At 46.5% G+C, this 111,686-nt stretch overlaps 2 protein-coding genes and 1 long non-coding RNA gene across 10 annotated transcripts; 2 read left to right on the top strand and 1 right to left on the bottom strand.

Moving 5' to 3' along the window:
- The first annotated feature begins 4,133 nt into the window (after positions 1-4,133).
- MORF4L1 (mortality factor 4 like 1) lies at positions 4,134-21,545 on the top strand. Of its 4 annotated transcripts, XM_081171274.1 has the most exons (14): positions 4,134-4,289; positions 5,718-5,764; positions 6,345-6,412; positions 8,734-8,820; positions 9,619-9,699; positions 10,398-10,460; positions 12,079-12,104; positions 13,048-13,136; positions 14,326-14,427; positions 15,087-15,175; positions 16,893-17,065; positions 18,402-18,486; positions 20,705-20,785; positions 20,927-21,545. In XM_081171274.1, exons 1-14 carry the CDS (start codon positions 4,250-4,252, stop codon positions 20,928-20,930), a joined length of 1,035 nt encoding a protein of 344 aa, XP_081027400.1. In that variant the 5' UTR covers positions 4,134-4,249; the 3' UTR covers positions 20,931-21,545. The 4 variants fall into 4 exon arrangements, with proteins under 4 accessions (XP_081027400.1, XP_081027399.1, XP_081027402.1 ...); XM_081171273.1 differs by having other exon boundaries at positions 20,705-21,545; XM_081171276.1 differs by lacking the exon at positions 5,718-5,764 and having other exon boundaries at positions 4,140-4,289; positions 20,705-21,545.
- A 2,840-nt stretch (positions 21,546-24,385) lies between these two features.
- UACA (uveal autoantigen with coiled-coil domains and ankyrin repeats) lies at positions 24,386-79,024 on the top strand. 5 transcript variants are annotated; one of them, XM_081171020.1, is made up of 19 exons: positions 24,386-24,552; positions 51,553-51,686; positions 59,081-59,169; positions 60,037-60,101; positions 61,299-61,356; positions 62,076-62,146; positions 62,244-62,350; positions 63,390-63,571; positions 64,066-64,106; positions 64,819-64,908; positions 66,637-66,744; positions 66,970-67,002; positions 67,571-67,669; positions 68,602-68,638; positions 69,599-69,651; positions 70,538-73,264; positions 74,500-74,652; positions 75,612-75,677; positions 76,351-79,024. In XM_081171020.1, exons 1-19 carry the CDS (start codon positions 24,430-24,432, stop codon positions 76,420-76,422), a joined length of 4,308 nt encoding a protein of 1,435 aa, XP_081027146.1. In that variant the 5' UTR covers positions 24,386-24,429; the 3' UTR covers positions 76,423-79,024. The 5 variants fall into 5 exon arrangements, with proteins under 5 accessions (XP_081027146.1, XP_081027144.1, XP_081027145.1 ...); XM_081171018.1 differs by lacking the exon at positions 24,386-24,552 and adding an exon at positions 30,926-31,144 and having other exon boundaries at positions 70,541-73,264; XM_081171019.1 differs by lacking the exon at positions 24,386-24,552 and adding an exon at positions 30,926-31,144 and having other exon boundaries at positions 74,560-74,652.
- On the bottom strand, positions 74,835-75,678 carry LOC308573940. The gene is made up of 2 exons (XR_014002262.1): positions 75,577-75,678; positions 74,835-75,529 (listed from the first exon to the last, which is right to left on the bottom strand). It is a non-coding gene; the product is annotated as an uncharacterized lncRNA (long non-coding RNA).
- Positions 79,025-111,686: the final 32,662 nt, after the last annotated feature.

Raw genomic sequence — 111,686 nt, 5'->3', positions numbered from 1 at the left:
CAGGTCTTGCCTTTCTGACTGTGGAGATCCCTTGAGCTTTGCTCACAGGTAAAGCACAATTCCTGTCCCCCTCTCCAGGCAGAGGTGACCCAACAGGCCAACCAAGGCCAGTGCCAGAAAAGGGCCTGAAGCCAGACTGAAATGGATCTGGTTAATCTGCCTCGTACATCCTATCCTGGAGTGCCTGGAGGCGGTTGGAGGATGGATGGCGGCTAATGGATTGAAGTTGAATCCTGACAAGACAGAAGTACTGTTTTTGGGGGACAGGGGGCGGGCTGGTGTGGAGGACTCCCTGGTCCTGAATAGGGTAACTGTGCCCCTGAAGGACCAGGTGCGTAGCCTGGGAGTCATTTTGGACTCACAGCTGTCCATGGAGGCGCAGGTCAATTCTGTATCCAGGGCAGCTGTCTACCAACTCCACCTGGTACGCAGGCTGAGACCCTACCTGCCCGCTGACTGTCTGGCCAGAGTGGTGCATGCTCTAGTTATCTCCCGCTTGGACTACTGCAATGCGCTCTACGTGGGGCTACCTTTGAAGGTGACTCGGAAACTACAGCTAATCCAGAATGCGGCAGCTAGACTGCTGACTGGGGGCGGCCGCCGAGACCACATAACACCGGTCTTGAAAGACCTACATTGGTTCCCAGTACGTTTCCGAGCACAATTCAAAGTGCTGGTGTTGACCTTTAAAGCCCTAAACGGCTTCGGCCCAGTATACCTGAAGGAGCGTCTCCACCCCCGTCGTTCTGCCCGGACACTGAGGTCCAGCGCTGAGGGCCTTCTGGCGGTTCCCTCATTGCGAGAAGCGAAGCTACAGGGAACCAGGCAGAGGGCCTTTTCGGTGGTGGCGCCCGCCCTGTGGAATGCCCTCCCATCGGATGTCAAGGTGATGGACAACTACCTGACATTCAGAAGACATCTTCCCCTATTCAGGGAAGCTTTTAATGTATGATATTTTAGTGTTTTTTGGTTTCTGTGGAAGCCGCCCAGAGTGGCTGGGGAAACCCAGCCAGATGGGCGGGGTACAAATAATAAATTATTATTATTATTATTATTATTATTATTATTATTATTATTATTATTATTACTATCGTTTTGTTTTTCAGTAATCTGTTTAATCTGAATGCATCTTGCCTTTCAGTCCTCCAAGATAGCTGATGTAAGATAATGCACAATTTGAATATCCCATAGAAATAACTAACATTAGATTGGAACCTGATAGAAATCAGCCTTCAATAAACTGCTGCTCTCCAGATGTTTTGGACTACAACTCCCACCGTCCAGCTGTGCTAAAAGGGCTGTTGGGCGTTGCAGGCCGACACACCTGGAGAGTCTCAGATTGGGGAAGACTGCCTGACATGCCAAACTATAGCTGGGGAAGCTTACCTATGGTTTGGCCCGATGTCTGAACTGATCAAGCATGCTTTGCAGCAACAATCAGATACAGACGCCATGGCTTGCACTAAATAGGATACGGCACAATGCCTGGCTTGACAAACAGGTATCTGTGGCTCAGTGGGTCAGTATGTCTGACTGTTAACCAGAAGGTTGGTGGTTCGAGCCCACCCAGGGACGGCTGTGGGTGGGATTCCTACATTGCAGGGGTTGGACTAGATGGCCCTTGGGGTACATTTCAACTCTACAATTCTACGAAACCATAACTATGGCTGCAGCTTTGCCTCCAGAGACGGAGGTGCAATGGAAACAGGGAGTGCTGAGCATGTGGAACACCAACGCAGTCAGTAGTGATAAAATGTGGTTTGCCTGTCCATTTGGAAGCTGGAAACACTTGGGTATTGTGTCCATTTATTTAAATCAGTCTCACACACTGCTTTGGGTTCCCAAAGGCACCTGGATTACTTTATTCTATTGGAAATAGAACTCCTGGCCTGATCTGGGAAGGCAGTTTCAATGTTCTCACAGGCTATCCTTCCCTGCTCATTGAGCCCATTATATATTATTTCCTGCTTACAGAGTCCATCATTGAGCCCTGTCTTGGAACAAGGGTGCCATCTGGTGGGAAAAGGGAGAGGCTACCCTTTGTAGTCAGTGTCACAATGGAAATGTGAAAGCCAGCTGCTCTGTTCAAGGTTGCATCACAACACCCTACCTTTTCCCCAGTTGCCATACTGAGAAGGAAGCAGGCAGATTGCATGCCTCTCTGTGTGCAAGGGCTCCTCACAGACTTGGTGCCTGGAATGGGAAGGGAATCCTATAGTCCTGACAAGAAATACTCAGCATGGGACATTTATCTCCACTGCCTCAGCACCCCTGGGGCAGAATGTGATCCCTGCCCCTTTGCCTTTTTCCCTCTAGGTGGCAGCATCAGAAACAGCACTATGGACAGCTCCATGCCTCCAAGTGGGGTGGGGGAGTGGGAGTTCTGAAGTCCCATTCTGCCTAGTTTGTTTTTTTTACTTATTTTTTACTTGCTTTTCAGCTGAAAAAAACTCTCAGAGCAATGTACAAGACTGCTTGCTGGCTTGAAGCCTAAAAGTCATGACACGAAAGGGAAAGGGGTTGGGAGGGAGGAGGAAAAAAGCAAGCTCAGGAACGTGTTTTTTTAGTTGCAGAGTTATTGCAACCACAAGACTTGGAATGATAAAATTTGGAGAGGAAGATGATAGTGGTGTTTCTGCTGCACTGGTGGGGTGGTCCCACCTCCTTCTCTCTGCTAAAGCATGATTGAAAGGTTGCAGCTGTGGGTAGGGCTTTCTGAGGCTTGTCTTTCAGCCCAGTCCCAACAAAATCCCTCTCCTGACTGGCAGATCCAATGATGGAGGAAAAGGGCTTTTGATGTACCTGCTCCTGAATCCGTGGTGTGGGAAGGTGGGGCAGATGAGTGGGCAGCTCCAATTGTGTGTGGAAAGGAAATTATGGGTTGTGGCCAGCACTAGCCCAGAGTAGACCCAGTAAATTAATGAACCTAAGAGAGTCAGGTTCACTAACGACAATGAGGTCTATCCTAGGTGGAACTAGCATAGGATACAACCCTTAATAAATGAATAAAATACATGTTGTGTTTAACCCTGTTGTCAAATATAGGCATATTTATATAAACTCTGACCCTACTCCCCCCCCCCAAGATTATGTGGGGTACCTGGCTGGCCAGTTGGGAAACCTCTGCCATTATCCCAGATCCAGAGCTTCCAGTGATTTTATTTATTTCATAAAACTTATACACTGCTTCACTGTAAAAAAATAATAAATAAATTCAAAATCCGCAGTGGGGGTAAAAAAAAGACAATTCAAGTATCACTAAGACAAAATAACAACAACAATTTAAAACTTTCTAAAAGGGTGACTGACAATAGACTATAGACTAAGTAAAGGTAAAAGTAAAGGTACCCCTGCGCATACGGGCCAATCGTGTCCGACTCTAGGGTTGCGTGCTCATCTCGCTCTAGAGGCCGTGAGCCAGCGCCGTCCGGAGACACTTCCGGGTCACGTGGCCAGCATGACGAAGCTGCAGCTGGCAAGCCAGCACCAGCGCAGCACACGGAAACACCGTTTACCTTCCCGCTATAAAGCGGTCCCTATTTATCTACTTGCTCTTAAGAGTGCTTTCGAACTGCTAGGTGGGCAGGAGCTGGGACCGAACGACGGGAGCTCACCCCGCCGCGGGGATTCGAACCGCCGACCATACAATCGGCAAGTCCTAGGCACTGAGGTTTTACCCACAGCGCCATCCGCGTCCCCAAGACTATAGACTAAGAGTAGATTAAAACTTGAATCAACTTTCTGATCATCTGGCATGTCTAAGGAAAAATGTTTAAGCTGAAAAGAAAACAGTGACAGCATCACCTGCCTGATGACCAACATTGCCGCATGCTTGAAGCCAGACAGCAGCATCAGGGGTTGCAGGCAGGAGTATTCCAGGCTGAAGAACTTGTGCTAATGCCCGGCTAGCTCAGTCGGTAGAGCATGGGGCTCTTAATATCAAGGTTGTGGGTTCGAGCCCCAAGTTGAGCGCGCTCTTTTGCCCATTGGTTAATTAAAAAGAAGGAGGTTTGTTTTGGCAGCTCATGTGACAGGCAGGCAGGCCCAGCGGCGACGAGACGGGAAGCAGGAGGAGCCACCGCCGAAGACTACAAAACCCAGCATGCCCGGGGAGAGGAGGAAGAGCCGGGTGTGGAAAGATCCGTGCGCGCGCATGCGCCGTAGCGGAGGCTCCCCTCCTCTTGCCATAATGCGGCGACGCAGCTGAGGAGCCCCCGCGGGGAGGGGGAGGCGGAGGAGTCGCTTATAAATGGCGCCCAAGCAGGACCCCAAACCCAAATTCCAAGAGGGTGAGCAGCGGCAGGAGGGAGGGTCGAGCCGGGGACGGAGGGGGCGCCCTGCCGGAGACCCCCAACCACGGACCTCCAACCGCGAAGGGCGGGGGAGAGGGAGAGGAGGGGGCGCCCAGAGCCGGGCGGGGGGCGGCGGCGGCAGCCGCTCTGCCTCCCCCTCCCCACCCCAGGCAGGCAGGCAGTGCATGCACAGGAGCCCGTTTTCCCCGCAGCAAAACGGCCCCTCGGGTTCTTCTCTTTGTCTCCCCCTCCCCACTCCTCAGGAGGGGGGAGAGGGAGCCTGTAGGGGGTGTTTCCCCCCTCCCCTGTCTGCGTCTTGCGGCTCAGTTCCTCTGAGGAAGACCCTGTTTGCTGGGTCAGGCCGAGGAGAATGAGCCAAACACACACACCTGAATTTGTCTTTCATTGCGTACTAGTCATAATGGCTACTAGCCACGACGGCTATATCCCCCCCCCCCCAGGAGGCAGTGATGCTCCTGGATCCCTGGGGCAGGGAGAGCTGCTTCTGGCCTGTTGGGGGTCCTGCTGCCTTCAAGGCTTCCTACTAGGGGCACCTGGTTGGCCGCTGTGAGAGGAGGGTGGTGGGCTAGGTGGTGGACCCCCTTTGGGCAGTTGGCCCAGCTGCAGCAGCCAGACTCTCCTCTTTCTGCCTGCAAATGCCCTCATCCTGCTCAGAGGCTTTCAGCCTCTCCTGTGGGCACCAGAGCTCCGTTGCGTGGCCTGGCACAATAGTTGCTAGCCCAGGCTTTGTGCATGTGGGTTGAGCACAGGTGGGCATATGACGCTTTGTCTCCTGTGCCATCTCTTGGTGTGGGACAGGATCAGTTCCTCTGGCATTCTCTGTGGTAGGCCCTGGAGTCTTAATTAGCCTTATGCTCTTAATTAGCAAAAACCCTTAATTAGCAATGCTCAAATAAGTCTTCCTCTTAGCTTATAGGGAGGCAGATTGCTACTTGACGGTTTGGTACTGTGCATTTCAACATGAAAATGAGGACATCCATGTGTGCGCGCACACACACACACACAGAGGGCGGCGTTGGCGTCCTGTGCAATCCAAATCTCTGATGAGGAAGTTGCATTGCTTCAACGGCACAGATGAAAAATCCTCTGATTTTTCTGTGTGTCTTATCGTTCAACTTTGAAAGCAAAAATATGTTGCCTTGGAAGCCCTTTTTGCACTCGTCAACAGAAACACCAGCTTTTGAACATGTGTGTTTACTTGGGTTGGTGGATGGGAAGTCCAGTTTGAGCAAAATGGCGGTTCAGCTCTGCGTACCTTGGCCAAAGGTCTTACGAGGAGCTGAAATATGAACATTAATGGATCCTTGCATCTTCATTTCAGTGCGATGATGATATTATTCAGTGTTTGTGTGGTGCGTGTGCGTCTAGGCCTGCTTTTCCTACTAAATGGAAATTTTCTCACAGGTGAACGGGTGCTGTGTTTCCATGGACCTCTTCTTTACGAAGCAAAGGTATGTTGGCTGTAGTTTGCTGTGGCAGACGACGTTAACCCACCCACGGCAGTGCTGGATTTAAGGGGTGGTGGTGGGGGACGCGTGCGCTGTGCAAAACAAAACAAAAAAACCTGCTCTGGGGCTCCAGAGCCAAAGGGCCTGATTCACATACCGTGCTTTCCTCTGCCAGCATTCTCGCACAGAAGCAAGCCTGTGCAAACACAGCAGCCACAAGCAGCCCGGCTCCCTTTCTCTGGTCCGCTCCATCCTGCCTTCCTTTTGAAGTCCTTCTGCAGTACTGATGGTATCGTATTCCTCATGCTAAGAGAGGCAGCCTGTGTGGCGAGTGACTGGGGACATTGTGCCCTCTGGGCAGCCACCGTGTCCCCAGCTGCAAGGAGCAGGATGGGCTCGCACTTTGCATGCTGGGAAACTCCCAGAACATCTTGCCACAGCAAGGGACCCGATTTGGCTGGGGCAATTAAATACCCTGTAGGCTGCCTAAGAACTGTTAATCTGGCCCAAAGTGGCATAAATGTCTCTGAATTGCATGTGGACTTGCTAAGTTGTTGACAGACTTTCTTCTTCCTCCTTCTAGTGTGTAAAGGTTGCTATAAAGGACAAACAGGTGAAATACTTCATACATTACAGTGGTTGGAATAAGAAGTGAGTATTTATTTTTAAGTAACGATAACAAAAAAACACTATTTGATAGGAGGTATATATCCTACTTTTTCTCCAAAATGGAGCACAGGATGACTTGTGACAATGGCAATCAAATAGCCACATCATAACAAAACCATTATTAAAACCAAAAAAATCAATCTACAATGAACAGCAATGCTTAAAGTTCTTTCATTTCTCTGGCAAACTAATGTTTAAGGTCAGAAAGTTGGGGCAGCACAAAATATGTGCAGCATCTTTGCAGGATTTCACCCCTGGCATTTCCAGCCAAAGCAGATGGCAGCCTGTCCTCAGTCATCCTTCGGGCTAGGCCGCCGAAACACACTATGTGTGTAGCTGCTCCTGAGGGTGTTTTGATAACTACAGTTAGTTCAGGGATATGGCTTCTAGATGAGCAACTGAGGTCAGCTGTTGTGATGCCAGCGTTTCACCAACACGACCAGCTCCCTGTCAATTATTTCTGGGCCCAGCTCAAAGTGCTGGTTTTGATTTTTAAGACCCATTATGGCTTAGGGCCAGGATACCTGGAAAATTGTATGGGTTCACATATACTTGCCAATACATTGAGATCTGCAGAAGAGGCTCTTCTCTAGGTTTTTCTGACATATTGTGGTTTCAGGGGAAAGGGCTTCTCTGTGGTGGTGACTTTAGAATGCTTTTCCCAGAGAGGAATATCTGGCACCTGCTTTGGTATCTTTTTGGTGCCATTCAGATACCGATTTTATTTTCCTAAGCTTTTTTAATTCAGTTGATCTGTTTTATTCACACACACATTTTGTTTAGCTTTCTTATGTGTTTATATTTTTGTGTATTGATTATTTTATTGCAACAATCTCAGATGTGCTTGAAGTTTCAAGATTAATGAAATAATAGTGTTGAACCCATAAGTCAACCTTGTCCACTCACTGCCACAATCGTGAGGCTTTTGAGCAAAAAAACCCAGGCAGCACAGCTTTGTGAATTATTGAAGGCTCTTTGCTCTTCACCTCTTGTTGGAGAAACAGTTACAGGTGGTGTGAGTCAGAATGTGAAATGGGGATTTCTCCTAAGTCTCTAATTGCATTCATTCATATCCGCTTTCCCCATTCTGGCATCCTCCAGATGTTTCAGACTACAACTCCCCATCAGCCCAGGCAGCATGACTGTATGACGCTAGGGCTGGCTGGCCCTGACGGGAGCTAAAGTTCTAAACATTTGGGTGGCACCAGGACAGGGAAAAGATGAATTACATGCTAAGTAGCGATTATGGTTCCTGCTGCAGACATTGATAATTTACCAGAAAGGAGAAAAGGGAATAAAAAGAAACCACTGTCTAAATTCAAGCAGTGTCCCAAGTTTAACTAGTTATTCTATGGAAATATTAACTGAAATTTCCTAAGTTAAAGGCTACTCCCCTCTCTGCCAGGTTTAAGCTGATACAAAAAAGGAGTCTTCATCTGCCCACAGATTACAGGGCACCCTCCTGCTTTCCTCCCATGTGGTGCTCTCCCAGCAGTGTGGGCCACAATCAAGGCATCCGAATACACCCTCTCTTTTTACTCTAATCTAACAGTCCTTCCTGAAGGCTGCTATCTGCTATCTATTCTCAGCCACTCCACACACTCCCAAGGTGGTTGTGGGGAAAGGGAGTAACTTACGTGTCCTCCCTCTCTAAGCTCCCACTAGAATAAAGCCTGTGCCTGCCTCAAAAGGCCTGCTGTACCATAGCAAGGTTTTTGTGGCCTGCAAGAAGTGACAGCGGATTAGGCAGGAAAGGCACAGTGGAAGTCCTGGCAGGTTTCAGTGTCCTGATCGGTGGCAACAGAGTGATTGAAAAGGTGTGTGTGTGTGTGTGTGTGTGTGTGTGTGAGAGAGAGAGAGAGAGAGAGAGAGAGAGAAAACCCCACAGAATAAGCTGCAAATTGATCAGTAGTAATAGGTGGGGATGGTAAACCATGAGGTTATAATCCTGTCGCCTAATCAGAAAGCGTCCCCAAACTTTCTCCAGGAATGTAGTTTTCAGCTAACTTTAAAGTGCTTCTTAACGAAAACAACAACAGCTAGAACAATGATTCTTTTTTCTACAGGAATTGATTAAATACCTGGATTCCGAAACTTAGGAGAAATCTACCCACTTGTGCCTGTAACCCTGTGTTAGGCAGGGCTGCAAGTCGGAAAAGCAAAGTTTTTATAAATATCTGTCTATAAATATTTTTTAAATAAATGGATAAAGTTCATTGGTTTTCTGTGAAGCCACTGAATTAACAGCTAGGTGGTGGGCTTCTTGTTATGTAGCCCCTGAAAACTCTTCCCTTCCCTTGCAGCTGGGATGAATGGGTTCCAGAAAGCAGAGTGCTCAAATACGTGGACACCAATCTGCAAAAGCAGAAAGAACTTCAAAAGGCCAATCAGTGAGTATTACCTAGTAATGGAGGAACTAAGCCAGGCCAGTGTATAATAAGTGGTTGGGGTTTTTTTACAGGGGTGTCTGTATTCTTGTGTAAGAAAGGTGTGGGGAACCTTTGGCCTTTGCAATATAACACAAACTTAAAACGGCAAACCTTTTTACAAGATGAATACATTATTGCCTCTGCCAAAAGGGAAAGGGGTGTGCCCCCAGAGAGAGCAGAGAAAGCAGCAGTAAATTCTTGGGGAGCTGCTTCTCCTTGCAGGCTGGGATGCGAAGGGCAGGACAAATGGGAAAAACAGCCCCTTGAGGGTTCAGCAAAGTTCTCTCCTGCAGCCTGAATATGTATTATATGAATTTTATGTGTGTGTGAATTTTGTAGAACTCACTTCACCTAGTATGGGAGAAGGTGCCCTTCTCTCTCATTGCTCAAGCAGGAGAGCTCTTTGCAGCTATAATCTACTTACCCCCAAATTGCTTTAGACATACACTATGAAATGCCTTCTGTGTTGTCCTGAACTACGTACTGCATGGAGCTCACATTCTGTGCAGGTATATATAAACATATAACACTGTTGGAAAAAATTGCAGCATGGGCACTGTCAGGGCAAGAGGAATAGACCAGGATGCCACAGTTTCAGTGCAATACTTAGGGACATCCCAATGTTAAATTTTAACTGGTTGCACTGGCAGTTAAGAATAGCAAGATAGGTAGGGCTTCTGTTGCAGAGATACTTCTGTGCTATGGAGGCATAGAGATGCCTCTAATTAAGTCCTGTTTTGATGACTCTTTTTTTCAAAGGGAACAGTATGCAGAAGGAAAGATGAGAGGGGCCGCACCAGGGAAAAAAACGTCCGGACTCCAGCAGAAAAATGTTGAAGTGTAAGAAACTATTTTGTCTGCTTTATTCTTTTTTAATTTAAAGGCTTTCCCTCACAATCTTTTGGCCTTGAAGATCTTAGCAAGCATATTTCCAAAGCTTAAAACTGTACTGTTGGTACATGTGGAATGTTGCTTTGGAAAATGTAACCTTAGTGCTGAGGAAGCTGCTTTCCAATGAAGAACCGTGATGGGAAATGAGCTTGCCACCATTTCCAAGAGGCTGGGCTTTGAATGGTCCAATAGGCGTTCTTTAGGCAGTCATGGCTTCTACAGTATTGTAGGGGTTTTTGAGCCCAGCTCTTTCCCTTACTGTTGAGCAGTCTTAAGTGAGCAGGTGGCGAGATTTCGAAGGAAACTAGCCTTGTCCTTCTCAGGAGGGGGGCCTGCTGACTTCTCTGAGTGTCCTCTGAGAAAATAACGCCAATGATCTGCGTAAGCCTGGGCTCAACCTTGTGTTGCTTCCATGGATGGATGAATAGTGTACATAACAGAGCCCAGATATGACAAAATAGCATTCAAGGTAGGAGGAAGATGTCAGCCCCGGTTGGCTTCCCACCCTCCAGACACTTGTTGAATGGGGCTGTAACTTCCTCTAAAAGCTGTCTTGCCTTTTCCAGCTGAACTGAAGTGCATTCTCTTAAAGGTTCCATGTGTCGGGTCTGACACTCTCTCCTTAACTCAACCCCCATTGTGCCTAGATTTTTCAGACGAGATGGAGCGCATACAGTTTGCGGTTTGGAGACCCCTGCAATATCGACGCGGTGAGTTAAGGATGGATTGTCACGCCAGGATCTTCATCCTGAAATCCAGATTTCCTTGCTTTGTGTAGATTTATAAGTTTCTCTCTCTCTGAAAAATGATGTATAGGCATATTATGTAAGTACAGTGGTACCTCGGTCTACAAACTTAATTTGGTACGGAAGTCCATTCTTAAACCAAAGCGTTCCCCACTGGGGCCTCCTGCTGCTGGTGCCCTTCCACTGTTCGTCTTCCGAGGTAAAATTTGCTAGCCGGAACACCTACTTCCAGTTTTGCGGAGTTCGTTGCCCGAATAGTTTGTTAACAGGACTGTTTGTAGACTGAGGTACCACTGTAATGGAATATCCTCCCTTGAGATAGCTGGTAGAATAACAATTTATGCAGTTCTTAATGCATCAGACTTTCTTGAAGGTGTTCTTCATGATAAAAAACCCACCACCATCTCGGTTGATTGCTCCTTTTTGTACTTCCTCTGGTCACTCGTGATGTGTGGATTGGATTTTCAGATGCTGCATACGGATATTCCACTTAATAATAAATTTATATACCGCCCTTCATCCAAGGATCATAGGATTTATAGTATAAAAATATGAAAATACATAACATAGTATTGTTATTATAAGAAACAAAAGAATGACTCCCCGCCCCCATTTAAAAGGCCATAGATTGTTTAATTAGCGAAAGGCCTGGGAGAAGAGGAATGTTCTTGCCTGGTGCCTAAACATATGTATTGAAGGTGCCAGGCGAGCCTCCCTGGGGAGAGCATTTCACAAACAGGCAGACACAGCAGAAAAGGCCTGTTTTCCTGTTGCCACCCTCCAGACCTCTTGTGGTGGAGGCACCCAAAGAGGAGCCTCAGATGATGATCACAAGATCTGGGTCGGTGCTTATGGGTGGAGGTGGTCCTTGAGATATTGTGTTCCTGAGCTGTTTAAGGCTTCATAGACCAAGCTAGCACTTTGAATTGGGCCCAGAAACTAATTGGCAGGCAATGCAGTTGGGCCAGGGTTGTAGTTATATGCTCAGTCTGTCTTGCCCCAGTGAGCTACCTAGCTGCTGAATTCTGCACTATCTAAGGTCTCTGAACTGTCTTCAGAGGAAGCCCCATGTGTAACAGACTGCAGTGATCTAACCTTTTCAGATGTTGATGAGAATTGTAGCTGTGCTCTTTTATAAATCATGAAGGCAGGTGGTTGGCTGGTCTGCCATGCTTCCAGCTATTAGGGTGGGGCGAAAGAGGCTGCTTCTACACCTTATTTTTTTTAAAGGCAGTGTACATTTCTGGTGTGCCTTTGCAGCTGCAGGTATGGCTGGTCATGGGGGAAGCATACTAGCTTTGCGGAAAATGTAAAGCACGTAGCTCTTCCTTTATTTTATCAAATGCTGGGAAAGCAGCTTCTACATATGCCAGATCCTGTCTTTTCCGTATTAGGCCTAAGCACCTTGAATTATCCTGCGTGGATGACGTTCCTTTCAACACTGGGCCTTGCGCTTTGTGGCTTGATCAGTCCCTTACAGATCAAGTGATTGGGCTTAGAAGAAGGAACTTTTTTGAAAAAAAGTGCTGGTGTTATACTTGCTTTGCATGTGGAATAACAGTGTCTCTTTTCCCTTTGGCAGGAAGACCAAAAAGAACAAACAGAAAAGTAAGAGCATCTCTTTTGAGTTGCCCACTCTTATCTAGCATGACGTTCTTCTAGATTTTCAGTGTTTTGACAACATTTCTGCCCAGGCCCCACCTTACTTTTGTAAGAGCAAAAAGGGTTAAGGAAAAGATGGCCCTCCCAGTGTGTTGGCTCCAAAATTGAAGCTCCTAGAATCTGGCAGCAGCAGCAGTACTTCCAATTAGTTACTGTTGTTATTTTGATGCAGTAATTTATTCAAAGCTGTCCACTCTACGAACAAGCATTAAAAGGCAGCCCTACTATAATGCACATCTTGCTAGAACTTGAAAAATTGTTATATTGGTATCTTGAAAAAAATAAAAGGGGAAGGGGAAAAAAGCAGTTAATTGCATTGGGTGATAAAAACTACTTTAATCAGGTGGCAGCCCTATAAGTCTTAGTTTGAGTTTTGATCAGCTACCAGATTAGATCTGCATGTCTAGACTATTGAATATGGCCTGCCCTGAATGAAACAAGTTACTTTTTTATTTTTAATTTTTAAAAAGGTTTTGCTTGAAGCAGGGGTTTTCCCTCATACATAAGAGAGGGAAAGTCTTTTTTATTGCCTGCTAGTATTAAAAGTTTTAATGTAACACTTCTTAAAAAGCATTGCCCAATCAATTGGATGCATCTTTAAGTCAATCAAAAAGTTTGTAATCAGTTCAATTAACTCAAGACATTGGAGCTACCCCCGAAGCAGTTCTTAGCAATGCTGAGCAACTTAAAAAAAGGGGTTTGCATCCGGGATCCCAGTGACTATTTTAAAGGGGCTGCCACAACATTGGGGTGCAGTGTGTGTGTGTCTGTCTGATTTCTGGTTCTGTCCAGTAGACCCCTTCCGCGAGTGTGTGTTGTGTGTGAACTGCCACCTGTGTAAAACGTTTAGCTAAAACCACAACAGTGATTCCCTTGCCTGTTTGTGTAGCTCCTGGAATCGGTGAAGGCAGCAGCACTAATGAAAACCCTCAGCCTCCCAGGAAGAAAAGGGCTCGTGTAGATCCCACTGTTGAAAGTGTAAGTATTTTGGACTGTCCGGGACTCTAGGTAGAGTTCCCCTTGTTGGGTTGCAGTCATTACACAGTTTGCAAGTCTTTAAAAAGAAAGAATATCCAAGATGTTTTGGATCCATCTCAGCCTTTGGGCAACTTCACAAGGAAGGGGGATAGATGGCAATAATATATTTATCCCCCCAAATCCCTTACTTCAGCCACGCAAGTCGCTCTGCGTGGGATTTCTTTTGCCCTTGATCTGAAAGCTGCAGTTAGTGCAGAATGCTGCAGCACGATTGCTGACATGAGTGAGGCCTTGTCTGCATATAACACTTGTGCTCAGAGACCTGCACTGGTTGCCAATTTACTACGAGGCCAAGTTCAAGGTGTTACTATTAGTGTACAGAGCCCTTAACAACTTGGGACCAATTTATCAGCAATATCTCCGTACAGCATATACGCCCAATTTACTGCTTCGATCAGTGGAACTGCTGTTGTTACAGGTGCCACATAATACATGTTCCACATTTGTAAAAACTCTTTTAGTGCGGCAGGACTTACACTTTGGAACTCCCTGCCAATTGACACTAGGCTGGTGCCTTCACTGGACTGTTTCAACGCATGTTAAAAACATTTTTGCTTAGACAACCCTACACAGATAAGCTGAATGCTTGTGTGAATTTTAGTCTGCTTTTCGTCAATTGTTATTTTAACTTTGCAAAAGCCTTAAATTATTGCTGCTAATTCTTCTTGATTGTTTTATATTTTTGTAAACTGCTTTGATACGTGGTTTATTTTCTTTTTTACAATCAAGAAATGTATAAATGTTATGAAACAAATAAGAAACGCAGCTTGTGGGAATACGTGAATGCTTATATCGAGTGGCAATGAACATATTTTGCGGCTCCTTGAAACTTTGTAAGTGTCTTCATGGAACCACAAGAAACACTTGGCAGCCCTCCATATAGGGCTGGCAATAGACAACTGAGGTTTTTTTCCTTGCGCAGGCTTCTGAATGGTTGTCTCCTGCCGTCACAGTGCCAAGGTCTGTTCTCAGTTCCTTGGATCTTGCTAGTGAGGACATCTCTGAATACAGAGGTGCAATATTGTTAAATTCACTGATACACTGTACATTTTCTGAGCCCCAATACACAACAATGTGCTTTGCTTGGTGCCAGTATCCGAATGCAGGTCTTGTGTCTTTTATTCTTCAGGAGGAGACTTTTATGAACAGGGTTGAAGTCAAGGTAAAAATACCCGAGGAGCTGAAACCGTGGCTTGTGGACGACTGGGATTTGATCACCCGGCAAAAGCAGGTAACTCTGAAATTGTGTTACTAAATGGACTGCTTATTTTTAAGCACCTGCAGTAACCTGAGTTGGTTGTTACGTAATGTGATATTACTGTTTGTTTGCAAGCTGCCTTTCAGCCAAAAAGACTCCCAAGACTAAATCAACACATAAAAATACAATAATGCAAGTACAATTGATAGACTTTCAAAACGTTTCAGCAGTATTACAAACTAAATACATCCATGCACCTTCCAAAAAGGCAAAGAACATTCCCTACAAAAATGTTAAGAGAAGGCAAGAATACTTAAGAAGCATAGCTGTCAACTTTTCCCTTTTCTTGCAAGGAATCCTATTCGGAATAAGGAAATTTCCCTTAAAAAAAGGGAAACGTTGACAGCTATGTAAGAAGCAACTTTGCTTTACAAGGTCCCAGGCAGCGGGTTGGGGGAAGGCAGGTGGAAAACCTGGTGGCCCTTGATGGCTCCCGCAGATTATACTTCTAAAAACCATAGTGGGGTTTTCCCTTGTAGGCTAGTTAGCTACTTTCAGCCTTGCCGTCTTGTGGTTGCAAAGGAGGTGCAAGTTTCTTCCAATTTGAAAGAAGAGGTTCCATGGAGTTACACCTCTCTCCTGGCTCCAGTCTTTTTTGTTCTGGCTTAGGTGCCTCTCACTTTCTTCCGTAGCTCTTCTACCTTCCTGCCAAGAAGAACGTTGACTCCATTTTGGAGGACTACGCAAACTACAAGAAGTCGCGAGGGAACACCGATAACAAGTGAGGAGGGGGTGGTTGTGGGGGCGCATCAGAAGGGCCCATTGTGGAGTATCTCTAACCAAAAGTATTGGTCCTTTGATATGAGGAGGCTGACCTCAAACTCTTTGTTTGTTTATTTATTACATTTTTATACCCTCTTTTCTTCCAAGGAGCCCAAGGTGGTATGTATGGTTCTACTTGCTGCTCCCCCTCCATTTAATTCCCACAACAATCATGTGGCTGGCTCAAAGGCACCCAGTGAGCTTCATGTCTGAGTGGGGGATTCGAACCCTGCTCTTACAGGTCCTAGTTTGATACCCAACCATTTTGCCACACTGGCTCTATTTGAATGAGACATGTATGTGCTGCACAGCTGTTCAAAGCAGCTTAGTGTGTTTATATTTCTTTTCCTTGTTCTATCTTGAATACCCCCTTCCAGTCCTGCAGGAAGGTTGGCTCAAATTCAGCAGGAGGGTTTGGGGGGTTTTTTTGCAGTCATGCCTCAAGTAATCTTACAACCCAATTCAGTAGTTCTCTTCTCCTCCAGCCCTGTTTGAGGTAAAGTATTTGGGGGCTTGCTTTGTGTGAACTTGGAGGAAGAGGGTGCCAGGAAGCGACTCTGGTCAATTGACCCATTGAACACCTGACTCCATTTATCCACAAAGGGATTTTATAGAGTTTACCCTACTGTAATATCCTGAAACATTTCCTGGAGCATTCCGGGACACAACTGAATTTGTAACACTCTGAGGCCATCCGAACAAGCTTTCTCTGCCGTGCTGAAGAGGCCGACTGGATCCAACCCAGCCTTGATCTGGCAATAGCCCAATCATGGCAAAAGCTTGGTAATACACCATTCTCAGTGTCACCAGAATCCTGCTTTGAGCAAAAAAGTTAGTCCAGAATGTGACTGCCCAGTTTCAAGGTTGCCGTGAAGGCCGGGAGGCTGTGACAGTCAAGGCAGCTTCCTTAGGGGTATTGAAGCCCCCTACCGTAAGAAAATATAATTTGCGCAGTGTTGAAAAAAATTCTAGGCGCTCTTTAATTTTTTAAAAAGCAATAGCCCTGCCTGCATGCTCATTCTTTTATGCATACACTTACAGATGTCCCCCACAAACAGCTTAATGCCAAGACAGGCTTCTGATACACAAAAGGGGATGGGATGATGTCCATTCCTGAAGGTCTGTAGCTTGGTTCCCACAGGCATCTGGTTGGCCACTGTGAGAACAGGATGCTGGGGAACAGCAAGCTTTCCTTAAGTTCTTATGCAAAGGCCAGCCTGGGAGCAGAGCAGATAACACCAGGGGGTGGAGAATATCTGTGGCCCTCCAGATGTTGTTAGGCTTCAGCTGCCAGCACAGCCAGGGATGGTGGGAATTGGAGGTTCCCAGCTGCTGAGAACACACTGCAGATGTGCACAGATGGAGGTCAGCAGGAAATGAGGTGACAGCTAGAATTCCCAGAGCAGGAGGGTTTGTTGGCCTTGTCCATTTCCACCCCCCACCCCCTTTGGAACGCCCTCCCTTCAGATGTCAATGAGATAAAGAACTACACAACTTTTAGAAGACATCTGCAGGCAGCCCTGTATTGGGAAGTTTTTAATGTTTGATGTTTTATTGTGTTTTTATATATGCCGCCCGGAGAGATGGGTGGGGTATAAATGAAATAGCAATAATAATTAATAATGAATTATTGTTCTGGCTGTTGCTGACCCTGCATTTTTCTTGCTGTGCACCAGAGAATATGCTGTTAATGAAGTCGTGGCAGGCATCAAAGAGTACTTCAACGTCATGCTGGGCACTCAGCTGCTCTATAAATTTGAGAGGCCGCAGTACGCAGAAATCTTAGCGGATCACCCTGATGCACCAATGTCACAGGTGTACGGAGCTCCCCACCTCCTGCGGCTGTTTGGTATGTACATTGTTTGTGGGACACAAAAGGCTTTGCACAACCTGATAACCGTTGCTTTGGACTACGACTCCCACCAGTCCTGGCCAGCATGCTGAGACCTGATGGGAGCACAGTCATGCTGCCTGAGGTTTCTGGGAGCTGTAGTTCAAAACGTTTGGAGCGCACCAGGTTGCAAAGTCTGGCATGAAAGATACATTTTACAAATGTGGCTGCAGCACTTTTATGAGGAGGCTGTTCTTTTAAATGCCGGTGGAAGCCGCTTCTTAGCTGACAAACGAGGCCAGTATGCATGTCCTGTTCCTTCACAGGTGCAGCATTCATGTTGTTTTTGAAACCATCATAAAGTTGCACAAAGCAATTTATTGAATCGGGGAAAATTATAACAGACATAAGAATTATGTTGGGGGAAATTGAGAGTTGAACACAAAGAGCTATTGGAGGCCCAGGGTGTAGGGTGGCCTCACTGCAGAAGTTCATGTGAGTGAGCATGTGGTGTGATTTCCTCATAAATGAGGCCTTGGGAGCTGCATTGCTCTCCTTTGGGTGGAAGCCTCCAGCCCCAAGATACGAAATACCTTTGCTGCCTGTAATCATTTCTAGTACTGTGGGCAGTGTAGGATGAGTTGCAGAAGATTCAGTGAGGTCCCCATCCTGGTGCATCATTCTATTAGACCAGTGGTTCTCAAACTTTGGGGAGCTGCTGCCCGCTTGGTTCCATAAACTCACCCCCAGTGCCCCCTGCCCTATAAAAAGCATTGCTCAGGATAGCAGTTTGCAAGACCCACTAAGGAGGATAACACAAACAAATTTAAAACAGTGACTGTGTATTTTTTCAATATCCAATTGAAACTATTTAGTTTAATTCAACTAAATGGATGAACATGATCCACTGATACCAGCTTTTCAAAGCCTGGCAGCCACTTACACCTCCAGCACCCGCTTGCCTCTAAGCACCCCTCTAGATAATGTCACCACCCCCGGAGGGTGGTACCAGCCACTGTGCTAGACAAAACTGCCCAGGCTATATTGGGGGTTAGCAGCACCTACTAAGTGGACCTTTCATAACCCTCAGTTCCCCTCAGTGCTACTCTTCAATGTGTTCCAAAATGCTTCCTCACTTGTTTCTGACCCAGGAGGCTTTCCAGGCATCCCTGAAACTTCATCTCTGCCTTAGGATCACTAATGTGTCGCTTTCAAAAGGCAGCTGCAGTCATGACCTGTATGATGTGATGGCTGGACAACTCAACTGGAAATAGAGCGGGTGAATTTTATGAATTGTGCAAATGCTTCCCTTAACGTTGTCTTCCCCCTTGTCCTTAAATTACCGTCTGAACAGTCCGGATCGGAGCCATGCTCGCTTACACGCCCTTGGACGAGAAGAGTCTGGCCTTGCTGTTGAACTACTTGCACGATTTTCTAAAGTATGTACAATGGATCGCGCTTGATATCTGCCGAGTTGAGAGAGGCACCTTGGTCCTTGTGAGAGCTTGTGTTTCGTGCAAAGATGTTTGCATGGGGGTTGTGGGCACCTCCAGGGCTCTTCTTCCCTCTAGCGTGATACCAGGAACTGTGCTTTTATCTCTTGGCAAGCTGAAATTTTGATGGATGATGGGACAGGATTAGAAATCCTCTTCCGTGGTCTCTTAGTCCCATGGATTTCCTTAGAGAAGTGTGGCATTTTTTTCAGGCTTTTGAGAGGTAGCATAGATACAGCAAGCCCTTAATGGGCCAGATCTCAAAGGATCCACTCCAGTGATCTGACCTAATCTACTGCTGTGCCACAAACTTTTGCTGCTAACACAAGCCCCCTTGTTTTTGCTGCAGCAGGCAGTGAGCCCTCTGGGAATTCCTGTTATTATTATTATTATTATTTGTATCCCACCTGCCCTCCAAGGAGCTTACGTAGTTCTCACGCTTCCCATTTTATACTGACAACAACCCTGTGAGGTAGGTTAGGTTGAGAGTAAGTGACCAGCCCAAGGTCACCCAGTGAGCTTCATGGTGGAGTGGGGATTTGAACTCTGGTCTCCCAGATCCTAATCTGGCACACTAACATACTGGCTAGGATTTGCTTTGCCTTCTGTCTAAAGTCATAACATAATCCTGCTACTTAATATGGGCAGGTGAAAATGTTTTCTCCCACAAGTGGGGAGAAAAAGAGATCATTAAATATGCAAAAACAAAGTTTTTGGAGAGGAGGTGATGACAGCATCCTTCTCTCTGAAATACTATATTTCTGTGTGAGTTAGTCTGAAGTGGTACCTGTGTAGGTGCCGAGGTTTCTGTCTGCCTGGGTGAGCAGTTGAGCTTCCCTTTCTTCCTTGCTTAAAGGCACAGCCCAGGGGTGTTCTGGCTGTCTGTCCTAGTTCTGCAAAATAGTGCAAGAGGGGGCTTGTGGGGCTGAGGGGGAAGCATGTGATGGAGCTGTGAGCTGGGTTTGTATGCCTGTCTCTACACATTCCTTGCAAATCCAAGCTAACACAATAACACCAAGATTGGACACTGTTGTGGATTTTCTTAAATCAACCACACCCAGTTGTGATGTCTGAGATGGCTTGGTCAGAACAACACAGCAGTGGAGTCCACAGGCCTATAAATTAAACAGGCTTATGTAGAGGCATTCCCTCACTTTAGCTTTACACATGTGTAGAGTGTTATAGTCGGGTGATGACTAAGCAATGGCCTTATGAGACAGAGCAAAAGTGACATCCACAACAAGAACTGAGGAGGAACAGGGCCAAAGAAACATCTATCAGTGTTAGGAGGTTCCTTCACACATCTTCAGACAGCTTGACTCTTTTGCAACATCCTCTCCCCAAACCCATCCGTCTGCCAGCATTTTACCATATTTTTCCATTTTTTAAACCCAAAATTAAGAAATTAAGTTTTTTAGCTTTTTTTGGGGGGTGGGGGAGGTCACTTCCACCAATTGCTCACCCGTCTGCCCGCCACTGCCAATCGCTTCCCACAGCCACTGCAAATTGCACACCTTGCTGCAGCCGCCAATTGTCTGCCCATTCGCCGCCACCAACAGCCCACCTGCCCACTTGCCGCAACCGCCAATCGCCTGCCTGCCTGCCTCGCCACAGCCGCCAATCACCTGCCCAGTTGCCACAGCCAATCGCCAGCAGACCTTGCCGCAGTCGCCAATCACCCGACCAATCGCCGCTGCCAATCTCCTGCTTGCTGCTGCCGTTAATTGCACGTCCCCCCCCCCCTCTGCATTCACTATCCGTGTATAAGACGACACCCAATTTTTGCTTTTTTTTTAAAGCAAAAAGTGTTGTCTTATACACGGGAAAATACGGTATTTGTATGGCGCTTTCCTACAACAGTAAATATAACAACATGCAAAACAACATTTCAGTACTATAATATTACATTAATAACACCCAACAACAAAAATAACAAGGGAGTTTGACAGTTTCACCTTGGTCCTAGAAGCTCTTCTATTGCACAGCTTTTTATAAGGCTTCCAAAGACTGGGTGGGGCAGCTGGGGCACCCTTTTAACGCTTCCTTTCACTGCCCATACATCTTAGGCTATCAACTAATAAATAAAATATCTCACTAAGCCCAACCTCTTGGCTTCCATGTGAGATTCAAGCCTGTTGCCTTCCCCTTCCTTCCCCGTCCGCAGGTACCTAGCAAAGAACTCTTCCACGCTGTTCAGCGCGAGCGACTATGAAGTTGCACCTCCAGAGTATCATCGGAAAGCTGTGTAAGCTTCTCACACTCATGGTGTGTGCGTGTGCGCGTGTGTATGACTGTATCACTGGAAGGGATCCTTGGGTCTCTGCAGCAGATCTGCCCAGTTCCACGTCTGCTCACGGTCTCCTCTTGCACACGTCTTTCTGCCCAGCTGACATCCGTGTCAAGTGAATAGTGTTTTGTGTCTTCAGATGGAACTGTTGCCGCCCCACGTCCCAAGGTCGCTTTTCCTTCAGACGGATCTCTTTCAAGGGGAGAGCCTTCCGGAGCGTGTCATTGGATTGATTTTGGTGTTGGAATGTGGTGCTGGAAATGTGACGAAACGTTTCATAGTCTTGAGCCTCCTGCATGCTTTTAGGCCCATTTTCCCCCCTTGAAACCAAGCTGATGATGGTTTGATGGTGTGTTGTCTTCCTCTTCCATCCCTCAACCCCTTCAAAACAAGCAAACAAACTCTTGCTTCCAACCGAGTGGGGAGGACCAAACGCAGATGTCTACTTGCAGCTTGGGAGGGGAGGGACAGGGTGGGGAGGGAGTTCATGTGCTTTCTTGGTGTTGGGAGGGTAAAAATGTGTGGGTTTAAGTCTGTGTTCTTTGCCTGCATAGCTGAAGAATTGTGGGGTTAACTTTTGTCTTGGGTTCAAATGCACCTTCTAACATAGGACGGATTTGCCATTGTGTCTCACAAGTTTTCTGAAATGGTTTTTTTTTTTTTTGGTAGGGGATGTTTACAGGTCCCCAAATAAACTTTTCTATTTCAACTGTTAAAAGACGGGTCTGTTTTGCTGCTTGCAAAACCATACACATCTTTAAAATGTGGTTTTATTCCAGCCATGCATATAGTAGAGTCATATAAATGTAGAGTTGGAAAGGATCCCCAGGGCCCCATGTAATGCACTGGGCTGTACATGAGCAAACAGGTTTGGGAAAGAGGCACTTAAGATCACCTAAATGGTAATCTGGGAGCAGGGTGGTGAGAGAGCAATGTGTAAATATTGGGGGTGAGGCTACATTGTGGGAGGTGGCAAGGGCACAAGTAGCAAACAAGTTATCACCTAACACCTTTCCCCAGCCTGCTGCCCTCCAGATGTTTTGGACAGCAAGCCAGCCTATCTGGGACTGATGAGTGTGAGCAGTAGCTGCAGAAGGGGCTTATTGAAAAAGGTGAAAGGCCATGTGAGAAGGGGAGGGAGGGCAGTGAAGCTAACAAGGACTGAAATAATCTGTGTTCTTAAATATAATAATGTTGTTATTATTTATATGCCACCCATCTGACTGGGTTGCTCCAGCCATTCTGGGCGGCTCCCCCCAAAATACTAAAAACACAATAAAACATAAAGCCTTAAGACTTCCCTATACAGGCCTGCCTTCAAATGTCTTCTAAAAGTCAAATAGTTGTTTATTTCATTGACTGGTTTTGTCCTGATTGGCCTTGGACAATGTCGTTTAGAAGTGGATAGTTCTTACAGATTTGGTCACCTGAGAAGGGAGTTTTCTCAGGACCAAGTAGATATGTGGGATAATTAGCTGGGCGTAAGCGTTCTTGCCATGAGTGGAAAATGCAAAGGAGTGGGGTGCAAAAGGAGTTCTTTGTGGGTGGAGGTTCGTACCCATAATTGTCTACTAATAGGTGGCCCATAATGTGTTTAACAGTGGTTTACAGTGCCTCAGGAATGGAGCGTCCTCAGAGCCCAAAGTAAACCCAGTCAGGGTGTACCTTGGGTGGCTGGATTGGGTTAGAGGACAGCTAGACAGAATGGGATGTGTGTTTTCTGCAGATCTTGCACTCTTAGTCTTTCCTCTTAACACCAACTGGAGGTCAGCAAGCACAGGCTGCAACGTTCCTCAGCTTTTTCTCTGCACACTGTCCTGGGCAACTGGAGACTTCAGAGTCCAGGTCCTAAAGGACATAAGAATACAAGAGCAATCTGCTGGATCAGGCTACGAGAGAAAGAGAGAGGGGGTGGGGTGGGAAACGGACTATCCACTTTCTCCACACCATACATAATTTTATAAACTTCTGTCATGTCACCTCTTACAGTGGTACCTCAGGTTACAGACGCTTCAGGTTACATACGCTTCAGGTTAAAGACTCTGCTAACCCAGAAATAGTGCTTCAGGTTAAGAAGTTTGCTTCAGGATGAGAACAGAAATCAGGCTCCGGCGGCGCGGCAGCAGTGGGAGGCCCCATTAGATAAAGTGATGCTTCAGGTTAAGAACAGTTTCAGGTTAAGTACGGACCTCCAGAATGAATTAAGTACTTAACCTGAAGTACCACTGTACAACAGTGACCTTGAGCTCCCAGGAACCAAGATATGGAATATACTCCTGCAAGGGGTCTTTGGATGAAATCCAGTTCTGTTCAGCGGAGCTGTTTCCAGAGCAGAAAAGATTGGTTCCACCCTTTTTGGTTGAAGAGCCTGGTATAACATAACAAAGAAATTATCTAAATAAATAAATTGCAGTTTCACTGGAGAGTGAGATGGCCATGAAATCCGTTGCCTCTTTTCTCCCGTCTCTCACTGGCCCTTTGTCCTCTGGCAGTGCCCTATATAACTGGAACAAAAATAACCCTATTCCTCATTTGTATCCTTCAGATGTTCCTGAAATAGGCATTGCTTGTTGCCTGGACCTGTCTCTGTCTCTCTGGTGGTTGAGGCTAATGGCACTAGAGTTTGGAATGAAAACGTTGGGTTATGGGAGGCTTTGGTGGTACAAAATCCTCTGCAGGTGGACTGGGGGCCTTTATCCCTGTGAAATGGCCTTTTAGCCAGGCTCCCTGCTGCCCAAGGCCATCAGTCAGCCGCTTGACTGGATGGAGATTTGAATCTGGTGCAATGCCCTCTGCTCCCTGGCCCCACTTGCATAGCCATGCTCTTGTTCACCCTCCCCAACCTGGCTGGGGCTGGTGGGAGTTGTCCGAAACACCAGGAGGGCAGCAGCGCATAGCTAAATTCTGGAACTCCCTCTCACAGGAGACTGATGGTTTTGAAAGACGATGAGATTCAAATTCATGGAGGAGAGAGCAATGGATGGCTACTAGCCACAATGGATCTGCTCTGCTTCTACAGTGGAGGCAGCAATGCTTCTGAATACCAGTTCCTGGAAGTCACAGGAGGGGAGATGGCTCTTGCACTCAAATCCTACTTGTGGGTTTTCTGCAGGCATCTATGAGAACTGTGACTAGATGGGCCATGGGCCTGATCCAGCAGGCTCTTCTTAGGTTCTTAGTCTCTTAGCTTGAGGAAGGTTGGGGCAGGTTCTCTCTGGCCGCTCCTAAGCCTTCCTTGCTAATGTGCGTCCCAATCTCTTGCTCCACAGTTAGCTGTTTCTGGTACGTGTTTGAGAAAGTGCTGTGTTTTTTCAGGGCTGTTCCATTGTCCCAGCCCTTTCCTTCCTTTTCCCCTCCTAGCAATCTGATTTTCAGCTTCCTGCCTCCAATGGGGCTGTTTTCTTTTCACTCTATCCATATCCTTTGCCGTTACAATACATCAAATGGTCCACCGCTTTTTGCTCGACCTTTTCTCCCATGCTCGGTGGTGGTGGTGCGTATTGGAGCAGCTTCTTGCACCATCTGCCTCTGATACCTGCAAAGCTTGCATGCTGAGAAGCCCGCCTCTTGTCCCCTCTTGCTCTGTTGGCTGATTGGAGCCAATGATCCGGCGGACCAAGCTGCAGCGGAGGACTGAAGGCACCGTCTTGGCCGTCCCAGGGCTCTGCATCGCCCATCCTTTCCTTCTCCACGTCCGCCAGAGTTCAAAGATGGCCTCTTTCTGGGTGAGGCTGCCATTCTTTGTTCGCTGTCCCTTTGTGCTGAATCTTTACTGGGCGGTGGGGGCCAGGACGGGGAGGTGGAAGGAGATAGGAGTCGGAGCTCTTTCTTTGCCTTGACTTCACTTTCTGGAGGGGCTCAACTGCGAGTGAAGGGTGGGGGTTGGCCAAGAATGTCTGTCCTGTTGTGACTTTTTTTAAAAAAATCCTCCTTCCCCCCCCTCACCGTGTGTGTTTTGTTTTGGCTGATGCAGCCAGCATGACCAAGTCACGGAATCATAGAATGTAGAGTTGGAAGGGATCCCAAGGATCGTCTGGTCCAAACCCCTGTACTGCAAGGATCATGACTAAAGAATCCCTGACAGGTGGCCACCCAACCTTTGCTTAGAAATCTCCAGTGAAGGAGCGTTTACACCTTCCAAGGTTGTCTGTTTCACTGTCAAACAGCTCTTACGATAGGCTGGGCTTGCTTTCATCATGTATTTCTACTTAAATCTTCTTAGAACTGGGATGGGGAATCTGTGGTCCTCCAGATGTTGCAGGACTCTGAAGCTGTCCTTATCTTTGTCCATTGGCTGATGGAAACTGGACTCCAGCAACCTCTGGAGGGCCACGGGTTCTGCCCCTACCTGATTCAGATGCTGCGTTGGGGAGGCCAGAAGGTGTCCTGAAGCAGAGTCTGCGTTTCAACCAGTGGGCACCAGGTTGACAAAGGCTGTTCTGTGCTTCTTAAGAGTGTGAGCCTCAATCTGACATTGCTGCTAAAGTTCCCTTTCTGCTAGAGGAGATCAGCAAGGAATCTGAACAGCGGCCTCATGCCACGATTGTGCAGGCCACTCCTAAGGCCAACGCAAAAAGTAAAGCCGAGTGTTGGCAGCAGAGCAAGAGAGGATGTGGCCTTAGTTGGATTCCAGTTCTGAAGCAAGGGTCAGTGCTGGCCCTGAGAGTAGCATCCTATTGCACAGTATTTGGAATACTGTGTGCAGTTCTGGTTGCCTCGCCACAAAAAGGATATTGAAGAGTTAGGAAAAGTTCAGGAAAGGGTAACCAAAGTGATCAAGCAGAGGGAGCGACTGTCCTATGAAGAAAGGTTACAGCATTTCAATGTAGAGAGTAAAGGCGAGTAATAGGGTAGAAGTTTATAAAATTGTGCATGGGATTGAATTAGAATATTCTATTCTAATATTATAATGCATGGCATGGAGAAAGGGGATAGAGAAATGGTTTTCCTCCCTCTCTCATCTCACTAGAACTCGTGGACATCCAGTGATGCTGAATCAGCAAGCAGAATAATAGAATTGGAAGGTATAATCTATTCCAACCTTCTGCAATGCAGTAATCTTTTGAGCAATGTGGGGCTCGACTCCATGGCCCCGAGATCAAGTCTCATGCTCTGCCGACTGACTGTTGGGAGATTTGGGATAGATAAAAAGAAAGGACTTGTTCACACAGTGCATATTTAAAGTTATTAAACTTGCTCCCACAGGAGGCGCTGATGGTCAGCCATGGCTTTAAAAGAGGAATGGGCAGATTTATGGAGAATAAGGCTACTAGCCATGATGGATCTGCTCTGCCTCCACAGTTGGAGGCAGCAGCAAGGATTTTGAGTACCAGTTGCTGGAAACCGCAAGAAGTGAGGGGACTCTTATGCCTGAATCCTGCTTGCGGGTTTCTTACAAGCGTTACAAATATGGCTTTGCCATACAACAGCATGTGCAAGGTTGCAAGCGGGGAGATTCTCCTACTGCTAAAAGGTCATCTCCCCCACCTTAACTGGTGCTTCGGGCTATAGCAGCAAAGACACTCACTGCTTTGATGTTGGAGATAGATCTAGGTGCCCTTCACCTCAGCCTCCTACAGCTATGCTGGGAGGGGCTGCTGGCAATTGTAGTCCAAAATGCCTGGGGCGCTCCAGTTTGTGGAAGGGCACTACTAGGGGACGGTTCCCTCCCTTCCAACTCTTTCTTCAGGTTCTCATTAACACTTGAACTGTGCAAGGATGGATTACTGGCTGAAGTGTGTTAGGCTAAGCTGGATAAGTGTCCCTGTGACTAAATCTTGGTTTGCACAATTCTTGTTGCTTATGATGGGCCAAATTGCTCCTAATTCGTCCTGATGGTGGTGGGGAAAGAGAGGGCGCGAGGCCAGGGTGAACATAGTTGTGCCTTCTCAATGTCCAAACTGTAAAAGCATTTCCTCTGGACTCTGGAATCTTTCCTTCCAAATGCCACTGGCTTTCTAACTTGAGCAGCGGTGCAGGCTGCTTTCCATCCCGTTTGAAGGCAGATTTCAGGCAACACGGGGGAAGGTTTTGACCCCAAAGGAGCATGCCTCGGATTGTTGTGGCCGTGTGTCACCCGGCAGGTTAAGTTTACAGCGTGTCGTGCAATTGCCTTATTTGTATTGGACGAGGGAAAACAAACGAGGCAGGAGACGGGAGAGCTGTCTGGTATGTTCTTGATGCGCCCCAAACTACAAATAGCCCACAGTGGCGGGGTTGGGGGGGTGGAGGAGGAGGCATGGGGCATCTCAGCCACCAGCGTAGTGCTACTTTTAAAATGATAAATATCACGTCTGTAACCTCCTATAATTTTAGGTCACCCGCAAGCATGGCCTGAATTCCTAGCATGGGGGCAGGTATAAAATTAGAGGATTTATTTTCAGATTGGGCCGCTCCGTTGGGGGTCTTGAATGCGGGGCTTTTCAGAAAGCTACCCTCTGATCAAGGTTGGCCCTCGGTGATTTTGTTGTCAAATCCTGGGAGGTTTAATATGGCAATAAATCTGCAAAAAAAAGTGGGGGGTCTTCCCCAAGCATCTTGTATTCAAAAAAACAACAGCTTTTCTCCCCGTGTGTAGCACTTTAAAATGGACAAACTGCATCTTGGCATGAATTGCAATTGTTGGAGTAGTTGAGGGTAGGAACCCATCGCTAGTCCCTGTCTTTGCAATGATCATATTGTTTCCTTTTTTCTTTCTTGCATTTATACCTCACCTTTCCCCTCCAAGGATCTCAAAGTGGCAGACATGGTTCTCCTCATTTTACTCCCACAACAACCCTGTGAGGTAGGTTAGGCTGAGATGGGGTTGCCATACATACGGAATTTCCTGGACATAGCCAGAATGCTGCAGTTGGAAGCAGTGTCTGGGCGGAAATTGCTAAAATGTCCAGGAAAATCCAGATGTATGGCAACCAATGTTAGAAGTCTAGATTTTTGCGATTTTCCTGAAAAATGGCTCAAAAATTTCTTCTTTTTTGAGATTTTGCAAAAAAAAGAAGCTAAACAACTTTGGGCAATTTTTAAAAAAAGATCAACAACTTTTGTGTTTGGATTTTCACTTTTTGAAATACAGTGGTGCCTCAAGTTAAGAACTTAATTCGTTCCGGAGGTCCATTCTTAACCTGAAACTGTTCTTAACCTGAAGCACCACTTTAGCTAATGGGGCCTCCCGCTGCTGCCGCCACACAATTTCTGTTCTCATCCTGAAGCAAAGTTCTTAACCCGAGGTACTATCTCTGGGTTAGTGGAGTCTGTAACCTGAAGCATCTGTAACCTTAAATGTCTGTAACCCAGGGTACCACTGTATTGTAAAATTAGGCTGAGAGGCGTTGACGGGCCCAAGGTCACCCAGTTGAGAGCTTCATTGCTGAGTTGGGATTTGAATTCTGGTCTCCCAGATCCTCATCTAACATTCTAACCACTAAACCATACTGGTTCTAGCAAGAGGATTCTGTGAGTGCTCCCATGGTTTTTTGGGCCAGGTTTATCATGCATAATGCACCTCGTCTAGACACCTCTTGCTGGCACCAGTCTCTGCTTGTGCAAATAAATGGTTAGCAGCCTTTATGGCACAGAGCTGCTGGCTATTCCTGTGCTCAGAACAGGAACTGTTTGGTGGCACGGAGAGATCTTGGAACAGTCAGAAGGTTTGCAGCGATGGCTTTGTAGCTCATAAAGAACTCCCAACCTCCCCCCATCCCAGCGGATTCTCTTGTCTCCTATTGCACAGACCTATGCTTGCAATCGCATGCTAGAATCATAGAATTGTAGAGTCGATGGGACCCCAGGGGCCATGTAGTTCAGCCTGCTGCAGCGCAGGAATCACAGCTAAAGTATGAATGAGAACCGGCCCACCTGTGTACAGAATCTTGCGGCAACTGAAGTGGATGCTCTCAAGGCAAAGCATCGTGAGGCTTAGATGCGACAGACGGGCCCTGATAAGTCAGTTATGATCTAAGCTGTTCCCCGGGGTCTTGTCTCATTTTGCTAATGGCTTCATATTTTAGATTTCAGCTCCATATGTGACTTTAATTCTTCTGCATCAGCCTTCCCTAAGCAGCCAGCATGACCAGATGGAGCAAGCCTGTTTTCTGCTTCTCCAGAGGCTAGGGCCCTTACCAGTGGATTCAAATGACAAGGAAGAAAATTCTGACCAAACAAACATTAGGAAGAACCTCCTTGGTGGTAAAAACTGTTTGACAGTGGAATGGACCACAACTCTCCTTCCTTGGAAGGTTTTAATCAGAGGTTGAATGGACATCTGTCAGGTTTTATTTAGCTGTGGTTCCTGTACTGCAAGGTGTTATACTAGATGACCCTTGGTACCTCTTCCAATTCTACAATTCTGTGATTCACAGAGTCACTGCCTCTGTGACTCCTCTCCTTTGTCAGAAGCTCTCCAGCTGTGTGGAGATCCTGGTAGGGAGAGTGCCCAGGTGGAAGGGACATGATGAGGCCTCTTAGGAGCTGAACTCCTGCCTGAAGCGTCTGTCCCCCCCCCCCCGACCTTAAGCTTCTCCATTGAGATTCTTTCCTGAGCTCACATGGAAGGATCCTTTCTAACTGCAGTGTGGGGAAAAATAGGGTTTCTTTTCCCATGGTAAACAACCCTGATGAGATAGGCCATCAGATCTCTTGTGGAAAGCGTCATCTTCAGGAGGCAGATTCGCATGACATTCAACCCAGCAAGGACTAAGCATTTGCTCTGCATGCAGATGGTCCCTGTCATGCTGGCTTGTAACCCAACACATCTGGAGGGCATCAGGCTGGAGGAAGGCTGGGTTACATCAATGCCAATTCCAGCCAGTTGGCAGTCTTACCGCAATGGGTCCTATTGCAATCCAAGTAGGGTCATTGTCTGGAGCAGGGGACTGGCTTGCAATCTTTCTGCATCTTCTCCCCCCCCCCCCACATAAAACTATTATTCCCATTGGGTACTCTGAAAAAAATTGTTTCCCTCTCTCCCCGTTAAAAGTCTCTTTTTGGGGTGGGGGTGGGGTGGGGTCAGGACCCAGCCACCCATCCTTTTAAGAGCATAAGAAAAGCTGCCTGGATTGGGCCATTGGGCCATCTTGTCTAGCATCCTGTCCTCACAGTGGACAACCAGATGTCTGTGGGAAACGCACAAAAGCCCTCTCCCCTCCTGTGGTTTCCAGCAATCGGTATTTAGAAGCATTTCTGGTGCCAGCTCTGGCAGCAGAGAACAGCTTCCCCAGCTAGTAGCCATTGATAGTTCTCTCCTCCATGAATTTGTCTAATTCTCTTTTAAAGCCATCTCGATTGGTGGCCACCCACTGCCACTTCTGGGACTGAGTTGCAGAGTTTAACCATGAGCTGTATGAATAAGTCCTTCCTTTTAATTTCCCCTGAGCCTCATGGGCATAGCAACAATTTGTAGGGGAGGGGTAAGCTTTTTTAGGGGGGTAGAACCTTAGATTTGTATTGATTGGGAGAGCAACTGCCCCCCCTTGGCTACACCCATCCTGGGCCTTGACCCATAACTATCAATAGCACTTGCACCTGTGCACATGGGCCTGTGGCTGGTGCGCTTTCAGGACCTAGGAAAGCCCTCTCTGCAAGGATGACCAGGCAGGCCACACAACCAGGCCTGCTCAGCTTCAGCAAGGTATGGGGGGTGTCTTTTTGGCAAATTTACAGTATTTATTTGTTATCATTTTATAATGTATATAAAACAAGACCAAAAAAAAGATGAAAAACAAAACTATAAAATGGGCACGTAGAATGAGTTGGACATGAGTTAAAACAGCAAAGTCCAAAAAAAGACTGGCAACTTTATCAGATCTTAGCAACGCGAGCGTTCGATGCGCCATTGATTCCTGGCTATTTCGCCAGCGCGATGCCAGGTCCAGAGGGCAGCCCTACCTGCCTCCCACCCGGGCGGCTGTAGCTGCCGCTCCTCCAGCGCAGGACCCGCGCGGCCCTTTTTAAAGCTGCGCAGCCTCCCGCCTCCTCCCCGCCTAGGGGGCGTGGCCCCACAGGCACCTGGCCAGCCCCGCCCCTCTCCCGACCCAGGTGCGGAGTCCTCGCTCAGGGAGCCGCTTGCCGAAGGAGACCAAGGAAGTCCCGCCCTTCCCCCGAGGATCCGCCTCCCCAATGGCTGCAGCGGGGCCTGGCCGTCTCCCATTGGCCGGGTGTGGGTGGAGGGGCGGGGCGAATAAAGGGGCGCCGGCGCCGAGCGTCGTCCCGTCCCGAAGTCTGAGGGGCAGCGGCGGCGGCAGTAACATCATGAAGAGCCTCAAGTCCCGCCTGAGGAAGCAGGAAGTGTCGGTGGCGGGAGGCGGTGGCAGCCTCGGGGGGGTGAGTGGCTGGGGGGGAGGGCCAGGTGAGGAGGGCGATGAGGGGGCAAGAGTGGGGGGGGCAGCCTCAGGCCAAGGGAGGGGGAGGGGCAGCCTCAGGGCAAGTGGGGGTGAGGGGCAGAGGGGTGGAAAGGGAAAGTGGGGAGAACTGGGCGGGGGGCTCTGGCATGCAGCTCCCGCCTTTCCAGGGGATACAGCGAGGGAGGTAGTTGGAGGGTCGTCTGGAGGAGGGAGGGAAATGGGGTAATGTGTGACCCACACATTACCCTATTACCCCACATATGGGGAGAGGGACAATAGGAGCAGCAGCAAGGTCACGCTCTTCTTTGTTTTGACATATTGTTCTCAAAACCCTCGCCCTCTTTTTTTTGTGGGGGAGGATGGAGATCCAAATCCCGAGGTAGGAAAGTTTTCGCCCTTAATCCAGTTGCCACAGATCGATCTCTCTCTCCCTCCCTCCCTCCCTCCCTCCCTCCCTCCCTCCCTCTCACTGTTGCATGGGTTGCACTTTCCAGGGCAACGTAAGCTCTGCATTTGTTGTCACACACACACAAATAAAAAGCTGAATGAGTTTGGCCCTCCTCCTGATGCTGGTGCTGGCAGAATTTACGTGCAGTTGACAAGGCCTCCCCTGCATAGCGATCCTCTGCACTCGCTGAGCAAAGCTGAAATAGGAGAACCCAGGAAATGTTCTGTGAGAGCAAAAGAGATGGAAAGCTGCGTGTCATGTTTTTGAAAATAAGTTCATCTGGGAAACTGTTCAGCCGCTCCTGAAGTGAACTAAAAAGGCTTCTTGGTTAAACTGCTTCCCTTGGAAGTGAGTTGTTGAACACATTGTGCATTCAATTTCCCCTCCTGAAAATGTGTTAAGAACTTTTTAAAAAAAATATGGATACAGGCATGATGGACATTATCTTAATTAAGTTTGACATGACTTCACAAAAGATGAAGATTTATTGTATCTCAGCCCAAAGTGTGTTGCTGTCATCCATCTGTCTCAAGAGACAGTGGAGTGTGTTCCTGGGGCTGAAGTCAAACTGTTGCAGTAGTGTGTATGGTTGGAAATAAGTTTCATTGCTTCCAGCCAGACATACTTCCAACTATATAGATTTGGGACAACAGCCATAAAATGATTAATTATGCTTTCTTTGAATATACATTGGAAAGGGCCCTGTTCACTTATGGTAAGTTGTTTATTGGTCCTCAAACTTTTTTCAGCCAACCACTTAGGAAACTTTTTTTTTGTTCTGTAAAGCAAAGCACATGTTTAACTAGTATTTTAATAACCATAGTATTGTCTTTTCTAATGTGATGAATGTACCTGCTCTTGTGAACAAAAGTTATTTGAAGTTGGGTTTGTCAGTTGCAACATTTTTCCTGTTTCTGTATTTAGACTTGAGGTGGAGTGATGAAAATCCCATATTGCACTAGTGCTGTTGTATGAAAATCATGGGCCATAGCCTGTTTAGTAATCTGGTCCCAGTTCTAAATGGTCTTGTCAGTCATCAAAATAGAAGAAGAAGAAATCCAGTTGTTCCACAGCTTTTCCCAGGCCCACCTAAAGGGAGCTTGCAGTTCACCAGTGGTCTGTGACCACTGTTTGAGAACCTCTGATGTGTCTGATCCACAGGCCTGAATCCATTTGTGTGCGTATTACTTCACATTAACATCTGTGGGAAGTGAAGTAAGCAGGCAGGTGAGGCAAACCTTGATGACTTCAGGGCAAGTACTGGAATTTCATGGTAGAGTTGTGTACCTGTTAATGACTTTGGTTGTCATCACAGTGACAAGACTCTGAGATACTTGACAAGATACATGCTAAATTAGTCAACTTTAATTTGGCATGTCGGAAAACCACACTCTTGTTACCAGGAAGGGAGGCACCTCAGGGTGAATTCACATGGGAAGAGATTGAGGTTATGTGTTGTGTTGGGGTCTGAGAGGAAGGCGCTGAATAATTTGTTTGATGACTTTGTTGTTTTTTTGCTTTGATTGCATGACAGATAATCTATAATTATTCCTTCATGCTCCATAACTGTGGAGTGCATCTCCCCTCCTCCAGTATTTTTCATTAGCTGCTTCTGGTGGCTGTCACACACCTTTAGTGTGCTGTGTTTGGTTTCAGTCTCTCCTTCAGTAAAATCTTCTCAAATTGTTGGTAGTCTTTGACCAGTCCCCAGAAAATGATTCTCCCATCCATCATTGGAACAGCTTGATGCTGAGGCTTTGGAGCTGCTCATGTCACAGGGGAACTTTGCAGCTCTGTTGCTTTCTTGCTGTGAGGCAGCACATAAGTCCATGTCTAACCTCAGTTCTTTTTCCCTGCTGCTCTTATAAAATAGGAATAGAGCAACCTCTCTCACCATCTTGATGAAGTGATTGCATTTCTCTTGCAAAAGGTGTTATATGACCTGCGGGTATACGGCAGTATATAACTTCAATAAATAATAATACAGTAAGTAATAATATGGAAATGAATGAAGGTGTGAAAATGGAACAAGGTGTATTGCCTCTGTACTGAAGTGCATTCATAATTAGAACATGTTTTTGCTTCTTGGTGTTATGGATTGTTAATATATGGGAGAAAAAGTGGTATTGGGAACCTTAACATTGGGCTGACTGTGATTGTGAAAGCAACAGTAGAGCTGAGCAAGCTACCCCCCCCCCCCGCCGACAACATGTTTTTTAGATTAAGACTTATGCATATACATACTAAGTTAAAATGAGGTATAAAACATATCAATCTCTATACTGAGGCAGAACCTTAAATGTTCATCAGATTATGGTTAGAGTAAAATAAAGCCACTTGTGCACCCTTGACCAAATCCCTCTATGGAAGGTGATGAATGGCTTTTGGCAAGCTGTTGAAATTTGTGACTCTTAGAGTGAGTCAATAAATATGCTAGAGGGAGGAACTTTCTAACCTGCTCAGGGACCTTTAGGGTGAAGAGTGGATAATAAATTAAAAGAACTTGTGTACACACAAACTCGTTCTTTAGAGGCAGCTCATTTTTTAAAGATTTTGCCAGACTTATTTTGCTATGGAACCTGTTGGTCAAGGCTGTTTTAACACATTCATGCCCCCTGAACCATAGCTATGTAGACTCCAAATGGGTGGAATCTCCTTTGCCCATTATTAGCTTACCTGACCACATACATCAATCATTAGTGCTGTATCAGCTGTTTGGAAGAACAAATTCTTATTTACAAAAACTCATTTGCTTTGTTGTCTGGAAATTATTGCTGCTTGCCAAAGGCATCCAGACCAATGTAAGCCAGTACTGTAGACATACAACCTGTACCATAAAATTAGACATTGTCTCAGCATTCTTTTCTTCAAACTTATCTCCTGTTTTGATTCAAATGTCAAAAATATGAGCGCTTAAGGAGGGTTTTCCTTGAGGCGTTTGTGGCACATTTTTTTGTGTGTATGCATGTTTTGCACATGAAATAGTGCTAAGGTTGTGCCCATTGTGTGTTTGTGAGAACACACATTTTGGATGTGTAAAGTGAGAAGATGAGGTGTGTAGGAAGTGCTTGGGTTTTGTTGCATTAGGAAGGTAATTCACTTATTTCGTAACATCTCAAGTCAAGCAACTCTTGCTCTCAGCCTACTTAGGAATTTGGAATAGGCTGCAAACCAAGGAATAAAGTTGGCTAGCTACACCTGTTTTGGCTAAAATGGATCCCCTCAAAAGGAAGGCGCACAGGGAAAAATTCAGAACTGTCATAAACTATATAAATGGCTTGTAACTGATTTCATGAGGGCTAATGATTGACGTTGAGATTCATGCAGGCAGAACTCAGAGCTTTTCCCATTGAGATGGTTGCTGAAGATCTGCATATACTCAGGACAGTGAAAGATGAAGTGTTGTGTGTTTAGGCCAGAAATGAGGAACACAGAGAACAAATTTGAGGAGGACAATTTCCTCCTAGAATATGCCAGCAACTCAGAGAAATGTAGCCTCTTCATCGCAATCAGACTTGGCAGTATCTGACTGCACACTGAAGTTAACCTTTCTGTCAGTTGCTGAACTTTGCTCCAAATGTAGATCTTCTTTCTGGGCAGTTTTTTTAATCACAACTGGATTTTGCCCCATGAATTGTATCTTGTAGAAAAGTACTTTTTGAGACCCATCACTCCACCCGCCTGATACAGCCTTTACACAGCAGCAGAAGCAAGGAGGGGCTCTTGCTGTGTGAGTTTTCCATTTCATTGATCAGACTTTGGCTATTGCATGCTACAATTTCTGCTGTGCCTGGATTAATTACTGGTCATAAGCTTGCATCACTCATTAATTAGCAACGTTGAGGCAATCCGAGGTCATCCTGTGTCTGTAGTCATAGAAAGCCAGGCCCAGTGTGTAACTATGGGAATGCTGTTATTACCTCCTCTTTTTGAAACAAGATTCCCATGCTGATGTTTCTGCACTCCTTGAATTTAAAAGCAGCCTTCACATTTGCTGGCATACTCCATGACGATATAAATATAATGTAACTGAGAAATGGGCAGTTTAGGTTTGATTTGCCAGATTTACTACTTGCCTGCTACAACCCCAAGATCCACCAACCAGAGCTGGGTGCAAAAGATGGTTGGAAGAAAAGAACAGAGTGCCTCCAAGCATAGAAATTTCTTTTCAGTACCAGACTTGAGCTGCTTTCTTTCACACACACAAAATGCTGCTCCTAATTCACTTTCTTCCTTTGGCAACGTAATTTGGGTGGAAAAGGGCCTTTTGTTATTGCTACTGGAGTCAGCAACCCATGTAGATCTATTGCAAGTCTCCCAAGAGATCTACCAGTAGATCCAAATCTGCCTTCTACTCACCCTTGATGTAATTTATTAAGTTTACAGTAATGCTGATCACAGGTCTGTTCTTAAATTTCCCCAGATCAGTTAGGGGTGGTGTGGAGGCTGTGGAGTTGAATTGGGGCACAGGGTTATCAGCACATTCAGTGGGCAGCTTCCTTCCTTTGTTCAGATTTTGCATTCAACAAACAGCTTTGTGGAGACTCTGCTGACCCTTAATGTGATCAGATGAAAGGGAAAGGTGGCCCTTTTCTTGAGAGCAAACAGAATGCTGAGCATCTGATACTGGCTATGCTGACAGCCTTAGCTTTCCTGCAAACTGTTTACATAGGTTTGCACCTTGGTTGCCATCCTGGTTTAAAACTTCTTGGAAGAGAGTAGCAGTTAAGGTGGTAGTGTTGTAGGAGGAATTGCTTACTTCAAGGACCAGAAACCTCATACAATTGTCACACTTTTTTAACACTGTTGTTGTTCTTTGTAACACCTGGTATTGGTTTTTATTTTATTTTCTTAAAACAAGCCTCAGCAAAGTGTTTATTTTTTGTTGTTTTGCTTCTGTGACATAAGCCACTTGAGTGTGATAGCAATAGTTTTCAAAAAACAAATGTATGCTGATTCCTGCTTTAAATAAGATGGCATTAGAGGACTACCAATTCCCTATGAAATAGGAAACGTTCCATACAGTTTCATAGGAAGGGACATTACCATGTTGCATCAATCCTAGGGGAACTTGTGGCCCCATTTGCATCACAGATGGGAGCAGCTGCACACTTTCTAGCTGCTCCAAGCTATTTTTACCTGTAGGAGAAATAAACCATATGTTTTAAAGATGGATTTTGGACCACCTAGAATTTGGTGGAGTGTGGATTTCAGAGAGGGACCATGTTCTAGTGTGCAACTCAGTCAGGAGTTGCAGGTCAAAAGAGCTAGCTGTGGAATGCAGACCACTGCACCCCCTTCCTCCAGTTCCTCCAGCATTCCCTACTCTGTGCTGCTCATGGGAATATGGATTTTATGCGGATATGTGTGGGGTCTTGATTGCTGTTGGCTGGATCAGTGATCTTCTGTGCCAAATTGCACAGCTATTACTTTACTAACAAGTGATAGTGGACATAATCCTCCTTGTTCCAAACTCAGGAGTCTTAACCCAACTGAAGGCAGATCAGTGGCAGCTTCCCTGCAGAGTCCAGCGATTGCAGCCGAAGAGAATGTTGGATCTTCAGATTTGCTTAAAAGGACTGAGGAGATCTGCCAATGAACAAAATCATTATGGCCAAGTTGTAGATTTCTTCTTGGAGTCTCAACTGAGTGTTGCAACGGCATATTTCCATGCTTCAAAATTACTTCAGCATGCTCTATTGCTCAGAAGCATACTTTACTGAACTGTTTACTGATGTGTGTTTGTGTGTTTTTCATATATAGGGAGTGGACGTTTATGCAACTACTTCTGAGAAGAAAAATGTGTGCCTTGAATGAAATGCTATTAGTGGTTAAATGTGTCAAGACTTGCCTGTATTAATTACAGGGTGGAGGGTTAATCTAAAACCTGCTGTTCTACAGTTCTAGAGTACACTGTCAAGTCATTGCTCTTCCAGCAGAGGAGGGGCCAGTGCTGCTCACTGGTGGAGCAGAACCTGCTTTGCATAGGGAAAGTCCCAGGTTCAGCCCCCCAACATCACGGCAGCCTGATGCCCTCCAGATGTTTTGGAATAGGACTCCCGTATTCATGCTGGCTGGGGAGTTGTAATCCAAAACTCCTGGAGGGCACCAGATTAAGGAATGCTGATCCACAGTGAAAAACTGCCTTAGGTAGCACAGTTGGCAATGACTTTCCTCTACCTGAGAACCCTACTAGCCAGAGAAGATGATACAGGCCTGACTTCCTGTAAGGCAGTTTTGTACGCTCAGTGAATAGCTGCCGGCTTAGGCCTGTGATTCTTTGGCCTGCGCTTGCACTACATTCAGGTTTACCTGACTATTGCATAGGGATGTAAGGTGGCAGCCATCTCCATCCCGTCCTGCATTCATTGCAACAACAACAAAAAAAATAGTAAAAACAATAAAAATAAATGTAATAAATTGCATTTATAGCCCACCTTTTTCCTCCAAGGAGCTCAAGGTGGCATACATAGTTCTTACTCCAAGTCCTCATTTAATCTGCACAACAACCCTGTATGTTAGACTGAGAGGCAGTGACTGGCCCAATAAGCACTGTTTCTATTCCACTACAGCTCTGCTTCCACTAAAACCTACTTTATTCATCTTGCTGCCAGCTGTGGCTGAAATGTACACAATTAATTTCAGTGCATGTCAATGGAAGTAAAATGTCAAAAACAATGCAGGGAATAATGCAATTTAAGTAATGTTTGTGGGTTTAAAAGACAGCCCTAGCGAAAACGACTCCTATTTGCTTGCATGATTTTCAGTCCTGACCTCTTACAAACATGCACATTGTGGAAATTCTCTTAACTTTCCTACTTTTGAGTGAGGCTCTTAGGTCGAATTGCTTGCATTAGTATTCCAGCCTGCGCAAATCACAGGCACCTCCAAATCTGTCAGCTAAGCTCTGCTGGTTTCCCTTTGAAAGGGATATTTCCATTTTGTCTTTCCATTTCATAATCTGAAATAAAGCACTCTTGCCAGTGTGAGTGATGGCATGTAAACATCAGCTGGATTTAATTTTGTTTGTCCCTCAGACTGTGTGTAAGATTGGGGGGGGGGGTGCCTGCATATAGAGGTGGCAGTGGGGTCCTGTTTCTTTGCAAACTACACATAAGCTTCAAGCTCCTTTTTCTTGTGGGAACAGTAGAAGTGTGTGGAAGTGCTTCCTCCTATTGCTTGTGGGTGTTTGCTTGGAATTTATTCTACCCTTGAGAAGCCATCTCATAACTGATGGCACTGTCCTTATTAATTAAGGTGCCACAAGACTTAGTCCTTCCACCCCACTTTGGTGAAGACACTGACATTTGCAAAACACACACTTTATGAGCTGAGCAATTAAACTGAGAAAGCTGCCAGCTAATTGAGAAGGAGCAGGCTGTCCCTCCCACATGTAACAGGAAGGTCAGTCTCTTCCTGTGATGTTTTAATCTTTCTGGAATGCTCTCCTCCTTTGGCTAAATCGTGAGTTAGGGTGAATGTAGCTTTAATGATAAGAAAAAAGCAGTTCCCCAAATATTTTTCCAAGGGGACGTGTCTATGCTGGGTGAGGCAGGCTTGAGTTTGAAGAAACTTCATGGGAGAGTTTTAGTTCATTCTCAGGATCTGATGCCTATTTTTCCAGATGTGTAAGCAAATTTTCCTCAAGGCCAATTGGCTTGTGACCCTTCCATTTCCTCCCCACCCCTCCTTCCGTGTCCACTTGTAAAGATTTACTCATTTGCTTAAGCCATTCTGGATTTATCTGCCCTGCAAACACCTTGGTGTGGTGTAGTTCAGGCTTTGCCAAGCTGGTGCCCTCCAGATCTTTTGTAACCACAATTCCCACCAGCTGTTGTACAAAACATCTGGAGGGAGCCAGCTTCACAAAGGCTGGTATAGCTTGTTCATCCCTCATCTCCACTTGTGGCACAGTCTAGGACTATATGGGTTGTATTCAGGTCCTAACCTAAGTTATTAACTTCAGAGAGTCTAGTCTGAAAAGAGCTAGCATGGAACATCACAGTATCTGTTTATCTGTCAGTGATGCTGACATATTGAAGACCATGTATTGGGACTGCGAGCAGTTTGGCTAACTGTGCCCAATTGCTGCTATGCCAATGACTTCCCCACTGCCCCAGCTTACCCCCAAATTCGCAGAATCGTTGCTACTGTAGGCAGACTTGTGACTTAAAGAGCAAATCTGTTCTTAGATACACTCCACAGAAAAATATTTATTTTTGTGAGCAATGTTGGTATCCAATATGTTGCTTGCAGTGGTGTGCAGTGAATTTTTTTGTAGGGGAACAGTTAAGGCCAGAGGTGTCATCTTGCAAGGACGATTGTGGGGACAGGAGGACTGGGACGACAATGTGCACATGTGCGATGTTGCACACATGAGCATCGTACCTCCCTCCCTAAGCCAGGCAGAAGCTTCCCAGGCTTTGGGAAAGAAGTGCCTGGGGAATATTTAGGGAACTAGCCTAGTCCCCCTAGTCCACTGATCGCACCCCACTGGTCGCTTGATAGTATTAAAGCTACTTATCATGTTAAATGAGGTAATGAGAGACTGTATAGCAGAGGAAGACCTATAGAGGAAGAGCCATCTGCCTTGCATGTAGCAGGTCCCAGGTTCATTCCCCAGCAGCCTTTTCCAGGTTGGACTGTGAAAGACCCCATTCTGAAACCCCAGAGAGCTGCTGCCAGCCAGTGTGAACAAAACTGAGCTAGATGGACCAATGGTCTGACTCAGTATATGGCAGCTTCCTATGTTTTCCCCATGAGGAAGGCAAACAACCAGCAGTAGGTGGGGTCTACTGGAAATCATGACTGGTTGTGTTTATGATAAAGAAATGTGTCTGGATTGAGCGCTGTGTGTGTTTCTGCATGGCTTCCAGAGTGTCATCAAGGTGGGGTGCCATCTACAGAGGCACTCGCTTTGGCAGGGAGCCTGTTTTAAAATAAAAGCTGCTGTGTGGTTGGAAGCCTGTGCCTCTGTGTGTCTTGGCAGGAGAATCACTAGTGTTGTTGTTCTCGTGCTACAAGTCCGGGCCATGAGGCAGGAAGAAGCAAAAAGGGGAGGGTGTGTGTGTAAACAAACAGCCACTAATTTCACATGAGCATCTGTGGCAAAAACGACGGTAGAGGGAGGGATCTTGATGGCCCATGAAGACACTTTATACTGAGTTCCCCTTTGGCAGCAAATGCCACTTAAGGATGAATAGTTGGGGCAAGGCGTGGTTACCAAGTGCATGAGTGTGGGACCCTCTGCTGCTAATTCTTTCTGTGTGTAGTCTGGCATCATGTGAGGCAGGCTAGGGACATGCATAAACAACTACAGCCAATGCATTTGGAGAACCAGTGTGGTGCAGTGATTAGTGTGTTGGACTAGGGTTCAAATCCCTTCTCATTCGTGAAGCTCACTGTCTTGCAACCTCACCTTCCTCACACGGCTGTTGTGATGATTAAATGGGGAACAAGAGAACCTTGAGCTCCTTGGAGGGAAGGTGGGGTGGAAATGCAATCAATCAATTTAGCAAATTTCCAAATGAAGAACCTTGGGAATAGTGGGTTTCAAAATGCATGGAAGCATTCCATCGGATCTCATTGAATTCCGAATCTTTGATACAAGCAGTGGCATTTGTCAGTATGGCTAGTTCTAGTCAATTCCCACTATTATTTGAATATTCTTGATTCGGGTTGCACCTTGTATATATTTCCTTATGCTGATATCCCATTCCCTCCACCCACCCTAGAACCCAAGGTAGTATGCCTGCAGTTCCCAAGTAGTCTCCCATCCAGGAACTGACCAGAACTGGACCTGCTTAGCTTCAGCAAGTGGCCATGTAATGTTCCTCCCTGCATATTGACATCAGACAGGTGCCTTCACTGTATTCCTTCGGTGCCTGCTTAAAACTTTTTTGTTTTGGCAAGCCTTTCCAGAAATATAGAAGTTACATATGTTTTAATATCATTTTACCTAGTATGGAACTGAAGCCTCTTTTAATACCTATTTTTAACTTTTTTATAGATGATTTAAATGCTTAATTTTATTTGGTTGTAAACTGCTTACAGGTTTGAGTCCCCTCCCACTGAATCAAGTAGGATGTACATTCTGTTTAATAATAAATATGTTGGAGATTTGGGGTATGATTTATTAAATGTTACCCCGAAATTAAGTGCCCTGACAGATTTCATTGTAAGCCCTTGAGTACTCATGTTCCACTCATTCCTAGGTCATGTTGCTCAGCCTGATTTAGGATTTTATTGTGTTTGGATAATGTGTGTCTTGTTAGACTGGTTGCCTGGGTGTGATCAGAAGACAGAACAGTAATATGTTTAATAAAATTGAATCTGAATTTTTGCTTAAATTTGCAAAGCTGATGAGAAGAGTGGGCTTTGAGGGCAAGAGGTCACTGAAGAGATTAGCACACGGCTGCATCACCCCTCGCTTTAGTTACTTGAGATCCCACAGAATGCCACTTTTATCAGTTACCTGTTTAATCATCCTGACCTTGTAGAGACTATCAGCTCCTTGGCCCAGGATTGTGGGAGTCTGATGTCTCTTACAGGAACTCTGAAAGTAACTCAGTTTAAAAGAAAATCAGTTGTGGAATTTACAGGGCAATGAGTGACTGGAAGAGAGAATTACAGCGTAAGAAGTACACTATGTATCTTTCATAGAAATCCCTGGAATAATCTGGGAATGTCCCATGATTCTCCTGTTTACAGTTGCTCCACTTAGAGTTTCCAGCATTAGAATTGTCCCCTAGGCAAATTCTGGTGCATGGGCTAATAACTTGCTGCCAGGATATACATTCCAGTTGCAGAGTTTTGGATAACATGCAGTGAGCAAAAACCTGATTCTGAAGTGTGCTCTAATCCTTGGAACAATGTGGTGGCAGAGAATCAGTGCCACCACTTAAGCCAAAATCCCGTAAAAATATATCAAAACATTAGTGTGAATTGTGCTGGCAGATTATGCTTCTTACTTCTTTTGCAGATTTTTGTGACCTAGAAACACGCAAGGTGGTAGACACTTCTTCATTTGAGGTTTTTCAACAGAGGTTAAATGATCATTGCTTGATTGTTTAGCTGTGTGATTCCTGCGTTGCAGGGGGTTGGACTACAACACCCTTGGGGTTCCTTCCAACACTTCAGTTCTGTGATTACATAAGGTTCCATTAGAATTTGAGCTGTAACAGTGCTCAGTGTATGTGGCTCAGAGATAAATGATTGTGACAGAGGAATAACAAGAGATTTCAGTTTTCAAATTCAGGAATTCAGAAGCCCTCACCAAGTAGCTCCTTTTGACTGGGTGCATCTGTGTTGGGGCTTTTCTGAGAGGGAGACCTCTCATTATCTTAACTGCAGGCCAGAGATTTACACTTGATTGGGTATGCGGGGCTGAGGAGGTTACACTTCTGTTGTCACCCTTTTCTTTTGGCATTCAGTGATACCACCATCTCTCATTTGGCATGAGTCATTAACTGCAAGAGAGATCACCTTACCAGTCCAGTTGGTAAGCCTTGTAAGGCAGGTGTTGTTTTTCTCAAGTTGAGAGCAAATGCTGAGGATTTATTAGCCTGTGTCCATCTCCATTTGTAAGAGAACTTGACAAAAACTTGAGTTCTGCAGAATGAAAGAAGAAATAGGTCCGGTCTAGTGGTGGCCTTGATCCTCGCTGCTTGGATAATCTAGAAACTGGAAAACTTCAAACTCCTTAGAAGCAGCAGAAACTATTAATAGCCTTTATTGCTGGTAGCACCCAGTGATTCCTATTCTCTGTGTTCACAGCAGCTGTATGCCCTTTCCGCTGGTAATTTAAGAACATCCTGTCTCATTTTACCCTGATCTGCAGGAGTAATCCATGCTCTTGGTACATTACATACCACAAACGCCTCTTTCTACCTTTACTTCAAGGTACTGTAAGTCTTTTATATGTAGGCTCTCAAAAACCAGACAAGTTAGGAAAGATTTACTCCTTTTAAACAACAGGGGCTGCATTGTATGTATTGAGGGTATCTGCGAAACTTTATAATCGGCTTCATGTTAGCTTTTGATGCATAGCTGTCAACTTTCCCCTTTTCTTGCAAGGAATCCTATTCGGAATAAGCGAATTTCCCTTTAAAAAAAGGGAAAAGTTGACAGCTATGTTGGTGATATGGCATGTTCTAAGATCGTAAATTTGTAGTATTGGAAGGGACCCTAAGGATCATCCAACCCCTTGGCGAATAGATATTCCGTTGTGGCAACCGTGACCTTAGTTTAAGGTGCCATTTGGCACCTAGCTTGTATACCTGAGTTTCTAACGCTGATTATATATAGTATAAATGTATGGCATTGTTAGCAGTTATGATTTTCTGTATTATTATCTTTAAATCTCACTCTCTTCAAAAAGAAGCTGAAAATGTCTAACGGCAATAAAAGCAACAAAACAACTGGCAGAAAAGAAACAGCAGCAGATAATGCTTTGTCAAGCATTAAAAGGAGAATAAACCCACCAGCAGGAGTGAGGTGGTTTCAGTAACAAACTGTCTTAGGAGTAAGCTCCATTGGACGTGGTAGTTAAAAGCCTTTTTAAACAAGACTAATGAGCTCCTTCACATTTTTCAGGGTTGAGTGGTTAAAGAACTTAAACTTGCAGGAGACTTGCAACTTGGGGTGTATTCTGGTCAGGATGAAGCATGTCTTATGATTTATCCCCCACCTCCTAAAAAATCACTGCCTCGGTCTGCAGCAATTCCTTTACTCCTTATTCCCATTGCACTGTGTCTGGTTTATCTATCCTGCAGACTTTCTTCACTCCTCTCACTATAAATATTCCTTGTGTTCTTTATTCTGGCCTACAGGAACCTGATTCAACCTCATTTTTCAATCCAAGCATCTTGCTTCCACCAGCCCCGGATTCAAAAATCCATACAGCTGGAATCGGGCTTGAGGTTATTTGGTCAACCATTTGCACAGCTGAGGTTCCCTATATCTAAATGTTATTCACAGTCATTAATACAGCTAATATCATAAAACTTCCAAAAATAAACATGGGAATATCATGAAGATCACATTAAGACTATCACAAAAAATCATTATCAGACACACACACACACACACACACACACACACACACACACACACACACACAAAGACCACCCACTCAAAGAAAGCAGAAAAGACCTGAATACGTAATTTCACCCCAGAAGGGATATTTAATCATGTATTTATTTAGGAGCAGGGGCAGTGGGAATGAGTTTATGGAACCAAAGGGGCAAAGAGCCCACCAATTCCTTGGGAGTATAATATTTTTCACCAGCTTGGAACTTGGATGTGAAATTAATTTGGCACCTGCTGTAGGCAGAAGGAAGTAAGATATAATGTGGCAAGTCAGGTAAACAACTTATTTTTAAGATCTTTGAAGCTAGTTTAATTTGCCCTTGAACTTTCTTAACATTATAAACCAAATTATGGTAGATTTACAAAATGACTTGCTAGTCCCATTAATATGAGATTTTGCTAACCACTTCAGTTTCATTTTTCTTGGAATGTTGTTTTCGTGAGGAAAAGCTGCTGGGTTGCACAGCTGGTTTCCTAGATTATACAGTTTTCCAAGTTCACTCTAATGTTAAAGCAGGAAGTAGAAAGCAATTCAGCTGCTACTTTCCAGCATTATGAGAAGTGGATGCACTTCTGCCTTTCCAGGGAAGTGAGTTCAGTTGTAGAAAATGACCAACAACCTTTGCAACAATGCAGTTTTGCATGGGTGGAATGGAGGCTGAGGGGAGCGTTGGTTGAGGCCAACAGTTCACCTGTGTCTTGCATCGCCAGATCCAAGGCCAACAATTCATCTATGTCTCCAAGTGCTTTCGACATGAAGTATACATGCATACCCACTCAGGAAAAAGGAGCTGTAATGTTAGCTCATCTGCCCATACCTGGTAGATCTCCTGAGTACTGCTGCAGTCTCTCGAGTGTTATTTCTTTGGGGCAGCTTATCTGAGCCCAAGCACTGAGGCAAACCAAAGAAGCTGTCAATGGCTGCTCCCAGCTTTGAACCACTCAGCATCACCAGAGTGGTATCAATGCAAGACCTTATTTAGGCAAGCATTTTGTGGCTGGGGATGAGTGAGGGGATCCTTCTATTTTAAAATGCTGAATGTTGTTGTCCATGAGTCTTTTATGGGGGTGGGGGGAAGGAGGAACTGGAGTTCGCCTATTGAATGGACAAATGTCCTCTGGTAGACCACAAACCGACCTCTGAGCCACCATTAGAACTTTCCAAGAAGGGTCACCTCAGCAAATTGTATTTTCAGTCCCTCTGTCTTAATAGTCCAGAGGGCTCCCCCCCCCCCGCATATTTCATGGGCTCCCTTTGGACCATTTGATCTGGAAGATTCAAAGCTGGTGTCATCCGACTGTGCTAAAGATGGCATTTTAAGAGTGTGCCTTCCTTGTTAAAACTGAAAAGGAGAAAAGGGAGCACCGCATCCCTAGCCCTGTTAATCACTGTGTTGTCTATTTGATGGTTTGACAAACCTCCATGGGGCTTCTCAACTAGCCAGCAAGGAGACAGCCTGGCAGCAAAAGTAAACTGAAACCTCCTTGGCTTTCAGAATGGGGTCCGTGCTTGTAAAAGGAGAGTTCTTTTAATTATTTAATTTTTTTTAGAAAAGCAGGGGCACGTGTGTCTTCTAAATAAACATCTGAGATGCTTTTGTCAAAATAGACTCTTGCATTCCTCTCCGCTGGACGCAGTCATATGATTACAAAGCCGCGATCGGCTCTTAAGCTGTTGGGAGCCCGTACTGGTTAATGACAGGGGTCCCTGGTAGAACTGATCATGCCCTATTTTACAGTGGCTTAGTTTCCCTTGGAAAGTGTCACTTGAAAGCTAATTGGGCACAACGTACTGTATTTGCTTCTTAGAGGGAGCGCAGCGCCTGGGTCAGTAGCACATGTCGCCCGCTTGTGGTGTGAGCAGTTTGTGCACATTCTTGCCTCTCTGGCCGTCACGTATTACTCACCGGTTGAGCATGCACTGGATATATTATTAGCTATTTCTTTCGATCGCTTAGCTATCAAGTACCGGGCAAATCAAAAAATAGCTCTGGACTGGTGTGAGACTGTCTGCATATTGTTTACAGGATATTTTGGAGCGGGGCAATATTTACTGTGTCTGAACTGCAGAGGCAGTAGTTGGCGCTACGGCGCAGGAGGAGTGAAAACAAAAGCCACGTTGGTGTTGGGCATCCCCCTCCTCCAGTGCCAGGCGGGGGCAGCTGCAGCAGTTGGCACAGCCCACTGGAAGGGACAGTGCCACTTGGCACAGCCCTGTCCCTAGAAGCTGCCCAGTTGTCTTCTCAAGAGTGATGAAGTCTGAAGAAGACCCCGAAGACGGAGACAGCATGTCAGGGGATCCAAGCTAAGGGAAGAAGGACCAAGATGAATGCAGAAGGGCAGCAGAAAATCAAGTTGCACTGGGCAGCCCCCTTGGACTCTGGCTGTAGCTGAATGTCGGGTTTGCTGTTCACTCTTGGCAGCCAGGACTCGGGAACTCTAGGATGAGTTGCTGGTTTTCCTGTGCCCTTAAAAACACAGTAGGTATCGTCTTACGGCAGAGCAGCTTCCAACTTTTTGCCACAGCTTGCATTGTTCCTTCTCAATGTGGCCTGAATTGCAGCATTTGCTTGTTGTAGTATTCTTTCCACTTAGAACTCTTTGTGAGAATTTCTCTTAATTTACGCCTTTTTGTGCAGTACAGCAGGTGAATTGAAGAGATGGACGATCTCGGGGCTGCACTCTTTATGGTAGATTTCTGTTCAGAAAGAGTTGCTGGGCTTCTAATGTTTGAAATCCTTTAAATTGTATTTCTGTTGTCTTTATATCCCACCTTTATTCCATCTTGGAAGCTTGCACCTGTGACAGACACACTGTTTGCAGCCCTCCAGGTATTCGCTTTGAGAGGAGCTTCTATTGGTGTATTTATCTGTTTAACTGTAACTGGGAACGTTTGACAAAACCATTCTAGTTCTTCTATATACTTAGCATGCTGGAGCACTTGTGGGCTCTTAAGTTTTCAATGAAAGGAAATATTAATTGCCTAAACTTAAAAACGTCAAGTATGCTTAGGGAATGGGTAGAGGTCAAAAGCATTTATTTCAGTTCCTGGAAAGGGATGCATCACTTCTGCGTTCTGCACCAGCACTGCCCAGCATATTTTTATGCTAGGTAGAAATGCTTGCCATTGAGAATTCTGCTGGTTTGTCAATGACACAGATGTGCAGGAATATAGAAAGTGACGAGCCTGAAATGGTGCTTCCAGTTGCTTTTTTTTTTTTTTAATGTGCCTGCTTGAGATTCCTTGAAAAGATTTATCAGGCTTTTTCAAAGTCAAATAGGACTTGATTTTTGCTGCAAGTGCTTAGTCCCAATCCTGAAATAGAGAATGTGGGGCACTTGTATTGGAGGGCCTGTGGTATTTAGCTCCTCAGGTGTTTGCCATTTCTTCCCTGTAGGTGGTCCAGGTGAGGCTGTTTCTTCCCCATCCAAACTGAGTTGTGGCTTTAGAGTCGCAGTGGTGGTGGTATTTGAGAATTTTCTGGGAGAGGTTTTGCAGGCAAGAATTGGCCAGCTGGGAACAGCTTAAGTGCCACTCATCTGCCGATGCTTCCCTGCAAATGCCCCCGTCACCCCCAAAATCACATGCATTAAAATCAGCGTAACATAAGCATCCTTAATTCCATGCTTGTTTCTTTTGAAATGTCTTGTTTGGCCTTCAGATGCTGGATGTTTTGATGACTCCAGAAAGGGTTCAGTAGGTCAGTGGTGCTGCCTTTGCTCCTTTGAAGAGCCCTAGAAGGGAGCGGCTGAAGACTGAAGGGCTGAGAGATGAAAGCAGGCTCGCCCCATACCACTATAATCCCATACAGGCCAGAATTAGCTGTGGGATAATCAAATATGACGTCCATTGGCTTTTGTGCAGTTTTTGCCTACTGACTTGGAGCAAATGCAAACGTGGAGTCCTGCTGCGGCCCCAATTCTAGATGGAAAGGTATACCTGGACATGCAGACCAACTTGTGGGTCACTGTGCCCTCAAATATGCCTTTCTGAAGCTGTTGATACCAAGGGGATATTTGTGTGCACAAGTTTTTAAATCTGATTGCTGGGAGGTGAAAGATTTAAATATTGTTGTTCATAGATTTTTTAAACTACTGTTGCACATTGGAAATAGGGCTGTGCAATAAATACCAGTATTGAAATAACATCACAATATATATCGAGATATCGTGATATTTAGCTGGTGATATATTGTGATGTTGAAAACCAGATATCGCCCAGCCCTAATTGGAAGTAGCTTCTTATTTGCAAGGTAATAAGTTGAGCAAATCCTGGTCTATATGTACAGTACATGGAACAAGATAGCTTGGTGGACCATTGAATGGCAACATGTATTTGGAAGCTTCCTGCATATAGAAAGCTAGCACATCGGGGGGGGGGAGTGGCTAGAATTTTCTCCCTGCTGGTACCAGTTTAGCGTTTGCTGCTGGTATGGCAACTGCTGTTTCTCCCTCTGGTGATGGATTTCCTGCTAGCTAATGGGGTGCATGCTCAAATTGTGCTACTGTGGTTTCATGTGACACTACAGGCAGAAACATGATACCCTGCTTTGGAATGCAGTTGCTTGCTGTGCAGTGGGAGGCAAATAAAATAAAATTAAATTATTGCTTCCACATTCATTTGGGTCACTTTGCAAGTTGTCTTTCCGTAGAAATGACTGGAAAAAAGCAGGTGCCTTGCAGTGTTTGAATGACACTACGGATTGTACTTTCTCTCTCTTTTTGTGGTCTAGGTGTGCCTGCCAGGAAGCTGCAGTGGGCATTAGTTTTGGCTTCTTCTGTACATTTCCAGAGCAAACCACACATGCCGCCATTCATAGGCAGGAAGATACTGCTTTCATTTCAGGCAGAGATTTAATCTGCAGCTTGAGAGGAATAACACATGAAATAGGCCCACACCCAGTTGAGATGGGAAGTGGGAGAACCTCAAAAACAACACATTCCTGTGCAGTTCAAATGTAGCCATTATCCTTTGAGTAGAAATGCAAGCCTTTTGCAAGAAAGGAGGACTTGGGCGTTGGGGGGCTGAAGTAGGGGAAAAGAGTGTTTTGGATTGCAGTACTTTTTCTTTCTGTCTATCTTGAAAACAAGAAATGCCAAGTAGGGTGGAGAACCTTGTTTCTATTCTGAGAAGGCACTGAGGTGGCCTGACTGGAAATCCAAACAGAACGCTCCTGGCAATTAAACCAGAGCAAGGAGGCTCTGGAAACAGAAAGGGCCTCTTGATGGTTAAACTGGTGTGCAAATGATATCATAGACTCCTTCTGTTTTAGAAGAACTGTAATTAGTTCTACCGGAAGCTAGAATTCTTGTACAGTCAAAGGAATAGAGGAAAAAGCTGTTTTGTGGGAGGTCTGGCTTATTATCCTATTCATTTATTCATTCATTCATTTGCATTTTATCCCATTTTTCCTCCAAGGAGCTCAAGGTGGTATACATAGTTCTCCTCCTCATTAAATCCCCCCAACAACCCTCACGACTCCAGCAACTAACTGAAGGGCCACAGATCTTCCCCAGCTCTGACCTAGCACATTGTCAGCTGTGGCAGGCAGCAACTCTCCACCATCTTGGGCAGGAAGATGCTTTTTCTATCAGCTTCTATCTACGCCAGGGATGGTGAATTGCCAGCCCTCAGGCTGGGTGCAATGAAGGCCCTGGGCCCTCCCCACACCACCTGAAATCTCCCTCCTTACCGCCTCTCTCCACACACACACACTCTGCCCTTAGAAGCAATAGAATTTGGTGGTGGGCATTTTCAAAGTGGGTTGCAGCTGGGAAGGGTTGACTGTCTTCTCCCCAGCTGTGACCCCCTCTTCTGAAAACTTCCTCTGCACCAGAATTAGGCTTAGGGAAAAACCTATTACGTGAGAGAGTTTTAAGTGAGCGCGCATGCGTATATGTATAGAATTAGTTGTAACTGGAATGTTTGTTTATTTTTTGCATTTATTTCCTACCTTTTTCTCCCTTGGAACTCAAGGTGACTTATGTGGTTCTCCCCCTCCTCGTTCAATCCCCACAGCAACCCTGTGAGGTAGACTAGGCTGAGATTGAATGACTGGCCCAAGGACACCCAGCAAGCTTCAAGGCTGAGTGCAGATTTGAACCCCTGTCTCCCAGGTCCAGCATTAACCATTGCACCACTGCTGGCTTGTTGTGTGTGCTATGTAAAATTCAGTTAAAAAAGAAAGCCTTGTTGAAGCCTAACTGTGTTGCAGGAGAGGTGAGCTTTCTGGAGAGTGTGCAGTGAGGGTGGCTGGCTGGAGGGCTAACTTTGCCTCCCCAGCTGAAGTCTGCAAGAAGGTCACCTCTCCCCTCTAGCTATTAGGCTCGAAAAAGCCAAAACACTCCCCACACCGAGCCTGATTGTGTTTAAGGTAACCCATTCTTCTGATCGTTGTTTAAGTGAAGCTGCCCATTGAGCTGAGACCTTCTGCATCTCTAAGCACATTCAAATATACATTGAAGTGCAGAAAGGTGCTGCAAATATCCTATTATCTTATTTTGTGAGAATAACATTGCATGCCAGTAAATAGTGGGATGCAAAAGGCATGAATCCTTCATGGTTTTCTCAGTGTTTGGATTTTTCTTAAGTACTTCCCGTATTAAACTGACACAATAATATGTGAAACCAAGCTCCTTCAGTTTTTTGTTTTGTTAAAGCCCAGAAGCAGCTTTCCCTGGCTTCCGTTTCTTAAGGGATTTTCCCTTCCAGCTACATGGATGGCAGATGAATAACACTTCTCTCCCCTCCCCCACTTTATCCTCTATGGGAAACAGGCATTTTTGCTCGTATTTCTGAGGGATTTGCACCACTGTACGCTGAAAACATTTCTCCCGCATTCTTTGAACAGTTGACTGCAGACTGGAACAAGTACGATGATCGCTTGATGAAAGCTGCTGAACGGGGCGACGTGGAAAAGATCTCGTCTGTCCTTGCCAAGAAGGGCGTAAACCCCACCAAACTCGATGTGGAAGGAAGATCTGCGTGAGTAGAAGTCAGGGTTTTGACCTCAGCTGCTCTGCCCACCTCCCACCAAGTTTGTAGCCCACCCACCCCTTGGCGGAGGGCTGCTTAGATGTGTCTTTTTTGCCTTTGATCTTCCTGGCCCCTTCCAAATTTTTGAGAGGGGCACTGTTGTTTCTGTTGGCTCTTATCTGCCTAGTGCTTATTTCCTGTAAGCCTCCCTGAGCCTTGGAAAGGTGCCATAGAAATGTTTTAAATAAACAGAAAGCTGTTGGGACCTGCATCCTGCGGAAGAGCATTTTATGCTTCCACACATACAGGGCATGTTTGGATGTCATGCCGAACTGTGTAAACATGTGGTTTAGTGGAGGGGAAACCTGGGGGCCCTCCAGATGTTACTGGACTACAGCTCTGACCACCCCCACTCTTGGGCCATGCTGGCTGGGGCTGATGGGAGCTGTAGTCCAACAGCAACTGGAAGGCACTATGAAAGCTGCTTGAGATGAATTGTTTTCCTTGACACAGTAATATGCAGCAGATCCAGAAGCAAGTAATTGGGTGGTCTCTGCCTGGTTGATTCAAAAAAATCTGTCTAGGTTGCAGGGTGTGTTTGTGGTTTGGTTCCAAACTTGCTCCAGACAAGAATAAAAGGCCTGGGTCTTTCCCATGCGGTTTGTATTACTTGTGTGGTGTCTGTCCCACTCCCAGGTCCCTTTTTGTTTCACTCTCTGAACTCCTGTGTGTGCACATAATAAAAGGGGAGATATTTGTGGTAACTTCAGAAGCTTCTCAGTAGCCAATCCGGAGAAGGTTTGAATGGCAGTCTCAAGATACTGCACAAAGCTGTTTTCTGTCTTAAATGGTAAGTGGTGAGGACATTTAATGCTAGGGTTATTCTGTGAGCCTTGTATTGGATGCTTTGTGGCGAGTGACTCTGTCTGGGTGGTTGTAGGTCACAGCCTGCATACCCCCAAGAGTTTCCAAGATGAAAGCCAGAGGTCAGAGGCATTCAGGCACAGCTTCTCACTCTCTGGAACCAACATCCAGAGATGTGGCTTCTCAGCCTAGCTATGAGCTCACTCGTTGGTGTTGAGCAAGCCAGCACCTCAGCCCCTTTATTCTTTTTTTTTTATAATAATTTTTATTGCATTTTTTCCAAATTACAGATAGAAAAGAAAGAACATAAACAGTAAAAAGAAAGAAAAAGACAGAGAATCTCAACCCTTCCATCAACTTATTTCAGAATTCTATCGGACTTCCCCACATCTCCCGCATAATGCATTCTTAACAATAAAATTTATCAGCAAATTATAACCTTGTTTCATGTGTTTCTTTTTTACTTTCAATTGCAGTTTAAGTTTAAATCTCTTGTTTTCCATTTACTCTTAAAATATAGCATATTGTCATTTTTACCCATTTAAACCTTAATTCTTTCATAAAAATTATCCAATTTCTTATATAAACCACTTTTGTTGCTGGGGCTAACATTCCAAATCATACGGCGTCTTAAGTTTCATATAACTTATAATACTTTTGCAAATAGTCCTTAAATTTTTTCCAATCCTCCTCCATAGCTTCTTCTCCCAGATCTCGGATCCTTGCAGTCATCTCGGCTAGTTCCATGTAGTTCATCAGTTGCGTCTGCCAGTCCTCCAGTGTGGGCAAATCTTGAGTCTTCCAATGCTTAGCGATAAGAATCCTTGCTGCAGTAGTAGCGTACATGAAAAGAGTTCTATCCTTCTTTGACACCTTCTGGCCGACAATGCCCAGGAGGAATGCCTCCGGTTTCTTAGGGAAGGTGTATTTAAACACCTTTTTTAACTCGTTATATATCATTTCCCAGAAGGCCTTCACTCTTGGGCAGGTCCACCAGAGGTGAAAGAATGTCCCTTCAGCCTCCTTACATTTCCAGCATTTATTATCGGACAAATGGTAAATCTTAGCAAGCTTGACTGGGGTCATGTACCACCTGTATACCATTTTCATAATGTTTTCTTTCAAGGCATTACATGCCGTAAACTTCATACCGGTGGTCCATAACCTTTCCCAGTCCTCAGACATGATGTTATAACCAATGTCCTGAGCCCATTTTATCATGGCTGATTTAACTGTCTCGTCCTGTGTGTTCCATTTAAGCAGCAAGTTATACATTCTCGATAATAGCTTGGTCTTTGGTTCTAACAATTCTGTCTCAAGTTTCGATTTTTCCACCTGGAATCCTGTTTTTTTATCTAGCTTAAAAACCTCATTAATTTGGGCATAGTGAAACCAATCTTGCACCTTACCCTTTAACCTTTCAAAGCTCTGCAACCTCCAATTGTCTCCAATGTTCTGTATTATTTCCCAATATTTCGGCCATCCGGCCTCCATATTGGGTTTTTTCCGAGCCTTGGCCTCTATTGGTGATACCCACCTCGGAGTTTTGCTTTCTAATAAGTCTTTGTATTTTTTCCAGACCATAAATATTGCTCTCCTGACAATATGGTTTTTAAACATTCCATGTGTTTTTGCCTTGTCATACCACAAATACGCATGCCAACCTAACGAGTTATTAAAGCCTTCCAGATCCAGGACATCAGTGTTTTCCAACAAAATCCAATCTCTCAACCAGCAGAAGGCTGCAGCTTCATAATATATCCTTAAGTCCGGCAGGGCAAATCCCCCTCTCTCCTTTGCATCAGTTAGTATTTTAAACTTTATTCGGGGCTTTTTGCCCTGCCAGACAAATTTAGAGATATCCTTCTGCCACTTTCCAAAACATTCCACTCTGTCCACAATCTGTAAGGCCTGAAACAAAAACAACATCTTTGGCAAAACGTTCATTTTTATAGCTGCAATTCGGCCTAACAAGGATAACTTCAGTCTTGACCAAATTTCTAAATCTTTTTTAACTTCTAACCAGCATTTCTCGTAATTATCTTTAAATAGGTTCAAGTTCTTGGAAGAGAGATTAACCCCCAGGTATTTCACTTTTTTAACAATGTTTAGTTCTGTTTCCTTCTGAAACTCTTCTGTTTCAGTAGCTGTCAAATTTTTCCCTAACACCTTAGTTTTTTGTTTGTTCAACTTGAAACCCGCCACCCGACCAAATTTCTGTATCAGTTCTAAAACTCTTTTTGTACTAGATTCTGGCTCCTGTAATGTTAAAACCAAGTCATCTGCAAATGCTTTCAGTTTATATTGTTTCACTCCGACCCGTATTCCTTGTACCTGCCGATCTTTCCTTATCATGTTCAGCAAAACCTCCAGGACTGAAATAAACAATAAAGGGGACAGGGGGCACCCCTGGCGTGTTCCTTTTTCAATCTGAAGTTCTTCTGTCACCACATTGTTCACTATCAACTTAGCTTTTTGTTCGGAATAGATTGCTTCTATTCCGTTCTCAAACCCCCTTCCCACTCCCATCCCTTCCAAGTTTCTCTTCATAAATTTCCAAGAAATATTGTCAAAGGCTTTCTCCGCATCAATAAAAATTAACACTGCTTTAGTGTTAATGTTTGTTTGTAAAAGTTCCAGAATATCAATAATGTTCCTGGTGTTATCAAACAAATGTCTACCAGGGAGAAAGCCTGCTTGGTCCTTATGAATTACTTCATTTAAGACCTTTTTAAATCTATTTGCCAAAATGTCTGCAAATATTTTGTAATCCACGTTCAGGAGTGAGATGGGACGGTAATTCTTAAGTTGAGTCTTTTCAGTTTCCACTTTAGGTATCAGAGTGATGAATGCTTCTTTCCACGTATCTGGTGCCCTCCCTCCCCCCATAATCTGGTTGCAAACCTCCACTAATGGTTGTGTCAAGTAGTCCTTTAACATCCTGTAGTACTTGGAGGTAAGTCCATCAGGGCCTGGGGATTTGCCTAACTGCATGTTCTGTATGGCAACCTCAATTTCCTGTTGTGTTATTTTACAATTCAAGATTGATCTCTTCTCTTGAGATAATTCTGGTAGGCCATTATCTTTCAGAAATTGTTCTATCTCAGCCACTTCCTCAGGCCCTTGGGTGTACAGTTTTTTGAAATATTTCTGGAAGCACTTTCTAATTTCTCCTGGTTTCTGAATATTTTTTCCTTCCACTTCTAGATTGGTAACATAGTTTAATTTTTGTCTCTTTTTCAACTGCCAAGCTAACAGCTTTCCACATTTATTCGCAGATTCAAAAGATCTTTGGTTCATTTGTTTAATTTTCCATTCCACTTCTTGGTTGATCAGTTTCATATATTGTGACTGGTGAAATTTAATTTCTCTTAAAGTCTCTTTTGATTTTGGATTTAGTCTTAATTTTTTCTCTCCGGCTGCTATCTTCTCTAATATCTTATCCTTTTTCCCATTCCAAAGTTTTTTCTTGATCGTATTTTGTTGTATCAGAAACCCTCTCATAACAGCTTTACTTGCATCCCAGATTATTCTTTTTTCCACCGAGGTGTTGAGGTTAATTTCAAAGTAGTCCTTTAAAGTTTTTTGGGCCTTCTTTACAATCTCTTGATCTCTTAGCAGGTTGTCATTCATTTTCCATCTGAAGGAATCGGCAGTAGTAAATCTCATTTCTATTTTCATAGCGTTATGGTCGGAGCATGTCTTTGGGCAGATTTCTACTCTTGTGGTCTTAGGTGCCAGACCTCTAGTTGTCCAGATTTGGTCGATTCTTGTCCATGACAGATGGGCCTCAGAAAAGAAAGTTCCTTCTTTACCTAGGGGGTTTCTCGTCCTCCATAGATCAATCAAATCCATATTGTCAGTTAGTTCGAAAAAAGTCTTTGGTAGTCTTCCATCTTTGGTCAGGTTCTGGTTCTGTGACTTATCCATATAGGTAGAGACCACCCCATTCATGTCTCCCATCATAATGATGTTAGAATAGTCCAGAAAATCCAGTAATGTCTCATGAAGCTTCTTGTAGAATTCTGATTTCCCCTCATTTGGTGCGTAAATTCCTAATATCAAAACTTTTTCTCCTTGGATTTGTATTTCAATTGCCAGGATTCTTCCTTGTTCATCTTTAAACAAAAATTTTGGTGATAAATTCTCTTTTGCATAGATCACCACTCCTCTCTTTTTAACTCTATCTGATGAGATAAATTCTTGGCCTAGTCTTTTGTTTATTAACACTTTCCTGTGAAGCCTGGTCACGTGGGTTTCTTGCAGACAGATTATATCCAAATGTTCCTTCTTCAAAATATGGAAAATCCTTTTGCGTTTCTCCGGGGAATTCGCGCCATTAATGTTCCAACTATACAGCTGTAGAGACATCCTGTATTAATCTGTTGTTGCTCTTTATGGGGTGTCTTCTTTCTTGTCTAAATCCGAGGGTGCTGGCACTTTCCCAGACTCAGGTGGAGGCCAAGGGCCTGCTATTCCCTTCTGCAGGTCTTCTCCGTGGTCGTGCAGAAACTTCTGGCTGTCCTCTTTCGTTTTGATTTTAATCTTCTTTCCTGTGTAGTTGAATGATAGGCCTTGTGGAAACTCCCACCTGTAGGGTATTCCGTTGCTTCTCAAAAGCCCAGCTAGGTCAGTGTAGTTTGATCTGAGATCCAGTAGTTGTTTAGGAATATCCTTGTAAATTTGAGCTCTTCTGTCCTGGATCTCAAGTGCTTTATTAAAATGTAGGTCAAGTAGTTTGTCTCTCTCTTGCTTGGTCCTTAAAATGATCAAACAGTCTCTAGGCCTGTCCTTCCTGGCAACTCTTCCCAGTCTGAATGCAGTCGTTATTTTAAAATCTGTATCTTCTTCTATACCTCAGCCCCTTTATTCTAATACATTGGTACCTCTGGTTACGTACTTAATTCGTTCCGGAGGTTCGTTCTTAACCTGAAACTGTTCTTAACCTGAAGCACCACTTTAGCTAATGGGGCCTCCTGCTGCTGCTGCGCCACCGGAGCACGATTTCTGTTCTCATCCTGAAGCAAAGTTCTTAACCTGAAGCACTATTTCTGGGTTAGCGGAGTCTGTAACCTGAAGCGTATGTAACCCAAGGTACCACTGTATGGAGATAACAATGGCCGGCTTCACAGGGCTGTTGTAAGGATTGCTGAGAATTACAGAAATCTCTGAGTTTGTGCATTCTCAGCAAACTGAAAAACAGAAATCCAGGGTTAACCTACATTCTATCTGGCTACTCAAAGATTGCCTTTCCATTATGGTTTACCCGTTGCACATTCTTCTTCTTCTTCTTCTTCTTCTTCTTCTTCTTCTTCTTCTTCTTCTTCTTCTTTATGAATTGCTTTCTGTGAGGCATCCCAAAGCAATTTACAATATAGCATATATACAACAGTTATGTATATTAACACAGTTAAAGAAATTGCAACAATAAAAAGAACAGTTTAGAAATCACCCAATTATAAATACAAAAACAGTTTAAAACAACAACAGTACATACATAAAACCAATTCAAATCCCAGATACAAACTGGGGTAAAGATTTTAGAAGGCTTGTTCTAAAAGATTGTTCTCCTGTTGGAAGATTTGAACTGCAGTCCTTTACTCGCTTAACCCAGGAGTAAATCCCATTAAATCTCAAAAGGTCCTAATTCAGATGAGACATGTGTAGGATTGCACTGCACATTGAGACCAAGATATCCAGAAACCCCTTGGATGAGTGTCTTTCTGGTGCCGCAAGATCCAGAGCCGTTCAGGACTTTATGGCCCCAACATGTTATTGGCCCACGGGACATAGCAGGAGACGCTTGGTTGGGTTTTCTCTGTGAGGCAGGAGGAGGATGGGGAGATATGAAAGTGGGATGTGTGTGTGTGTGTGTGTGTGTGTGTGTGTGTGTGTGTGTGTTTTTAAAGAAGGCTTTTGCCATGGTAAGGCCATTTCTGTTGAGGTTTAAATTTCTATCAGCCTCCTCTTGCTTCTCTATAAGGGTGGTGGCCTATTAAATTGGCTAATAGATCCCGAGGGCTCCAAGAGACTTTTTAGCTCACATTTACTTATCCCATTTATATTTATAGTTGTGTTTTAATATTGTAACCTCCCTGGGATCGTAGGATGAAGGGTGGGAAATAGATTGATAGATAGCGGCAGCAGCGGTGGTGTTGATGATGATAATAATAATAATTTATTACATTTGCATCCCACCTTTCCTCCAATGAGGTGAAGGTGGTGTACATAATTCTCTTCTTCCACATTTTATCCCCATAACACCCCTGTGAGGCAGGTTAGGCTAAGAGTAAATGCTGTGCAAGAATCTTTTGCTCAATGTGGGGCTTGAACCACAACCCTGAGATTAAGAATCTCATGCTCTCCAGACTGAGTTATCCCAGCAGCCTATTTGTTGTATTTCTTTTTATTCTCTGCTGCAGGTGCTTTTCTGTGCTGCTTTTGTATTTTTATAACATTGGATTGCACTTGAAACATTTAAATTGTAACCTTGTATATGCAAACATTACACAGACATTTTCCTGTTTTGCTTTGTTTAGGTTCCATGTTGTAGCTGCCAAAGGGAATCTTGATTGTCTGAATGCCATTCTTGTACACGGGGTTGACATTGTAGCTACAGATGCGGCAGGTATGAGTCCTTGTTTAAAATAAGAGGGTTGTCTCTCTAATAAGATCCTCCTAAAGAGAGATTGTAGAAGATGTTGGGCAAATGTTTTCATGTATTGCTCAAACTTGCTGAGTGAATATGGAAAGGGGTTGTTGTAAACTAGCTTCTTAGATGTGTATCAGTGTCCCTGTTGGGTTCCCAGCCACTTTTTTGCCGATTACATCCCTGGGGTTGTGGTGAGGGTTTGCTGCTGGCAGCCATGGGGAAGTTGAGACATCATGGAAGGGTCTAAACTGGGTCACTCTTCAAGGTAGCTTGACTTAAAATAATCCATTGTCTTTCCATCCCTGGTGAATTGATGTATAAAATACAGTAATTACATCATGGTCAGTATTTTAACTCAAGCTATGTTCAGCACAGGACACGGGTGGCACTGTGGGTTAAACCACAGAGCCTAGGACTTGCCGATCATAAGGTTGGCAGTTCGAATCCCCACGACAGGGTGAGCTCCCATTGCTCGGTCCCTGCTCCTGCCAGCCTAGCAGTTCGAAAGCACGTCAAAGTGCAAGTAGATAAATAGGTACCACTCTGGCGGGAAGATAAACGGCATTTCCGTGCGCTGCTCTTGTTCGCCAGAAGCGGCTTAGTCATGCTGGCCACATGACCCAGAAGCTGTACGTCGGCTCCCTCGGCCAATAAAGCGAGATGAGCGCCGCAACCCCAGAGTTGGTCACGACTGGACCTAATGGTCAGGGGTCCCTTTACCTTTTTATGTTCAGCACACAACCCATCTCTGTGTGGGGGGGTCTGTGGTAGACACTGAATGAAAGCTCTGCCATGTCTTTCATGATTCCATTCTGCATTTCCTTGTCACTTTGACCTCTCTAGGAAGGAACGGTCTGCACCTTGCTGCGAAATATGGGCATGCACTCTGTCTGCAAAAATTGTTGCAGGTACTGTAGGTTTGACAAATTGTTTAAGTGTTGCATGTAAAAGGCAGGGTAGGCGGTGAGGGGAAACCATGACAGCAAAGCTTTTTTCCTTTCTCTTTGTGTGTTGTCCCTTGAAATATTCCCATCACATTATAGCTGCCGCTGTTTGGACACCTTAACCCAAATGTTGGTGCAGGAATGGCCAAAAATCTAATAAGGTTTTGATCACCCTAAACCTTGTTATTTTCAAATTGGGATGTAGAAGAAATCTGAAGAAACAAGCAGAAAACTGAGAGTCTTTGTTCTAGGATAGATATAAGCAAGTAATTCCTCTGTGTGTATGAAGCTTTCTGTTTCGTAAAGATTTATGGGGGAGGATTCATAGCTCACAGCATACAGAAGCTCCCATGTTCATCACCTGGGAAAAGGCTGCTGTCTGAAACTCTGGAAAACCGCTCCCAGTCAGTGTAGGCTAGGCTCCCCTAGCCAGATGTTCTTACATTGTCTCTCCCATCAGCTCCAGCCTGTTACTAGGAATGATGGGAATCTTAAGCATCAGAAGGGCAGCTAGCTGGAGAAAGCTGGTGTAGGCAATATTGCGCTGGGTGGATCAAGGTCTGACTCTATATTAGGAAGCTTCCTTTGTTATCTACAGTACAGCACAGCCACTATATGTTCTGACTCCTTTCTTTTAATTATCTCTGGCCTCCTTCTGTAGATGGGATGTTTTATTTTAAAAATACTGTATGAATGCATTTTAGATTCCCCCCATTTTGTTTTATGCTGGTTTTAATGCATGTGTGATTTACTTATTGTTGTAAGTCACTTTTAGTTATTTTTATTTTTAAAAAACTGCTATAATAATAATAATAATAATAATAATAATAATAATAATAATAATAGATCTGCAAAGCTGAACAGCACATTTAACATTCTGGAACTGAATCTTATTTAAATGTTTCTTGAAATATTTTCATCATGAGAGTGCTGTCACTGTTAGGAACCCTTAACCGTAAATGTTAGAATAAATAGATTACAGGCCTATTCCATATTCTTGGGACAGTGATTTGTTTTAGCTGTTTTTAAAGCTGAATTTTAAATGGTTGTAACCTGCCCTGTGGCCTGCTGGTGAAGGGCAGGTAATAAATTTAACAGCAACAACGATAATAATTAATAGTAATAACAGTATTGATGAAATGTGTTTGGCTGTTCCCCTAGTACAACTGCCCTACAGAAAATGTGGATCTTCAGGGTCGCACTGCTCTTCACGATGCAGGTAAGGGAGTGTCCTTCCTTTGGAGCAATTTCTCCTAACGCCTTGAAAAAGACCGTATTTGGCAAGGCATATGAATAGCTGCTCATTTTCCACGTGTGGCTGGGACAGCCTCTCCCAATTTGTTGTCTCAATGTTTTAGACTATGACTCCCATCAGCTCCAGCTTCATATGACGCACACATCTGGACGCCCCCTAGATTGGGAAGTTTGGCTGCAAACTTCTTATTTTAATATTTATTTTTGTATACTGCCCTTTGTCCAAAGATCATAGAGTTGTTCCGAACATAAAAATTCACAATGAGAACACAAAATACACGATAAAACAAAAACAATCCAATTACCCCCCCCCCAAGTGATTGATGTTCCTCTTCCAGACCACCAGTTAGGAGAAGCTTTTAGGGAGAGGCTAGGTTCTCTTCCACACTATCTCTGCGCCTCAGGCAACTGATAAAGGTGTAGTTGGGTTAGGTGAGCCACTAACAACACACAGGCTTTTCTTGCAGGGCTGGAGTTCAGGTGCAATGAGTAAAGCATGGAAGATACTGGCATATTGGCCCTTTTTAATTGCTGTTCCCTGGTTGGACCTTTGTCATTAGAATGATTGTGGCTTCTAGATCTTAAAGGCGCAGCCATTCATAGAAATCTGACAATGTATAAATAGCCCACCGGTAGTGAAGTGACCCATTTACTAACGATGTGATGTCCTTCTGTCTCCCAAAGCGATGTCAGATTGTTCATCCAGCATCCAGTTACTGTGTGACCATGGAGCCTTGGTGAATGCCAGAGATGCAGTAAGTCTCATGCAGGCCCCTTTCAGGGTCCTTCCCCAGGACTGGTCAAGTTCATTTTGCCCTTCCTTTGTAATGTTTTTCTGCCCCTTCTCTCTAGGATGGGAGGACGCCTCTGGTGCTGGCTACTCAGATGTGCCGTCCAGCCATATGTCAACTTCTGCTCGACAGGGGCGCTGATGTCAATGCAAGAGACAAACAGAACCGGTAATGCATCCATTTAGCGCCTCGTGGGTGATGTGTCTGTATGCTTTCCAAAGAACACTCTCTGGGGATTCAAACAATAAAACTGTTGGACACAAGCTTGGGGTGTGTTGATCCGAAGTGGTGGGATTTCTTCAAAGATAGCAAAATTCTGACTCAGTTTGGCAATTGACTGATTACCTGCCTACATTCTGGCCTGGTTCAGATGTCACAGCAAACCATGGTTTATTATTACGTATATGAGCCTGGATGAATCTTTGACTTCTATGCTCTTCCTGCATCCCTCTGTGGCCAAGGGGGAAGAGGTTTAAAGGTCCCATTCCTGGTTGGAACAAACCATAGTTTATTGTTGTGGTTCAGTGTAGAAAATGGTGGTTTGTTCAAACTACAGCTGCTTAAACAAGGATACCTCTGTCAACAAGCCACTGGTAAATAAATAGCAGATAGCATTTCAGGGGGGGAAAGCACCTCAAGTCTCAAACGTGTTGTGAAAAAGAAGAAAAGAAAAATCTCATTGTGATCATTTGTGGGATGATCTACTGTAGGAGTATTAGACCAATGGAATGTGAGAGAGTTTTTGAGTTGATGGAAATTTTGCAGGTGCATTTTTCATCTTGTACTACTATGTATTACATGCATATACCAACTTTTCTTCCAAGGAGCTCAAGGTGGTGTGCATGGTTCTCCACCCCCCGATTTAATTCTCACGACAACCCTGTGAGGTAGGTTAGGCTAAGAGATGGTTTCTGGCCCAAGGCCACCCAGTGAGCTTTGTGGCTGAGTGGGGATTCAAACTCTGGTCTCCAACCATTATGCCACACTGACTACACATCACCACATGCCTGGTTTATTGTGTGAACTGTTTTATTGCGCCTGTTTGCATATGGGGAGCCCCTTTGCCCACAGTTTTGCAGAGTTGGGAATATTAATGCAAGCGGATGAAAAGAAAAAGCGTAGTGATTGTTCCACAGAGCCCACCATTGCATGTGCCATCTCCACAAGACTCCTCATGTTCCCATGTGGCTTCTTCTTTCATCCTCAGGACATCTCTGATGTTAGGCTGTGAATATGGCTGCAAGGATGCTGTGGAAGTTTTGCTCAAAAATGGTGCGGACGTCACTTTGGTGGATGCCCTTGGCCATGACTGCTCTTACTATGCAAGGATTGGTGATAGCGTTGAAATCTTGGCTCTGATAAAGGCTGCCATGGAGGAGTCCAACAAAGGTTCGTTACCTTTGCTTGGAGTTGAGGAGCGGGTGGTTAAAAAGAAATGAGGAATATTTACCTCCTTGCATGTCTGGTTCCAGTTTGAGGCATGAGAAGTTGCTGTTAAGCCAGGAGTGGACAGCTTTTGAGTTTTTATTTGTGATAGGCTGGAGACTGGCCTTTGGGAACTCTCTTTGTGACAGTCTGCACTCGATTGCTACCCATTGTTGGGGAACGTACTGTGACATGATGTGGTAGCTAACTTGAAATATCTGAAAGCCTGTCACATGGAGGATGGAGCAAACTTGTTTTCTGCTGCTCTGAAGGATAGGGCCTGAACCAATGGATTGAAATTACAAGAAAGCATATTCTGACCACACATTAGGAAGAACTTTCTGATAGTAAGAGCTGTTTGACAGTGGTACGGACTCCCTTGGAAAGAGTGTTGCATTTTGTCTAATCCTCTGCGTGTAATGTCTAAACAGAAAACAAATTATTCTTTTTTTTTTTAGCAAGTTACGAAGTCATGAAGAAAGGACAGCATCTTCTGAAGGTGAGGATTCTGCATGTTTTCATATGTGTTGTTGCGAGTTCATAACCAAAATAGGTCCTACCTACTTAATATTTATTCAGGGGGAGTTTCTGCTTTCTAGGAAAAGTCTTGCCTTATTGACCTCTCATCCATCCCTAATGATGCTAATTACAATAATATGATTTCACTTGTTAGTTGCTTGTTACCGGAAGGTCTCCAAGTGACTTAAATCACAATTAAAGGATAAATATGAATACATAACACCATGAAAACAGCACAAACCAATCCCTATAGCCACCAGAGAAAGCTTTGGCAGCACACAAGTAACAAAACAACTTCATCTTAGTCCATTAAAAGCCTGGGAAAGAAGATAAGTCCTTACTTGGTGCTGAAAAGATGTCAACGAAGGTGGCAGGCAGACCTTGCTGAGGAGAGCATTCCACAGATGGGAAGCCACAACTGAAAAGGCCCTCTCCTTTGTCATCACCCTCTGAGTCTCCTTCAGAGGCGGGACCCGAAGAAGGGCCTCAGGAAAAGATGTAAGCGTCTGCGTATATTTGTCAGCCTCCTCAAAATGAGCAAGGCCTGCCACCTTTGCCACCTTCTGGGCTGCTGTTTGCCTCCAAGACTCGATAGCTTTCTGAGATTAATGTGACTGATGGATCTCTTACACTTCTGCTGCTTCTGCTAGCACAGTTCTCTGACAATTCCGTGTTTCAATGCTGCACAACAGGTGACCAACATGCTGCCAAAATGGAGTCAACCAAATGCCTTAGAGGACATGAGCTTCAAGACGCATCAGAAGGAACACCGGAATGTACAGGTGAAGGGAGAGATTTGGGCTTTGTGTGGGATGCTCTCAAGCAAGCAGGTTTTAGAAAACGCTGAAAGAAGTGTGGGATTCCAGCTTTTCAGGTTCTTTTCAAAGTTGCACAGGTGTGGCACAAAAGTTAAATGGGTGATAGGAACAAGTAAATGTAAATGAGCTGTGCTGGGATCCTCCTGGGTGTCCTATTCAGAGCAGACCCATTGAAATCTATGGAGATGGCTAGCTTAGGTCCATTTCAGTGGGTCTACTCTGAGCAAAACGTGGCTGTTTAGGTTCTTGTTTGCATAGTACAAATGCACATAGTACAAATTGCATAGCACAAATGTGAGATCTGGATGAGGACCCATTTTGGGGCTGTCTTGTTTCTCCTCCTACTCTTCTCATGTTGTTTGTAGCTTTAACTGGGTGGTGCTAGTCTAGCCTTCCCCAACCTGGTTCCCTCAATATGTTTTGGACTACAACTCCCGTCAGCCTGAGCCAGCACAGCCAGGGATGATGGGAATTACAGCCCAAAATATCTAGAGGGCATGGGGTTCGGGAAGGCTGCTCTATGAAATATGAAGACATGCTTGGCATGGTCCATTACTGGTTACCATGATAACTTTCCCCCTTTTTTTGTTTGAGTGTAAGAAAAGCTGCCTGTTTTTGAGCTAAGCACATCTGTCTGTGGTGTGTGGGCTGAGCAGTTCAGTGTCTGGCATATCCAAGTCAGAGGAAAAACACTTTAAGCATCTCTAAGAGCTGGTTTTTCAGCTGTTGACAGGCTGGAGATAAGCAGCGGTTTGAAGTGCTGATGGCCTCTTAAGTATGTGGATAAGGAGAGAGGGCTGTTACTGGCCACCTGCCATATTTAGGAAGGGTGCCCACTAGTGGTTGTTGTTAGGATTTACTTTGATTTGTCACATCTAGGGGTGGACAAATCCGTCAGTAGCAGTTATATTGTTCAGTTTGCATCATTTTCCACATTAGTTTATTAATTTTTTAAAAGTCTGCATGAGAGTTCATGTGTGTTTCTCTTAATATACAGATCTTTGCAAGCAATGCACCTTAATATAAAGAATCTTTGTAAGTTGTTTTCCCTAATATGCACTTTTCCGTATGCACTGATCGACTGGAGACTTTTCTTTCTTTAAAAAAATTATACACCGCTTGATTGTAAAAAGAAAAAAAACTTAAAAGTGGTTTGTAAAAAAGCTAAATCAATAAAATTATCAGTAAGAAGCATTAAGAAAAATTTAAGACTTTCAGAAAGTTAAAATGACAATAGACTAAAAACAGACAAAGTTGCACCAGCTTTCTAAACACCTGGCCTTGTGCATAAATGCTTTTAGCAGTCACCGGAAAGATTACAGTGAAGGCACATAGCTGATGTCAATAGGCAGGGAGGTCCAACGTGTAGGTGCTGCCACACTTAAAGATGGAGCTCTTAAAAATGCAGAACGGGTGGCCCCTGTAATAGTGCTGGTTCTGCAGATCAAAGTGGTTGAGTGTGTTTATATCGGGTAAGGTGATCTTGCAAGTAAACTTGTGTCACAGAATGCAGGGAAGTGTGTATTTCGGAGGACAGCTGTGTTTTAGGTTAGCATAGTGGTTTGGGAGTGTGTGAATTTGGGAGGTGTGCATTAAAATTGGAATTCCTCCATTTCCCTACTGTTATCCATCAGTTGCTTTAATGCTGCCGGAGATAACTGATCTCAGTTTTGAAATGTCCCCTGTTTTAAGGAATTAGAAAGAGAGAATGAAGACTTGAAAGGCAGGCTAAGGGAGATCCAGCAGGAGCACCGGATTCTATTGGACAGAATCAATGGTCTGCAGCTGCAGCTGAACGAGGTAATGGAACACAGTTTGCAATGATAGCAGCTCAGAGGGCCCTTCCAGGGTGATCTGGTGGATTTATGGGCTGGTGCGTTCATGGGTTTATGGTGTATTTGTTTGCCTTTATCCCCATTTTACAGACTGGGATACTGAATGAGGTTGGCCAGGTTTCCTGCTGACAATGTTATATAACAATATAAATCAAGATACAATTCCAATGGCTGTTTCTGTTCTTTGCAGGAGCAAATGGTCGCAGATGATCTCGAAAGCGAGGTAAAGAAAAAATCTTTCTTTTTCCCCACCCTAAACTTATTTGTTGAGAAATCTGAAGCTGAGGGAAAAAATTCTTCCATCTCTCTTAAACAACAACTGAACATTTGATTTGAAATAAAAAGGGAAGGAAGGGAACTTTGCTTTTGGGGTCAGTTCTGATAACATATTTAGCATCCACTGTACCCACCATAAGATCTGCTCACACCACTCCCTAAAGCCAGTGCAAGAGTCATGGGGGCTAACCTTCCTTGCAGGCTGAATCCAGAAAGGAGGGTGTGCTTGTGTGCATGGATCAGATCTACAGAGGAAGGACTGCAGCTCAGGGGTTGAGCATCTGTCTTGGATGCAGAACATCCCAGGAGAGCAGCTGCTGCCAGTCAGTGTAGGCAGCATTGAGCTAGATGGACCAATGGTTCTCCTATATTATATAATACAGCTTCCTATTTTTCTGTAAGCTACAGTAGGCTGGAAAGTGTCATGTTTCTGTCCTGCATGATTTCCATATTCATATTTCTTAGTGCTTAAACATTACCAGTATGTTCCATGTTGATTTGTTGCTCACTTTCAGAAAGATGAGCTCAGGAGGCTGCTGACAGCTAAGGAGAAGCAGCAGGAAGAAAGTTCACGGATGCTTGAAGCTCTGAAGTCAAAGCTGAGATTCTATGAGGTACGTCACCCTTTGGTGGGGAAGCCAGTCTCTGTTTCAAGCAGCCCTCCACTAAGTTAGCAGGAACTGGGAGCTGTGTTATTGGGTGACAAGGCTATAGCTACAGGGCTCAGTCCACTCTTGCACTGACCCTTCTGGAAGGTGTGCAGAGGAGGGCAACCCAGATGATTGAGGGTTTGGAAACCAAGCCTTATGAGGAACGGTTGAAGGAGCTGGGTATGTTTAGCTTGGAGAAGAGAAGACAGAGAGGGGATATAGAATCATAGAATCATAGAGTTGGAATAGACCACAAGGGCCATCGAGTCCAACCCCCTGCCAAGCAGGAAACACCATCAGAGCACTCCTGACATATGGTTGTCAAGCCTCTGCTTAAAGACCTCCAAAGAAGGAGACTCCACCACACTCCTTGGCAGCAAATTCGACTGTCGAACAGCTCTTACTGTCAGGAAGTTCTTCCTAATGTTTAGGTGGAATCTTCTTTCTTGTAGTTTGGATCCATTGCTCCGTGTCCGCTTCTCTGGAGCAGCAGAAAACAACCTTTCTCCCTCCTCTATATGACATCCTTTTATATATTTGAACATGGCTATCATATCACCCCTTAACCTCCTATGTTGCCCATCTTCAAATATCTGGAGGTCTGTCGTGTGGAAGATAGAGCAATATTGTTTTTTAAGGAGAGGTTGGGTGGCCATGAGTCATGCATGCTTTAGTTGAGGTTTCTGCATTACAGGGGGTTGGACTAGATTACACTCAGGATCCCTCCCAACTCTACAATTCTGTTATTCCGTGAAGGTATTAAGTATCATATCCATTTCAGGAAAGTTCTCTGTGGATTAAGACTATGAAAAAACTAGTTCCATTCTGAAAACCCGAACCCTTGTGAACGGTTAATCTGTTATCTCTCTGAGCCAAAGTGTGTGTTTTGATTTCAGGGTGACCACGGGGGATCTGGAAACAGTTTTGGTAACAGTGAGTATTGCTATTCCTTGATACCTCTTTTAGAAAGGGAATCGAGCGCTAACATTGTGGAGTTTTTGTGCCCTTCTATCTGCAGTTGTGGCAGTCAAGTGAAAGTGGGTAATTTGGGGACATACAGAAGCAGCAGGGCTATAAAGTTCGCTGACTATATCTGTTAATGTTGTAAGCTGCCCTGTGTGTAAATCATCTTGGGACATATGTCCCATTCATAAATTTAATGATAATGATAATATAGAGCAGGAACGGAGAACTTCAGACCTAGGGATCAAATGTGGCCGTCCAGGCCTCTCTGCCTTGCCCACAGGGCTCTCCTTAGGCCATCTCTCTTTTCTGGCCACAACTCTTTGACCCAAGACACACCCCTCCCTGGCATTGCTCTCAAGTGCTTTTGTCTGGCTGGGAGGTGACCTTGGTCTGAGATGATTCCTCTTGCTTGTTTGGATTAGGGTTGGAGAGGGATGTGTGTGTCAGTGAGTAAATCTCTTGACTTTTGTGCAGCCAACAAACAGTACAAAAGTCAGCTACATCTGTTGCCCACCTGCTTTTTCCTCTGGCCTCACCCACACAGTTGCCAATGTGACCCTTGAGCTGAAAGAGATCCCCCACCTTGCCTTAGATCTTGTGCTTTCAGGACCAGAGAGATTTATAGTATTGGTTGGCCCCAATCAGCCTGCTGCTCTGTGGTCTTCCAGCCTCTGTGGTTCTCTTGCCTCTCCATTCCCTTTCCATAGATGCTGCCCTGAGGCCCAGTTCCCTTGACCCTCAGCAGTGCGGGAGGTCCCTGCTTTCTATGACATCCCAGCTGCTCAGCTCCTGGCTACAGGGCCTTGCAGGAAGCAGCTGTCTGTTTAACTTTTAATAGTGCAGGCTGTGTTCCACCTTCTAAACATATAGCAGATTTGTACTTTGTCACGTTAGATTGAATGAGTTCTTTATTTTGTCTTTTTGTAGGGAAAGAAGATGTTCTGCTGAAGCAGGGTTCCACGTATTCTGCAGAACCACAGGTACTCCAGTTTGTTGGCTTGTTCATGCATTTGGGAATGCCACGTGGGCATCTGCAGTGTGGCTACTTTTCCTATGATGTTGAGCATGTTAAAATGCCATTGGTGCACCTGGTCACTGGGCCGTCTCTTGGGGCTCCACAATGCCGTCATGGTGTCCAGTTGCTCCGTGTCCCTTCTCCTGTGGGAGCCTTGCTGTGTACTGCACAGAAATGGAAGGTGTGGGCCAGCAACTGTCCTCTGGCAGAGCCAGCGAAATGAACAACAGGCTCATCCATTACTTGGATGTCACACTTATTTGGCTGGGAATCAGCGGAAAGCGGGAGGCTTGTTGCAATTGCCCCATTAGCAAGATAAATTGAGCTTCTGCCCTCAGCTTAGTAACTCGGTTACTGTGATCCGTGACAGATCCATTACACAGTCAAAATATGTTAATGGAGCAGAGGAGGCCCTTAAGGATCTTCCTGGATGAGCCTATTGTCTGTCTGCTCCGTATCCCTAATGGTCAACTGGCAGTGACCCCCCAGTCTCTCTGCTCACTTACCTGAGATCTACTTACCTTTCAACTGGAGATGTTGGGGAATGGGACTGGGGCCTTTCGTACACAAGACACATGTACTCTGCCATTGAGCTGTAGGAAAGTTCTAATGCCGTACATCCGTGTTTCCCAAGCATGGGTCTCCAGCTGTTTTTGGACTACAACTCCCATCATCCCTAGCTCGCAACACCAGTGGTCAGGAATGATGGAAATTGTAGTCCAAAAACAGCTGGAGACCAATGTTTGGGACATGCTGCCCTACATAAAAGCTAGTTAAAGGTGTGTGTGTGTGTATTTGTTGGTAGAAGCCCCTCTCTGGAGTCTTAAGAAGTCCGTCTCCTTGTTTTCTAGCAGGCCCCTGCCTCAGTGCCAGCTGCCCTCCAGAGTAGATCCATGGTGAGGCCCCTGGAGCTCCTGAGCCCAAGCCTGTCTCCTGCTGCCTCCGAGGCGGAAGCTCTGAAACGGGAGCTGGGCAACCTGAGGAGCTGCTACGATGCGGCCCGAGGGGAGGTGAGCAGGCTGCAGCTGGAGCTCTCCCACAAGGCGGCAGAGTGCAAAGCGCTGGCAGCGGAGTGCGAGAGAACAAAGCAGGAGTCGGACCAGCAGATCAAGCAGCTGGAAGACGCCTTGAAGGACGTGCAGAAGAGGATGTTTGACTCGGAAGGGAAAGTGAAGCAGATGCAGACGCACTTCCTGGCCCTGAAGGACCACCTGACAAGCGAGGCGGCAGCCACCGGCAGCAAGGCGGTGGAGGAGCTGAAGGAGCAGCTGAAGGACACCAAGGCCAAGTACGAGGGGGCCTCGGCTGAGGTGGGCAAGCTGAGGAACCAGCTGAAGCAGAACGAGCTGTTGGTGGAGGAGTTCCGCAGGGATGAAGCCAGGCTGGTGGACGACAACAAGAAACTGCAGAGGGAGCTGAGCATGTTGAAGGTGGAGCATGAGAAGCGGGAGAGGAGGGCCTGCGAGGCGGAGGGTCAGCTGAAGGAGGCGGCGGCCAAGCTGGCGGAGAAACTCGAGAAAGTGAAGAGCTCGCTCTCAGGCGAAGTGGAGGAGAAGGCACGGAGGTTGGCAGAGGCGGAGGCAGAGCGGCAGAAGCTGCGCACGGAGGCTCAGGGGCTGAGGGCGGAGCTGGAGGGCCAGAGAGGCCAGTTTGCCCAGTATGTGAGGCCAGAGGAGCACAAGCAGCTGAAGGTCCGGTATGAGCAGAAGGCCAGGGAGCTGGAGCGAGTGCAGGCGGAGCTGAAGCACCAGAGCCAGGCCTGGCAGGCGGAGGCAGAGAAGGCCAAGGCAGGGCACAGCCTGCTGAAGCAGCAAGTGGAGGCCCTCCGGAGCGAGATGAAGAGCCAGTATGTGCCTTTGAAGATCAGCGAGGAGGTGAAGCGGGCGAGCGACGTCACGGTTGGGGAGTTGAACAAGAAGCTGGCGGAGAGCAGAGAGAAGTGTCAGAAGCACAGCGCAGAGGCGGAGAAGCTGCTGGCGGAAAACCTCCACTTGAAGGAGACGGTTGGCCAGCTCCAGGCGGCTTACATCCCCCGGGAGAAGCACGAGAAGGAGACGGGAGCCTTGAAGCTAACCGTGGCCGGCCTGGAGCGGCAACTCGCCGAGCTCAGCCAAAAGTACAGGGAGCAGCAAGCCAAGGCATCCGAGTTTGCGTCCAAAAATGCCACTCTTCAAGTGACCATGGAAGAGCAGTACGTGCCGGTGGCTACTCACGAGGAGGTCAAGGCAGTGCTGAACAGCACTCTTGAAAGAACGGGCCAAGAGCTGTTGGAGCTGAAGGACAAAATGGAAAGTGTCAAGCAAGAGTTTGTGAGGGTGAGCGATGAGAACGGGACCCTGAAGAGGAAGCTGCGAATGCTGCAAAGCCAAGTGCAAGGAGGCGAATACATAAACACACGGGAGCATGAAGCAAAAGTCGCCGCCCTCCAGAAAAACATTCAGGAGCTGCTGGAGAATGGTTCCGAAATGCAGGCAAAATACCAGGCGAAGCAAGAGGAGGTGGCCCAGTTGCATGCTGAGATCAAGGCCCAGAAGAAGGAGCTTGACATGATCCAGGAATGCATCAAGTCCAAATATGCCCCCCTTGCCAGTTTCGAAGAGAAGGAGCGCTGCTTTGAGGAGACGGCAAAAGAACTGAGGAGCCAGCTGCAGAAGGAGAGGGAGCAGCGCCGAGAGAGAGAGGAGGAAGGCAAGAAATGCAGCCAGGAGAACGAGAAGCTGAAGGCCAGGCTTCTGAGCGTCCAGAACGACTTGCAGCAGAACTATGTCCTGGCGGAGAAGTCGCACGAAATGGAGCGCATGTTTGCCAGCAAGATGGACGGCCTCAACAAGCAGTTGTGCGAGCTGCAGCAGAAGTTTGCCGAGATCCAGTGCGAGAAGGAGCGGCTTCAGGAAGAGAGCGCCCGGCAACACTCCGAGGCCCGCGAGGCAGAGAGCCGCCTCCACGGCCAATATGTCCCGCTGGAGCAGGTGGAAGCCCTGGAGAGGCAGCTTGGCCGCACCATTGAAGAGCTGAAAGGGGAGCTGAGCAGCAAGGAGGCCAGCTGCCAGCAGGAGGTGCAGAAATCCCAGGAGCTGCAGCGGGAGATGGCTGATCTCAAGGCCGCCTCTGTGCCCCTAGCTGAGCACCTCCGCATCAAGGAAGGCTTGGAGAGGGAAGCATCCACCGCGAAATCCGCCTTAAGAGAGAAGGAGGGAGAGAGCCAGGAGAGGGCAGAGAAGGTTGCCAAGCTGCAGTCTGAAATCCAGAGTGCCAAAGAAGCCTTGTGGGAGCTGGAGAGCCGAGAGGTGGTTGGGATGGCGGAGCACAAGATGGTGAAGAGCAAGCTGGAAGGGCAAGTAGGCAGCATGGCCGAGAAGCTGGCTGAGCTCAGCCGGAAGCTGGAGGCAGCCCAGCAAGCCAGGATGGAGGAGGCGCCCACCAAGGACAAGAAGGAGCCCCTGCAGTCCAGGAACTTCAGCATTGAGCAGGAGATCAAGGACCAGAAGGAGAGGTGCGACAAGTCCCTGAGCACCATTGCGGAGCTGCAGAAAAGGATCCAGGAGTCCGCGAAGCAAGTGGAAGCCAAAGACAACAAGGTGAGTTGGGCAAGGGGGCGGACGCAGTAGGCTAAAGGCCAGCCAGCAGCATATAAGGCACAAAGCAGAGGATAATGAATGCAGAGGGATCCTTGGTGGGAGAGGCAGCGCTTGGACTGCTGGGGGAGCAGGTAGGCCTGGAAGAGCTGCTGCACTGCAGCCTTTGCCAGACTAGGCCTGAGTGTTTTGGACTGCAACTCCCATCAGCCCCAGGGATGTATGGCCATGCCAGCTGTGGCTGATGGGTGTTGTAGTCCAAAACATAATAAGGCTCCATGCTAGTGAAGGTGGTCCTGTAGTAGATGCAGGCAACCTCCGAATCCTGCCCAAATCAACTTGGAAGCTAAATGCAGGCTGATTGGTTGAAGTGGGGGTGGGCTGCACCCTTTAAGCTGCATTGGAAATGAATTCAGACATGATTTCCTTGCATGAGAGGCAGACCTGCAGAGCTGGTTCATCTGATGAGATGCTGCCTGTGGCTTTCAGCTCATTGGGAATTCAAAACGGGCTTCTTTCCTGTTGGCTAGTTCAAAAGCCCATGTTTTAAATTATCCATATTTTAATTATTTTTGCTGTCTTGCATTTATCGTATTGTGCACCAGCCTGTGTTCTGTGTGGGGGGGGGGCAGATTAATAATGATAATAGAAGTAGTGAAGTTCTGAACTGCTTCATGCACAGCCACCTTCTTGCCACTCCAGCTCAGACAAAACAATGTGTGTGCTGCGCTTTGACAACCCTGGTTTTTCCTCCTTAATAGACCTTTGCAATGTGCATCCATGCACAGCTCCTGGCCCCGAGACAGTCCTTGTTTCCTTGCAAACTGGTGACTTGAATTTTGGGGACTTTGGGGTATCATAGCGCATTGTTTCCACCCACCCCCCGCCAGCCCCAGCCCCCAACAAAGGGCCAGGGTTTTGGTGACCTTCCTGTTGCTTGCTTGGCTCTGCTCCAGGCAGGGCAGAATACAGGTTGGAAGCAAGCAGCTTTCAACCTCTTTCTTTGCTTTGGTCACACAAGTGTAAGTCTGGGATGGGAAACACCTGTGGCTCTCCAGGTGCTGCTGGACTCCATCTCCCATCAGCCACTGCAGCCAGCACAGCCAGTGGTCAGGGATGTTGGGAGTTGTAGTCATCCAAATATCAGGCCACAAGCTCCCCATCCCTGTAGTAGATGTTGCTGAGGAACCGCAGAGGAAAGGCTTACAGTTTGAACTTTGGCAATGTCTCTCTTGAAGATAACTGAGCTACTTAATGATGTGGAGCGGCTAAAACAGGCCCTTAACGGTCTCTCTCAGCTTACGTACAACAGCGGCCTCCCCACAAAGCGACAGAGTCAGCAGGTCGAAGTGCTCCAGGCGCAGGTGAAAACCCTTCAGCAGCAGCTGGCCGTAAGTAGTGAACTGCAGCCGTCAGGTGGTAGCTGAAACTTGTCTCATTGATCAGGGTTCTGGTGCTTGGGGGTGAGGGGGGGACAGCAGGACTGGGTGTGGTGATCACCCTTGAGCTGTGGTCTTGCATGATGCTGGCAAACAGTTTAAGGTCCAATGACCTTTGCTTCCATTTTTTAAAAAAAGTTTTTTTTCTGTTCTTTGCGGTTGCAAAGCTCAGCTGGAAAGTGTGTGGGCAATTTTATTTATTATGCATTTACTTAGAACCTTTGTTCCTGACTCTTCAGCCTTACATAAAGTCAAAGCGAGACAGTCCCTACCTGCAGGCTTACTGTCTAAAAAATAAATGACACACAAGGGAAAAGGAACATGGAGGGAAGAGGAAAATAAAAACCCTGAACTCCAGCATCAGTTTCTGAACAGTTGTTCCTATAATGGCTGGCTGGCACAGTTCAGGGACAGGAGGTGCTTGATGGAGCTGGGCAATCAGCAAAGCTCTCCCACGGCAGCAGTCTGAGGCAATGGCTGCCCCCAGATGACAGTTGAGGGGAGAGGAGGCCTGATAGAGCAGAACAGATGGCATGAGCTCTGCTTTCCAGCTCAATGCCTGGCATGGCGTCTTAGGAAATGAAGGGATTTTTGTTGGCCTTAGAAGTAGGGTGCCAGCATCCCTGTAATGCTGTGCCTCTCTCCAAGACTAGGAAATATGGGAAACTGCCTGATGGAGTCAGACCATCAGCCCACCTAGCCCAGTATTGTCTACACTGACTGGCAGCAGTGGCTCTCCAGGGTTTCAGGCAGGCAGTCTCTCCCACCCTTACCTGGAGATGCCGTTGCGATTGAGCTGGGGACCTTCTGCCTGCCGTAAACCACAGCCCTTCCCCAAGGGGGCTAGCGAAGCAGACTAAACTTTGAGAATGTAACTCTGGAGAATGACCAGGTGTGCTCTTTTATCCTAGGATGCTGAGAGGCAGCACCAGGAGGTCATCTCAATATATCGGACGCACCTTCTCAGTGCTGTTCAGGTACGTGTTCTGCTTTTGCTTCCGCCTGCTGTGTTGGGCGGTGATCTTTTCGCACCCTTTTTGACTGATGCCTGCTGAACCTGCCTTAGATAAATCTTCAAGGGAGGCAACATGGAGGGGCGGGGGGCATGTTCCACAGCTTGCCTGTGGTGTTTGTTCCACCACAGTTTCTCTTACTCTGTGGGAGCAGCTTACTGGGGTTGGAGGGACGTCTCTTACTACCCACTGCTCCCTTCTGTGAATCAGCCAGAGCCAGTGAATAGTTTAGGACAGTGGTTCCCAAAGCTTTCGGGGCAAGCTCCTCCTTGGTTCCATAAACTCATCCCCAGTGCCCCCTTACCCTAGGAAAAGCATGATTCAGAATAGCAGTTTGCACAACTCATTAAGGAAGATAGTAACACAACAACAAAATTCAAAATGGTTTCAATTAATTGCACATTTATTCTAGTACCCGTTAAAGCTGTTTGGTTTAATTCAGTTGATAGTCCTTTACACCTCCAGCACCCCCCTGCTGCCCCCTTCCCTCTTAGCACCCCTAGGGAATCCCACTGCCCCCTGGGGGTGTGTGATACCACCCACTTTGGGATCTATAGGTTTTGTCACTGCAACTGAAAAGTCACTGAAAAGTTCCAAGTCCTGCCTGTTTCCTGCAGCTCTCCTCTTTGTTTTTCAGGGTCACATGGATGAAGATGTCCAAGCTGCCTTACTCCAGATCATCCGCATGCGGCAAGGGCTTGTTTGTTAGGGGTGGGGGTCGGGGTGGGAGGGGGAGGTCATGCTATTGGTCTGAAGGTGCCTACAGCTGTGAAAGCATGCCTTCCTTCCTGCTTCGATCCAGAAAGCGAAAAAAGGGCTATATTTACACAGTCTCGATTTTTTTAAACAAAGCAAAGGGGCTATTAATTGTTTGCCTACTAAACTTAGAATTTGAAAGGTGAAATGCCTGCGGTTTAGATATCTGGGTAGTCAAAATGATGACAAAAGCAAAGTTCTTCTGAATGTCGGATTGACAACGCAAATGTTATAAAACATCAGGAAAGAAAACCCCTCTTTGCTCTTTTCCTGTCCAAACAAAACCCACTCTCACTCGACTGCACCGTGCAAAGTGTGAACAAAGTGGGGGCCCCAAACCAAGTCAGTGTGGCCAAAATCTTGTAACTCTTCTTCTTTTCCGAATGGGTTTTACCCAGGGGCGATTTTTCGGGGCTGTGTCAGGTTGACTGTATTTCTAGCCCAGTCAGGTGAAACAAGCAGTCAAGGAGGCTGCAAGGGCCACGCTCCGTATCGTTGCAGCTTGGCTGGCCGAGTTGCATCTTCTTAAATCATTTTAAGAAGGAGTCGTGCCTTTCTAGCGCTGTCTTCACGAGCAAAAAAATCCATCTCCTACAAACGGTTTTGCGTGTTTTTTTATAAGAGATATTTTTTCACAGATTCTTTGTTACTGATTTACGCATAGTTTCAAGAGCAGCAGGGCTGAGGAAGACGTGAATGAAAAGCTATTGCCTTATCTTGAAATGCAGCAGCCTCACGTTTGTTTTAGAGAATTCTCCGTTTTGTTTTCAGAAGCAAAGGACATTTCCTGCAATTAAAAAAAGGCGTAGTGGTGTCAGGAAAAAAAAGAGAGAACTCGGAGCAAACACTTGCAAAAACAAGGAGACGAACACACGTGCCTCCTGCTTTTTAAGATGACCTTGTGATCCCATTTGCTTTTTTACTCCTAGTGTATTTGGCCCAGCTGTCTTTTGCAAGCTGGGAGGGAGGGATCACTTGTTCTTACCAATGGCTGAGCTTGAAAAGGTTCATTGAACCTCGTGCCAAGGAAAGAGGCAGCCTCTCCTGGAAAGGTGACCACTGGTGGTTGCAGCTTCACACAGGAGCAAGCAAATCTTCCTTCATGTACTGGTTTCTCTGTGAAAATTGGGTGGCCCCTCCCCTTTGGCCTGGCAGCTAGCTGGCTAGCATCACCTGTGTCTCTCGGAGTGGCTGCCAGCACCTCCCAGCCAACCTTCCTAGGGAACAAGTTCATGAGAATCCCATGTTGTCATGCAATGATCCTTTTGAACATCCCCAGGTGCTAGATGATGTCCCTGGTGGGGGTTGTGCCTGAAGGAGCTTGTTGTATTCATCCAGTCATGTATTCATAGTGGACTCGTTGAAGTCAATGAACTCTGGTGGGTCTGCTCTGAGTATGTCTTGGTTGGATTGAGCCCCTAGACCTTTTCTCCCAATATGCAAAAAGGGTAGATCACTCAGTAAGCCTCCCCACGAGCTGGATTTGACTGACATTCAATTTCGTAGTGACTTCTTAAGATGCTTTCTTCCGTTTTAAATACTATTGTTTTGTAAATTTATGTACTATAAATCACTACGGTGGCTTTTATTTATGCTGGGAGAAGTGTAGGTAGGATGAGAGGTGTAACTCAGCTTAGTGTGTGTGTGTTTGTTTCTACAAATGAACACTACTAAGCTTGATAGTTTGTTTTAAGTAAATGTGCAATAATTCTGAAAGCAGAAACGTTAAATCCTGGGTTGCTGGAAGAAGAAATGGAAACTTTTGAAACGGAAAAAATATTTAAAAGGGGGTTGTTTTAGAGAAATGCCAGTTTGGCAGTTGTACTTTGCAGAGCTGGGAATAATCTCCAGGCAAACTTGCTTGCTGCTGGGAAACTGTTCAGGCAGAGCGCATGCGCCACTGCTTACTCCCACAGGGTGGTGTCTCCTTCCTCCACCATTCCCACCTGACATCCATTCCTGGAGGCAGAGCTTGCTGCAGGTTGCCTTGCCTCTTAGTACATGTTGCACATGCTTGAGAAACCAGTGCCTCCAACCATGAAGCAAGCCAAGCCCAGTTGCCTCCACTTTCCAGGTTTACAGATAGCAGGCTCTTGACTCTCAACATCATTAATTGGCTTGCAAGCATGAACCGCCCTTCCTAGGGGCAGGATTGTCTCCTTGTTGCAGAGCTGGCCGTCTCCACTGAGAGGCCAAAAGGGGCTTCTTATGTCCTGAACTCCCCAGAAGGGCTTGAACATTAACTGGGTAGCCTTGGGGCAGGACTTCAGAATCTGCAGAGGACATCAGTGAACACACCCTGCTGTTGACTACCAGTCACTGCCTCTTTCTGAAGAAGGGCCCTGGGGTGGGGGAACCCAGTTCACCAAGTGTTCTTCGTGCTCTTAGCAGCAGTATTTTCTTTACCAAAAACAACTGGACAGTAACTGATTGGTTTTGATATACTAATCCTGACAGTTTGGGTATTGTAACTCTCCTTTTTTCTGGGAGGCATTTTGTGTATTTTTATTCTCTCTCCCACACTACATATCAATAAAGTTTTATCTTCTGTGTTATTGTTGCTGAGTGTTTCCTATCCCTCACTGAGACTGTGGGCTGCTTGGGGGAAGCGAGTTTGACCGTGGATTTGGGAGAAGAAATGAAGAACCATAGAGCATTGGCATATGATGAGGAGGAGGAGATTTATTCTCTGCACTTTAGAGGGGCTTAAAATGAAATATTGAAACACCATAAAATCTCCAACACATAAGAAGAGCCTGCTGAATTAGGAAATGTAGTTCAGCATCCTGGTCTCACAGTAGCCAACCAGATGCCCCAATGGGAAACCCCCAAGCCCAAGAGCCCTCTCTCCTCCTGCGCTCTCCAGAAACTGGCATTCAGAAGCATTGCTGCCTCCAACTGCTTTAGCATAATGGGATTAAGCTTACTGAAAAACTGAATTTAGAAAAGCAACATAAAAATATCTAAATACTCCAAAGAAAGCTGATCTGCAAAGATTTTAGAAGCCTTAAGATTTATTTATTTTAAGTGCCTTTGTGTCTTTTGAGGCTGGGTTGTCTCGACCCAGTATCCAGTGGTTCCCATAGCAGTTCCTTTGGTAGCATATAAGGCATACTGCAGTGGAAACCTCTGGGGCTTAAATGAGAAGAATCTGCTGGCCTGAGGCTGGGACCTTGCCTAAGTGAGTTACACCAGCCTGTCCATGCCCAGGTGTCCCATCTTCTTAAGGTGTAGAAGGAACCCAGTGTGCAAAATCAGTTGTTGGCCAGCAGTGTGAAGTCTCTGGATGGGCCAGGCCTGAGGTGTAAACATGAGGTGTCTTCTGGATTTCTGGCCTTACCCTGTCCACAGAAAAGTATCTGGTTGCTGTGCTTTAGGTTTCACCTTTGCCAGCCCCAATTCTACCCTGGGTTATGGAAGGCACCTTCCCAGCTGAGGCTGGAAAACAGCTGTCGGCAGTCGTGGAAATGTGAGGTTTCTGGCAAGCAGTTTTCATCAGATGAAAGTTGTTGCATTCAGCAGTCAACCTGTGTGGGAACACTTGGATGTTGCTGTTCATCTTATTTAATATATATATATATTACTATTCAAGAGCTCCCTGGGGCCTAGGTTTGCTTGATCAATAAATAAGCATGAGGGAGTCTGTGTGCACTAGAAATGCAAAAGCTGATTTGCAAAGGAAATACGGCTTTTGCATTAAACATTATGAGAAGGCAGCCTAACGTCAGAGAGGAGTGATTGGTATTAGGGCCTGGGATCCATGGAAACATCACTAAAATACTTGGATGGTGGCTTCATCCCATAAGTGAAAAGGGGTGAACACTGGCTCCTAGTGACAGAATTCAGCATTGCAGAATCCATGTGGAATACAGACTGAGCAACCTAGACTTCCTTTTATAGTGCTTTCTACACTGACTTAGTCATGCTGGCCACATGACCCGGAAGCTGTACACCGGCTCCCTCGGCCAATAAAGCGAGATGAGCACCGCAACCCCAGAGTTGGTCACGACTGGACCTAATGGTCAGGGGTCCCTTTACCTTTTTACGCTGGCTGGTACCAGTTCAGCCAGATTCCAGGCAGATGGTGTTTCTCAGCCCAACCTGGAGTTACTGGGATATTTGAACCTGGGACTTTTCTGTAGGCAAAGCAGGTGCCATCCTACTAAACTCTGGTCCTATGCAAGTCTTTTTTTTTAATGCTCTTAAATATGCCACATTGGGGTTAAACCGTCACATATCTGGCCTGGCTTTATATCTAACTGTTGGCTGTCTTAAGATTCTTCCAAATAATTCCTCTTAACTGCTTTCGCTTGCAGGCTGTTAGATCTGTGTTAAGTGTAAGGTGTTATTTTAACCACCCTGCAAGCTCTCATCAGTACAGAGTGGATCTTCTCCCTCTGATCTGGGAGAGGTGTGCAAACATGCAGTTAATTGAATGGCCTGCTCTTTCTCTTCATCATTTGCATTTACGCCTTTTAAATATCTCTCTCAAAATCTCTTCCATTTACTTTCTTTAATCTTTCCCAGAGTTGTTGCTTTGCTTTGATCCTTGTCATCATCGTCTCTTTGATGATAACTTGGCTTAATTTGTATTTGAATGGAAATGGAGGTAGTCTAATTGCCCAGAGTTCAGTGTGTGTTTTGAGAAGGGAGGGGGGGTTGGTAACTAAACCTGTTCTTCAGGCTCTCTCTCTCCTTGCCCTGAGCTACTGCCAGTGTGGGAATATTCAAAACATGGACTATTTCTCAAATGCATTCATAGAATCATAGAGTTGGAATAGACCACAAGGGCCATTGAGTCCAACCCCCTGCCAAGCAGGAAACACCATCAGAGCACTCCTGACATATGGTTGTCAAGCCTCTGCTTAAACACCTCCAAAGAAGGAGACTCCACCACACTCCTTGGCAGCAAATTCCACTGTCGAACAGCTCTCACTGTTCATCCCTCTCAAGAAAGGAGATTCCAACTAAGCATTAGGAAGAACTTTATGACGGTCAAAACTGTTTGACCGTTGGTATCCCTATTCTGATTCTATGTTATTTATCTTCCTTATAAGCTCTTTGCCTATGAAGTCATCACCTTTGAAGAGTAGCCCAGTTGTCCATGCATGTCTACACCAGAGAATGACTGCACTATTTTGGTGACAATGTAAGCTAAGTTCACACTAGAGTTAGCAGCAAACCTCTTGGTTTGCTTGCAGGAAAACTTGTTATTATATACTCCTTGTTCAATATTTTCCCACGCTGCTGTCTGGGATCGCAAATGCAGCTCTGTGCCTAAACAGCAAACAACTGAATTCAGCAAGTTTTGTTCAACCGTGTTGCTTTAATATTAGTAAGATGTATTTTTCTTTAAAGTCATCTTAGAAACAAAATCTGGAAACTGAACACTGAGAACTACAACACTCCAAATAAAGGATTCAAATTCGGTTTTCATCTTGTATAAAAGAAGACACCATCCTGCAACTATGGACATGTGCAACTGTTAGTTTCAATCCCTGCCTGGTTGCTGTGTGTGGTTATCTGTTATCTCAGGCAAGTAGCATCAAAAACAGGGCTTCCAAACGGCTTTCGGTGGAGGCGGCTCTGTGTTAGAGCTAAAAAAGGTAAAGGTAAAGGACCCCTGACCATTAAGTCCAGTCGCGAACGACAGGTTGCGGCACTTGTCTCACTTTACTGGCTGAGGGAGCCAACATTTGTCCGCAGACAGTTTTTCGAGGCAAAACCAGAGCAGCACACAGAAATGCTGTTTACCTTCCCACCGGAGCGGTACCTATTTATCTACTTGCACTTTGACGTGCTTTCAAACTGCTAGGTTGGCAGGAGCTGGGACTGAGCAATGGGAGCTCACCCCATCATGGGGATTCGAACCACCAACCTTCCGATCAGCAAGCCCTAGGCTTAGTGGTTTAGACCACAGTACCACCCCCGTCCCCACAGTGTTAGAGCTGGCGGCCGGCAAAATGATGTTCTCAGCTGACTTTGGAATTTCTCGTCTCTGTCGTCTCTTCGGCAATTTCTGTGCAAAAACTTGTATGGCTTGTTTATCCAAGCAGGCAGATAGGGAAGATCAGTGTGCCTGGCCCTCACTCTTACATGAGGGGTGTGACACTGATAGTTGATAGAATAGGTCGTGGGGAGTACTGGCTTTGTGGGGGGGGCACCCACAACAGTTTCTCCAGCTTGCAAATGTGTTCCTGGGCCCAGAAAGGTCAAGGACCCTTGTAAAAAAAATTGCAGTTGCCAGTTCAAAGTAGGGGAGAATTGAACAAGAGGGATTTATAACAGAGTAAGAACATGTGATGGCCAGCAGAGGTCAGTGTTTCTACATTGAAACAGGGAAAGGGGAAATGGAAAGAAAGATGTACAGTGGTACCTCAGGTTACAGACGTTCCAGGTTACAGACGCTTCAGGTTACTGACTCCGCTAACCCAGAAATAGTGCTTCAGGTTAAGAACTTTGCTTCAGGATGAGAACAGAAATTGTGCTCCGGTGGCGCGGCGGCAGCGGGAGGCCCCATTAGCTAAAGTGGTGCTTCAGGTTAAGAACAGTTTCAGGTTAAGAACGGACCTCCGGAATGAATTAAGTTCTTAACCCGAGGTACCACTGTACCAGGGAAAAGAGAGCCTGAGCGTCACTGGAACACAGGACCAGCCCAAGTGCTTTTGCTGGGGCAGTTTGCTCCTCAGTCTACCTCCATTCCCAAACGGAATGATTTAGCAGCACAATCACTTGCCTGGGACAGTCTGAGAGAGCCTGCAGCTCAGTCTCCAGGATCCCTGTTGATCCCACAAGAGGATTTGGCATTTGTATTCCCCTGGTGCCCCAAGTGATATTCCTCAATATTAGATTTCAAAACCCAAAACTTTAAAATCCAAAAGATCCAGTTCCAATTAATTTGATATGGTTGCAATACTATGAAACCCAAGGGAAAAGAAGCCTCGCATACCTTCTCACATCAGTAGGACCCTAACATTTAATATTTTTATTATTTGCATTTAAACCTTTCTCAAGGTGGTGTACATGGTTACACCCCCTCTTCATTTAATTCCCACAGCAACAACCCTGTGAGGTAGACTAAGGTTGAGAAAGGGACACAGGTGGCTGTGTGGTCTAAACCACTGAACCTAGGGCTTGCCAATCAGAAGGTCGGTGGTTCGAATCTGCTCGATGGTGGTGAGTTCCCGTTGCTCTGTCCCCAGCTTCTGCCAACCTAGCATTTCAAAAGCATACCGGTGCAAGCAGATAAATAGGTACTGCTGCAGTGAGAAGGTAAACGGCATTTCTGTGCACTCTGGCACTCGTCAAAGTGTTCCGTTGTGCCAGAAGCAGTTTAGTCATGCTGGCCACATGACCTGGAAAGCTGTCTGTGGACAAGCGCCAGCCCCTTTGGCCTGAAAGCGAGATGAGTGCTGCACCAGGGGTCCTTTACCTTTACCTTAAGGCTGAGAGGAAGCGACTGGCCCAAGGTCACCTAGTGAGCTTTGTGGCTGAGTGGGGATTTGAACCCAGGCCTCCCAGGTCCTAGTCCAACACACTAGCCTCTACACCATGCTGGCTTTCATTTAACAGTTCAGTTTTCTTCTAATGATTCATACATGGGATTGCATTGCAAGTCATGCTTGGAGCAAGTCCCTTGAAATCAGTGTACTTACTGACTTGCCCATTGATTACCAGTGGGGCTACTCTGAGTAGGTATTGGTTACGATCCAAGGTTTCCGCTTTTCTTCACTACTAATGGGCTCTTACTACCTTTCCTTTCCAGGTGCATTTAAGAACTTTAACCCTAATTAGGTAATATACCAATCCCACCTTCTCCCCCTGTCCCCAGTGCCACCAGTCATTCAGCTTATTTTTGTTCTGTCGTTTCCTGCTATTAAGAAGTTACCTGCAAGAGATCTTTTCCTAGAACTCAAGGACTCATTACCAAATTTACCCTATAATCTCCTTGATGACAGAAGAAAGCGATTATAACAGGGTTCTTTCTGAAATAGCTAATCACATAGCACTTCTGCCAAACATGAATGAAGTCATCATTTATATAATGGCACCTCTTAATATCTCCCTGTCAAATTAGGGAACATCCTTTTAAAACTCATTGGGATGTAATACTATTTTTATTTTTTTTAAGGATACAATATAGCTTGAATATGAGAGAGGGAAAGAATACAGTGGTACCTCGGGTTACATACGCTTCAGGTTACAGACGCCACTAGCCCAGAAATAGTACCTCAGGTTAAGAACTTTGCTTCAGGATGAGAACAGAAATCGTGCTCTGGCAGCGCGGCGGCAGCCGCAGGAGGCCCATTAGCTAAAGTGGTGCTTCAGGTTAAGAACAGTTTCAGGTTAAGAACGGACCTCCGGAACAAATTAAGTACTTAACCCGAGGTACCACTGTATCCCGTTTCCCAGAGTGACCAATCTGATTTCTTTATTTACTATACATAATTTATAACCTGCACCTTAAAAATAAATTTGTTCCCTAGGCAGTAGCATAAAACAAAAAGTGCATTTTTACAATAACAATTTTAAGATATTTTATTAACGCACTAAATTTAACATGTGTATGCTTTATTTTACTGTTACTAACATGCCAAATTAAAACAGCAACAGTTCATCCAAATAGACAAGAGAATCAAACTTCTCTAAGTTAAAAAATGTTCTAAATTGCCAGTTCTTAAAGGCCTAGGGGGAAAAGGAATTCTTTCAGGGGTGGGGACATTGTTTTATAAAGTTGATGGCTTCTTTTTAATTGTGTGTGTAAGTCACTAGGACTTTTGTGTTAGGTGATTATAATAATGATAAATATAAAATATTTATAATAATGATAAAAATAGTAAGTTCTCCAGGTGTACCTAGTTGGAGAGGGTATTCCAAAGACTTCCTGCTGTTTTCCCGCTTCTATCTTTTGTGTGTGTGTGTGTGTGTGTGTGTGTGTGTGTGTGTGTGTGTGTGAGAGAGAGAGAGAGAGAGAGAGAGAGAGAGAGAGAGAACACCATGGATCTGTGTAAGGGCATAATGATAATTCTAGAATCCTATGTTTTATTTTCAATCCCTTCCTGTGTCTCTATAAGGAGCTGCCTGCTACAGTACTGAGTGAATAGACATGTTCCTGTGTCACAGACTTCCAGCACTAGAGGCTCTTGAGGTGATAGCTTCTAGGTCCATCTTCCAAGGCTTAATCCTGCCCCTTCCATTTTGCATTTTTCTACTTCTGTTTTATTATTGGACACCTTCAGCAGGGTTTTTTTTTTATTTAAAAAAATGGATTCAGCCTCACTTTTTATTTAACAACTGAATATGAAATCCAGCTTGATTGTAATAAAACTTTAAGGCTCCCTGCGGTGTTTGCAGAAAGGTGAGGATGGAAGAACAAACCAACCAACCCCCCTTATGAGCAGTGCTGGATTTATGTATAAGCTGAACAAGCTATAGCTTAGGGCCCCACTCTCTTGGGGGCCCCAAAAGAATTCAAAAGAAGAAGAAAAACCTGGATGTATATTTCCAAAAGATAAGATAAAAAAAACAAATAAAATTATGTGCTAATGGCTTTGGATACCTATTAGGTCTATAAAGTACCATATAGCATATATTCAACACACAAAAAACAGTGACAATTTGTTGTTGACAAAGGACAGCTGGACATATAAAGGGCCCCACTGCCTTCAGTAGCTTAGAGCCTCATCAAACCTAAATCCGGCCCTGTGTTATGAGCTCAACACTTTTCAAAGTTAAATCACATCTTGCAATGTGAAATTCAGAGGCCAGAACCAGCTGTCTTGCCCCAATTTGGGACAAGGGCTTTGACTCTCTGCAAGATGTTGTTCCTTCTCCCTCTGCCTGTGGGTGGGTGTGCAAAGCATCCTTATCTGCTTGCAACACTGCTTTTGAGCAGCTCCCAAAGCAACTCATCCCCTGTTAACAAGAGTCAGTGAACCTGAGCTGGTGAGTGGAAGGAGACAGGGGCTCCTCTCTGCTTGTTCCTGGACCACTTTGGGTGTTGACTTCAATTGGAAGAAGCAAGCTTTGCTCAGCCTTAGAAGGCTCCCCAAACGCTGCAATGTTGCTTAGAGCCAGAAGCTCCTGCCATCTCCCCAAAGGCAACTCCTTGCCTGATTTTGCCTCATTTTAAAACATCTGCAACTCTGCAAAAAAAGAAGAAACTGAGCAGAGACTCTGGGATGCTCATTAGCTGCTGCTCTTTGTCTGGGAGTGCTTTATCCTCTTTGCCCCCACAAAATGCTTTGCTGAGCTTTGGAGGGATTTCTGCCTCTATCAAATATTCAAGGCACAGGCCATTTGGGGGCTGGCGTGGAGCAGAGTGGAGTCAGGGGTGTGTGCGGGTGGGGGAATAATAAAGGAAACTTAAAAGGTTCGTCTGCAACCGTGGCTGACTCCTCTGCCTTCTCTGTGACTCGACTTGAGCCTCTGTTAACTAAGCATCCATTGCTGACAGCTTTGGAGCGGTGCTTGTTTTGCAATTTACAAGGTTGGGTTGGGCTGGGCTGCTTGTGCTGCTGAAAGAGAGAGCGATGCCGCAGGATTTGCATAAAATTTGCCCAGGCTAGTTGGTAATATCAAGGTGCAAATTGAGAAAGGGTTACTGTAATTTTCATAGAAATCGCACAATGTGAAACCTCTCCGCTGTGAGGGAAATGGGGAGCGAGGTCCCTGCTCTCTCTGGTTTGGTTTGCTAATTCCTGATGGGCAACTTCAAGGAACGTAAGAAGAGGCTGCTGGAAGAGGCTAGGAGGAGCCCGTCTAGTCAGGCATCCTGTTCTCACAGTGGCCAGCCAGATGCCCAAATGGGAAGAAGCCTGCAAGCAGGACCTGAGGCCAGGAGCCCTCTCCCCTCCTGCAGTTTCCAGCAAGTGGGATTCAGAGGTACAGTGGTACCTTGGGTTAAGAACTTAATTCATTCCAGAGGTCCGTTCTTAACCTGAAATGGTTCTTAACCTGAAGCACCACTTTAGCTAATGGGGCCTCCTGCTGCCACCACACTGCCAGAGCACGATTTCTGTTCTCATCCTGAAGCAAAGTTCTTAACCTGAGGTACTATTTCTGGGTTAGCAGAGTCTGTAACCTGAAGCGTCTGTAACCTGAAGCATCTGTAACCCAAGGTACCACTGTATTGCTGCCTCCAGCCATGGAGGTAGAGCATAGCTGTCATGATTAGATGTTGTCGCTACCCTTCTCTTCCACGGAGCCCCCTCTTGCTTCCTGCTCTTAAAACCAGACTTGGACCAACCAGCCCTTCAAATACTATCATCGGTATACAGTGGTACCTCTGGTTACGTACTTAATTCATTCTGGAGGTCTGTTCTTAACCTGAAACTGTTCTTAACCTGAAGCACCACTTTAGCTAATGGGGCTTCCCGCTGCCGCCACGTGATTTCTGTTCTCATCCTGAAGCAAAGTTCTTAACCCGAGGTACTATTTCTGGGTTAGTGGAATCTGTAACCTGAAGCGTATGTAATCTGAAGTGTATGTAACCCGAGGTACCTCTGTAGTTTGATGTGTGCCACAGCCTTAAACTCCACCTGGGCACCATCTGAGAATCTGGTCTCCCCCTCTCCACATCATCCTCACAACAGCCCTGTGCAGTAGGCCTGGGTGAGAGAGCTGGCTCAAGGTCACCTGGTGAGCTTCTTTGTGGCCAAGTGGTCTCCCTCACGAGGTTGTGGACTCTCCTTCCTTGGAGGTTTTTAAGCAGAGGTTGGACAGCCATCTGTCGTGGACGCTTTAGCTGAGATTCCCAAATTGGACGGGCCCCTTACAAGTCTATGATTCTGAAATTTGACCCCTGATCTCTCAGCTTGCACCTGTGCCTTGCACCTTGCACCTCTTTGTGTCATTCCAACCTCTGGTTTCGGTGTGGGAGCTCCTGGAGGGCTGTCGAAGGAAGCTCTGTGCTTCTCAGACGTCCCTCTGGCGAAGCGATGGTGACCCCACCCAATCTTGCTCAGCAGCCTGGATGATTAACAAGGAGGAGTGATCAGATGCTGGCACTGGGTGCAGCAGTCCCCCCACCCCGCCGCTACCTCCTGCCTCCCATGACTCAGGCAACGGCAGCACAACACCTTTGCCTCTTGCACCGTCTCTGTGTGTGTTCCTCTGGCATCACCTCCTCCTTGGCGGCTCTTCCTGTTCGGTTCCCACCCCCTTCCCTGGAGGCTGGCACCTGCAGCCCTTGGCTGCCGAGCTAATGAGCCGCCCGCCACCCACAGGCAAGGCTGGGTGACGTTCCCGGGGTGGGGGAGAGGCCGTGTCTCGTGCGCTTTCAAAGAGATGGCTCCAGATAGCAGCACAGATGCGCTCAGGTCTCCACCGCCCTGTCTCATGTTCACACAGGAACGAGGCTTGCTGGCTGGCTGGCTGGCTGGCTGCCTCCAAGATGGGTCTGCACCCTGCAGTGGGGCTACTGGCTGCCCCAGGCCGTCAGGTCAAGTGCACTTGGAGGCACACAGGGGCGAAACTAGGCTTTATTTCACCTGGGTCAAAGACCCAGTTTGGCACACACACCTGCATTTGCGTACGCACAAATGGCCAGGGTCCAAATCCCCACTCTGCCATGAAGTCCACTGGGTGATTTTCGGCTGTCACTGCCTCTCAACCCAACCTACCTCACAGGGTTGTTGTGGGGATTAAACGGCGGTGGGTGGGGAACGAGCCTTGGAGGAAAGGTGGGCTATATATGCAATAAACATACAAATAATAAACCCTGCCTTAGGGGTGACTGTGCTGACCAGCGGAAACTTAAGTGCCAGTTTCAGCTGGAAAGGAGAAGCAGAAGCAGCTGTTCTTGCAAAAATAAAAATAAATGCCACCAGCACATTTTCCACCTAACTCTGAGCAGGGCTTCTTTGCCCTGAACTCAGTCAACTCTCTCCAACAAGCCTCTCTGGGTTTGAAACAAGGTCCCATGTGATAACAGGCTTTTTCTTATAAGGCAGAGGTGCCAGCTGTAATGTTTTGGCCTGTGCTGCCAGATGCCATGCCAAGGTGGTGGTGGAGGAGCTGGCCCTACAAGTCTTCCTACCGAGAGGAGATTGAGTATTTCTGGCACAGCCCCTGGCAAATGTGGAAACCTGGCTGTGCTGAGACTTCAGCGTGTTTCTATGTTCTTGCTCTGTCATACGTATTTTATTCTGCTTTTGCCAGCCACGAGGAAAGATGCAGAAGATGCAGTCTGAGCAGCGATGTCCCTATCCAGGACCACGGCAGGACTTCTAACATCCTTCCCTCCCTCCTCTTCCACTAGACCAACCCATTGGCAAGCACTTTTTGGGATCAGTTAATCAACCAGCTGTAAACCCACCTAACAGTAACATTGTCCAGCCCACATTTAACCAACTTCTCCCCTGCCAGGGAGTGTGCTGAAAGCCTTACTGAAATCAAGATGCACTACATCTGCAGCGTTCCACTGATCCACCTAGGTCATTTGCCAGTTGGTGCTTCCCAGCAAAGAGAGCCCAGCTTGGTGTTTCAGCAGCTGTTTGGCCGCCTTCCTTTCTGCATCCCTGCCTAACCAGTGCAATATTGCTTCTCGGTGCCTCTGTGCTGTTTTCCCTGCCAAAGCTCTGCCATCCTCGAGTGGCATCTCTCTTGCTGCCTCTGTGGGCGTGACACACGCCGCAAATGGCAGGGTAGATTTCACTACCTTTCCTTGCCGAAAGGAAAATGCCATGCAAAGGCCTGCCCTGCCCTACAGAATGAAAAGGATGCCTTCCAGGGGGCAGGGCTGGTTCCCACTCCCTCTTTCCAATATACATATATATACACATATACTTTTTGCAACAAGCTGGGTGGGTGCTGTCAGGGTTCTGCGTTCCGGGAAGCCTGCCAGGCCTCCCATGTACATTGAATACTTTACAAGTTGTCAACTGAAATTGCACCCTTGGAGAAAGTTTGTCTATATGGAAAACCACCCAGCAGTCCCTCTCTGAGCAGATGCCAAGAGAACTCCCCACCCCTTTGCCTGCCTCTCGAGCTTGTCATCAAGATGCAGAGTCCCTCGGAGGCGTGAGTGGGAGGGAGCACCCCCAGGTGGCTGCCAACTTCCAACTTCAAAATTGCTGGCTGTGCTGCAAGGGTATCTTAGGCAGGGGGCAGCAGCTGTTTGTGGATGTATGACAACATGGGCAAGCACTCAGCCCTACAGGAAGCATGCCTCTGAACCCGTGCAAAGTCCAGCAGCCTTGGTTCTTCTTGCCTCACCTGCTAGTTCCTGAAAAAAGAGGAGGAAGCTTTGCATCCCCCGCTCCGGAAACCTTGCCCCCTCCCACAATTCAAGAGGGTGTTCAACTGCTGAGAGTATGACACTCTGCACATGATTAGAGAAACTTGCTTCTTGCTTTTTTCTGCAGCCTTGAAAGGCATGGAAATGAAGGGCTAAATTTGGGGAAGACACACAGGGGTCCTCTGAATGGGGATCACTGCCTTCTGAACCAGCCACCACCCCAAGAAGGAGGAGGAGATGTGTTTGTTGGTGCCCAGAGATTCCTTATTGAGAAGGACAAAAGGCTGCACTGTGCAAATCTGCCAGGTGGGTTGCCTTCCTGCCACAGGTTCTCTAGGGGTTGAAAAGTTGTCAATGGACTTTTCAACCCCACCCCCTGCCCTTCAGTCCTGCTGGCCCATGTAGGAATGAATGAGACGACCAGCAGAAACATACAAATAGACAGCCAGGAGCCAGCGTGATTTGGTGGCTGGAGTGTCAGACTGTGACCTGAGAGAGGAACAGTGTTCCTATCCCCATGTGGCCATGAAGCTTATCTTGGGCCAGTTACTCACTCTCAGCCTCACCTAACTCAGAGGGCTGTTGTGAGGATAAAATGGGGAGGAGGAGAACTATGTTTGCCACCTTGGTCTCCTTGGAGGAAGGGTGGGATAGATAGAAATGCAAGAAACAAGCAATAATTCTTGAAATGATCTCCAAAGACTATGAGGCTCCAGGGAGGAAATCAATGGTCTTGGGGGCATGGTGTGTGTGTGTGTGTGTGTGTGTGTGTGTGTGTTTGCTGCTCCTTCCTGTTTGAAGAAAGGGAAAGCAAGGCAACCTTGGAAGTCAGGGGTGATGGGGGAAGCCGTGCCCCTCCATACATCCTTGGGCTCCAGCTCCTGTCAGCCCCAGCCAGCAGGAGGCTCAAGAATGATGGGAGTTGGAGTCCAGCAACAGCTGGAAGCCCAAAAGTTCTCCATCCTTGCTGGAAGTGCACAACTGGCAATGCAGCTCCTCCTGGGCAAGGGCTGGGATTTTGGGATCATGACGCACCCTACCAAAATGAAATACTCTTGGCAGAAGGTGGGGAGCACCTTACGAGGGCTGGGAAAGACCTGTTGAGTGGGTAAGTTGCAAGCCAGACCACAAGGGCTTGAAACTGAACAGGAAGGCAAAAGTCCAGGGTTTAAGCCCTGAGCCAACTTGTCTTGTGGACAAGAACAGGCATGGAGAAACAGGAAGCAGGCCCAGGGTAGGAGGTGGTGCTCCGTATTTTGTAGGCAAATGTGTCAGGCAATCCAGGAAGGTGAGATGAGATTCCAGATTTGGACGAGAGCAGTGGGAGGGGTTACACATTGTTCCAAAAGGACAGAGAGCAGTAGGTAAGAGGAAGGAGTTCCCCACACAAAAGTGTAGTTCAACTGTGGAACTCACTTCCTCAGGAGGTGGTGCTGGCTTCCAACTTGGATGGCTTTAAAAGAGGATTAGACAAATTCATGGAGGAGGAGAGGGCTATTGATGACTACTAGCCCTTGTGGCTTTGATCTGCCTCCACAATTGGAGGAAGTAATGCTTCTGAACACCAGTTGCTGGAAACCGCGGGAGGGAAGAGTTATCTTGTGCCTGAATCCTGCTTGCAGGTTTCCCAAAGGTTGGCCACTGTGACAAGAGGATGCTGGAGTCGATGGGCCATTGGCCTGATCCAGCAGACTCCATGTTCTTATGCACATGTTGTGCACTGTGTTGTGGCTACGTTAAAGCTCTTTGGTATAATTACTTTTAAAAAAGCTTTTATTCAAGATTTTCTTGTGTAACAAACAAAGAAAGAAAAGTACGTAGAGTGTCAATTCATAGAGTCTTGCATATTGTATGATTTTGTGGTGTCATGGATTAAATATTTTAAAAAACAAAACAGGGACACCAATTGACCTCCATGCAAATTTTGTATACAGGCACCTGTAGCCCAAGGGATCTGTAGGGTGCCCTTTGGAGGTAGGTTGTGTGCCAAGGTGTACTTAAAATGCCAACGAGGCTTCTCTTGGGATGGTTGGTAGTCAGTCACTATCGCTCAGTTTAGCCTACCTCACAGAGTCGTCGTGAGGATAAGGTGGGGGCTGGGGCTGGCTGAATTGGTGGCTTTAAATACTGGCTGCCCTGGGGGACCACATCTGGCTAGGAAATCACGCCTTCTGGACGTGTCTGGGAAAAGTCGCTCTTGCCACCCACCCACTGTTTCTCAAGCCACTTGGGGCTGACTAATACTGAAACTCTGGAGGAGGAAGAAGGCGAGCAGCAGACCACAGGCAGGTGCTGCCTTGAGGACTTCTTTGCATAGCTAGACACATGTCAAAGGAAGGAAGGCTCACCCAGAGTTGCAAGGCTTCTTCTGCTGAGTAATTGTGTGGAAGGGCCAGAATGCAATGGATTGCAGGGGGTTGGATGAGATGACCCTTGTGTACCACAAAACTCTACAATTCTTTGATTCTATGTAATGAAAGCTAAATCCTTTTTCATTTTGTTTCATTGAGAGGAGGGAGGGAGCAAGCTGCAAAATAGCTAGTAAATGTTCCGTATCAACGAAGTGTGCCTGTGCTTTCCCAGGTTGCATAATTTTATTCTGCTCACTGGTAGGGAGGGACCGTGAGCAAGCAGAGAAGCAGAACCCATTGGCCTCATCCTGTTGCAGTCATCCGGAATCCTTCCCGCCCCCTCCAGCTTTGGAGAGTTTGCTTGTAACTGCCCTAAATGCACGAGCAGTGGTGCACCTACATTTGGGGGGCCCATGAAAAATTCACCAGATTTGTTTGGTGCAAACCTCTCCTAATATGCACATCATTCCCCTTGATTCAAAAGGAAAAAAGCTGGGATGCCTTAGGTTTCCTGCAACTGGGCCGATCTTCACCATCGGCTCCCCAAAACTCTGTGGGGAAGCTGTTTATTTTACTAGCTTTTTTTTTTAACTTTAAAAGGGGAAGATGTGGGTGGACGGAGATCGTAACTCGAGTGATGTGACCTTTGGGGGAAACCCAGCTGCCCCAAGCTGCTCCCTCCTCGCCCTGGGTTTCTGCATAACCAGTCATGTGCCTTTTCTTCCAGCTCTCATTTTTATAAACTTCTGTTCCTTAACCACAATGCTTGCGGTTCTCGAAAGGTAACTGCTGCAGCAGCTCGCTGATAGAGAATCTGCCTTGCATACAGAAGGTTCCTGGTTCAATCCCCAATGACATCTCCTGGAAGGATTGGGAAAATACGGTAACTCCTTCCTGGGAAACCCCGGAGAGATGCTCCTACTGCCAGACAGTGCACACAGCACTGAGCTAGCTGGGCCCAGGGTCCGACTCTGTGGGAGGCAGCTTCCTGTGTCCCCTAGGCAAGTTCCCCACAGTCTGTTTTAGGACTAGCGCTCCCATTGAAAATCTCCCAGAGCAGCACAGAGCTGACCCTGTGGTTGCATCCTGCCCTGCAAATCTGTTAATTAGGTCCAGCATATACAACAATTAGGGACACGGGTGGCGCTGTGGGTTAAACCACAGAGTCTAGGACTTGCCAATCAGAAGGTCGGCGGTTCGAATCCCCATGACGGGGTGAGCTCCCGTTGCTCGGTCCCACTCCTGGACAACTGGACCTAATGGTCAGGGGTCCCTTTACCTTTATACAACAATTAATCAGCATAATGGCATATCCTATCATTCTAGGACCCACATCTCTGCCCTGCCCAGCCTCTGCCGCTTAATAGGCACATTTATTAGATTTCTTTCTGCCTTTCTCATTTACTTTTTAAATTTTGTTCTTTATTAATTTTTTTCTTTTTTCCTGGTCTTTAATTCCACTTGAGCATCAGACCAAAAGGAATCGGTTTAGAAAAAGATTAGCCTGCCTGGGAGGAAGAAAAAAATATTTCCCGAATATGCGCTGCGCTTAACAGTTCTGGCTGTAGCTGGAAATGAACCTACAAGTATGAAAAGCGGATTAGGGACACATTGGATCGGGGCCAAGGGGCTCCTTCCTGCCTCCTAGCGGGAGATGGAAAGGGTCTTTACCTTTTAGGAACAGCTGTTTCTTCAAAAGAGTTAATGGGTTATACAGAAAAGATTGGCATCTGCAGATGCAAAGCAGGTGAGGGGTGGCAGGGAATGGGGTCACTGCCCCACCAAACTCAGTCTATACCCAGCCAGTTCCAACTAGCTTCCTGCCCAGGCCTGCCTGCCATCTTCCCCCTCCAGCTCCTCTACCTCCATCTCAGTGTTACCCTTGTAGAACATTAGAACAGAATAAGAGCCCCCTCCTGGAGCAGTCTGCTTTTGAAAGACAGCTGTGCTTTGGGTCTGGTATCATTTCATAAAGTGCAAGTAACACTGTTGGCATCTGCCTGTCTTGAGAGACAAAGGAGTGCGTCTCTGGGGCTGAAGTCAAACAGCTGCGTTAACAGCATGGACATGACCTCCGCCGGGCAGTATGTATGGGAGTCCTTGGCTGCCCAGGTGACAAGACCCCCCTCTCTACCTTGCTGATGTGGTCCAAAGGAAAGCAGAGCAATACGTTTCGTACCAGCTTGGCTGCAGGAGTCGCTGGAAGGAGGCGTACAAGGTGCCATCCAACTGTCTTAGGGACTCCACTCTGGATTTGTGTAGGCTTTACTCCTTAACCCTTTCTTCTCCCAAAGATGTCCCACAAGACAGCGGAGGTTTAGGGTCAGTTTTCCTTCTCCTAGATGGGCTACTTTCCCAGGTTGAGGAGTCTCATCTGCCCCTCACTTTCATTTGAAGGTAAACAACCAGTGGGAGGAGCTTGTTGATGCAAATACAACTGGAAGCTTCCCCTGATGTCACCGGGGGTCGTGCCATGGCCCTAGCCACCAGCAGGGCATCGGACAGGATCCACGACTGCCGGATTCCTTTAACAGAATACCCAACAAGGGGAGGGGTAGGTGATGGCCTCTCCCCGCCCACCAACACACGACACATATTCCAATGCCTAACCGCGACTCGAGCCAAAGAGGCTCACCGCCTGATACCCTCACAGATGCAACCAATCCCTAATGCTACTGATGATATCAGCCAACCGCACATCATTTCCTTGATCAGACAAATGAACGCCATCGTCTCTAAACAGGGCTGCCTCGCTGAACCTGATGTCAGCATGCTTGATCACATGGCCGTTAATAAAACGCAATTTGCAGGCCACCACATGATTCAAGAGTTTCCTGGGTTTGTCAATGGCCACGGGGCAACGACTGCCACGCCAAACACTCCTCTTCAGAAGGGAGGACCAAAACAAGGAGACTCTGGAAATAAAGCAGCAAGTTTGTCTAAGTCCTTTTTTACACTCTTGGCCTCATCTGCTGCATAGGTTTGCATTCAAATGTGAACGGAATCGCATTTTCCCTACTCACATGTAGCAGCTGCCTTTTCATTAGGAGTCTTTTTTTCCAAGTGGGAAGGAATTGTGATTGTTGCCATTCCTGGGATGTGGCTTATGATTGTGGCAGAAATAAGTGTTTGTGTCAAATTTTGCTTTAAAAGAGAAGTGAAAGGGAGCCAGCTCCTTTTCCCGTTGCCTTTTCTCCACTTTTGATCCTTGAATATTCAGCTGCGCTGGCCGATTTAGCCTGGGAAATTAAATTAATTCTCCTGCTCTGATTCCTCCAAGTGTATGTTCCGTTATGAATTATTGAAACAGGTTTATTTATGCAGTTTGATATTTTTCAGTTTTAGGGAAGCAATTAAGTTTTGCCCAAGTTGCTGATCAACAGCCTCCGTCATTAATCTCTGCTTTCTTTGGGTTAATTTTCCTCCTTTGTTTGCTCTCTATACAACAGGATCACCCAATATAGATTTTTTTTTCCCTTTCCGCTGGTGGTTCACACAACCTGCTTCTCCCTCTTGATGTGGGACTCCTTAAGTGCATAGCCAGAAAGTCTAGAGCAGCCAACCTGGTGGTCTCCAAAAAATTCGGATGGTGACTCCCATCACCTAGGCACAATGGCTATGCTCTGCCTCTGCAGCTGGAAACAGCAATGCTTTTGAATACCAGTTGCTGGAAGCCACAGGAGGGGAGAGGGCTCTTGTGCTCAAATCCTTCCAGTAGATTTCCTACAGGCATCTCATTGGCCACTGGGAGACCAGGATGCTAGGCTAGATGGGCCCCGTATGTTCTTATCCAGCAGGCTCTTCTGATGTTTTTAAGTTTCCTGGCCCAACCAGGTCTGCTGGGCTGTCCCACCTGTTGCCTTCCTGCTCTTCTCGGCCCAGTTATTGTTCCTCCGAGCTCCACCTGGCCTCCCCTTCTCCCCTCCCTGCTTTGCCTGGCTCAGCCTGCCCCTCTCTGACAGCCACCAGAGCCCTACTAAAACCAGCTGAGCTGAAACGGGCATGTAAAAATCTCTTGCAAATTTCCCCTCTGAGAAGCAAACTTTGTGATGAGATGTGCCTCAAAGGGATGGTTTTCCTTCTCCATCAAGAGAAGCGTCTCTCAGGAGCCAGAAGCCTCATGAACAAGCAGCAGGAAATCTACCATGTGCACACACCCCTCCTACATTATTCTCTTTGTTCCTTCCTAACCTGCTAATGCTGTTCACCTTCCATGGCTTCTCTTTCATCTCTCCTTTCACCTGTTCCATCCTTCTCCCTTTTTTCTTCTCTGTGGCTGCTGCACCTTGGAGAACGCTAAGAGTTTCTCTGCCTGATGCCCCAGGGTTGTACTGTGGAGGGTTGAAACTGGAGTTGGTGGCACTGAAAAAAATAAAAGGTATATAAAGGAGAATTCCCTGGATGCCAAGATACAGGTGTGGGGCAAGTACCCTTTGGTGAGAGAACCCCAGCAGAGATTTAAAATCATAAAACATGCAGCAAAGTAATGCATCAAAATATAGGCTGCTAAACCTTTAAAATATTCCATTGTAAATTCCTTTAAAAGTTTCTCTCTTCCCCTAGGATAAAACACCCCCGCATGTTTGGTAAGTTAAAAATCGTTTACTTGCAAATTCTCCAAAGGTCAATTTCATGTGCTTTTCCATATCTCATTTAGAAAAAGTTACACAGGCAGTAAAACTTGACTAAGTTACAAAGTTGTGAAAGTTCCTAAATTATGGTTATAGGAACTCAAAAGTGGCTTGTAAGAGCCATGCAATCTGAGCTGCAGGAACCAGCTCAGACCTCCTCACACATTGAGTTTCTTTGGTAAACTGGAAGATGAACAAAAGCTTGATTACCTAGTCCCAAGGTGAGCTAAGCCTGGCAGGACAGCTTACTCTATGGTCTTAACCCCTTCATGGATTAATTAGACTTAAGCATGTTGCTTATATGACGCTGGCTATACCACAACTAGGACATCTGTTCATTGACCTGGTGCCCTCTGGATATTTTGGACTAAAACTCCCCTCATCCACAGCCCAGAATGTAAATGACTTTGCCCTCAAAGTGCCCTGAAAATGTGCAAGAACAGGTTTCTGAGGTCTTGGAGCTCTCCCCAATACGTCTCAGCAATCAGGACCCAAATATCCACAGGAGCCAATGATGACCACCAACTTGGATGGCTTTAAAAGAGTAGTAGACAAATTCATGGAGGAGAGGGGCTGTCCATGGCTACTAGCCATAATGACTATGCTCTGTCTCCACAGCTGGAGGCAGAAAGGCTTCTGAATATCAGTTACTGGGAACCACAGTAGGGGAAAGGGCTCTTGGGGGCAAATCCTGGTTGAGAGCTTCCCAGAAGTGGCTTCTGGCTGGCCACTATGAGAACAGGATGCTGGACTAGATGAACCATGGGCCTGATCCAGGAGGTCTTTTGTGTTCCTCATGTGATTCTTTTCTTGGCCAAACAGATCCAGAGTCAACATCACTTTCCAGATGAGGCAGAAGTCCAAAGTTTCCCCCCTCCCTCCAGATCCTGGCTGGGGCAGATGGGAGTTGCTCTCATCAGGCTCCGTCAACATGGCCAGGCTGGCTGGGTCTGATAGGAGCCGTAGTCCAAAATATATGGAGGGCACCAGGTTGGCCAAGGTTGGTGCAGAGTGCAGAGAAGTCTTCTCATACCCGTTGGGTTTTCTTTGTCTTGAATGGAGCTGCCTGAAAAGTGCTAAGTTCTGATGAAACTTGTCAAAGGGATATTGATTTGCGATCAAAGGGATGTGGTTGCGGTGGTGGTTTGGGGGGTGCAGGAAGGGAAGAAAGCTCCGCTGAATAAAAGGAATATTTGAATTCCCCTTTCTTTCTAAAAAGAAGTGAAGGAAGCTGGTTTCTCTCTAGGTAGGTGTTGCTGCCAAGCCTTTCATGTAAAAGCTTAAATGGAATCTGGAATGAGGGGGAAATCTCACCGGAGCCTTGGTGATCCTTGTAGCCCTCAATTAAAATTAATACGAGCATTGATCTGTACAATTTATTAATGGGCCGGCCCTGACGGGGGAGCTGCTCTGATAAACAGCTGCAGCCCCAAACAGCCCACGCTGTGTGTCCCCCCCACCCCGCCACCGCAACTTACTGGGCTCCTTCGGGGGTCCCCCGTCACTGCCTCCCGACCGGTTTTTAATTGGTCTGACTTGTTACTATTCAGACACTGCAGGACCAATTAGCTGGCGGTCTTTTCTGACCCACGGCTGGCGTGGGGCGAGGAAGCCCCCGAGGCTCGCTGTGAAAAATAGGAATAAAAAGAAGTTGCAGCTTCAGCCTGCGAGCTTCCCATTCCTCTCTCTGGCTCCCTGATTAACAATCCTGTCAGGGTTATCGCAAGCCTGAAATATTAATGCTGGTTGCAGCTGGGGGGGGGGGGAGCTTTCCCCTCTTTTCGTTTTATGCTTTCTATTAATCTTTAATGATAGCATTGGTCATTGAGGCTCTTTTATCTTGTCAGATAAATGTATGGTTAACAGGCTAATGAGACTTCCAAAGCCGGCTGCCAGCCATCCAGGGCATGCGGCGACCTTTGACCTCTCTCGCGAGGGCGAGGCAGGGAGGAGGGAGGCATGCCATGGCGCCGTTGGCAAAGGGGCTGAGGATGGATGGAGAGGAACTGATGGATGGGTTAAGCTGTGTGGCGCCAGGGTCAGGGGGGGTCCCTTGGCTCGGGGAAGCAATTGCGGTTTTATTACCGGCAGGATACAAGGGGGGGTGTAATTAGATGTAGCTCGGCTGCTTTATTAATAAGTAATCTGTGCTGTCATTGCTTTGGGTTCGCAAGTCTCTTTCGCTGGTAATTGAGGGCATTGGTGTGGCTTTATTTATTAATTAATGCGAGGTGCATTTCCCCGCTTACGGCAGAGAGACCGCGGTGGGGGAGAGGAAACCAGTCCATCCATAGCCCGTGGCTGGAAAAGATAATGGCTGCATTGTCACCCCCTGGCCACCTATGGCTCATTAACACAGCCACTTCCGAAGCTTACAAACCGGGGCCACGTATACTCGTGGGATTTCTGTTATTCCAGTGCATTCCACTGCTTGTATTTGCCATACCCTCCAACATTTCTCCTATGAAAATAGGGATGTCCAAAATTATTATTATTATTAATTATTATTATTATTATTATTATTATTATTATTATTATTATTACACCCTGCTCATCTGACTAGGTTGCCCCAGTCACCCTGGGCGACTTCCAACATACAGTGGTACTTCGTGTTACATACGCTTCAGGTTACAGACACTTCAGGTTACAGCCTCCGCTAACCCAGAAATATTACCTCAGGTTAAGAACTTTGCTTCAGGATGAGAACAGAAATCATGCTCTGGCGGTGCGGCAGCAGCAGGAGGCCCCATTAGCTAAAGTGGAGCTTCAGGTTAAGAACAGTTTCAGCTTAAGAACGGACCTCTGGAACGAATTAAGTACTTAACCCAAGGTACCACTTTATATAAAACAGTAAACGTTTTAAAAAACTTCCCTACACAGAGCTGCCTCCAGATGTCATCCACTGCAAAGGTTGTATAGTTATGCCCTCCCTACCCTCCAAACATACCCTTGCATAAATCCATACCCTCCAACATGGGCCATTTTGGGATCAAATCAGAAACCAGGGTGGCCTCTGTAAATCTAAGACTGTTCCTGGGAAACAGGGACATTTGGAGGGTCTGGGGTTGGGGTGGGGTGGGATCCAGTGGCTCTTAGCACTGATCCTCTTGGGAGTGATCTCTGGGGAGCAAGTACCCCCAGAGACACAGAGGTCAGCCTGTGGCCCAACCTCTGGATGTTGCTGGGATCGGGCTTCCCTCAGACCCCATCTAGCGTGGCCAATGGTCAGGGCTGAAAGGAGTTGAGGCCCAAGAAGCATCTGGTGGGCATAAGAAGAAGAAGAAGAAGAGTTTGGATTTGCTATCCCGCTTTATCACTACCCTAAGGAGTCTCAAAGCGGCGAACATTCTCCTTTCCCTTCCTCCCCCACAACAAACACTCTGTGAGGTGAGTGGGGCTGAGAGACTTCAGAGAAGTGTGACTGGCCCAAGGTCACCCAGCAGCTGCATGTGGAGGAGCGGAGACGCGAACCCTGTTCACCAGATTACGAGTCTACCACTCTTAACCACTACACCAAACTGGCTAAGTTTGGAGGCTGCTGATATAGGCACACATGAAATGGTAGCTCAGTTGGTTAGAGCATGGTGCTGACAAGGCCAAGATTGCAGGTTTGATCCCTGTAAGGGACAGCTGCCTTGCAGGGGGTTGGACTGGATGATGGTCAGGGTCCCTTCCAATTGTATGGTTCTATGAAGAGGGGCATGCATCTGGAGGTTTGGTGCAGGCCATGCCCTTTCAGAACTCCCACTGCCTCAGCCTCTATTTAAGGAGGGTTGGCAGGACCTTCTGTGTGCTGAGCGAGTGCTTCATGGTAAAGAGTTGCGCATCTCCCTTCGCATTGCAATCTGCCGCCAGAAATCGGGGGTGGGTGACATAGCTGTCTGTCCAGCACCAAGCGGAATACAGATTCCTCCACCCACCCCCAGAACAGCTCCGTTCTTCAAGAAGCAAACACACACACACACACACACTGAGGACATGCAACATGAAAAGCAGCTGCTTGAGCAACGGTGCCAGTTAATAGCACTCTGAAATTAAAACGCCCACGCAAGACTGGGAGCAATTTCTCCAGGAGGGGATTCAGCAATTGTCTTCATGTTAATCAGCCTCGACTCATCTTAGCCCACATTAATAATAAAAAAGGCAAATGCATTCGAGGAAGTGCCCTTCAGTGGGAAACATCCACAATATCGTAATGAGCTCCAAGGGAAGGTGGGGGGGTGGAACCCCTCTGAAATATAAAGGCAGGAAGAAAGCAGCCATTGCAGTTGGCTTCTCAGCGGACAGCAACTTATTCTGATCTGGGAGATCTGAGGTGCATGTCCTGAGCATGGTTTCATTGCTCTGTTGCAGCTAGTGAATGTAACTCCACGTCGGTTGTGGTTGTTATTAAGGATGCAGAGTGGCCTGTGGTGAATAATAAAAGGTCACTACGAGCAGGTCAGGGATGCAGGTGGCGCTTTGGGTTAAACCACAGAGCCTAGGGTTTGCCGATCAGAAGGTCGGTGGTTCGAATCCCCGCAATGGGGTGAGCTCCCATTGCTCGGTCCCTGCTCCTGCCAACCTAGCAGTTCAAAAGCACGTCAAAATGCAAGTAGATAAATAGGTACCGCTCCGGCGGGAAGGTATACGGCGTTTCCGTGAGCTGCTCTGGTTCACCAGAAGCGGCTTAGTCATGCTGGCCACATGACCCACAAGCTGTACACCAGCTCCCTCTGCCAATAAAGCAAGATGAGCACCACAACCTCAGAGTCGGTCACGACTGGACCTAATGGTCAGGGGTCCCTTTACCTTTATGAGCAGGTCAAGCACATTCCCTGCTTTTGCAGTGCATCCTGCAAGCAGGGAGGGTGAACAGCAGTTTGTCTGCCTTTGAAGCTTTGAATCCAACAAGCAGACTTCCTTGGGATATTTGCTCTTCTGCAGAAAGCAGACAACTTTACCCTCTCACCATGACAGGTCAAAGGCTTTGGCAAGGGAGATCACCCTGTGTAAGAATCGTAGTATCACAGAATTGCAGAGTTGGAAGGGATGTCAAGGGTCATCTAGTCCAACCCCCTGCAATGCAGGAATCACAACTGAAGAGTCCCTGACTGGTGGCCACCCAACTTCTGTTTAAAACCCTCCAGTGAAGGAGAGCCCACCACCTTCCGAGGGAGTCCTTTCCACTGTCGAACAGCTCTTTCCATCAGAAAGTTCTTCCTAATGTTGAGCTGGAAGCTCCTGTCTTGCCATTTGAATCCACTGGTTTGGGTCTTCCCCTTTGGAGAGACAGAAAACAAACTTGCTCTACCTTCCACATGAAAGCCCTTCAGACATTTGAAGATGGCTCTCACGCCACCCTTCTTCTCCAGGCTAAAGGGACTTGGAAGAAGAAGAAGAAGAAGAAGAAGAAGAAGAAGAAGAAGAGGAGGAGGAGGAGGAAGAGGAGGAGGAGGAGGAGTTGTTTGGATTTGATATCCCGCTTTATCACTACCCGAAGGAGTCTCAAAGCAACTAACATTCTCCTTTCCCTTCCTCCCCCACAACAAACACTCTGTGGGGTGAGTGGGGCTGAGAGACTTCAGAGAAGTGGGACTAGCCCAAGGTCACCCAGCAGCTGCATGTGGAGGAGCGGAGACGCGAACCCGGTTCACCAGATTACGAGACTACCGCTCTTAACCACTACACCAAATTGGCTTCTGAGTCAGGCGAAAGAGGACCCATCTTAGCCCAGCATTCTTTCCTTCCAGTGGCCAACTGGATGTCTTCAGGATGCCTGAGAGGGAGGGACTAATTTACACGGGTGTAAGACCTCAAAAACAGAAAATTGGCAACATATGCATCTTATGGCATGTTTGCTTTAGGCAATTTACAGGTTATTTTGTCTTTTGGGGAAGGTTTAAACAAATATTTTGATTCCCCCAAACAGGAACGTTAACCACCGCCATTTAGATGACTGCGTCTTTCACCCTATTAGTCGTACACAATTTGTTCCCATTTTGCTTGGAATCATCTGTTTGTTTCTGCCATAAAGATTTGATTACTTTCCTTGTTTCATTAATCTTCGTTTGTCTAATTATTTGCTTAATCTTTTTAATCACTGGTTTAAGTGGAAGGAGAAGGCATTTAGCGGAAGTTGCTTGTTCTGATTAATTCCAGGGGTGTTCCTTCGTGCTCCCCACTCTCCTGCGGACGGTTAACTTGCTAGTTTCCTAAAAACCGATTGGTTGGTTAAGAAGGCCTAGTTCCTAAGTTGGAAAGATGGGGGCAAGCGTTTTATCCAGGGCAGGAGTAGGCAGCTTCAGATACAACAGGATTTCTAGTGGGAAGCTCACACTTAATGGCTTGGATGCTATGGGATATTATTCATTTACTACTCATTTATTGGGACGTGGGTGGCACTGTGGTCTAAACCACAGAGCCTAGGGCTTGCCGATCAGAAGGTCGGCAGTTTGAATCCCCGCGACGGGGTGAGCTCCTGTTGCTCGGTCCCTGCTCCTGCCAACCTAGCAGTTTGAAAGCACGTCAAAGTGCAAGTAGATAAATAGGTACCGCTCCAGTGGGAAGGCAAATGGCATTTCCGTGCACTGCTTTGGCTTGCCAGAAGCGGCTTAGTCATGCCGGCCACATGACCCGGAAGCTGTACGCCAGCTCTCTCGGCCAATAAAGCGAGATGAACACCCCCAGAGTCATCTGCGACTGGACCTAACGATCAGAGGTCCCTTTACCTTTACTCATTTGTTACACTTCTATGCCACCTTTCCCCCAAGGAGCTCAAGGTGGTGCACAAGGTTCCTCTTCCTTTGAGTTTTATCCTCACAACAACCCTGTGAGGTAGGTTAGGTGGAGAGTGTGTGGCTGGTCCAAGGTCTCCCAGTGAGCTTCATGGCCATGTGGGGATTTGAACTCTGCTTTCTCCCTTGTCCCAGTCTGACACTCTAACCACTGTGCTACCCTGGTGGTGGGGTTGCCATACATCCAGAATTTCCCAGACATACCTGGAATACTGTACAGTGGTACCTCGCAAGACGAACGCCTCGCAAGACGGAAAACCCGCTAGACGAAAGGGTTTTCCGTTTTGGAGGCACTTCGCAAGACGAATTTCCCTATGGGCTTGCTTCGCAAGACGACAGCCCATAGGGAAATATCCGGGACAGCGGGGAAGCGCAGCGCGTCTTCCCCACTGTCCTCGGACCTCCTGCCCCCGCCGCCCCGCTTCGGAACGCTGCTCCGAAGCGGGGCGGGGGGGCGGGAACACCTTCTGAAGGCGGGCGGGGGGCAAAAGTCTTTGTCCCCCCTGCCTGCCTTCCCAGGGGCTTTTACATCGCCCCGGACAGCGGAGAAGTCCTCCGCTGTCCCGGGGCGATTTTAAAATGCCGCCCGCCAGCATTTTAAGATCGCCCGGACAGCGGAGAAGTCCTCCGCTGTCCCGGGGTTTTTTAAAATGCTGGGGGTGGGAAGAAAAGCCCTTGTCCCCCCCCCCCAGCCTTCAGAAGAGGTCCGGGGACAGACTGTCCCCGGACCTGGTCTGAAGGCGGTTTCCCTAGGAACGCATTAATTGATTTTCAATGCATTCCTATGGGAAACCGTGCATCGCAAGACGAAAAACTCGCAAGACGAAGAGACTTGCGGAACGAATTAATTTCGTCTTGCGAGGCACCACTGTATCTGAAAGCAGTGTCTGGGCAGAAACTGGCAAAACGTCCGGGGAAATCTGGATGTATGGCAACCGATGTCGGTAGTGTCATTTTTGCTAATGTTCCTAAAAAATATCTCAACAACTTTGCCAAAAGAAGCTCAACATGGCAACCCTACTGCTCATGCTGTGGCAATATTCTCACGTCCAGGAATGGACAAATCTGTTAATTCCCCTCTTTCATTTTCCCAGTCTTCAGTTCAGTTTGCTACTTCTCTGCATCAGTTTGCATTTTTTTATGCGTGTCTAAAAAAGCCTCCATGAAGATCCATCTGCGTTTTAGTGAGCAGGTCTCACAATATACACATTTTGAAAAATGTAGTTTTGCCTCATATACAGATTTTGCAAACAGTTTCCTCAAATGCATCCCCACCCCCATGTTATGTTTTCTTGTAAATGAATCTCCACACACCCCTTCCCCTAATGTACATGTATTTGGATTGGAGAACTGCATTGCAAAATTCAGAGAATTGCAAATTTCAAAGGTTAGCTGGATTTTGGTCTATGTATTGATTCGGGGTGTGTGACTTAGATAGGTCCCCCATCCCACCCCTGCCGCCTCAGAAAAAGGTGTCTGTTGAAGTCAGAAATGTTTCCTTCCACCTTTCTTTAAAACTCCTTGAGCTTTAACAAGGCGCCTTCAGACAGCTGAAGCACTGCCCTTTGCTTTGAATTAGAAATACACACAATTTTGCAAATAAGTGTAATAGTTTAAACAGTTCACATGGAGAAGGGACCCCAGCAAAGGAAAGCGAAAATGTACCTGGCCTCTGCTTGATGATTTCCCTCTTTCTCTGACTCTTTCTGAGATAACCTGGCACAAGCAAAACTTGAAAGCCTTGTTCTCACCTCATCTATTGGCCAGAACAAGGAACACCTGCCATTTACGCTGGCACTCTGGAAGATGACTCCCTTGCGCCTGCCCTGAGGAAGGCGGTGCTTCGCTGTGTTCCCCCCTCCCCTATGCTGCATACGGCTTCCCTTTGCTCTCCTGCGCACATCCGTGTTGCTCAGGCAAGCAAATCCTTTCCTTCCACCTCCCTTCATATTCACCAAATCTCTAAAGCTTCCAAGAGCGTCCCTTTGATCTTGCAGGCCTTGTCCTTGCCTCTCCCCCGCTCCCCCCGCAACTCTGCTGAAGGCTAGGAAGGATGAATATTTCATGCTATGCCTGTGTTTTGACTCTTGCTATGAGAGATGCAATTTTTCACCAGCCCGGGGTGTTTGTCTGCTCCTGTAATCACTCGCCTCAATCACGGATGTAGCGTTTTATGAATTAATAAAAATGATCATGGGTAATCCAGTGGGATTCTGGGAAAAAGAAGGTTGCTTGGCAGAATCTTAATGGGCTCGGCTGAGAATGGGAGGGCCTCATTTCCTTTCATGTTATCTGTCTTTCTCGTGACTCTGCTCTCTCCCCCCACATCCCACACCCTTTCTGTTCCGGACACCCCCTTGCAGTCTGCTCCCCCTAAATCACTGTTGTGCAAATGAGGGTTTTCCTGTCCCTTCTAACAGAGCCATCCACTGCCGACCGTTCACTGCAGCGAAGGGCACCTGCTCTCCTCTCCTAATTGAGTGCGCAGCCTGCCAATTTGTCATGTTTATCTCCAGCCTCTTCCTGGGAAGCATGAGACTGAACAGCCAGCGTGTTTGTGTTTGTGTGTGTGTGTGTGTGTGTGTGTGTGTGTCTGCTTCTCTGCTCCAGAACACTGAAGCCATCGCATTAAAAAAATAAAATTGACAGCTCTCCTGCTTATTACTGAATAATTCATTGTTGCACGAGGGCCTTCAGATACCATCTTCCTCCCTGTTCTCTTCCCCGCCCCCAACTTCTCTCTCTACAACGCCCCCCCCCCCCGAACTCTGCCCACTTGGGGAAACTTTATTATGCCTTTGCTCTTATTACAGAATCTGCGGATAAAAGATAATTGCTTGGCTTGACTCTGCCATTGATATGAAAATAAGATTTAAATTATTCACTCCTGCTTAAAGGTTAGTTGAAGGTTATTATGGAGGATGGAGAACGGCGGCTCTTCATAACGTTTCTGGTCAAGATGAGGTCCGGCTGGGAAACAGGAGAGAGAGGGGAGGGAAATCCTTTTGCACCACAAGCAAAGAAGGTGTCCCGCTGCTCTGAATGAACAGAGAAGTCGGTTATGCAGAAGGACAGAGCTGCCACCTCTCGCCCTTGCATTGACACACTTGCAAGGCGGGTTGGTGGGTTTTGCTGTACTCTGACCCCAGAATTCCTTGCAGGACTCGGACAGCTGCTACATGGACAGTGTGGAATAAAAGGGATGTCAATTTTTAGGGGTTCATCTTCCTGCCTTTTCAAACAACAACCCGGTTGGAATAAAATGTGCATCTTACTGAAACTTCAGTATCGGGGCCATCTTCAAACGGTGGATGACGCGTTAGGATAATGTACAGTTCCATAAACAGAAGAACCGTCCCTCAAGCTATGGATCTAGTCATGCGATCGTCTGGCAGCTCTGTGCATTAGGGAGATGCTCTGCTGTTCCAATACACCTTGCTAGTTCCCATTTGCATAGTCTAGACCAGCGGTTCCCAAAGCTTTGGGTGCCACCGGCCCCTTGGTTCCATGAACTCATCCCCAGTCCCCACTACCCTATAAAAAGCACTATTCAGAACAGTGGTTTGCATGACCCACCAAGGAAGATAAATAATAAAATAATAAATAATAAAATAAAATAAACAATAAATAGATAAATGATAAAAAAATTTAAAAAACACAATAACATTCAAAACAGCCCCTTTTATTCCAAATCCAATTAAAACGATATCGTTTAATTCATTCAACAATATTGATGAACTTGATCCAACGATACCAGCTTTTCAATGTCATAGACACCTCCAGGGTCCCCTTGATGTCCCCTTGCCTCTTAGTCGCCCCCCCCCAAGAATCCCCCCGTCAAGGGGGCAGTACTGCCCACTTTGGGACCCATGGGTCTAGGGGATGAGGAGACTGAGTGAGGGGAAAGAGTATAGGATGCTGCCCATCCTGAGCAGCTTAGAACCACAGAATTGTAGAGTTGGTAGAGACCACAAGACTCACCTAGTGGTCCAACTCCCTGCTGTGCAGGAATATTTTGCCGAATGTGGGGATCGAACCCACAAACCTGAGATTAAGAGTCTCCTGCTCTACTTGCTGAGCTTCTGCTCTTGGCTGGTTGGCCATGATTAACCCTGTCCTCACCCCCATCGGCTTCCTTTTACAAGAATCTTGAAGAATTTGACAGAGCCATTTCCTTCCTCCCTGGGCAATCTCTTTTTGTGCCACTGCCTCCCCCTACCATGCCAGCATCCTTCTGGAAGGATAACAAGCACCAGGATGCTCTCTGGAAGGCACCCAGCCTTCCTTGGCACCGTTGGATGTGTTCATAGTGAAAGGCTCTTGGGTCCTCCTCCTCCTCCTGCATGCCAATCCGCTATGGGAGTGGGATGTTTTCTTGGCTTGGCTTCCGCCCTGGCTCTGCTCCATTTTGTACTTTTTTCTACATACAACACCATCAGTGTATTCAGGAAGGTTTTTACACTGAGTTAAAACAAATTGGATTCAGTGGTGGGTAGCATTGCCAAAGTTATTTTCCCCAGAGCCTCACCCCCCTTTTAATTTTATTTTTTTGCCGTGTACATAAAGCTGAACGTGCACAAATTGAATGTGCATAAGTTACAGGCATACTGTATTTAATAACACTGGTGGCGCTGTGGCCTAAACCACTGAGCCTCTTGGGCTTGCTGATCAGAAGGTCGGTGGTTTGAATCCCCATGCTGGAGTGAGCTCCCGTTGCTCTGCCCCAGCTCCTGCCAACCTAGCAGTTCCAAAGCACACCAGTGCAAGTAGATAAATAGGTACCGCTGTGGTGGGAAGGTAAACGGTGTTTCTGTGCACTCTGGTTTCCATCACGGTGTTCCGTTGTGCCAGAAGCAGTTTAGTCATGCTAGACACATGTCCCAGAAAGCTGTCTGCGGACAAACAGCCTCGGCCTGAAAGTGAGATGAGCGCCGCAACCTCATAGTCACCTTTGACAGGACTTAACCATCCAGGGGTCCTTTACCTCCCCCAAAAGTTAGCCCAACGGGGTGAGGGCAGATAAGAATCTGGTCCTCCAGGGCAAAAGGTTTTCCCTGCCCCTCTTAATGGATATGGTGTTCTTCACCTGCTGCCTGTTGGGCGTGGCAGACAGAAGAACAAAGGACTCAGAATGGCTTGGCACAATTAGCTGTGATTCCTGCATTCGCCAGGGGTTGGACTGGATGACCTTTGGGGGACCCTCCCAACTCTGCAGTTCTATTATTCTGTTATGAGTATCACTCCTCAGTTAGTCCTATCAGCAGTGAATTTCCCGCAGGCTCTGCCTGTTCGCCTCTAGCCTGCATCCTATAATCGGGGCTCTTATATTTAATCTCCAGGCTGCGTCCGCACTGGCGAGGCCGCTTTCAGTCAGCCGAGATCAAGGCAGGCAGGAGTCCAACTCCCGCAGGACTCCCTCTGACAGAACATGGCTGGCTGCGTTGAGGCGCTGGGCTGTGTGATGTGCCTGCGCTGCGAGCAATCAAAGTGTGAGCTATGGCGGCTCTCTCTCTCTCCCCCCCAGCGGTCTCGTTGGCAGTTTGGGGGTTTGAAGAGAACTTTCTAGCCCGGGGCTGCTTTCAAAAATCTGACGGCTTCTCCTGTTTAAACAGCCTGGCTGGGGGGCAAACTGTTTATTTCTGTGTCAGTCACAGAACGTAGCTAAGCCGTGAGGTTTGGCGGGACCCCCTCCCTGCTTTGGAGAGCAGGGGCAGGGAGAGAGGGAAAGAGCTGGGGGGGGGGGGAGAAGAGGTGGCTGGACCAGATTTCCATTCCAGGAGCCAATCTATTCTAGCATCCTGTTCTCAGAGTGGTCAACCGGAGGCCCGTGATGAGAAACCAGCAAGCAACATGAGCACAACAGCCCTCTCCCCTCCCCCTTCCTGCAGCTTCCAACCAACAGTGTTCAGAAGCATCACTGTCTCCAAATGTGGAGGCAGAGCATGACCTCCAACATGGCTGGTAGCCACTGATACCCTTTGATAGCCTCAGCTATCCGGCGCCGTGGTGCAAAGGTCCCTGTGATGGCCTGGGAATCTGATTCAGAGCCTGAACCTAAGGAATCCCAGCCAGCACAGGAGTCCCCGCCTCCAGGGCTGGCTGAGCTGGGGCAGGGGCTTGAACCTGAAGGGCCCTCACCTATGCCGGATCCTCAGGAGCAGACACCAGCTGAATCTGCTCTGGCTCCGGAGGTGATTGAGGACCCATTGCCTGCAGGTGCTCCACTCTCTGCCCCGTCAGGGGAAGGTGAGGTTGCCTCTGAGTCCGGTAACCCTCCAGCCTCTCCTGAGCTGCAGAGGCTCAGGGCAGAGAGGCAGAGGGAACTAAGTTCTCGCAGGAGGAGTGCTCGCCTCCAGGCCAGGAGAGGCGAGTCACCCGTGGACGGGGCCGCCCTATGCCTCAGAGGAGATAAAAGCTAGCCAGCCCAGTCCCAGGTTGCGGGAGCAACATTGTTGGTAACCTGTTCCTGCCTGCACCCTGCCCTGCTCTTCTGCCAGAGTTCCTGACCACACCTGACTCCTTGCCTTGGACCCCACTTCAGCCTTGATGGACAGCCTCCATACCACCCCCTCGGACTGGACTCGGACCACGCCGCACGGTAACCCCCAGGACCAGCACAGGGCAGCTCTTCCAGTGGGGAAGAGGCGGAGGCCGGACGTGGCGCCTCACGACTCAGCTGGCCGCTTTGTGCCACGGTGGCCACAGCAGACGGAGGCTCCGGGCGCGGCAGGCAAGGTTGGTGAGCTGATGCCAGGAGGCGCCACGTCCAGCCTCCGCCTCTTCCCTGGTGCCCTGCAGAACTTGGCGCCCTGGCACCCCGTGCCACTAGCCTCTATGGGTAAGACGCCCCTGGATAGCCTTATCTTCCATGAGATAGCCTTCTCCCTTGATCTATTCCTCTCTGTTCCTTTGCTGTGTCGTGGTTCCCTTGTCTACATCTGGCTTATTCTTTTTTGAGTGTTTTCTTCCTGGAAAGGGAAAGGGGTGGGGTGGCGTGTGTGTGGAGGAAGACTCCCCAAACATCATCTTCTGTGTACATTGGCATTTATTCAATTGATAGATTTACACCCGTGTTCGGCCTGCACTCTAAACCCCTCTAAACCATTAGGGAGCTGTTTACTTCAGTATGACCTTTGTTATCTGTTGGCGAGTCTATAGACAAGGTCGGTTTTAATCATCCCAGCCACCTGGTGATCAATAGAGGCACTTTTCGCACCAGG

This window comes from Podarcis bocagei (genome assembly GCF_964188305.1).
Source record: "Podarcis bocagei genome assembly, chromosome: 14".
Taxonomy (NCBI): Eukaryota; Metazoa; Chordata; class Lepidosauria; order Squamata; family Lacertidae; genus Podarcis; species Podarcis bocagei.
The sequence above is the reverse complement of the archived record's forward strand: the minus strand, read 5'-3'. Positions and strand labels throughout refer to the sequence as shown.

What these genes read in the sequence shown, in the direction of transcription:
- MORF4L1 (XM_081171274.1), top strand. Translation starts at nt 4,250, where the DNA reads ATGGCGCCCAAGCAGGACCCCAAACCCAAATTCCAAGAGG. An exon ending in CAGCAGAAAAATGTTGAAGT is followed by an intron (nt 9,700 to 10,397) that starts GTAAGAAACTAT and finishes CATTGTGCCTAG; the next exon opens with ATTTTTCAGACGAGATGGAG. An exon ending in CCACCTCCTGCGGCTGTTTG is followed by an intron (nt 17,066 to 18,401) that starts GTATGTACATTG and finishes CCGTCTGAACAG; the next exon opens with TCCGGATCGGAGCCATGCTC.
- UACA (XM_081171017.1), top strand. Translation starts at nt 30,941, where the DNA reads ATGGCTGCAGCGGGGCCTGGCCGTCTCCCATTGGCCGGGTGTGGGTGG. An exon ending in TGGTGAATGCCAGAGATGCA is followed by an intron (nt 62,147 to 62,243) that starts GTAAGTCTCATG and finishes CCTTCTCTCTAG; the next exon opens with GATGGGAGGACGCCTCTGGT. An exon ending in CGTATTCTGCAGAACCACAG is followed by an intron (nt 69,652 to 70,537) that starts GTACTCCAGTTT and finishes CTTGTTTTCTAG; the next exon opens with CAGGCCCCTGCCTCAGTGCC.